The 144,179-nt window shown below is 48.7% G+C and overlaps 1 protein-coding gene across 2 annotated transcripts; it reads left to right on the forward strand.

The window, feature by feature from the left end:
* The first annotated feature begins 8,425 nt into the window (after positions 1-8,425).
* Positions 8,426-101,612, forward strand: LOC140408969 (mannosylglucosyl-3-phosphoglycerate phosphatase-like). Of its 2 annotated transcripts, none has more exons than XM_072496944.1 (8): positions 8,426-8,650; positions 30,664-30,815; positions 34,805-35,388; positions 51,317-51,464; positions 70,063-70,228; positions 91,006-91,153; positions 98,892-99,075; positions 100,538-101,612. In XM_072496944.1, the coding sequence occupies exons 1-8, from the start codon at positions 8,520-8,522 to the stop codon at positions 100,726-100,728; spliced, it is 1,704 nt and encodes a 567-aa protein (XP_072353045.1). In that variant the 5' UTR covers positions 8,426-8,519; the 3' UTR covers positions 100,729-101,612. The 2 variants fall into 2 exon arrangements, with proteins under 2 accessions (XP_072353045.1, XP_072353046.1); XM_072496945.1 differs by having other exon boundaries at positions 8,432-8,681.
* The last annotated feature ends 42,567 nt before the right edge of the window (positions 101,613-144,179 follow it).

The raw sequence follows: 144,179 nt of genomic DNA on the forward strand, positions 1-144,179 counted from the left end.
TCCCCTGGGCCAGATGGGATATATCCTAGGATTCTTTGGGAGACAAGGGATGAGATTGTAGAGTCTTTGGCTTTGATCTTTGGGTCCTCACTTTCCACGGGGATAGTGCCAGAGGACTGGAGAGTGGCGAATGTTGTTCCTCTGTTCAAGAAAGGGAATAGGAATGACCCTAGTAATTATAGGCTGGCTAGTCTTACTTCGGTGGTCGGTATGTTAATGGAAAGGGTCCTGAGGGATAGGATTAATGACCATTTGGAAAGAGTAAGAAGTCTTACAACACCAGGTTAAAGTCCAACAGGTTTGTTTCGATGTCACTCATTTGGAAAGATGCAGCTTAATCCGGGATAGTCAACACGGATTTGTGAAGGGTAAGTCTTGCCTCACATATTTGATTGAATTCTTTGAGGAGGTAACTAAGTGTGTAGATGAAGGTCGAGCAGTTGATGTCGTATACATGGATTTCAGTAAGGCGTTTGATAAGGTTCCCCATGGTCGGCTCACAAAGAAAGTAAGGAGGTGTGGGATAGAGGGAAATTTGGCCAATTGGATAAGTAACTGGCTATCACAGAGAAGACAGAGGGTGGTGGTGGATGGAAATTTTTTAGACTGGAGACCAGTTACCAGCGGTATACCACAGGGTTCAGTGCTGGGTCCTCTGCTATTTGTGATTTTTATAAATAACTTGGAGGGGGTTGAAGGGTGGGTCAGTAAATTTGCTGATGACACCAAGATTGGTGGAGTAGTGGATGAAATGGAGGGCTGTTGTAGGCTGCGAAGAGACATTGATAGGATGCAGAGCTGAGCCGCAAAATGGCAGATGGAGTTTAACCCTGATAAGTGCGAGGTGATTCATTTTGGTAGGGCAAATCTGAATGCAGATTACAGTGTCAACGGCAGGGTTCTGAGGAATGTGGAGGAACAGAGAGATCTTGGGGTTCATGTCCACAGATCTCTGAAGGATGCCACTCAAGTGGATAGAGCCGTGAAGAAGGCCTATAGTGTGTTAGCATTTATTAACAGGGGGCTTGAGTTTAAGAGCGGGATTATGCTGCAACTGTACAGGACCCTGGTGAGACCACATTTGGAGTATTGTGTGCAGTTCTGGTCACCTCATTATAGGAAGGATGTGGAAGCATTGGAAAGGGTGCAAAGGAGATTTACCAGGATGCTGCCTGGATTGGCGGGTAGGCCTTATGAGAAAAGGTTGAGGAAGCTAGGGCTTTTCTCATTGGAGCCTAGGAGCATGAGAGGCGACTTAATAGAGGTTCATAAGATGATGATGGGGATAGATAGAGTGGACGTTCAGAGACTATTTCCTCGGGTGGATGTAGCTGTTACAAGGGGGCATAAGGTTCAGGGTGGGAGATATAGGAGGGATGTCCGAGGTAGGTTCTTTACTCAGAGAGTGGTTAGAGTGTGGAATGGACTGCCTGCTGTGATAGTGGAGTCGGACACTTTAGGAACTTTCAAGCGGTTATTGGATAGGCACATGGAGCACACCAGAATGACAGGGAGTGGGATAGCTTGATCTTGGTTTCGGACAAAGTTCGACACAACATCGAGGGCCGGAGGGCCTGTTCTGTGCTGGACTGTTCTATGTTCTATTGTATTTAACCTTCTAATCTTTTCATCTGAATGTGAATTTGCAGGTGGTTCAGGTATTAATCCTTTGAGGTTGTGCTTTTTAATTTGGACCCTAACTGCTCATGTTCCCTCAATAGAACCTCATTGCTAGATATTTCTACCTCTGTCATTGGTTCCACATGGATCCTTGCCCTTCTATTCCAAATCCTCCTCCAGTCACAAGGAGATATCTAACCCTGGCACTGGGCAGGCAACAGAACCTTCATAACATCTTACTGTGGCTCCAGAAAAGAGAATCTATTTGCCCCTATCACAACCACATTATTTTTCACTTCTTCCAATTGGTGCTTCCATCACCTTGGTGCTATGGTCAGTTTGCCCATCTACCCTGCAGTTCTTGTTCTCAGGATCTTCATACCTTTTGGTCAAAGTCAAGGGATGAGGTGCCTCCATCACTACATCCTGATCTCTAAACCCCCCTGATTAGCAGTCACATTCTTCCATCCCTGACCATTGACAAACTCTAATAATTTGCTTAAACTAAGGGATGTGATTACCTCAGGGAACAAATTGTCCAGGATACATTCCCCCTTCCTGATGCTTACGATGTCTGCAGCTGGGACTCCCAACTTAACAACTCTGAGCCAAAATTCTTCAATTTGCAGACACCGACCACAAATACGGTTGTCCAGCATCACAATGTGCTCTAAAAACTCATAACCGTTGCAGGTGTGACACATGTTTATTTAACCCTATTAATTCATTTATCAGATTAGTGAATTAATTTTTATAATTTAATCAATTGTTTTAGCTCTATTAATTTGATTATCTTTTTTCAAGTTACCAATTTAATAAAGTAATAGCAAGCTACTAGTTTCCTAGCTTAGAAACAAAAGGAAAAGTAGAGACAGAAAATAAATCTGAATTCTGAGAACCCTTCCGTATTTGCTTCTGTCTTGGTGCTCCTGACTGGGGATTTTCCCCTCACTGTCCCTCCTTTTTAAATTCAGTGTGCCTTCTGCAATGCTCCATGTTGATTTGGGTTTCTCCATCGGATGCTTTTTAAAAACTGGTAGAGCTTTATGCTGACATAAGACCATAAGACAGAGGAGCGGAAGTAAGGCCATTCGGCCCATCGAGTCCACTCCACCATTCAATTATGGCTGATTTCAACTCCATTTCATAGATTATCATAGAATTTACAGAGCAGAAGGCGGCCATTCAGCCCATCGAGTCTGCACCGGCTCTTGGAAAGAGCACCCTACCCAAGGTCAACACCACCACCCTATCCCCATAACCCAGTAACCCCACACAACACTAACGGCAATTTTGGACACGAAGGGCAATTGATCATGGCCAATCCACCTAACCCGCACATCTTTGGACTGTGGGAGGAAACCGGAGCACCCGGAGGAAACCCACGCACACACGGGGAGGATGTGCAGACTCCGCACAGACAGTGACCCAAGCCAGAATCGAACCTGGGACCCTGGAGCTGTGAAACAATTGTGCTATCCACAAGGCTACCGTGCTGCCCCGCTCTCTCTCCATAGCCCTTAATTCGAGAAATCAAGAATTTATCAACTTCTGTCTTAAAGACACTCAACGTCCCGGCCTCCACCGCCCTCTGTGGCAATGAATTCCACAGGCCCACCACTCTCTGGCTGAAGACATTTCTCCTCATCTCTGTTCTAAAGTGACTCCCTTTTATTCTAAGGCTGTGCCCCCGTGTCCTAGTCTCCCCTGCTAATGGAAACAACTTCCCTATGTCCACCCTATCTAAGCCATTCATTATCTTGTAAGTTTCTATTAGATCTCCCCTGAACCTCCTAAACTCCAATGAATATAATCACAGGATCCTCAGATGTTCATCGTACGTTAGGCCTACCATTCCTGGGTCATCCGTGTGAATCTCCGCTGGACCTGCTCCAGTGCCAGTATGTCCTTCCTGAGGTGTGGTGCCCAAAATTGCTCACAGTATTCTAAATGGGGCCTAACTAATGCTTTATAAAGCTTCAGAAGTACATTCCTGCTTTTATATTCCAAGCCTCTTGAGATAAATGACAACATTGCATTTGCTTTCTTAATTACGGACTCAACCTGCAAGTTTACCTTTAGAGAATCCTGGACTAGGACTCCCAAGTCCCTTTGCACTTCAGCATTATGAATTTTGTCACCGTTTAGAAAATAGTCCATGCCTCTATTCTTTTTTCCAAAGTGCAAGACCTCGCACTTGCCCACGTTGAATTTCATCAGCCATTTCTTGGACCACTCTCCTAAACTGTCTAAATTGTTCTGCAGCCTCCCCACCTCCTCCATACTACCTGCCCCTCCACCTATCTTTGTATCATCGGCAAACTTAGCCAGAATGCCCCCAGTCCCGTCATCAAGATCGTTAATATATAAAGAGAACAGCTGTGGCCCCAACACTGAACCCTGCGGGACACCACTCGTCACCGGTTGCCATTCCGAAAAAGAACCTTTTATCCCAACTCTCTGCCTTCTGTCTGACAGCCAATCATCAATCCATGTTAGTACCTTGCCTCGAATACCTGGGCCCTTATTTTACTCAGCAGTCTCCGGTGAGGCACCTTATCAAAGGCCTTTTGGAAGTCAAGATAGATAACATCCATTGGCTCTCCTTGGTCTAACCTATTTGTTATCTCTTCAAAGAACTCTAACAGGTTTGTCAGGCACGACCTCCCCTTACTAAATCCATGCTGACTTGTCCTAATCCGACCCTGCACTTCCAAGAATTTAGAAATCTCATCCTTAACAATGGATTCTAGAATCTTGCCAACAACCGAGGTTAGGCTAATTGGCCTATAATTTTCCATCTTTTTCCTTGTTCCCTTCTTGAACAGGGGAGTTACAACAGCGATTTTCCAATCCTCTGGGACTTTCCCTGACTCCAGTGACTTTTGAAAGATCATAACTAACGCCTCCACTATTTCTTCAGCTATCTCCTTTAGAACTCTAGGATGTAGCCCATCTGGGCCTGGAGATTTATCAATTTTTAGGCCTCTTAGTTTCTCTAGCACTTTCTCCTTTGTGATGGCTACCATATTCAACTCTGCCCCCTGACTCTCCTGAATTGTTGAGATATTACTCATGTCTTCTACTGTGAAGACTGACACAAAGTACTTATTTAGTTCCTCAGCTATTTCCTTCTCTCCCATCACTAGATTACCAGCGTCATTTTGGAGCGGCCCAATGTCTACTTTTGCCTCCCGTTTGTTTTTAATGTATTTAAAGAAACTTTTACTATCATTCCTAATGTTAATGGCTAGCCTACCTTCATAATTGATCCTCTCTTTCCTTATTTCTCTCTTTGTTATCCTCTGTTTGTTTTTGTAGCCTTCCCAATCTTCTGACTTCCCACTACTCTTTGCCACATTATAGGCTTTCTCTTTTGCTTTGATGCATTCCCTAACTTCCTTTGTCAGCCATGGCTGCCTAATCCCCCCTCTGATAACCTTTCTTTTCTTTGGGATGAACCTCTGTACTGTGTCCTCAATTACTCCCAGAAACTCCTGCCATTGCTGTTCTACTGTCTTTCCCACTAGGCTCTGCTCCCAGTCGGTTTTCGTCAGTTCCTCCCTCATGCCCCTGTAGTTACCGTTATTTAACTGTAACACCTTTACATCTGATTCTACCTTCTTTCTTTCAAATTGGAGATTGAATTCTACCATATTATGATCACTGCCTCCTAAGTGTTCCCTTACTTTAAGATCTTTAATCAATCTGGCTCATTACATAACACTAAGTCCAGAATGGCCTGTTCCCTCGTGGGCTCCATCACAAGCTGTTCCAAAAAGCCCTCCTGTAAACATTCAATGAATTCCCTTTCCTTGGGTCCACTGGCAGCATTATTTACCCAGTCCACCTGCATGTTGAAGTCCCCCATGATCACGGTGACCTTGCCTTTCTGACATGCACTTTCTATTTCGTGGTGCATTTTGTGCCCCTGGTCCTGACCAGTTAGGAGGCCTGTATATAACTCCCATTATGTTTTTTTTGCCTTTGTGGTTCCTCAACTCTACCCACACAGACTCCACATCATCTGACCCTATGTCGTTTAGTGCTATTGATTTAATTTCATTCCTAATTAACAAGGCAACCCCGCCCCCTCTGCCCACCTCTCTGTCTTTTCGATAGGTTGTGAATCCCTGGATGTTTAACTGCCAGTCCTGAACCCCCTGCAACCACGTCTCTGTGATGCCTACCACATCATACCTGCCAGTCACAATCTGGGCCACAAGCTCATCTACCTTGTTCCGTACACTGCGCGCATTTAAATATAGCACCTTTAATTCTCTATTGACCGTCCCTTTTTGTTTTCTTAGTGTGGTGGACCTTGGTTTACTGAGCCTTTCCATACACTGTGTCATATTTTGTGGTATGGGGACTATCGTAACCTCTCCTGAGTTCTGTCTTTTCGTGCTTTTTTATATTCCTAAGCAGCTACGCTTCCCACTGATTACTTCACCTCTTTGTTCCCTGACTTTCCCTTCCCCCCCAATCTCTAGTTTAAAGTCCTATTGACCACCCTATTTACTCTTTTTGCCAGAACACTGGTCCCAGCTCGGTTCAGGTGGAGACCATCCCAACGGTATAGGTCCCCCTGTCCCAAAACTGATGCCAGTGTCCCATGAAAAGGAACCCCTCTTTCCCACACCACTCTTTCAGCCACGTGTTAACTTCCCTTATTCTTGCCTCCCTATGCCAATTTGCACGTGGCTCGGGCAGTAATCCGGAGATTATGACCCTTGAGGACCTGTTTTTAAATTTGAATCCTAGCTCTTTATATTCTCTGAACAGGTCCTCTTTCCTAGACTTGCCTAAGTTGTTGGTACCGACATGGACCACAACAACTGGATCCTCCCCCTCCCTCTCCAGTATCCTTTCAAACCGGTCAGAGATGTCCTGCACCCTAGCACCGGGCAGGCAACATATCATGCGGGACTCTTTATCCTGCTCACAAAAGATACTATCTATCCCCCTGATAATAGAATCCCCTACAACTACAACTTGCCTATTTACTCCCTCCCCTTGAATGGCCTGCTGAACCATGGTGCCTTGGTCAGCTGACTCATCCTTCCTGCAGCCCTGTTCGCCTTCCACACAGGGAGCAAGTGCCTCATACCTGTTGGACAGGGTCAAGGGCTGAGGCTCCTGAGTTACTGACTGCTGGTTCCCTTTACCTGCCTGACTTGCAGTCACACATTGCTGTCCCTGGCCACTGGCAGGATTTAAACTACTTACTCTGACAGGTGTGACTGCCTCCTGAAACACAGTGTCCAGGTAAGTCTCCCCCTCCTGGATGTGCCTCAGTGTTTGAAGCTCAGACTCCAGCTCATCAACTCTGAGCCGGAGCTCTTCGAGCAGCCAACACTTACTGCAGATGTGGTCGCTGCAGCTCGCAATGGGATCTGCCAGCTCCCACATCAAGCAGCACAAGCACATCACCTGACCAGCCATCACTAATTAATTAATTAGTTTAATTTAAGTTTACGAGTTTAGCTGTGTTTTTAAAAAAATTTGGAGCAGATTTGCTATCAACCAATCAGATCACAGCTTCCCACTGACGTCACTTTTGGAAAAAAAACTGGAAAACAGGAAGTTACCGTTAGGTTTTTATACTCACAGAGACTGCTCCTCCTCCTCCGAACGGCTCCCGACATTTTGCTTTTAATCATAGAACGACACAGAAGTAGGCCATTCAACCTGTTCCTGTGTTGGAAAGAGCAATCCAATTAGTCCCACTGACCTGCTCATTTTATGTAATTTGCACATTTTTCCATTTTACTGGTCTGGCCAACGTGTGACTCAGCCCCACAGAACACAAAAATTAGAAGCAGGAGTAGGCAATTCAGCCCCTCGAGCATTCTCCGCCACTCAATAAGATCATGGCTGATCTGATTGTGGCCTGTCTGCACCCGCTTCCCTCCTCCCCCATAACTCTTTTTGTTTTTATTTTTAAAATAAATTTAGTGTACCCAATTAATTTTTTTTCCAATTAAGGGGCAATTTAGCGTGATCAATCCACCTACCTTGTACATCTTTGGGTTGTGGGGTTGAAACCCACGTAAATACGGGGAGAATGTGCAAACTCCACATGGACAGTGACCCAGAGCCGGGATCGAACCTGGGACCTTGGCGCCGTGAGGCAACAGGGCTAACCCACTGCGCCACCGTGCTGCCCCCCCCCCCCCCCCATAACTCTTGACTCCCTTGTTGGTCAAAAATAGTTGAGGCCCTAGCACTGATCTCCAATGGTAACAGCTTGCCAACGTGACAATGGCATATTTATCGTGACTGTCAGCTTCATGTTAGCTAGCCTATCCTCCATCCATTCTAATATGCTACCCCCTACACCATGAGTTCTTATTTTGTTTAGTAACCTTTGATGTGGTACCTTGTTGAATTTCCTTTTGGAAAGGCATTCCAGTACCACTCAGCAAAGTGGTTAACCCCTAACCGCCCTCTGAAATGCGATATCAAACGACTATGAAAAAACATGAAAGATAAAACCAGATACCAGGCACAGAAAGAATGATCTGGTAACGCAGTGCTGATCTTAATGGACTATATTGTATTGCATATATGAAGCAAAATACTTTGCACTGCTTTTCATTTCATGGCCTACAGTGTACCTATTGGCATTAAACTTGTTTCTTCTTACAATTCAGGTTTGGTTTGATTGACAACGAGGTAAGTTTTCATGTCAATTTCCAATTTGACTCATCAACAACGCCATTTCTACTATGTCAGCTGCTCAACGACGTCATGTGATGCTTGTCTCACGCACGCGCTGCGGCTGCGCACGCGGATGGCTTCAACGTTGCACTCGCGACGGGCACGCGTCACAATGAAGCTGCTGCCCGGCACTCGGATGGCTTCCACGGGCCGGCCGGCGGTTGTTTGAATCTAAGATGGCGGTGTCGACTGTCAGCGGGTTTGAGGCGTCCTGTGAAGAAGCGACTCCGCTGCTCACACTCCTCCACTTCAATGATGTCTATGAGATCCAGTCGCGTTCAGAGGAACCCGTGGGAGGCGCGTCCAGGTCACAATCATACTTTTTACACAGTTACATGGTACACTGAAACAATGTCATTTAATAATCTGACCATCCGTCCCTGTGTGAATTTTGTATGGTTGGGAATGGAGTGAAAAAAGGACACGAACGTTCATAAACGTAAAATGTATATCCGATTTATAGAAAGTTAGGACAACACCATTAAATATAAAAACAGAAAATGCTGGAAAAACTACAATAGGTCTGGCAAAAAGTGTGGAGACACAAGTCATTTTGGAAACGAAACATTCACTGTGTTTCTCTCCCCACAGATGCTGCCAGATCAGCTGAGTTTTTTCAGCTTTTTCTGTTTTTATTTCTGATTTCCATAATTTGCATATTTTGCTTTTATTGCCATTAAACATAATCTTGATCCTGCAATATTATTTTATTAGATCAGGTTGGTGACAAGCAGGGTAGGTACCCAATTAGGGTTTTTGCAGCAGCTATTTCACTGGCAAAGAGGACATAAATTTAAAATCATTGGTAAAAGAACTTGGGGCAGTGGAGAAGCATCTGTTTAACTAATTTTGATGTTGTAGAATGCATTGTCTGAAAGAGTTAACTTTCAAAAGAGAGCTGGACATATATTTCAATATGAAATATGATCAGGACTATTGGGAAAGAGTAGGGAGAAAATCATGAGGCTTCCTATCAAATGTTCCAGATTCCAGCATAACCCTCGTGGTTCCACAGTCAGCATGGCTTCATGAAAGGGAAATCTGACTAATTTATTAGAGTTTTCGAGGAAATCTCAACCAGAGTGGATAGAGGGAAGCCAGGAGATGTGTTGCATTTGGTCTTCCAGATAGTGTATCTCACAAAAGGTTAAGCCATAGGACAAGAACCCATGGGGTGTTGGAGGTAGTATATTGGCATAGATAGAGAATTGTCTAATGGGCAGAAAACAGCGAGTGGGGATATGGGTAATATTTCAGGTTGGTGACCTGTAACCAGTCAGTTACCACAATGATCAGTGTTGGGACTGCGACTGTTTGCAGTTAATATATATTAATGACTTGGAAGAAGAAAACACATACGAATGTACTAAGCCGAATTTGCAGACGATACAAACATAGGTGGAAAGGCAAGGTGCGAGAGGGATGCAAACATTTTGCAAAGATATAGATAGGTTAAGTAAGTGAGCAAAACGTTGGCAAATGAGGAAGGCACGGTGGCGCATTGGTTAGCACTATTGCTTCATGGCACTGAAGACCCGGGTTCAATCCCTGCTCCGGGTAACTGCCTGTGTGGAGTTTGCACATTCTCCCCCCACAACCCAAAGATGTAGGTGGATTGGCCATGCTAAATTGTCCCTTAATTGGAAAAAATAATTGGGTACTCTAAATTTATTTTTAAAAAGTTGGCAAATGGAGTATAGTGGGAAAATGTGAAGATGTCCATTTTAGAAGGGAGAACAAAAGAACTATTGTTTACATGGAGAAAAACTGCAGATGTCTGTGTGGAGTTTGCATATTCTGCATGGGTTTCCTCCAGGCGTTCCAGTTTCCTCCCACAGTCCAAGGATGTGCAGGTTAGGTGGATTGGCCATGCTACATTTCCCCTAAGTATCCAATGCCATGCAGATTAGGTGGGGTTATGGGGATAGAGCAGGGGTATGGGCCTAGATAGGGTGCTCTTTCACGCGGTCGGTTCAAACTCGATAGGCCAAATGACCTCCTTCTGCGCTGGAGAAATTTTATGGTTCTAAAAGATAATATTTTATTGGAGGCAGTTCAGAGAGGGTTCACTAGGATGATCCCAGTATGGAGGGATTGTCTTATAAGCAAAGGTTAAACAGGTTGGGACTCATTGGAATTTAGAAGAATGAGAGGTGATCTCATTGAATCATATAAGATCCTTAAGGAGCTGGACGGATAAATGCTGAGAGTCGAGGTCCAGAGGGCAAAATCTCAGAATGAAGGGGTGCCAATTTACTTCTGAGATGAAGAGGAATTTCTTCTCTCAGAGGGTTGTGAATCTTTGGAACTCCTTGCCACAGAGAGCTCCTCCTTGCATATATTTAAGGTTGAGATAGATAGATTCTTGATCAGTAAGGGAATCAAGAGTTACGGGGAAAAGGCAATAAATTGGATGTGAGGAATGTCGATCAGCCATGAGGCTATTGAATGGCGGAGCGGGCTCCAGGGGCTGAACAGCCCACTCCTGTTCCTATTTCTTATGGTCTTAATCCCTTTTCAAAGTTTCCCAGATCATGACTCCCCATCAGATTACCCAGCATTTCTCATCCATTTCCCCAAATTTTCCAGTTTAAAAAAAAATCAGTGCTTCCAGGTTGGACATAACTTTCCACCACCTCCATATTCTGTACTTTCAGTTTCAGTAATTCCCTTTCCCAGTGTTCTTGGGATCCAGTTTCCTGCGATGTCCATCTCTAGTATCCTATTTCCAGATGTCACAGTGCCATACCTGCACTGCAGGCAACAGGACCAACTTGTTGCTCCTGGAATATGGAACATCCTCTTGGGCTTGGTATATACCAAGGCTTAGTATATACCACAGGTTTTGTCATTCCATTGCGTTGCAAATCCTGATAGCGTACTCACTATTACTTCTATCTCAGACTATGGTTTCTCGTGTTATATGACAATGGGATGTTCTCCTCACTCACTGCTGCATAGTCTTGGTAGTCTACACAGGAGATACACCCCCAGGAATTATCCAGTACCCAGCACCCGAACTTTCATACTCCAATATTAGCCAGTGCCAGGTTTCCTATCAGGAGTACCGCCATATTTCCAGTCCTTAAGATATCAAAGCCTACAGTCCCACATAACTGCTGCGAAACACCACTGCCCCAAGGACCTACTTGATTCCCCAAAGCCTTTCCAGCAATTAGAAGACACAAGGCAGAGTACAATGGAATGCTTCCTGGATAATTGGCTGGAAGAGTGAAGCTCTAACAATAACTTAAATAGTCATCCCCTCCACCACCTGTGCAGCAGACTGTAGTGTGTACTATCTACAAGATGCACTTCAGCAATTTGTCAAGAACTCACCAAGGATTCACTGACAGCATTTTCCTAAGCAATGACCTAATATCTTGTGAGCGGCACGGTAGCACAGTGGTTAGCACTATTGCTTCACGGCGCCAGGGTCCTAGGGTCGATTCCTGGCTCAGGTCACTGTCCATGCGGAGTCTGCATGTTCTCCCTGTGTCTGCGTGGGTTTCCTCCGGGTGTTCCGGTTCCCTCCCACAAGTCCCGAAAGACGTGCTGTTAGGTGAATTGAACATTCTGAATTCTCCCTCTGTATACCCGAACAGGCACCGGAATGTGGCGACTAGGGGCTTTTCACTTGTGACAATAAAGATTATTATTATATTAAAAAAGCTCTTCCTATCTTATTTTATATTACTAGCTAGCTTACAGTAATATTTTATCTTCTCCCCCTTATTGCTTTTTTAGTTGTCCTCTGCTCACTTTTAAAGGCTTCCCAATCCTCTGGCTTCCCACTAATACTTGCCACTTTGTATACTTTTTCTTTTGCTTTTATGCTTCTCTCATCAGCCATGGATGCCTTGTCCTCCCCTTCGCATGTTTCCCCTTCCATGGGATGAATTTCTGTGTGCCTCCCGAGTAACCCCCAAAAACCCCTGCCATTGCTGTCCCACTATCTTCCCTGCTAGGCTCCCTTTCCAATCAACTCTGGCCAACTCCTCCCTTATGTATTTGTAGTTACCCTTATTTCGTTGTAATACCGTTACATCTGATTCTTCCTCTTAGACTGCAGGGCAGGGTAAATTCTATCATATGATGGTCACTGCTCCCGAAGGGTTCCTTCATCTTAAGTTCCCAAATCAAAGAACAATATAGCACAGGAACCGGCCCTTCGGCCCTCCAAGCCTTCGCCAACCATGGTACCTGCCTAAACTAAAACCGTTTGCACTTACGGAGTTCGTATCCTTCCATTCCCACCCTATTCCTATATTTGTCGAGATGTCCCTTAAATGTCGCTATCGTACCTGCTCCCACCACCTCCCCAGGCAGCGCGTTCCATATATTTACCACCCTCTGTGTAAAAATCATCCATCTCACATCTGTTCTAAATTTTTCCCCAAGCTCTTTCAACCTATGTCCCCTAGTACTTGACTCTCCTACCCTAGGAAAGATCAGCTGACTATCCACTCTGTCTATGCCACTCAAAATCTTGTAGACCTCTAACAGGTCGCCTCTCAACCTCCGTCGTTACAGTGAGAACAGACCGAGTTTATCTAACCTCTCCTCATAGCTAATGCCCTCCATTCCAGGCAACATCCTAGTAAACCGCTTCTGTACCCTCTCCAAAGCATCCATATCCTTCAGGTAGTGTGGCGACCAGAATTGTACACAATATTCCAAATGAGGCCTAACTAAGGTCCTGTACAGCTGCAACATGACTTGCCAATTTTTATGTCCAGTGCCCCGGCCGATGAAAGCCAGCATGCCGTATGCCTTCTTGACCACCTTATCCACGTGCGTTGCTACTTTCAGTGATCGGTAGACATGCACGCCCAGATCTCTCTGCCTGTCAGTACTTGCAAGAGTTCTACTGTTTACATGAAAATGAAATGAAATGAAAATCGCTTATTGTCACAAGTAGGCTTCAAATGAAGTTATTGTGAAAAGCCCCTAGTCGCCACATTCCGGCACCTGTTCGGGGAGGCTGGTACGGGAATTGAACCGTGCTGCTGGCCTGCCTTGGTCTGCTTTAAAAGCCAGCTCTTTAGCCCTGTGCTTTGGACCTTCCAAAGTGCATTACCGCACACTTGTCCAGATTAAACTCCATCTGCCATTTCTCCACCCAAGACTCCAACCAGTCTATATCCTGCTGTATCCTCTGACAATCCTCTTCACTATCCGCAACTCCACCAATTTTTGGGTCGTCTGCGAACTTATTAATCAGACCAGCTATATTTTCTTCCAAATAATTTCTATACATCACGAACAACAAAAGCCTCAGAACAAATTGCCATGGAACGCTGCTAGTTACAGCCTTCCATTCAGAAAAGCACCCTTCTACTGCTACCTTCTGTCTTCTGCGCCCAAGCTAGTTCTGTATCCAACTTGCCAGCTCTCCTCTGATCCTGTATGTAATTGTAAATAAAGTTATTTTTTCTTGATTCTACAAACTCGTGCTGGATTCTTCATGGCCTTCACAAAACTGGCAACAAGGGTTAAAGTGGGTAGCTGTCTACGCTGCTGAAGTCACCTCCCTGGATTTTTGTTGGATACAGGTTGGAAGTTTTTTTTCTGTTGAACTATGCTTCTTTATGGACGTTTGGATGTTTTTGATGCTGCGCTTGAAAGTTGGAACCAGTATGCACAATGGATGCGTTACCATTTCCGGGCAAATAACATCACCGAAAACGAGCGGCAGGTGGTCATTTTGCTTACCGCCTGTGGCCCGCATACGTTTGGGGTGATTAGCAGCCTTACGTACCCAGCTGCGCCAGACATCAAGAAGTTTGATGAACTTGTGACCTTGGTGGGGCAACATTTTAACCCAACCCCGTTCACGATCGTCCAGCGTTACCGGTTTAAAACCGCAGAGAGGACCCTAGGAGGTTCCCTTGCTGAGTTTCTATCCAGGTTACACAGGATTGCAGAGTACTGTGACCATGCTGAGACTTTGTCAGAAATGTTACGTGACCATTTGGTTTGCGGTATTAACAACGCGGCCACCCAGAGAAAGTTGTTAGCTGAGCCAACATTGACTTTTCAACAGGATTTGCCATTCAGATACGTTGCCCCGATAGAGCACAGAACGGGGAGTGCAGGAGCTACAGGGAATGGAGGTGCATGCCTTGGGGCGCAACCCCTTCTGTCCAAAAGCGACTCCCCGTACCCCTGCCGTACCTTGAGCGGGGCAGTGTCCAGATCAACGCCAGTGGCCTTCGGACGTTCCTCCCCGAAGGGAGCCTTCTCCAGAACCGATGGATGGGGAGCCATGTCATGTCGAACTTGTGGGCACCGACCCCGTTGTGGACGCCGGTCCTGGGGGCACCAGAGGTGCAGTCGTTTCGACATAAACTGGGGCCAGCCCTGGAGCTGTACCTTCCATTTGGATGAACCTGTGGCGACTACTCTCGAGGATGTGGAGATGGAGGACGACTGCCTGTAGCTGCATTGTGTGACAGCTCCCCGTGTGGCCCCCATTAAGGTGACAGTATGGGTTAATGGTCACCTGTTTGAGATGGAGTTGGACACTGGTACAGCGGTCTCCATGATTGCCCAGAGGCCCGGTGCCTTACGCCTTGCTTGAGAAGGTAGAAGCGGAACTCACTTGGTTGGAGTCCTTGGGTATTATCAGGCTCGTCCGTTTCGCTGACTGGGCAGCGCCAATTGTACCTGTAATGAAGCCAGATGCCACGGTTCACTTGTGCAGTGACTATAAACTTACAGTGAATACGGCTTCCCGGCTCGGCTGATACCCAACACCCCGCATAAAAGATCTCTACGCGAAGCTTGCAGGCGGACTCTTGTTCACGAAATTAGATATGAGTCACGCCTACCTACAGTTGGGGCTGGACCCTGCCTCCCGACCATATGTAACTATTAAAACACACAGGGGCCTGTATGAATATACACGGTTGCCCTTTATAGTATCCTCTGCCTGCACTATCTTTCAACGCGTCATGGAACTCATCTTGAGAGGTTTACCACGTGTCGCTGTTTACATTAAGGGAACGTCAGAGCAGGCACATTTGGAATATTTGGAGGCTGTCCTTAGATGCTTCTCAGAGGCTGGAGTCCGTTTACGTCGTACAAAGTGCGCCTTTCAGGCGAAGGAAGTGGTCTACCTGGGTTATCGGGTGGACCACGAAGGTTTGCACCCCGTCGCAGAGAAGGTGTGCCCAATTCAACAGGCCCCCGCCCCGACTGACACTTTGCATCTTCGTTCTTTTCTCGGCCTCCTAAATTATTACGGGAAGTTCCTCCCCAATCTGGCAACTGCGCTGGCCGCTTTACACCTTCTGTTAAAGAAGAATCACACCTGGGTTTGGGGTCAGCCGCAAGAAACTGCTTTCCGGCGGGTGAAACAGCAATTGTCGTCTCCTGGGTTACTAACCCACTATGATCCAGAAAAATCTTTGCCCATCACGTGTGATGCATCCCCATATGGTATTGGGGCCATCCTGTCTCACAAGACGGAGAACGGAGCCGAGCGGCCGATAGCTTTCACCTCCCGCACATTGACTGCAGCGGAAAAGAAGTACGCACAGATCGAGAAGGAAGGCCTGGCGGTGGTCTTTGCAGCGAAACGCTTCCACCAGTATGCTTATGGCCGCCACTTCACTATCATGACTGATCAGAGGATAAGCAAATTCCACCTATTGCTTCCACACGGATCCAGCGCTGGGCTTTGTTGCTCGCTGCCTACGAGTATTCTCTGGAGCTTAAACCAGGGACCCAGATAGCGACTGTCGATGCACTGAGCTGATTGCCTTTGGCAACCGGCCCCATATCGACCCTCACGACCGGTGAGGTGGTTGCAACCCTAACTTTTATGGGCTCCTTGCCTGTCATGGCATCGCAGATCCGTGAGTGGACCCAAACGGATCCAATCCTGTCAAAGATTCGGCACATAGTCCTGTATGGTGGGCAACATAGACAGCGCCCAGGCGAGTTGCGGGCAGTTTCCTCCAAGCTGTCAGAATTTAGTGTGGAAGACGGTATCCTCTTGTGGGGGACGCGTGTGGTCGTCCCGGATAAAGGACAGGAGCTGATGTTAAAGGACTTGCACAGTGGGCATCCGGGTGTGACCAAAATGAAAATGTTGACCAGGAATTATGTCTGGTGGCCAGGCCTCGACGCCAACATTGAGAAGGTGGCTCCAAACTGCTCCATTTGCCAGGAGCATCAGAAGCCTCCGCCGGCTGCCCCACTACATCACTGTGAATGGCCAGGGCAGCCATGGGCGCCTTTGCATGCAGATTTCGCCGGCCCCTTTCAAGGCTCCATATTCCTTTTAATAATTGATGCCCAATCTAAATGGTTAGAGGTGCATAAGATGGTGGGCACAACGTCCTGCGCAACGATCGAGAAGATGCGGACAACGGCACTCCTTTCACAAGAGAGGAGTTTGTGAGGTTCATGAAGATGAACGGCATATGCCATATCTGCACCGCTCCATACCACCTGGCTTCCAACGGGTTGGCGGAGCGAGCAGTGCAGACATTCAAACGGGGCCTAAAGAAACACTCTTCTGGGTCTATGGACAATAGACTGGCTCGTTTTTTGTTTTCATATAGGATCACTCTGATGCACGATCAATTACGGCGAGACGAGAGTAGAATGTAATCGAGGCTTTATTACACAGAGATGTGTGGCTCCTACTGCAGCTTACGAAATGGCTGCTGTTCGGAGAGCACACACATTTATACTCTGCCTACTGGGCGGAGCCAGCAGGCAGGGATTTACCCCCGTACCTGTAGTACAGGGGCCTTACCGTAATACCCATATATACAATATAATACAACAGTGGTGACTACCACATTCACCCCCTGTTAAAAATGAGTCCAGCGGGGGTGGTGGAAAACTATATACATACAGATTGGTTTAAAATTTACTGAGAAGGTTACAAATTTAGATGATCGGGCGCCTTGATCTGTCGTTGAGAGCGCCGCAGTGCTGGTGGTGACTCGGGCGTCGGCTTGGTCTTCGGTGACTCCGGGAGCGTGTCGAAATCCTCTTTGTCCCGGGTGGGAGCAAGGGGAGGACGGATTGTCCTGGAGTGAGGGCTGCGGTGGGGTGCGCCGGGGAGGGTAGGGTGGCCCCGGGGCAGAGGGGGGCTGGGGGACCCAGCTGGTGCCAGGTCCCTGAGGGAGACTTGTGTCTTGGCGGCCGCCGGGGTACGCTACGTCTGCGTACTACGGGTTCGCATGGAGTAGCTGTACTCTCTCAACCAACGGGTCCACCTTGTGGAGCCGAGTTTGCGGAGGAGAACGGGTCCTGGAGCTGCCAGCCACGTTGGGAGTGAAACCCTGGAGGTGGACTTCCTGGGGAAGGCAAAGAGATCTCATGGGGGGTTTCGTTGGTCGCGGTGCACAAGAGCGACTGAATGGAGTGAAGTGCGTCGGGGAGGACCTCCTGCCAGCGGGTGGCCGGGAGATTTCTGGACCGTACGGCCAGCTGGACGGCCCTCCAGACCGTCCCATTCTCCCGCTCCACCTGCCTGTTTCCCCTGGGGTTGTAGCTGGTCGTCCTGCTCGAGACAATGCCCCTGTTGAGCAGGTACTGGCGCAGCTCCTCGCTCATAAATGAGGATCTCTGGTCACTGTGGACGTAGGCGGGGAATCCGAACAGAGCGAAGATGTTGTTGAGGGCTTTGATGACGGTGGCAGACGTCATATCGGGGCATGGGACGGCAAAGGGGAATCGGGAATACTCGTCGACCACATTAAGAAAGTACGTGTTGCGGTCGGTGGAGGGGAGGGGCCCTTTGAAGTCAACGCTGAGGCGCGCACGGTCTGGCCGGGTGAAGTGCGGTTTACACTCCGCGCAGACCTGGCAGTCTCTGGTGATAGCCCTGACTTCCTCGATGGAGTAGGGCAGATTGCGGGCCTTAATGAAGTGGTAAAAGTGAGTGACTCCTGGGTGACAGAGATTGTCGTGCAGGGTCCGGAGTCAGTCCACTTGTGCGCTGGCACATGTACCTTGGGACAGGGCATCGGGGGGCTTGTTAAGCTTACTGGGGCAATACAAAATCTCGTAATTGTAGATGGAGAGCTCGATCCTCCACCTCAAGATTTTATCATTTTTCAACTTACCCCGCTGTGTGTTAAACATGAAGGCAACCGACTGTTGGTCAGTGAGGAGAGTGAATCTCCTGCCGGCCAGGTAATGCCTGTAATGTCGCACAGCTTCAACGATCGCTTGGGCCTCCTTTTCGACGCAGGAGTGCCGAATTTTGGAGGCATGGAGGGTGCGGGAAAAGAATGCCACGGGCCTGCCTGCCTGGTTGAGGGTGGCAGCCAGAGCGACGTCTGATGCATCGCTCTCGACTTGAAAGGTGAGCATCTTGTCGACCGAGTGCATCGCGGTCTTGGCGATGTCGGCCTTGATACGGTTGAAGGCCTGGTGAGCCTCGACCGCCAGTGGGAAAGTGGTGGATTGAATGAGTGGGCGGGCCTTGTCCGCATAGTTTGGGACCCACTGGGTGTATTACGAAAAGAACTCCAGGCATCGTTTGAGGCCCTTGGGGCAGTGGGTGAGAGGGGGGTTCCATGAGGGGGTGCATGCGATCTAGGTCAGGCCCTAGAACTCCGTTCTGAACCACATAGCCGAGGATGGCTAATCAGTTCGTGCTCAACACACAATCCTCCTTGTTGTAAGTTAGGTTGAGGAGTGTGGCGGTGTGGAGAAATTTGGAAAGGTTAGTGTCGTGGTCCTGCTGGTCGTGGCCACAGATGGTGTCCAGGAAAGTGGCCCACAGCCTGTACCGCTCAACCATTTGGTCCATCTCCCGTTGGAAGACCGAGACCCCGTTGATGACGCCAAAGGGAACCCTAAGGAAATGGTAAAGGCAGCCGTCTGCTTCAAACGCAGTGTATGGGCGGTCCGCTTTATGGATGGGGAGCTGGTGGTAGGCAGATTTCAGGTCCACTGTCGAGAAGATCCGGTACTGTGCAATCTGATTGACCACATCAGATATGCGTAGGAGGGGGTACGCGAAGAGCTGCATGTACCGATTGATGGTCTGACTGTAGTCAACGACCGTTCTGTTTTTCTCACCGGTTTTCACCACTACCACTTGGGCTCTCCAGCGGCTGTTGCTGGCCTCGATGATACCTTCCCGTAGCAGCTGCTGGACCTCAGACCTGATGAAGGTCCTGTCTTGGGCGCTGTACGGTCTGCTGGTGGCGACGGGTTTACAATCCGGGGTGAGGTTTGCAAACAGGGAAGGCGGGTCGACCTACAGTGTCGCGAGGCCGCAAACAGTAAGGGTTGGTAGGGGCCCGCCAAATTTCAGGGTTAGGCTCTGGAGGTTACACTGGAAGTCCAGGCCGAGTAGCAAGGCAGCGCAGAGGTTGGGGAGGACATAGAGCCGGAAGCCGCTGAACTCTACGCCCTGGACGGTGAGGGTGGCAATGCAGTACCCCCGAATCGCCACGGAGTGGGATCCGGAGGCCAGGGAGATTCTTTGCTGAGCGGGGTGTACCGCGAGGGAGCGGCGCCTTACCGTATCGGGGTGGATGAAGCTCTCAGTGCTCCCGGAGTCCAGAAGGCAGGATTTCTTGTGCCCGTCGACCTTCACCTTTGAAGCGGTCGCGAGGTTGTGCGGTCGAGACTGGTCGATTGTGAACGAGGCGAGACGCGGCTGGTCGTCGGCAGTTGCAGGCGATGAGCGGCCCGATGAGGTGCCCGACAGGCAGGGGTCCTGAGGCGGGTAAGATGGCGGCACCCACGGGCCGCACATGACCGGGGGCGGGCAAAATGGCGGGCCCTCGGGCCGCACGTGTCCTGGGGCAGGCAAGATGACGGTGCCCATTGGTTTTGAGGCAAGCAAGATGGTGGTGCCCACGGGCTGCACGTGGTCTGAGGAGAGGAAGATGGCGGCGCCCACTGGTCGCAAGTGGGGAGTGCCGGGACAATAGCGGCGATTGAGCGGGCCTGGCACACTGTAGCGAAATATCCCTTCTTGCCACAGGCCTTGCAGAGCGCGCTCCGCGCCAGGCAGCGCTGCCGGGGGTGTTTTGTCTGTCCGCAGAAGTAGCACTTGGGTCTCACGGGGTTGGTTGGCTGCCGTGCGGCGCAGGCGTGGGGTTGGCTGAAGGCGGTCGCTGATGTGGTCCACGATGGGGTGACCGCTGGCGGGGCCCACAATGCACAGGGGGGGCCGTGCGGTTGGGGGCATAAGCCTGTACGTTGTGTAAGGCGACCGTGAGTGAGAGCACTAGTTTCTTGGTCGCCGCGAGGTCAAGCGTGGCCCCGTCTAAGAGGCGCTGGCGGATGTGGTCAGACCCTATGCCCGTAACAAACGCGTCTTTCATTAGCAGGTTCGAATGTTCAGTGGCCGAAACGGCCTGGCAGTCACAGTCTCTCACCAGGGCGAGCAGGGCACGCCATAAGTCTTCCACAGACTCACCGGGAAGTTGGTGCCGTGTGGATCGGAGGTGCCTGGCGTAGATCTTGTTGGTCTGCTGAGCGTAATTCTCCTTGAGTAGCGCCCTGGCCTCTGCGTAGGTAGGCGCGTCCTGGACGAGGGGAAAAACGTTGGAGCTCAGCCGCGTGTACAGAATCTGGAGCTTCTGTGCTTCTGAGATTGGGTCTGGCACAGACCCGATGTATGCTTCAAAGCAAGCTAGCCAATGTTGGAAGTCCTTTTTGGCGTTGTCTGCTTGAGGATGCAGCTGCAGGCGATCCGGCTTGATGCGGAGGTCCATCTCTGAAAAATCTCTGTAGAATAAATTGATACACTATCAATTACGACAAGACGAGAGTAGAATATAATCGAGGCTTTATTACACAGAGATGTGTGTCGTCCTACAAGCAGCTCACAAAATGCCTGCTGTTCGGAGAGCACACACATTTATACTCTACCCGCTGGGCGGAGCCACAGGCAGGGATCTACCCCCACACCTGTAATACAGGGGCCTTACCGTAATACCCATATATACGATATAATGCAACAGACTACCACACACTCCACATGCGGTGATTGGGATAGCTCCCGCGGAACTGCTAATGGGCCGGGGACTTCGCACCCGCCTTAGCATGGTTTTCCCGGACATTGGCGCAAAAGTACGACACGCTCAATAACGGCAGGGGCATGGCCTTTCTCGGTATCGACCGATTTGGCAGTTTGGGTCTGGTGACCCGGTGTTCGTTCTAAATTTTGCTGGTGGTGTCCAGTGGGTCCCTGGTGTTATCTGTCACCGAACGGACTCTATCTTTTACCAGGTACAAGCCCAGGGTCAACTCCAGCGCAAGCATGTAGACCACGTTCGGTCTTACCCTCCACTATCTGGCAGTGGAGATATTCCTTCTCGCACCGGTTAGACTCGCTTTCCTGTAGGCTGCCCTGTTTCATTTCTGCCAATTCCTCCCGCAGTCGTTCAGCTGCGCTAGCGCTGTCCCCTGTGCTGGCCCTAACTTCTCTCAACTCCTGCTCTAATTCTTCGACCCGTCGCTCTGTTTTGGCTACCTGCTGGGACAAGCAGACCAGCCAAACTGCCTTCTCCAAGTGCCTTTTGTGCGCCTTACTTTCTGTCCATGCGGCCGCTGCCATTACAGGTCGCTCCGCATTGATTAGCTCTGAGACCCAAGGTTTGGTGAGGTTGACCTTTTGCCACATATACGAGGAGATTCTCTCCTCCATTTTACTTTGTTCCCTCACCCCCTCTGCCAAGTCACATACTCCAAACCACCGGGCTCCTGCCGCGGTCACCATTGTAGAGGGTTCCATCTCTGCTACTCCACTACTGGGCCGATATCTGGGGTTTGAGTATCTGTGTGTGTCTCTCTCCAGCTGGCACTGAAACTTCAGAGGCCAGGGGATGCCGCACTGGGACACCTCCACGGAAGAGAGCACTGAATCAAGCCTGCCGTTTATCCCGAACCGGAAGCCTGAGGCTTATATCACACAGATATCCAGACCCCCACCACTGCCCAGGTGATTCTCTCTCTTGCCGGTGGTGCAACACCCACCCGGTTCCTACTTCGCTGGAGTAGCTTTCCCAAGAGAGAGAATAGGACACTGCTGTTTATTACCTAACCAGCAGCCTGTCCTGAGTGAACGGGTTTGAATCGTTCAAGATGACCCTAGATTCTCGACCCCGGAATTAAGGTGAGGAATATCTTAACAATGACTTGGTCAGAGATCGCTGGTGAGAGATTGAAGAATTTAAACGACTCCAATTATCAGCAAATCGAGGTTTATTGCAAAACCCAGGTCAAAATCATCAAACAGAAGAAATTATAATAAAATCTTAAACTCTAACACAAACTAAGTCTATTCAGAAAGTACTATAACGGACACAACGTAAAATCTTATTGTTACACAATTTTAGCAATGACACAAAACACAAATCAAGTCCCCTTCCCCAAAGCCTCAACCACTATCAAAGTCAAGGGAGTTTCGCAAGCTGCTGCAGGGTACTTACAGTCACAGGCTGCAGGAGGTCAAGTCAAAGGTGGAGAGGTCAAGCCAAGAGACCCTCAATCGAAACACAGCCCCTTTTATATCCGCTTTACCTGGCTTTTTCCTGTGTTCGGCCAGCCCCTTTTGCATTGAATCCATAAGGTTTAAAGTTCCCGCTGGTCCTGCCCCCTTTGAGCCGGTCAGACCTGTCAAGATGGGAGTACCTCCCCTAGGTCCACCTCCAGTCTGCTTTTTGAGATAATGAGGTTGAGCTCCCTTGTGAAGATTTTCAAAGTCTTCCATCTGCTCCGGAGATCGCTGCTATGTTGATGGGGTGTTGATTGGATTCTGCTCTGGTGGAGGCCAAGTCATTTACATCTGCATGGGGCTATGACCATCCCATTGTCCTGCTTGCAGGCAGGCCCCTTGTGTATTCCCGTGCCCCTTTGTCTGTGTTTTAATCTTATCTAGTTGTCTGGCTCCTTCTTCCTTGTAGCTCCTGGGGTTGGGGGGGGGGGGGGTGTTTGTAAATACCTATGCCCCTACTCGGCTCAGCGGACCAAGCCTGCTGGGAAATTTGGTTACGTTCCCTTGGCTGAAAAGTGTCCAGTCTACAGTCTCTGGGTTTTATTCTTGGGCAGTCCAAAAAGGGCCGAATTGCCCGAATACCTTACAGTCTTCGGTGAATTCCTTGGACTTTGAGGGGGAGGGACCTTATAACCTGCCCCTTTACTACTGGCTGGGACTAATGGCAATCCCACAATCCTTAGTGGGTATGAGCTCCCCCAATGACGGAGGCGGAGAAATCATTAGCAACCTGTGCTGGATTCTTAGTGGCCCTCACAAAAGATACATAAGTAACATTAAAAAGGGAGTTGCGTAAATACATAAAAATATAATTTGCAGAGTTATAGAGAAGAGCAAAAGAGTGAGACTAAAAACCTTGACAAAGGTATCATGAGTCTAATGTTCTCCTTTTCTGTATCATACTTTGATTCTACGGTCAGATGTGCAGTGGGTTGTCTTCTACTGCCACTTTGGCCGTCCAATGTCAAATCTCAGCAACAGAGCCCTTTATATAATGGGGCGGGGCTACTACATCTGGTGGCACAAGAGAAGTGCCCATTTTGAGAAGCAGTGGGCTCCTTACTGCTCTGGAAGGTTGGGGAGAGGGTCATAGTGCCAAAAGGACTGAACAAAGAAGTCCCAAATTTTTATAATCTCTCTTCTAATGTTGACTGGACACTGCAGCAATAATAATGGATCCTTGTCAGTTTGAATGTTGTTGGCCTTGGGAACCGGCTATTGAAATGTTTAATGTACTTGATGGTTAATATCTTCAATAAAGCATTGAAGAGGTTTTTGATGTCAAGGCCGGAATTCCCTGACCATTAGGATTCTCTGTTCCTGCCAGCAATCCACCCCCACCCGCAGGTTTCCCGGCAGTGTGGGATTGCTTCAATGGGAAATCCCATTGACAAGCGACAACTAGATAAGTAGAGAATCCCGCCACCAGTGAACAGCACATCGGCGAGAAACATGTGGCTGGGGGACCGGAGAATCCAGCCCCAAATGTCATTATGTGGCATTACAAGACATAGTTTTCAATCTTATATTAGCATAACATAATGCATGTAATTTGAGAGTACAAAAATGTTTATAATGAATTACATTGTGGACCAAGGGGTGTTTACTGGCTGGGGACAAGGGGGCACAGTCTTAAGATAAGGGAACAATTATTTACGACTGAGATGAGAACTTTCTTCACTCAAAACATTGTGAATCTTTGGCATTTTCTACCCAGCTGGTTGTGGATGCTCCAACATTGAATATATTTAAGGCTGAAAAGATTTTTGGTCTCTCAGGAATCTAGAAATAGGATAACCGGGCCGGAAAGTGCTGTTAAAGCAGAAGATCAGCCATAATTGCATTGAATGGTGTAGCTGGGCTGGCAGGCCATATAGTCCACTTCTGTTCCTATTTCTTTTTTAAAAATATTTTTATTCCCCTTTTTCATATTTTCTTTGAAATTTACACCCCACCAACAAACAGTAAACGGTAGCGAATACAATGTCAATCCCCTTATTAACAACAACGATCCCATGCTCCCACCAACCCCCAAACAATGGCCCGCATGACAATATAAGCATCAAATAAAAATAAACCTCCGAAGAAAAAAAAGAAAAAGGAATCAGGAATCGCCCATGGTTATCATTAACATATATAGTCCCCCCCCCAACCCCCCCTAATGTTCGAAGCCATCCAATCCCCGAACGTGTACTGTGAATGACACCCATGAATCCCACACAGTCTCCTCCCCTCCACTTCCTCTTGTAAACTCCTCTCCCCAGCATCGGTTCCTTCCCAACTTTTCACCCTGGCTAGACTCATTGAAATCTGTTCTACCAGGCTCCGATGGCCGCAGCCCCTCCCCCCACCTCCCGTTCACTGGCCTGCTTAAACCAGCCAGCGTGGAGGCCCCCACCCGGGTCTCCTTCCCCCCCCTGCCCGGTCCCAGGGAAACAAAGAAATCCCCTTTAACAAACAACCCCAGCATATACACCCAAACCCCAAAGAACCATCATTGCAAATGAAAGTCCCAACTCTTCCCTTATTCAAATATACAGCGTCGACTCATTTAGTACATACACCAATACGCATTGAAAAAAATAAAGTTACATGAGGCTACATCAGTACAAGACCAGCTCTCAGTCCCATTTCTCAATTCTGCCACAGTCGTTCTGCCTTCGCAAACCCCTCCGCCACTTCCGCCGTCCCAAAATAGAAGTCCTTGGATTTGTAGGTCACCCTCAACTTAGCTGGATACACTATGCCGCACTGCACCTTGCTGTTGTACAGTACCTTCTTCACCCGGCCGAAGGTCGACTGCCTCCTCACCAACTCCACCGTAAAGTCCTGGTATATGCGTATACCAGCTCCAGCCCACTGCACCACCCGCTTCTGCATTGCCCAGCACAGAACCTTCTCCTTCACGCTGTACCTACGGAAACAAACAGTCACACACTTGGCGGCTCACCCGCCTTTGGTATAGGCCTCTACGACCTATAAACCTGATCCAGTTCGTATCGAGAGTGATATACCTTCAATTCACCAAGAGAGCGAGTGAACATAAGGCTTTATTAATCGTGAACTTGCCTAGCCAGAGTCGGTTGTGCAGATGAGTGCCACCCGCAGGTGGCCAGGTTATATATGGCCCCGGTGAGTACCTAAGCAGCTCGTATCACCACTTCCAGGTCTTAGGTTACATTAGGTGGATACGATGGTTACAGTGTCATGCATTATGGTGAATATATTCACCACATTCACCCCTGTTAAAAAACCAAGTCCAGCGGGGGTGACATGGGGTCATTACATATTCAGTCTCTCTGGGGGCCGGATCGTTCTCTTCGACCTCCTCAGCTCTGGCGGTGCGGCGGGCATGGTTGTTGCAGTTGGTAACTCCAGGGGTGTTGTATCTGGAGATCGAGCCTCAGTCCGGCGAGTCAGAGACGGTTGGGGTAGGCAGGTGGGTGGTGGGTGGCGGCAGTGTCGGCGCGGGACAGTACAGGAGATCCAGGGTCGCTGGGGGTGGGGGCGGGTAGCGGGGGGGCGCATTGGCAGGGGAACCAACTAGTGCCAGGTGTCGTAGGGAGACCGTATCTTGCCGTCCCTCCTAGTGCGCGATGTAGGCGTACTGGGGGTTGGCATGGAGCAGCTGGACCCTCTCGACCAGCGGGTCGGTCTTATGGCTCCTCATGTGCCTCCGGAGAAGGACAGGTCCCGGGGTTGACAGCCAAGATGGAAGCGAGACCCCGGAGATAGACGTCCTGGGGAAGATAAACAAATGATTGTGAGGGGGTCTCGTTCATGGCTGTGCAGAGGAGTGATCTGATGGAGTGGAGGGCGTCGGGGAGGACCTCCTGCCAGCGGGGGATTGGGAGACTTCTAGACCTGAGGGTCAGAAGAACGGCCTTCCATACCATCGCGATCTCCCTCTCCACCTGCCCGTTTGCGGATTATAGTTTGTAGTCCTGCTCGAGGCAATGCCTTTGCTGAACAGGTACTGGCGTAGCACATCACTCGTGAACGATGTACCCCGGTCGCTGTGGATGTAGGCAGGGAAACCGAACAGTGTGAAGATGCTGTGCAGTGCCTTTATTACAATGGCCGAGGTCATGTTGGGGCAGGGGACAGCAAAGGGGAAGCGGGAGTATTCGTCGATGACGGTGAGAAAATATATATTACGGTTGGTGGAGGGGAGGGGCCCTTTGAAATCGATACTTAGGCGTTCAAAGGGCCGGGAAGCCTTTACCAGGCGGGCCTTGTCTGGCCGGTAGAAGTGCGGTTTTGCACTCCGCGCAGACTTGGCAGTCCCTGATCATTGCCTTGACCTCCTCAGTGGAGAAGGGCAGATTGCGGGCCTTAATGAAGTGTGTAAGCAGGGTGCCCCCCCCCCCCGGGTGACAAAGGTCATTGTGGATAGCCCAAAGTCGGTCATCTTGCGCGCTGGCGCATGTGCCGCGGGACAGGCATCTGGGGGCTCATTGAGCTTCCCAGGACGATACTTGATATCATAATTGTAGGTGGAGAGTTCGATCCTCCACCTCAGGATTTTGTCATTTTTTATTTTGCCCCGTTATGCGTTGTCGAACATGAAGTCGACCGACCGCTGGTCGGTGACGTGGGTGAACCTCCTATCGGCTAGGTAGTGCCTCCAGTGCTGCACGTCTTCCACTATGGCTTGTGCTTCCTTCTCGACCGATGAGTGTCGGATTTCGGAAGTGTGGAGGGTCCTAGAGAAGAATGCTACTGGCCTGCCCGCCAGGTTGAGGGTGGCGGCCAGTGCGATGTCTGACGCATCGCTCTCTACCTGGTGACCAATTGCGGCCTTGGTGATGTCGGCCTTGATGCGGCTGAAGGCCGAGCGGGCCTCATCGGTCAGGGGGAAACTGGTGGTTTGAATAAGTGGGCGGGCTTTGTCCGCGTTGTTGGGGACCCACTGGCATAGTAGGAGAACAGCCCCAGGCATCATTTTAGGGCCTTGAGGCTGTGGGGAGGGGGGGGGAGTTCTGTGAGGGGGCGCATACGGTCGGGGTCGGGCCCTAGGACTCCGTTCTCCATGACGTAGCCGAGGATGGCCAGTCGGGTAGTATGAAAGACACACTTTTCTTTGTTGTATGCAAGATTGAGGGATTAGGCTGCCTGGAGGAACCTCTGAAGGTTGGCGTCATGGGCCTGCTGATCATGGCCGCAGTTGGTCACGTTGTCCAGGTACGGGTATGTCGCCCGCAAACCGTACTGGTCCACCATTCGGTCCATCGTTCTCTGAAAGACCGAGACCCCATTAGTGACGCCGAAGAACTCTGAGGAAATGGAAGAGCGGCCGGCTGCTTCAAAGGCAGTGTAGTGGCGCTCTTCCAGGCGGATTGGGAGCTGGTGGTAGGCTGACATCAGATCGACCGTGGAGAATACACGGTACTGCGCGATTGGTTGACCATCTCCGCTATGCGGGGGAGGGGGTACGCATCCAGTTGCGTGAACCGGTTAATTGTCTGGCTGTAGTCCACAACCATTCGGTTCTTTTCCCCGGCCGGACGACCGCCACTTGCGCTCTCCAGGGGATGTTGCTGGCCTCTATGATCCCTTCACTAAACAGTCGTTGGACCTCCGACTTGATAAATACCATGTCTAGCGAGCTGTACCGCCTGCTCCTGGTGACAATGGGCTTACAGTCAGGAGTGAGATTCACAAAGAGTGAAGGGGGGGGAGACTTTGAGGGTCGCGAGGCTGCATACTGTGAGGGGAGGCAATGGTCCGCCGAACTGGAGGATCAGGCTTCGGTGATTACACTGAAAAACCAATTCGAGCAGCAGGGGGGCGCAGAGGTGGGAGAGGATGGTAGAGCTTAAAGCGGGTATACTCCGTGCCCTGCATCGCGAGGTTGGCGATACAGCACCCCCGGATCTGGACCGAATGAGACCTGGAGGCAAGGGAGATTGTTTGTGAGGCGGGGTAGGTGTGGAGGGAGCAGCGCCTTACCGTGTCGGGCTGGAAAAAGCTCTCCGTGCCCCCAGAGTCAAAAGAGGCAGGGGGTCTCGTGCCCGTTGACCCGGATGACCATCATGGAGTTCTTTAGCGGTTTTGGCTGCGACTGGTCGAGGGTCACCGCGCCCAGCTGCGGGTAGCCTGCGTGATCGGTGAAGTCACAAGATGGCGGCCCCCATGTGTTGCATGCGTCGGACGGGATCGAAGATGGCGACCACGATGGCCGCCCCCATCGGTCGCACATGTTGGTCGGGGCCGGCGGTCAAGATGGCGGCCCCCATGAGTCGCACGTGTCGGTCGGTGTTGGGGCCGGTTGCCAAGATGGCAGCCCCCACGATTCGCACGATGCCGATGACGCATCTGGAGGGGGTGTTCCGGGCAGGCACACAGCCACATTGCGGGGTCTGTGGGGCTGCGAGTCCATAGGTCGGGCCAGGTGCGTTTTCCATTTCTGGGCCTTAGGTCGGCCCAGACAGACTCTCGCGTAGTTCCCCTATTTCCCGCAGTCGCTGCAGGTCGCTGAGCGGGCTGGGCAATGCTGCCGGGGATGTTGGCCCTGGCCGCAGAAGTAGCATTGCGGTTCTCCGGGCTGGGCTGACAGACGCGCGGCGACTAATAAATTGATATACCTTCAATTCACCAAGAGGCCGAGAGAGCGAGTGAACATAAGGCTTTATTAGTCGTGAACTTGCCCAGCCAGAGTCGGTTGTGCAGATGAGTGCCACCCACAGGTGGCCGGTTATATATGGCCCCGGTGAGGGCGGAGCCCACCGGGGTTACAGTACAGCACCTGGAAGCAGCTCGTATCACCACTTCCAGGTCATAGGTTACATTAGGTGGATACAATGGTTACAGTGTCATGCATTATGGTGAATACATTCACCACAGAGAGGGATCGTCCCCCTCCTCCAATAGCTCCGCCAACATTGTGCCAAAATACTCTGTCGGCCTGGGGCCTTCCACCCCTTCGGGCAGAGCCACGATCCTCAGATTCTGCCGCCTGTATCTGTTTTCCAGGTCTTCCATTTTGGCTCGCAGACCCTTGTTGGTCTCTATCACCCTCTGCAACTCCTTCCCCATCGAGGTGAGTTGATCACTGTGCTGCGATAATGCCTCTTCCACTTCCTTCAGTGTCTCACCCTGCTCCCGCACCTTCGCCGCTGCACTCGATACCGCCGCCCTCACCGGGGCAATCGCCTCCTCCACCAGAACTTTCAATACCGCCCCCATCTCCTTCTCCATTGCTTCCATGTGCTTTGTGAACTTTTTTCAAGTCCCACGGCCATCACCTTGGTCATTCCTTCTGCTGTGAGCAATGTGGCCTCCGCTTTCCTTACAGTTCCCACGCCAACTTTTCCATTCACCGGCAGATTTTCATTCGCCCCCTTTTTTATGGCCGTTCTTTTCGAAAACTTGGACATTTCTCTTCACTGTGTCTTCCTACAACTTTTTCAGCATCCGCTGCCCCTGGGCCGGGCATTAAAATCCCGAAAATTCTATTCCCGAGTGGGAGCCCTCCAACGTGCGGCTGCCTCCTGCCCGCCGTCACTGGAAGTTCCTTTTGCTACTTCTTTTGTTATATTTTGAATTCAGCATATAGGAAAAGTTATTGTACGTCAACATATTTCAAATTTTTATTGCATTTATTTTTGTTACCTGTATATGTACAAGCTCAGGTGATATAGATGATTGCTTCACTGTTCTAAACTTTGAATGTATTGTAAATATATGACATATTGAAAACAACCACTTAGCATGTTTCTGCTTCTTTCTCAGAGATGTATAATGTTTGAGTAAAATTCCAAATAATATTTGTTTGTTTCTGCTTGAATTTTGTTCATTTCACAAACTTGGCAAACATTTTTTAACAGGTTTTCGACAGCATTAAAACAGTATAAAACACTCAATCCCCTGATCCTTTTTAGTGGTGACTGTTTAAATCCTTCACTCTTAAGTACAACCACAAAAGGCCGGCATATGATACCAATTCTTAATGCTTTTGGAGTACAGTGTGCAGTGTTTGGTGAGTACATTTTGAAGCATCATGCTTTGTGTTAATTCCCTCTTGATTTCCATATTTCTTTATTGCACTACTTATTCATAATATTTAATCATTCAGAACTTTGATCCTGTCATTTTTATTTTAAAGATAATAAAGATTTGTTTCATTAAACATTTAACCTTTAAAGATTTACTTCCATAAGTCAAAGTGGATTGCAAACAGCTTGAATAAAATATGATGGACTAGTAATTTCACGGAAACGTGATGGTAGCAAGTATTCAAACAAGAGCTTAAGGCGGAAGTGAAGAAGAGTTCCGAGTGAGCCGGGGTTGTACATTGGTCAGTCAATCCTAAGTGATAAGCACACAACATTGTGTGGTATTGCAATATTATTTAGTCAAGGCTGCAATTCCCTGACCATTAGGATTCTCTGTTCCTGCCAGCAATGCACCCCCAAGCGCAAGTTTCCCGGCAGTGTGGGATTGCTTCAATGGGAAATTCCATTGACAAGCGACGGGAGTAGAGAATCCCACCACCAGTGAACAGCACATCGCTGAGAAACATGTGGCTGGGGGACCGGAGAATCCAGCCCCAAATGTCATTATGTGGCATTACAAGACAGTTTTCAATCTTATATTAGCATAACAAAATGCATGTAATTTGAGAGTACAATATGTTTACAATGAATTACATTGTGGACCAAGGGGTTGTTTACTGGCTGGGGACAAGGGGGCAAATATGTTTCTCGGCGATGTGCTGTTCACTGGTGCCGCGATTCTCTACTCCCGTCGCTTGTCAATGGGATACCTCAATAAAAGCACATCAATAACCATTAAGATGAAATTACATAACACAAAATGATCAGGCACTTTAAGAGACTGAAGCTTTTTGCTACATCCCTCCATTCAGAGCAATGTCCCTTTATCCCTCCTGCTACTCCTATCTTCAATCCAATTAGCTATTCATGTTGCAAGATTATCTCCAATTCTGCATGTTTTAATGTTGCTAATTGTCTCTTGTGTGTCAGAATTCTGAAATTCCTTTTAAAAGTCCAAATATGCAATACCACTATATATATATATCCCCTATCCACTCTGCTGGTAACCTCCTCAAAATATTAAACAAGATTAGTCAAAGGTTACCTGTTCTTCACAAATGCATACTGGCTCACCTTTGATTAGCTGATACTTGTCCATGTGCTTAGCCACTCTATTCTTGATGTTAGCTGATGTTAAATTGTAGATTCCTAATTTCTCCCATCATTTTTTGTTAACTGATAGTAAATATTGTCCTTGTGGGGGGGTCCCCCTATTACAAGGATCCCTGTGGGGGGTCCTCCGATTACAGGGGTCCCTGAGGGGAGGAGTAGGGTCACCCTGGCAATCCGGCGCTGCGTGAAACACCCGCCTCCCATGCCGAAAACAGCTGGAGAATTGCCAGGTCCCAGACTCAACCCGCCATCCATGACCCCACAGCCTACCTTCTGGCCACCCCCCACCGTCCCCCCAGCCCTTGCAGAAGCCCCCTGGGCAGCGGCACGGATCCCGGCCGAGTGTGGCGGCACTGAACACATTCCGCAGCCGCCATGCTGGGTTCATGATTTGTGTGAGCACACGTGTCACGCGCCGTCGGGAACTCGACCCATCGGGGTCGGAGCACCGCGAGTGGGCCGGCCGATGAGGCGCCAACGGCATTTCGACTGCATGTGGAGCGAGTCACGATTACGCCATTTTGGAGACGGAAGAGCATGGCTGACTGGCGTCAAACCGGCGGCAGCCACGATTTCGGCGTCAGAGCCCATTCTCCGCCTGATTGGCAAATGCGATTCCGCTGTCAGGCAACAGAGAATCCTGCCCATAGTTTACCAAACATAGAATCCCGCCCACTATTTATAAACCTATATAATTAATGCTAATTATTTATACATTCTGTTCAAATGGGGACATACCCAAGCATTTTAATCAGTAAATGTCACACTATTATTGTGGAATAGAAAATGCAAATAACTTGTTCAGTCACTGTAACATACCATCCACGTTGACTCATATTGAGTAATAAGTCTTGTAGCTGCCATAACACAGACCTTACACTCCAATTGGTCAATCAAAGAAAAAAATAAAAAGAAGTGAAACAATTTTTTTTCCAAAAGCCCTTGCCGGGCAGAATCTTACCATATTTTTTCAAAGTACTCAGACTGAAAACCGGCGTATAGCTCTCCTGCTGCACGGGCCAGTTTTCTTTCTAGATCTTGAGCCTCTCTAAGTAAAACAAAATGAGTTGGAGGGGTTTGCGCCATCACTCTGGCAGGACAGGACGGTGAGGTTTAAATATTCAGTGAGGGGGGAATCATGTGGCTAGCTATGATATTAAAATTTATTGAAATCTATTAAAACGAGGTTCTCACCCTTTGTGGGTGTGAACCTTGTGATGTCACCGGCAATGGCGTGGAAAATCAGGAAACACGCTTCACTCCAAATTTTCCACCCGTGTCACCATTCTTTCTGATGGCGAACATGGGCTGAAAACCACCCCTGCTGTTTTCCTGATCGTGGTAACTCTCCCCAGAGATAGCAGCTAGGGATTTAAAAACAGCTGTCAATCTATGAGCTCTTAACAGGAACGTAGAAGCAGGACTGGGCCTTTCATCCCCTTGAGTCAGCGCTGCCATTCAACTCGATCATGGCTGATTGTCGACCTCAACACCATTTTACCAATTTATCCCCATATTCCTTGGTGTCAGTAGAATTTAGAAATCTTATTGATCTCTGCCTTGAAAATACTCAATGACTAAGCTTCCACAGCCGACTGGGTAGAGAATTCCAAAGATTCACCACCTCTGAGAGAAGAAATTCTTCTTCATCTTAGTCCTAAATGGCTTGCCCTTTATTCAGAAACTGGCCCCTTAAGAACGTTTTAAATTGATATTGTGATTGGCTTATTTGTACTACTTCCCAGAGGAAGCACTTCTGCTGCATAAGAGAACAGGCAAGTTTTATATAGCTGCATTTTAGTGCCATTATATTGCCCAAGACTACCCATGAAAAATTCCATGGAGACTAATGCCTAGATAATGTAATGGTTAGAGCAGCGGTTCCCAACCTTTTCCTTTCTGTGTACCGTAGATCGTCATCAAAAGCTTTTGTGAACCACAATGTATGCAAGCCATTTTGAACATTATTTTTATATAACCTACAGCTGATGGGAGTCAAACTTATTTATCACTGGGTATTGAAAACGCAACTATTTCTATAAGTGTATGATGCACACTCACAAATACATTGTGGATTATATTACACACAAATGTTTGTGAAGCAAATTACATTACAAATAATAATGTAACATCGATAATGATACATATGAGATACACATAATTGTTTTTTTTTCCATGGACCACCTGCAATACTCTCGCAGACCACAGGTTGGGAACCACTGGGTTAGAGTAAATTTATATTTTTCAATAATTTTATTAGGTGAGTTTCATTGGTGCAATTGTCCATTTGAAACTTGTCAATAGTCTCATTGACAACCTAAGGCAATTGGGTGGAACAAAGTTTTAAATAAAGCAATAATTTTGCAAATACTTTCATGAATTGATAACTTTTAATTTCTAATGATGGCCATTTTATCATCCACAGAGAGAACCACCCTTGTTTCTTATGCCATGCAGTGCCACTAACAGTTTTGATTGAAAGCTATTTTAGAATATTTTGAAGAAAGGAAAAGCGCAACAAACCAGAATAAAATGGCTAAATTTGTTGATAACCAGTTGAAAGCATATAAAGTAAATTAAATCTAATTGTAAACTATTAAGCTTCATCTACTCCTGAAAAAAGATATTCAATCTAATGACTATACTTGACTACATTTTTATTTGCCTTGCATAGAGTTCCCCTCATATAATTGATAACATGTCAGACTTTATAACAAGCTAAGTTACTGAGTCAAATGTCCTTTTGATAAATCTGAGTAACTGACAATACCAGAGATGCATCAGTACATTTTGTTTACAGGAAATCATGAATTTGACTTTGGAGTTGACTTGTTGGAAGAGATTATATCGGAGATGAATTTCCCTTGGTTGCTCAGCAATGTGTATGATTTGATTACTTCTGAGCCACTAGGACATGGCATAGGAAGCAAGATAATGGAATGGAATGGTGTAAAAATTGGCTTGATGGGCTTAGTGGAAGAAGAATGGATTGATACTTTAGCAACTATTGATAAGTCGAGTGTGAACTTTATTGATTATGTCATTGCTGCTGATCAACTTTCTCAAGATCTTCGAGCCAAAGGTGCAGAACTCCTCATTGCTTTGACACACATGAAATGGAGTAATGATATTAGGCTCGCAAGGAACGTTGATGGATTAGACCTGATTTTAGGAGGTCACGATCATGACTATGGCACCAAAGAGGTTAATGGCACTCTTATTGTAAAAAGTGGATCAGATTTTAGAAGCCTTACTAAAATTGAGATCACAAGAACTGGTGAGAATAATTACAAGTACAGTACAGAGAAGATAGATATTACAAAAGATTTGGAGGAAGACACCTTAATGAACAGCATTGTCCAAGAGTTTGCTTTTAATCTGGAGGTATGTTACACAGTTTAATTATTTTAATGATATACTTTCATCTCATCTATTTATCAAAACATTGAAAGGGCTTGCTGGAGCATACTTCAATCTTGTATCTTATAACTATCTTTGTTGGTGTTCAGTTAATGGATCAGTGTTAATGGATAATCCAAAACACTCTGATGCAAAACATCTACATGCTAAGTTCCAAAGTGAAAGAGGCATTTTACCAGGCAAAATTAGAAACTGTAGGCCGCATTTACCGGCTGTTCATACCTGCGGGATATTCCGGTTCCGCATGGGTTTCCCGGCAACATTGGGTGCAGTCAACTGGAAATCCCGTTGACAGCGACGGGACCAGAAAATCCCTCCTGTGGGTTGCCTCCATCACCAAAAAAACATGCGGCAGGTTGCTCGGTAAATCCCAGCCATGATCTACTTAAGAAAAATTCTACTGGGTGGTGATAAAACAAGTGCAAATTCTGATGCCAAATTCAATGTAATTAAAAGAGAAAATGTCTTTTGTTCAAGAAAACAGGTGCTCGTTACAAGCAAAAATGTTGCAAGGATGCAAAGTTGTTAGAGTGATGGGAGGCAAAGATATAATTATGGTTTACCTGGATTGGAGAAGGTTTAAAAAGCATATATAGTAAACTAAGTCTAATTGTAAACTATTAAGCTTCACCTTCTCCTGAAAAAAGATCTTCAATCTTGACTACATATTTTATTTCACTTGCTTATAGTTCCCTTCAAATTATTGATAAAATGTCAGATTTTATAGCAAGCTAAGTTGCTGAGTCAAATGCCCTTTTGATAAATCTGAGTAACTGACAATACCAGAAATGCATCAGTACATTTGTTTACAGGAAATCATGAATTTGCCTTTGGAGTTGACATGCTGGATGAGGCTATATCGGAGATGAATTTTCCTTTTCCCTTAGTTACTCAGCAATGTGTATGATTTGATTACTTCTGAGCCACTAGGACATGGTACCCTTGGGGTCTGAGTTGGATGATTTGATTCTTAAAAGATGCCAGCAGATTTCTATCTATGCATTATTAAAGTTCTTGGGTAAGATGCACATTTCAGGTTGAATTTTGTCAGGGCAGTGGTGGCCCTGACAATGGCTGGAAAGCGGGGTGAGGGGGAGAAATCCCAACTCAGCCATTTGGGGAGCCCCAATTAGATTATATGGCAATCAAATTGCCATCAGTATTCCTGTCCCTTGAAGAGAAAAGATTTGGCCTCCAAGAACTGCCAACCAATCTGACGCCAGCAGTTCTTCAACCCCAGCGGTGCAACTGGGAGCATCAGTTATATAAGAGAAGCAGCACGGACACTGCTCTCCTGAATAAAGTTAGTGGAGTCGGAGATTGGTAGGACCATTCAGAGAGGATGGGGATGGGGTGGAGTTTGTGATTTGTGAGGGCAAAGGGGGTATGTTGCATGGAGGCTACCATTGCCACCTGGGGGTCTGTGGGCCGCAGGTCCCTGATCAGAAGAACCCCAATGTCATGATATTCAAACACACACATCATGATAGACACACCAACAGACAAATCAGAACACACAACACCACAACCAATGACAGAAAGATATTTTTATTGAAAATGTTTGGTCAACCAACACAGTACATTGTGCATCCTTTACACAACATTGTAACAATACATATAATAATGACCTTTTTAAATTTAAACAAAAACAACAACAAATAAATAAATATTAAATAACAAAAAATAAAAACTAGCCCTAATTGGCAACTGCCTTGTCTCAGGCCACACCCCCCCCCATCCCTCCCCCCCCCCCCCCCCCCCCCCCAAGTCCTGGGCCGCTGCTGCTGCCTTCTTTGTTCTCCCCTATCTATCTTTCCGCAAGATATTCGACGAACGGTTGCCACCGCCTAGTAAACCCTTGAGCCGACCCCCCTTAGGACGAACTTAATCCGCTCTAACTTTATGAACCCCGCCATATCATTTATCCAGGTCTCCACCCCCGGGGGCTTGGCTTCTTTCCACATTAGCAATATTCTGCGCCGGGCTACTAGGGACGCAAAGGCCAAAACATCGGCCTCTTTCGCCTCCTGCACTCCCGGCTCTTGTGCAACCCCAAATATAGCCAACCCCCAGCTTGGTTCGACCCGGACTCCTACTACTTTCGAAAGCACCTTTGTCACCCCCATCCAAAACCCCTGTAGTGCCGGGCATGACCAAAACATATGGGTATGATTCGCTGGGCTTCTCGAGCACCTCGCACACCTATCCTCCACCCCAAAAAATTTACTGAGCCGTGTTCCAGTCATATGTGCCCTGTGTAATACCTTAAACTGAATCAGGCTTAGCCTGGCGCACGAGGACGACGAGTTTACCCTGTTTAGGGCATCTGCCCACATCCCCTCCTCAATCTCCTCCCCTAGCTCTTCTTCCCATTTCCCTTTTAGTTCGTCCATCATAGTCTCCCCTTCGTCTCTCATTTCCCTATATATATCCGACACCTTACCGTCCCCCACCCATTTCTTTGAGATGACTCTGTCCTGCACCTCTTGTGTCGGGAGCTGCGGGAATTCCCTCACCTGCTGCCTCGCAAAAGCCCTCAATTGCATGTACCTGAATGCATTCCCTTGGGGCAACCCATATTTCTCGGTCAGCGCTCCCAGACTCGCAAACTTCCCATCCACAAATAGATCTTTCAATTGCGTTATACCTGCTCTTTGCCACATTCCATATCCCCCATCCATTCCCCCCGGGGCAAACCTATGGTTGTTTCTTATCGGGGACCCCCCCAGTGCTCCGGTCTTTCCCCTATGTCGTCTCCACTGTCCCCAAATCTTCAGTGTAGCTACCACCACCGGACTCGTGGTATAGTTCCTTGGTGAGAACGGCAATGGGGCTGTCACCATAGCCTGCAGGCTGGTCCCCCTACAGGACGCCCTCTCTAATCTCTTCCACGCCGCTCCTTCCTCCTCTCCCATCCACTTACTCACCATTGAAATATTAGCGGCCCAATAATACTCACTTAGGCTCGGTAGTGCCAGCCCCCCCCTATCCCTACTACGCTGTAAGAATCCCTTCCTCACTCTCGGAGTCTTCCCGGCCCAAACAAAACCCATGATACTCTTTTCTATCCTTTTGAAAAAAGCCTTCGTGATCACCACCGGGAGACACTGAAACACAAAGAGGAATCTCGGGAGGACCACCATCTTAACCGCCTGCACCCTCCCTGCCATTGACAATGCTACCATATCCCATCTCTTGAAATCTTCCTCCATCTGTTCCACCAACCGCGTCAAATTTAGCCTGTGCAATGTGCCCCAATTCTTAGCTATCTGGATCCCCAGGTAACGAAAGTCTCTTGTTACCTTCCTCAACGGTAGGTCTTCTATTTCTCTACTCTGCTCCCCTGGATGCACCACAAACAGCTCACTCTTCCCCATGTTCAATTTATACCCTGAAAAATCCCCAAACTCCCCAAGTATCCGCATTATTTCTGGCATCCCCTCCGCTGGATCCGCCACATATAGCAGCAGATCATCCGCATATAAAGATACCCGGTGTTCTTCTCCTCCCCTAAGTATTCCCCTCCATCCCTTGGAACCTCTCAGCGCTATCGCCAGGGGCTCAATCGCCAGTGCAAACAGTAATGGGGACAGAGGACATCCCTGCCTTGTCCCTCTATGGAGCCGAAAATATGCCGATCCCCGTCCATTCGTGACCACACTCGCCACTGGGGCCCTATACAACAGCTGCACCCATCTAACATACCCCTCTCCGAACCCAAATCTCCTCAACACCTCCCACAGATAATCCCACTCCACTCTATCAAATGCTTTCTCGGCATCCATCGCCACTACTATCTCCGTTTCACCCTCTGGTGGGGCCATCATCATTACCCCTAACAACCTCCGTATGTTCGTGTTCAGCTGTCTCCCCTTCACAAACCCAGTTTGGTCCTCATGAACCACCCCCGGGACACATTCCTCTATTCTCATTGCCATTACCTTGGCCAAGACCTTGGCATCTACATTGAGGAGGGAGATTGGTCTGTAGGACCCGCATTGTAGCGGATCCTTTTCCTTCTTTAAAAGAAGCGATATCGTTGCTTCTGACATAGTCGGGGGCAGTTGTCCCCTTTCCTTTGCCTCGTTAAAGGTCCTCGTCAGTAGCGGGGCGAGCAAGTCCAAATATTTTCTGTAAAATTCAACTGGGAATCCGTCCGGTCCCGGGGCCTTTCCCGTCTGCATGTTCCTAATTCCTTTCACCACTTCTTCTACCGTGATCTGTGCTCCCAATCCCATCCTTTCCTGCTCTTCCACCTTGGGAATTTCCAGCCGATCCAAAAACTCCATCATTCTCTCCCTCCCATCCGGGGGTTGAGCTTCATACAATTTTTTATAAAATGTCTTAAACACTTCATTCACTCTCTCCGCTCCCCGCTCCGTCTCTCCATCTTCGTCTCTCACCCCCCCTATTTCCCTCGCTGCTCCCCTTTTCCTCAATTGGTGTGCCAGCAATCTGCTCGCCTTCTCTCCATATTCATACTGTACACCCTGCGCCTTCCTCCATTGTGCCTCTGCAGTGCCTGTGGTCAGCAAGTCAAATTCCACATGCAGCCTTTGCCTTTCCCTATACAGTCCCTCCTCCGGTGCTTCCGCATACTGTCTGTCCACCCTCAAAAGTTCTTGCAACAACCGCTCCCGTTCCTTACTCTCCTGCTTCCCTTTATGTGTCCTTATTGATATCAGCTCCCCCCTAACCACCGCCTTCAACGCCTCCCAGACCACTCCCACCTGAACCTCCCCATTGTCATTGAGTTCCAAGTACTTTTCAATGCATCCCCTCACCCTTAAGCACACCCCCTCATCCGCCATTAGTCCCATGTCCATTCTCCAGGGTGGACGCCCTCTTGTTTCCTCCCCTATCTCCAAGTCTACCCAGTGTGGGGCATGATCCGAAATGGCTATAGCCGTATATTCCGTTCCCCTCACCCTCGGGATCAATGCCCTACCCAACACAAAAAAGTCTATGCGTGAATAGACTTTATGGACATAGGAGAAAAACGAGAACTCCTTACTCCTAGGTCTACTGAATCTCCACGGGTCCACCCCTCCCATCTGCTCCATAAAATCCTTAAGCACCTTGGCTGCTGCCGGCCTCCTACCAGTCCTGGACTTCGACCTATCCAGCCTTGGTTCCAACACCGTGTTAAAGTCTCCCCCCATTATCAGCTTTCCGGTCTCTAGGTCTGGGATGCGTCCTAGCATTCGCCTCATAAAATTGGCATTGTCCCAATTCGGGGCATACACGTTTACCAACACCACCATCTCTCCCTGTAATTTGCCACTCACCATCACGTATCTGCCCCCGTTATCCGCCACTATAGTCTTTGCCTCGAACATTACCCGCTTCCCCACTAATATAGCCACCCCCCTGTTTTTCGCATCCAGCCCCGAATGGAACACCTGCCCTACCCATCCTTTGCGCAACCTAACCTGATCTATCAGTTTCAGGTGCGTTTCCTGTAACATGACCACATCTGCTTTAAGTTTCTTAAGGTGTGCGAGTACTCGTGCCCTCTTTATCGGCCCGTTAAGCCCCCTCACGTTCCACGTGATCAGCCGAGTTGGGGGGCTTCCCACCCCCCCCCCTTGCCGGTTAGCCATCATCTTTTTCCAGCTTCTCGCCCAGTTCCCACGCAGCTGTATTTCTCCCAGACGGTGCCCCCCCGCCCATCCTTTCCCGTACCCACTCCCCCCTTTCCCCAGCAGCAGCAACCCAGTAATTCCCCCCCCCCCCCCCCCCCCCCCCGCTAGACCCCCCGCTAGCGTAATTACTCCCCCCATGTTGCTCCCAGAAGTCAGCAAACTCTGGCTGACCTCGGCTTCCCCCCGTGATCACGGCTCGCCCCGTGCGGCGCCCCCTCCTTCCTGCTTCTCTATTCCCGCCATAATTATCATAGCGCGGGAACCAAGCCCGCGCCTCTCCCTCGGCCCCGCCTCCCATGGCCAACGCCCCATCTCCTCTCCCTCCCCACCTCCCCCCATCACCACCTGTGGGAGAAAGAAAAGTTACCATACCGCAGGATTAATCATACAATCCCTCTTCGCCCCCACTCGTCCCACCACTTTGTCCAAACGTTCATTTTCGTAGTCCAATCATTCCAATTTTTCTTCTACAATAAAAGTCCACGCTTCATCCGCCGTCTCAAAGTAGTGGTGCCTCCCTTGATATGTGACCCACAGTCTTGCCGGTTGCAGCATTCCAAACTTTATCTTTTTTTTGTGAAGTACCGCTTTGGCCCGATTAAAGCTCGCCCTCCTTCTCGCCACCTCCGCACTCCAATCTTGATAGACGCGGATCACCGCGTTCTCCCATTTACTACACCGAGTTTTCTTCGCCCATCTAAGGACCATTTCTCTATCCTTAAAACGGAGAAATCTCACCACTATGGCTCTGGGAGCTTCTCCTGCTCTCGATCCTCGCACCATAACTCGGTATGCTCCCTCCACCTCCAACGGACCCGTCGGGGCCTCCACTCCCATTAACGAGTGCAGCATCGTGCTCACATATGCCCCGACGTCCGCCCCCTCCACACCTTCAGGAAGGCCAAGAATCCTCAAGTTGTTCCTCCTTGCGTTATTTTCCAGTGCCTCCAACCTCTCCACAGATCGTTTCTGGTGTGCCTCCTGTATCTCCGACTTCACCACCAGGACCTGTATATCGTTTTCATTCTCTGCTGCTTTCGCCTTCACGACCCGAAGCTCCTGCTCCTGGGTCTTTTGTTCCTCTTTCAGCCCTTCAATCGCCTGTAATATCGGGGCCAACAACTCTTTCTTCATTTCCTTTTTTATCTCCTCCACGCAGCGTTTCAAAAACTCTTGTTGTTCAGGGCCCCATATGAAACTGCCACCTTCCGACGCCATCTTGGTTTCTGCTTGCCTTCCTTGCCGTTGTTCCAAAGGATCCGCTGCAATCCGGCCACTTTCCTCTCCTTTTTCCATCCGTGTCCAGGGGGAACACCCTCTGGTTTACCGCACGGTGTTTTCAGCCGTTAAAATTGCCGTTGGGGCTCCTATCAAGAGCCCAAAAGTCCGTTTCACAGGGAGCTGCCGAAACGTGCGACTCAGCTGGTCATCGCCGCACCCGGAAGTCAATGACAGAAAGATATAAAAGCACAGACACGACCCCCGGTGGTCAGTATTAGCTGCAGAGGAGGACCAGGACACATCTGCTACCAAACACACTCAGGGAGACAGCACGTGCAGAGTATCCAGAACGAACTGTATTATAAGAGTTAAAATAAAATAGAGTTGTACCACATACAACTGTGTTGGCTCATCTGTGCACCAGAGCACCCAACACCACATGGTACAGGAGTGGATCGATACCTGCCGGCATACCTCCGTGTACACAGACAACCAGCAGTGCCCAGGCAAAATGATAGAGCTCCCGGTTCCGCAGCCGCTCCAGTGCTACGGCGATCTCCGCGAAAACTGGCGGCGATTCCGGCAATGGTTCGAATTGTTCCTGGTGGCAGCTGAACTCCAAGACCTGGATGATAGCGAAAAAATTGAATTTCTCCTCACCATCGCCGGTGCAAGGGCAAGAGAAATATTCACAAGGTTCAGGTTCTTCAGGAGGCAGCAAAGGTACGATTACCAGGCAGTCCTGGACAAATTCTCCAAGTACTGTGAAGAAAACGCAATCCAATCGGCAAGTAAAGGTAAGAAAAGCTGCAGTACTCACCTCGTGGCTGGGATCCCGGAGCCCGAATTCCCAGAGGCCGAAATCCCGGGCCTGAGAGAGGGCTGGGTCGAGGTCGGCGGCCATCTTGCTAAAGGTATCACGCTAGCACAGTTGCGCGAGCAGTGCGCAGAACCGGAAGTTTCGTTTGCGCATGCGCGAGATGCTGCGCATGCGCAGTGAAGAAAACGGCCATCGGTAAAGGAACAGCGATTTGAGCATGCGCAGTCGCTTCCTACGTGCTACAACCGAGCGTCAGGATGTCAGAGGCCCCAGACTGCACCAATTTAAAGGGGAAACGTCCCAAATCCAATTTAAAAGGGAAACGTCCCAAATCAAAAAAACAAAAATCTGTTAAAGCTGTAAAACAACCTTCCCTCACCTGGAATGACAGCACAGTGCCGCAAATTGACCCAGGAGATGAATTTGACCTCCGAAGAACCCTCCGACAAGCAGTTACCTACGCACAAGCCGATGATTCCGACCTCGAATACTTCGATGACGATCTTTACAGTGTTTCCGGACCTCGCGAGCCCAATGATAGCTCCGTGGTCCTATACGACTATGACTCGGACGAACCTTTCGTGTTGCACATTGGCGGCCCCCACATTGAATCCGACGCAGATGCGGATTCATTTTTCGGATTTGAGGATCTTCAATCCAGCAGATATGACGTTCCAACTTATCAGTACCGGATGATGCTGCAGCCTGACATTAACAGACAGGGAGCGGTGCAAGCACACGGAGAGCGCCCTGCTGCCACACAGAGCGTGGTCCACGTCCCGCTCAACGTTCCCGACTCTATGAAAGAAGACATGCAAGACTCCAGAGCGCAGTCCTCGCATGAACCAGAAGTGACTCCAGTGTCACAAGCCTCCACAGCAAGCTCGTGGACAGACTCCACAATTGCAGAAATGCAAGACTCCAGAGCGCAGTCCTTGCACGGACAAGAAGTGACTCCAGTGTCACAAGCCTCCACAGAGAGCTCGTGGACAGCCTCCACGATAGAAGCAACGCAAGACTCCAGAGCGCAGTCCTTGCACGAACAAGAAGTGACTCCAGTGTCACAAGCCTCCACAGAGAGCTCGTGGACAGCCTCCACGATAGAAGCAACGCAAGACTCCAGAGCGCAGTCCTTGCACGAACAAGAAGTGACTCCAGTGTCACAAGCCTCCACAGAGAGCTCGTGGACAGCCTCCACGATAGAAGCAACACAAGACTCCAATGTGCAGTCCTTGCAGGAACAAGACCATGAGGGTCTAGCAACCTCTCCTGACCAACCAGCGGCAGATGATGCAAGTCTGCCATGCTCACGTGAACAGCAAGAAGGCTATAACAGCCTACCATGCTCCACTACACAGCAGCATGACCATGAAGGTCTCTCATGCTACAATGAAGGGCACAGCGCTGATGACTGTTCAAGCCCAACTGAAGACAAGCCAAAGGAATCGCCTCGTCCAAGCCCGAAGAAAAAAGGTTTATGCGCTGACCTTCAGGATCATTACAGCCGAACAGAGATTAATAATGCTGCACGGCCACAGAAGGATGCTGAGGATTTGCTAAAGAAATTTATTGAATGTTTAACTTGCAAGGAGCAGACTGAGAATTGCCAGTGTTTTAGTACGGATCGAAAAAATGGACAAGACATTGATCCTCAGGTAATGGAAATAACACAACCTGAATCATATCTACAGCAGGGACAAATGTCTCCCTTCAACACAACGCCGCAAAATCCCAACTTCGGAGACCAGCAGTTAGTCAGTAATGACTCTTCAAACCTTGAGGGGAACATTAATTGCATTGAACCTATACACACTCCACTGATAAATGAGCAGAACATTGGAGCAAGAATCCTGAGGACACCGACATCGAGTAGCCAGATAACGAATTTAAAACCCACAGCAGTTTCAAGTGAACCAAGTGTGCTTTCCACTAATGGTGAAGATGCAGATAAGGTCGACCCGATTATCCATTGTACCACACTAACCTCAGTGATTAAGCAGTTATGTATGGGGAGTATAATGTGGGCAATTGAGAACAGTAAAAGAGAGACTGTGACCATGCCAGTCCCAGCAAAATCAGACCCAGAGACCATGAAGGCATGTACATTAGACAAAGATACATATGAGGTACCTGAGAAGAAAAGTGAAACGGAATGTTCTTTGGAAAATAGTACAATGTCGATAGAAACATTGGATCCTATATTCGAGACCATACATATGGGAGAATTTGGGGGTAATAAACAAGGTTGTGCAATGTCTGGGGGAAGATTTAAAATTCCAAAGAAGAAAAGCCCAAATGAAGGACAACGGCAAGACAATGACAGTCCACCGACATGGTGTGCACCACCAGATGAAAACTCTGACAATTTATCCAACCCTAGTGAACAGCAAGCTGCTAATGAGGATCTATCCACGGGATGTGAGACGAGTGACGACAGCATCCCACTTCCCATGCAAAAGGTGCAAGGTGACAGACCTCGCCTAGTGCATACCGAGGCACTCGACGATCACGGTGGGACCACTGACGACTGCGGTGGCGGCGCACCGCTTCCACCCTCGATGGCTCGAGCCTCTCCACTGGTTGGTGCATTCCTGCATGTTCCGACTCCAGAAGTGCAGCTTCAGGGAATCTCGGCTGCCTCCAGTGAACCTGTTGGGACTCCGGACGGGGGGCATCGACGGAAGGCAGACCGGACTCCAGATGGGGAGCAGCCAAGCGCCGACTCTGATTTGCGCACGCCAGACCTTGCTCCGGACGGGCGGTGTCGCGGCCTCGGTGATGGCACGCTCAGGGTGACGGCGGATGCCACGGCGACAGGGAATGGATCGCGTGGCAGTCCCACTGGGTCGGCAGTGGCAACCAGCACCGGCGGTCCAAGATGGACACACCAATTCGCGCCATCGCCAGACGTTGATGCGAGCAACAATTCTCTCTCCAAGGCGACATGCTTCGACGTTTTTCTGCGGAGTCGCCCTTCCGGCACAGCAGGTGGCCGGAACCAGCGTGCACGGTCTCGGCCAACTTCCACATCTGGCACAGTCATCGCCTTGCATGATATTAGTGATGGTGCTACTTCGATGGCAACGACCCATCGGCTACAAGATGCCGTCCACCACAAACATAAAAAGAAAAAAGACTCCACCTTGTTCCTGGCATGCAGGGCGGATGGATTGGTGCGTAGGCGCAATCAGCGAGCTTTGCGCCGCCTTCCACGCTCGCAACTGAACCGTACGCACACGCCGGATCCTCCACTGGTTCCCAAGGATGACTTCGTGGAGATGCCACGGATCATGCCCCTTCCATCGCCACCAGAACCAAACCACAGCCAAGGCACCACTAACAAAGATGTTGAATGTTATATTTGCACGAATGAAAAAACCAAGCACTGCATGAAGTACAACAAATGGTAAAGTAGAGACTTCGGCAACAGCATCACCTCCAACAGTCCAAGGTGAACCAGTGTGACCCCAAATCTCCACAGCTGAACCGGCTTGAGGACCAGCCCATTCTTGAGGCGGTCACCCATTAGACTGGACTTATAACGCTGTTCATACGTTCAAAAAGTCAAACACTTCTGTATTATAACCTGTTGTTGTTTATTGTTCCAGATATCGTCTGACCGGACCAATGTTCAAGTTTTTTTTTTCTCTCGCATCCAAGTTTTGTTATGGTACAACCTTGTTAGTGTGACGCACCCGACATCGCCCCATGTAAATAGTTACGTCATACACACACGCTGTACACAACACACACACACACTCTTAGATGCACTCACGACACAATTATATTTATAACCACGTAGGCACATATCTTTGTAAAAAGGGGGGATGTCATGATATTCAAACACACACATCATGATAGACACACCAACAGACAAATCAGAACACACAACACCACAACCAATGACAGAAAGATATAAAAGCACAGACACGTGGTCAGTATTAGCTGCAGAGGAGGACCAGGACACATCTGCTACCAAACACACTCAGGGAGACAGCACGTGCAGAGTATCCAGAACGAACTGTATTATAAGAGTTAAAATAAAATAGAGTTGTACCACATACAACTGTGTTGGCTCATCTGTGCACCAGAGCACCCAACACCACACCCAAGCCCACTGGAAAGCCACCAGAGTTGATCAGGCAGTCTCCCCATGCAACAGAAAGCCCACCCCTCGCTGGTAAAAATGCCTGTGACTGTGGGAGGAGGCTGTTAATTAGCCACTAAAGTAACACAATTGGCCTCAGGGCAGGGTGGAAAGGGTGATCCTCCACCTTCCCTCTGCTGGCAGAATGACATGGTGGCGGGAAGATGATGTGTCACCGTCCCTAGCCTTCTCTCCCAATTTTTCTGCCCCTCTCCTCTCAGCCCATTCCTGCAGGCCTTGAAAAATTCAGCCCTTCCTACTTACAAATATTGATTTCTGTTGTCACAATTTTTGGAAAATTACTGATTTGCTCCATACGTTTGTTGCTTTGATAAAGGAAGTGCAGACAATTTATTTGATCAAAAACTTTAAATTATTCCAGGTATCTTAATTTACATCCCTGGTACAACCTGTGTTGAAATCACTGTTTGAATAACATGATTTTTTTTAGATGTATCCCCCCTTCCACCCCACAATTCCTTTCCTGAATACACTCACTTAATGCTAGAATATAGTTTGTCTAAAAAACATTCTTCAGAACTAAGGCAGTGAGTATTTTCTGACTGATTTCTGCTTCCTACCCCAGAGATTCTGAAGATAATTATCAAGCTTCATCAGCTGAAGCATGGCTCTCTGTCTAAAGCCTGTTCTGCAATTCTATGGCCAGAAGTTTCCATTATTTGCACAAAGTGCTGGCTGAGATGAGAAAAGCAGTGTGTGACTCACAAGCTACACAGCTGACTTTTCGTGCCACATTTTGCTGCACTCTGTGCAGATTAAACTTTGCAGCTTGGCCCACAGCGTCATGCTAGTGGGGCGGGACCTAATAGAGCGGGCTAACTTCCCCTGGACAATCACACTGGGCTGGGAACCATCCAACAAAGTGATTTAAATCATTTGAATGGTTCTGCTGGTTTTACACTCTATTGTTACTCTGAAAGAGTTGGAAGGGATAAATGCACTTCTAACCTCAGAGTAACGATTTTAAACACCCAGACCGAGCCCCGCACAGTACACCCCCCCCCCCCCCCTAGGGGACCCCCCAACATCTCCCAACTAGGCACCCCAAATCCCTCACCAAACTAGGTCAACAGTGCACCCTCCCTCATAGAATCATAGAATTTACAGTGCGGTAGGAGGCCATTAGGCCCATCCAGTCTGCATCAGCCCTTGGAAAGAGCATCCTACTTAAGCCCACGCCTCCACCTCATCCCAGTAGCCCCACCTAACCTTTTGAACACTAAGGGGCAATTTAGCATGGCCAATCCACCTAACCTGCACATCTTTGGACTGTGGGAGGAAACTGGGGCACCCGAAGGAAACCCATGCAGACACGGGAGAAAGTGCAAACTCCACATAGACAGTCACCCAAGGCTGGAATTGAACCCGGGACCCTGGAGCTGTGAGGCAGCAGTGCTAACCACTGTGCCACCATGCCGCCACTCCCCACCACCCGACCTGAAACTTACCTTCTCCATTTCAATGGGACCTTTAAACTCACCTGCTTTATGGCTTTAGTGCTGTGAAAAGGGGTGTGATCTCCTTCACTCTGCTCGTTTTACATTTCACACTAGAACCATGGATGCGCTGCACTTCATCAGCCTCACCCAGCCTGAGTCAGGAAGGTCATACGAGACAGATGCTTTACAATTTAAGTCGCTACGGAGTAGCAATCTGCTGTTGATTTGCACTCCGAGGAAATTACATTATGTTCACAGAAGAATAGCTTTTCATAAAACCCTTTGCACCAAATAGGTACTCCTGTATCTGCTGCTACCATTTTAAAATAGATAAGTAAATAACTAATTCAGGATATACTGCATTGTCATCCAGTGGTAGGAATGATTTGGGGTAACTAATGAGGCACTTCACCACATTACATCAATTGCATGGGTGAATATTAAAATGTTCTTGCAACAACTTCAGTGAAGTGTTACTGCTCTTGTCTTTTTGACAAAGGTGGCCTTGTCTCTATTAGGTCAGCCTGACTGCAGAGGTTTTCTCTGGGCCAATAGAGCCTCCTTACAGTATATGGGTGTAAAAGCTCAGAAGGCTGGAGAAGGTAAATCCAAAAGAAGTTTCATTGGACAAAAGTAGTGGCCACAATGTGGCTTACATTCCCAAGGTCCCAATTGGGACTCCTGCTCAGTCCTATTTTTTTATTTTTTATTTTATTTTTTATAAATTTAGAGTATCCAATTCATTTTTTCCAATTAAGGGGCAATTTAGCTTGATCCAGTGTACTCAATCCACCTACCCGGCACATCTTTGTGTTGTGAGGGCGAAACCCACGCAAACACGGGGAGAATGTGCAAACTCCACACGGACAGTGACCCAGAGCCGGGATCGAACCTGGGACCTCGTGCCGTGAGGCAGCAGTCCTATCCATTGCGCCCCCATGCTAACCCATTTATGAGACGATCTTGTCAAGCCCCAGCTGATGGGCCTCCACCGACTAGTGGAAGAGCTCGTATTCCATGAGTCCCACGGGGAGATCAATCGGGGTGTCCCATGAGTCTCATGAGGGTTATTATAGTGGAGCTTCTTCTTGAGTTCTCTGCCAGACAGGTACAACCAACAGCACTACAGCCTCCAGTATGCAGGACAAAGAATCATGTACTGAATCCATCCCAGCCGGAAAAGGTATCAAACCCCATTGCTGTTGGCACCGATTTGATCCACACCAACCATCCAGATAACAGTCAACTAGCCCACCAGGAGTCCTAAGTTGCTGCGTTACCATACACTTTTACAAGCATGTTGTAACCTTGGGTTATGAATAATGATGATAGATGCTCCATTTTCTTTCCCATCACATGGATGACCAGGAATCTCTCCTGCCCTCACCGTCTGCCAGTGGCACATGTTGGAAGGATTTATAAGTTGATACTCAACCTGTTTGGCCACATTAAAGATGCACCTTACATCAAGTCCTCAAGTAGGAGTTGAAGCTGGGGTTTCCTGCTCAGAGGCATGGTTGCTACCCAGTGAACCACAAGACCTCTGCAGAGAATGCATGGTGTGAAAAATGTTTTTGACCTACCTGGTAAGGTTGTTTTTGAGTGGAAACTACCACCTGCAGTAAATTTATATTATATTATTTGACATCATAAATTATGATTCATCTCTTAGGACCCAAAGTTCTTAATAAACCTGTCTTCAAGCTCTAAATTGTTAGATGGCTTGTTGAGCATTTTGACATTGCTACCAACTTACTGGTAGAAACCTCGCTGATTCAATTAAGGATTATTCAACTTTGACTATGGTTTCCATTATGAGCATCTCTGAAACAAGGGCCGGGATTCTCCGACCCTGCGCCGGGCTGGAGAATCCCCGGGATGAGGTGCAAATCTTGCCCCGACGCCGCCTGCCCTATTTTCTGGCGCCGTTTTTCGGGGGCTGGCGGGATTCCCGTTGACAGTGGCCTCCCCGGCAATTTTCCGGGCCCTGACTGGCTGAGTGGCCGTCCATTTTTGGGGGGCGTGGGGGGATCCGACCCCGGGGGGGCCCCCACGGTGGCCTGGCCCGCGATCGGGGCCTACCGATCTGTAGGCGGGCTGGTTACGTGGGGAGGCCATCTTTCCTCCACGCCGGGCCCCTGTAGGGTTCTGCCATATTGCCAGGGGCCGGCGCGGAGAAGGGAACCCCCGCGCTTGTGCGGAAATACGCCGGCCGGTTCGTGCATGCGCCAGATCACGCTGGCCGTTCCGTGCATAAGCTAACTCGTGCCGGCCTTTCGGCGCCGGCTGGAGCAGTGGGGACAGCTCCGGCGGCAACCTAGCCCCCTAGAAAGGTGAGAATTTCTCACCTTAGGGGGACGTTGATGCCGGAGTCGTTGGCGTCGGTTTTCCCACCGGCGTGGGGACATAGACCCATTTTCAGAGAATCCCGCCCAGGGTTTTGGGCTAATTTACAGTTATTAGAATTAATGGACATATTAATATGAACTAAGATTTGCTTTGATGTAAGTGCGAGTTGTCAATTTACTAGGGTATTAACCATAAACAAAACAAATATGAAATCTTAATTTGTCACATACTTTTTTTTTAACCAATGCAGCACCTATTAGGAGAAGTGCTATGTCAGATAGAGGTAGAACTGGATGGGCGTTTTACCACTGTAAGGAAATCAGAGAGCAGTCTCGGGAATCTTGTTACCAATGCCATGCTTGAAGCTACTCATGCTGATGTGGCGTTACTCAATTCAGGTATATTTTTCTGCAAGCACCTTTATTTAGAATAATATAGCAGAAACAATTTAAAATAAGCACAAATCAGTAAGGGGATCAAGGGTTATGGGGATAAGGCAGGAAAGTGGAGTTGAGGTTTATATCCGATTGAATGGCAGAGCAGACTCGATGGGCTGAATGGCGTACATTTGCTCCTACGTCTTCTGGTAAATCTCACTTAAAGTTGGATTTTCTTTTCCCAGTTCCTCAACATGGGTAATACCATTTTATGAGGCTATAGAGGGGTTTTATCTGTGCTGAGGCGCATGGGTATGGATCACTAACATTTCAAGTTTCATGTAGAATCAAAGGCACCAAATGCTTTTATGGTTTTCAGTGGCTGGAGGAAAAACCTTTATACTAGTCTGAATTAGCAATGCACGTTATAAAAATGTACTCCTGATGTTAAATTGCATGTTCAACTGCTTTTTCAATGTAATAATTGTTTCTTCCTCTATCCCTCTAAGGTGGTAAATTTCAGACCCCCAGCATTCTCTGGGTGTTAAAACTATTCCATAATTCCTCTCTGATCGTTCTACCAATTACTTTGAATCTATGGGCCTCGGCTATTGGTCTCTCTGCTAACAGAAAGAGGTCCTTCCTATTCACTGTACCTGGGTTAGAGCATTTTGTCCACTTGAGGCTACCATAGACACATGTACCAGCAGAGACAGTTTGCGAGGAGAAATAATAAAAGATCCATGTTTAACAACATCTGGCGCTCCCCCCCTAATAGCATTGTAGGCGTACCTATACCACATGGACTGCAGCGGTTCAAGAAGATGCAGTTCTAATTCTAAACAAGATAGTGAAAAATCAGAAACATTATTTTCACGTATGACATTTTTGGAAGTTTTTGTCTACTTTCTGTAAACAGCATTTTAAATTGGAAATTTAGGGACACATTGAAGCTGTGTTAGATACACACAAGAGACATTCCAGCTTAGGTTTAGCAACAGGAAAGCTTGCACACTACACATATACACAATCTGATCTTGCCAAATTAACCATCCAATCAAATAAAACGCTAATTATTACAGTACCATCATTGTATTGCTGATGAATGTATCATTGTCTATGTCCAATCTACCTGTTGGTAGATCATCTATATCCCACGTTGGCAATAGTAGCTGCAGTGTTTCAAAGGCAGATTTTGCAATCACAGATACCAATGGAGGTGAAGAATTATAAGTTATTTTGAGACACTTACACCTCAGCAAAATGACTATGGGCGCATAAAAAAAAAGAGTCCATTCTAGGTAGGATTAGTGGGGTCATGTCCTGCACTTGTACCGCCGGGAACGACCTACTATCTAATGGCACACTTTTTTTCCGGGCCTCAACGCGGAATGTCCCGTCGAGGCCGCACTTACCGTAATTTCCTGCATTTAGGAGCTCCACTCGTCAGTGCAGGACCCGATCTCTCAACCCCCCCAATGCCCAACCCACCTGTTGGGGGTCCTTGAGCCCCACGCACCCCACCTCATACGGGCAGGGCACCCAGGCCTGGTCCCCAGTGTGCGCAAAATTCCACCTGATCACTTCCAGCCTGGCACCCTGGCAGTTCTCCTGCCATCATGGCAGTGCCACCTGGACACCCTGGCAGTGTCAGGCTGGAACGCAGGTGGCACTGCCAGGGTGCCCAGGTGGCAGTGCCAGACTGGCAGTGCCAAGGTTCCCGTGTGGCATCAGCAGTGCCAACCTGCCCATATATCTGCCACCCTGGGACCTCCGATCGCCTGGGAGACCCCCCGATCGTGGGAGACCCCCCCCCCCGCTGTTTGTGGGGACCAGTGTTAAACGGCACCCAGCTGGGATCTCCTTGGCGAGGCCATTAGATCCCCGATGCCAGTCCGATCTGGCATCGGCAGAGTTAAATGAGCTTTCAAACTCACTTAACTCTGCAAGTCTGGGTCACGCCAATTGTGCGCGGGATCCAGATGCGAGACGTAATGACCATCGGGAATCCCGGAAGTGACCTCTCGCGTGATCTACCGGCCATTTCCCGTACCTAATCCGATGGGCACTGCCGGTAAATAGCGCCCTATGATGCCGCAGAAAATGCACTAACAAACTATTTCACACCCAAGAAAAATGCAACATTCGAAACAATTGTCTTCTGACAGATTAAGCAAGAAGCAAATGAGACAATCACACGATTAAGGCAACGAGCAACCAAATGTGACTTTGGTGATGTTGAACAGGAAATCAAAACAAATAATCAAGGTTGTCTCTCTAGTCAACAGAGCTGAAAATTACTTAAGAAAGACAGAAGATGTCAGAGCTGTGTGAGTTAGTAAGATCACGATCGCTTTTGGAGTTCCGAGCTACTGAAGTTGAGGCTGCCAACCGTAAATACCACACTTCAAATTCAACTCCTGTGGGCACTGTTCATTACTCATGTGCAAAGAAACCACCTTCAAAGCAGCAAGTCTCACAAAGATAGGTGTAACTTCACAGAATTTACAGTGCAGAAGGAGGCCACTCGGCCCATTGAGTCTGAACCAGCCCCTGGAAACAGCACCCTACCTAAGCCCACACCTCCACCCTATCCCGTAATCCAGTAACCCCACCTAACCTTGTTTGGACACTTAAGGACAATTTAGCATGGCCAATCCACCTAACCTGCACATCTTTGAACTGTGGGAGGAAACCGGAGCAGCGGAGAAAACCCACACAGATTTAGTCGATTTCGGCGGGAGAACAGCAGGTGAGTCAGTTTCAGTGGGAGCAGTGCGGAAGTGGCTGCTGGGAGGTAAGTCTGTCCTTTAAAAGCACTTGTCTTTGCAGGGGCAGGCCAGTCGATTTCGGCGGGAGAACAGCTGGTGAGTCAGTGTCAGCGGGAGCAGTGCGGAAGTGGCTGCTGGGAGGTAAGTCTGTCCTTTAAAAGCACTTGTCTTTGCAGGGGCAGGCCAGTCGATTTCGGCGGGAGAACAGCTGGTGAGTCAGTTTCAGCGGGAGCAGTGCGGAAGTGGCTGCTGGGAGGTAAGTCTGTCCTTTAAAAGCACTTGTCTTTGCAGGGGCAGGCCAGTCGATTTCAGCGGGAGAACAGCTGGTGAGTCAGTTTCAGCTGAGCAGTGCGGAAGTGGCTGCTGGGAGGTAAGTCTGTCCTTTAAAAGCACTTGTCTTTGCAGGGGCAGGCCAGTCGATTTCGGCGGGAGAACAGCTGGTGAGTCAGTTTCAGCGGGAGCAATGCGGAAGTGGCTGCTGGGAGGTAAGTCTGTCCTTTAAAAGCACTTGTCTTTGCAGGGGCAGGCCAGTCGATTTCGGCGGGAGAACAGCTGGTGAGTCAGTTTCAGCGAGAGCAGTGCGGAAGTGGCTGCTGGGAGGTAAGTCTGTCCTTTAAAAGCACTTGTCTTTGCAGGGGCAGGCCAGTCGATTTCAGCGGGAGAACAGCTGGTGAGTCAGTTTCAGCGGGAGCAGTGCGGAAGTGGCTGCTGGGAGGTAAGTCTGTCCTTTAAAAGCACTTGTCTTTGCAGGGGCAGGCCAGTCGATTTCGGCGGGAGAACAGCTGGTGAGTCAGTTTCAGCGGGAGCAGTGCGGAAGTGGCTGCTGGGAAGTAAGTCTGTCCTTTAAAAGCACTTGTCTTTGCAGGGGCAGGCCAGTCGATTTCGGCGGGAGAACAGCTGGTGAGTCAGTTTCAGCTGGAGCAGTGCGGAAGTGGCTGCTGGGAGGTAAGTCTGTCCTTTAAAAGCACTTGTCTTTGCAGGGGCAGGCCAGTCGATTTCGGCGGGAGTGGAGCTGGCTGGTTAGTCAATTTCAGCAGGAGCTGAGAATTTTTAAAAAAAAAATTAGTGTTTTAGGCGGGAACAGGAAGTCGACCCGCGGACGTCTGGGAAGACCCTCACCAATAAATTCTGGTGGAGAGGAAACCCGAGACACTACACGTGTAGTGTCTCCCACCTGCCCTCCTCCTCTAACCTAATAATAAAACCCATTGGTCTGAGGTAAGTACCATATTTTATTATATTATTATTATTTTTTATAAAAAATTTAATTTAGTTGTTAGCCTGATCTTGGTAGAAAGTTAGAGGAATGGCAGGGAAGGGAGTGCAATGTTCCTCCTGCAGGATGTTTGAGGTGAGGGATGCAATTAGTGTCCCTGCTGATTTTACCTGCAGGAAGTGCTGCCATCTCCAGCTCCTCCAAGACCGAGTTAGGGAACTGGAGCTGGAGTTGGAAGAACTTCGGATCATTCGGGAGGCAGAAGGGGTCATAGATAGCAGCTTCAGGGAATTAGTTACACCAAAGATTGGAGATAGGTGGGTAACTGTAAGAGGGACTGGGAAAAAGCAGTCCGTGCAGGGATCCCCTGCGGTCGTTCCCCTGAGAAACAAGTATACCGCTTTGGATACTTGTGGGGGGGACGACTTACCAGAGGTAAGCCATGGGGTACGGGCCTCTGGCACGGAGTCTGTCCCTGTTGCTCAGAAGGGAAGGGGGGAGAGGAGCAGAGCATTAGTAATTGGGGACTCTATAGTCAGGGGCACAGATAGGAGATTTTGTGGGAGCGTGAGAGACTCACGTTTGGTATGTTGCCTCCCAGGTGCAAGGGTACGTGATGTCTCGGATCGTGTTTTCCGGGTCCTTAGGGGGGAGGGGGAGCAGCCCCAAGTCGTGGTCCACATTGGCACTAACGACATAGGTAGGAAAGGGGACAAGGATGTCAGGCAGGCGTTCAGGGAGCTAGGATGGAAGCTCAGAACTAGAACAAACAGAGTTGTTATCTCTGGGTTGTTGCCCGTGCCACGTGATAGTGAGATGAGGAATAGGGAGAGAGAGCATTTAAACACGTGGCTACAGGGATGGTGCAGGCGGGAGGGATTCAGATTTCTGGATAACTGGGGCTCTTTCTGGGGCAGGTGGGACCTCTACAGACAGGATGGTCTACATCTGAACCTGAGGGACACAAATATCCTGGGGGGGGAGATTTGTTAGTGCTCTTTGGGGGGGTTTAAACTAATGCAGCAGGGGCATGGGAACCTGGATTGTAGTTTTAGGGTAAGGGAGAATGAGAGTATAGAGGTCAGGAGCACAGATTTGACGTCGCAGGAGGGGGCCAGTGTTCAGGTAGGTGGTTTGAAGTGTGTCTACATCAATGCCAGGAGTATACGAAACAAGGTAGGGGAACTGGCAGCATGGGTTGGTACCTGGGACTTCGATGTTGTGGCCATTTCGGAGACATGGATAGAGCAGGGACAGGAATGGATGTTGCAGGTTCCGGGGTTTAGGTGTTTTAGTAAGCTCAGAGAAGGAGGCAAAAGAGGGGGAGGTGTGGCGCTGCTAGTCAAGAGCAGTATTACGGTGGCGGAGAGGATGCTAGATGGGGACTCTTCTTCCGAGGTAGTATGGGCTGAAGTTAGAAACAGGAAAGGAGAGGACACCCTGTTGGGAGTTTTTTATAGGCTTCCTAATAGTTCTAGGGATGTAGAGGAAAGGATGGCGAAGATGATTCTGGATAAGAGCGAAAGTAACAGGGTAGTTATTATGGGAGACTTTAACTTTCCAAATGTTGACTGGAAAAGATATAGTTCGAGTACAATAGATGGGTCGTTTTTTTGTACAGTGTGTGCAGGAGGGTTTCCTGAAACAATATGTTGACAGGCCAACAAGAGGCGAGGCCACGTTGGATTTGGTTTTGGGTAATGAACCAGGCCAGGTGTTGGATTTGGAGGTAGGAGAGCACTTTGGGGACAGTGACCACAATTCGGGGACATTTACGTTAATGATGGAAAGGGATAAGTATACACCGCAGGGCAAGAGTTATAGCTGGGGGAAGGGCAATTATGATGCCATTAGACGTGACTTGGGGGGGATAAGGTGGAGACGTAGGCTGCAATTGTTGGGTACACTGGATAAGTGGGGCTTGTTCAAGGATCAGCTACTGCGTGTTCTTGATAAGTATGTACCGGTCAGGCAGGGAGGAAGGCGTCGAGCGAGGGAACCGTGGTTTACCAAGGAAGTGGAATCTCTTGTTAAAGAGGAAGAAGGAGGCCTATGTGAAGATGAGGTGTGAAGTTTCAGTTGGGGCGATGGATAGTTACAAGGTAGCGAGGAAGGATCTAAAGAGAGAGCTAAGACGAGCAAGGAGGGGACATGAGAAGTATTTGGCAGGAAGGATCAAGGAAAACCCAAAAGCTTTCTATAGGTATGTCAGGAATAAGCGAATGACTAGGGAAAGAGTAGGACCAGTCAAGGACAGGGATGGGAAATTGTGTGTGGAGTCTGAAGAGATAGGCGAGATACTAAATGAATATTTTTCGTCAGTATTCACTCAGGAAAAAGATAATGTTGTGGAGGAGAATGCTGAGCCCCAGGCTAATAGAATAGATGGCATTGAGGTACGTAGGGAAGAGGTGTTGGCAATTCTGGACAGGCTGAAAATAGATAAGTCCCCGGGACCTGATGGGATTTATCCTAGGATTCTCTGGGAGGCCAGGGAAGAGATTGCTGGACCTTTGGCTTTGATTTTTATGTCATCATTGGCTACAGGAATAGTGCCAGAGGACTGGAGGACAGCAAATGTGGTCCCTTTGTTCAAAAAGGGGAGCAGAGACAACCCCGGCAACTATAGACCGGTGAGCCTCACGTCTGTAGTGGGTAAAGTCTTGGAGGGGATTATAAGAGACAAGATTTATAATCACCTAGATAGGAATAATATGATCAGGGATAGTCAGCATGGCTTTGTGAAGGGTAGGTCATGCCTCACAAACCTTATTGAGTTCTTTGAGAAGGTGACTGAACAGGTAGATGAGGGTAGAGCAGTTGATGTGGTGTATATGGATTTCAGCAAAGCGTTTGATAAGGTTCCCCACAGTAGGCTATTGCAGAAAATACGGAGGCTGGGGATTGAGGGTGATTTAGAGATGTGGATCAGAAATTGGCTAGCTGAAAGAAGACAGAGGGTGGTGGTTGATGGGAAATGTTCAGAATGGAGTACAGTCACAAGTGGAGTACCACAAGGATCTGTTCTGGGGCCGTAGCTGTTTGTCATTTTTATCAATGACCTAGAGGAAGGCGCAGAAGGGTGGGTGAGTAAATTTGCAGACGACACTAAAGTCGGTGGTGTTGTCGATAGTGTGGAAAGATATAGCAGGTTACAGAGGGATATAGATAAGCTGCAGAGCTGGGCTGAGAGGTGGCAAATGGAGTTTAATTAAGAGAAGTGTGAGGTGATTCACTTTGGAAGGAATAACAGGAATGCGGAATATTTGGCTAATGGTAAAGTTCTTGAAAGTGTGGATGAGCAGAGGGATCTAGGTGTCCATGTACATAGATCCGTGAAAGTTGCCACCCAGGTTGATAGGGTTGTGAAGAAGGCCTATGGAGTGTTGGCCTTTATTGGTAGAGGGATTGAGTTCCGGAGTCGGGAGGTCATGTTGCAGCTGTACAGAACTCTGGCACGGCCGCATTTGGAGTATTGCGTACAGTTCTGGTCACCGCATTATAGGAAGGACGTGGAGGCTTTGGAGTGGGTGCAGAGGAGATTTACCAGGATGTTGCCTGGTATGGAGAGAAAATCTTATGAGGAAAGGCTGATGGACTTGAGGTTGTTTTCGTTGGAGAGAAGGTTAAGAGGAGACTTAATAGAGGCATACAAAATGATCAGGGGGTTGGATAGGGTGGACAGTGAGAGCCTTCTCCCGCGGATGGAAATGGCTGGCACGAGGGGACATAACTTTAAACTGAGGGGTAATAGATATAGGACAGAGGTCAGAGGTAGGTTCTTTACGCAAAGAGTAGTGAGGCCGTGGAATGCCCTACCTGCTACAGTAGTGAACTCGCTAACATTGAGGGCATTTAAAAGTTTATTGGATAAACATATGGATGATAATGGCATAGTATAGGTTAGATGGCTTTTGTTTCGGTGCAACATCGTGGGCCGAAGGGCCTGTACTACGCTGTATTGTTCTATGTTCTATATGTTCTAGATACGGGAGAACGTGCACACTCCGCACAGATAGTGACCCAAGCTGGAATTGAACCTGGGACCCTTGAAATGTGAAGCAACTGTGCTACCGTGTCGCCCAATTTGTCCAAACAATGTTTCCACTGTGACGCTGTTTACCCATACCAGATAGAGTGTCCTGCCATTGGCAAACCGCAGCGTAAAGCCTGTGGAATACCCAACCACTTTGCTCATGTTTATCATTTATCATCAAATTCAATTACTAAGACCAATACAACCAGAAGAGTGCCACCTACACATACCATAATAAAAGGGCAAGAGAATGTAGCCTATGTAGAGGTAGATGGCCCTGAATATACTTCTGTTCTTTCCTCCAGACACAGCTACCAGCCACATGTGATGGTGACTATTAGCTGTTCAGATGTAGCTGCTGTCATAGATACAGGACCTTCTTTTTTTTAAAATCATTTAAGGGATGTGGGCGTTGCTGGGTAGGCCATCATTTACTGCCCAACCATAATTGCCCTTGAGAAGGTGGTGGTGAGCTGCCTTCTTGAACCGCTGCAGTCCATGTGGTATAGGTACGCCTACAGTGCTATTAGGGAGGGAGCTCCAGATGTTGACCCAACGACAGTAAAGGAACGGCGATATATTTCATAGTCGGAGTAATGACTGTCCGTGTCACGGGAGACAAAATATTCAAGAAATCTTAAGTCTGCCCCAGTCTCTACAACAAGGATTATGAAAATTTCTCTTACAATAGTGACATACCACTGCATGTTCCTGGGACCCCACTGGCATGCCATTACTTGTGAAAGGTTGCTGACTTTTGGGAGCTTTGCAAGATACCTTCAAATAGCTCTGGCCCTCACTGGCTTTCGATTGCATCATGAAATGAAATGAAAATCACTTATTGTCACAAGTAGGCTTCAAATGAAGTTACTGTGAAAAGCCCCTAGTCGTCACATTCCGGCGCCTGTTCGGGGAGGCTGGTATGGGAATTGAACCGTGCTGCTGGCCTGTCTTGGTCTGCTTTCAAAGCCAGCAATTTAGCCCTGTGCTAAACCAGCCCCTGTGCTAAATCACCTCTGCATGGCTGGTAGTTGTATTGGATGGATGGCTTAGAGGCAAGAACAATGGCACTGGTGGATTGGCAGTGGTGGTAGCATAAATTCTGTCACCCTGCGGGATCAGCAGATTCAAATTTTTTAAACTTCATTTATGGGATGTTAGGCCAGCATCTATTGCCCAACCCTAGTTGCCCTTCAGAAGGTGGTGGTGAGTTGCCTTCTTGAACCGCTGCAGTCCTGGCTGGTACACTCACTATGCTGTTAGGGAAGGAATTCCAGAATCTTGACTCAGTGACAGTGAAGGAACAGCTATATATTTCCAAGTCGGGGTGGTGAGTGACTTGGAGGGTAACCTCCAGGTGGGTGGGATTCCCAGGTATCTGCTGCTCTTGTCCTTCTAGATGGTAGTGGTTGTGGGTTTGGAAGGTGCAGTGCAGATGGTACACAAGGCTGCCACTGTTCGTCATTGGTGGAGGGTTTGAATGTTTGTGGAAGGAGGAGCAAACAAGCGGGCTGCTTAGATCTGATGCGTTGGTTGTGGAATCGCTTAGCTCTGTCTATTACTTGCTGCTTGTGCTGTTGGGTACACAAGTAGTCCTGTGTTGTAGCTTCACCAGGTTGACACCTCATTTTTCAGCATGTCTGATGTTGCTCCATGCTCTCCTGCACTCTTTATTGAACCAAGGTTGATCCCCTGGCTGGGTGGTAATGGTAGAGTGGGTGATATGCCGAGCCATGACGTTGCAGACTATGGTTGAATACAATTCTGCTGGATTTTGGATTTTGTTTATTGTCACGTGTACCGAGGTACAGTGAAAAGAATTTTCTGCGAGCTGCTCAACAGATCATTAAGTACATGAAAAGAAAAGAAAATACTTAATAGGGCAACACAATGTAACTACATAAACACCGGCATCGGGTGAAACATACAAGGGTGTAGTGTTAATGAGGTCAGTCCATAAGAGGGTGGTTTAGGAGTCTGGTAACAGCGGGGGAAGTAGCTGTTTTTGAGTCTGTTCATGCATGTTCTCAGACTTTTGTATCTCCTGCCCGATGGAAGAAGTTAGAAGAGTGAGTAAGCTGGGTGGAAAGGGTCTTTGATTATGCTGCTGCTGATGGCCCACAGTGCCTCATGGATGCCCAGTCTTGAGTTGCTAGATCTGTTTGAAGTCTATCCCATTTAGCACGGTGGTAGTGCCACACAACACGATGGAGGGTATCCTCAATGTGAAGACGGGACTTTGTCTCCATGAGGATTGTGTGGTGGGTCACCTACTGATACTGTCATGGATAGATGCATCTGCAGCAGGCAGACTGGTGAGGATGAGGTCCAAGTATGTTTTTCCCTCACCACCTGCTGCAGTCTCAGTCTAGCAGCTATGTCCTTAAGGACCCGCCCAGCCCGGTCTGTGATAGTACCACCAAGCCACTCTTGGTGATGGACATTGAAGTCCCCCACCCAGATCATATTCTGCGCCCTTGCCATCCTCAGTGCTTCCTCCAATTGGTGTTCAACATGGAGGAATACTGATTCATCAGCTGATGGTGGCCAGTACGTGGTAATCAGTAGAAGGTTTCCTTGCCCATGTTTAACCTGAAGCCATGAGACTTCATGGAATCCAGAGTTGATGTTGAGGACTCCCAGGGCAACTCCCTCCCGGCTGTATACCACTGTACCGCCACCTCTGCTTGGTCTGTTCTGATGATGCCACTGACACTCCCACCTCACCAGTCCCAATAATCTGTTCGGAGCATAGACTTCTGGACTGCCCATAGAATCTGCATGAATCTTTTGAGCACTCAGACCTGCAGCCACAATGACAGCACTTTGAGCCTGTATGGCAAGTAAATACTAACCCCATGACCGTCAGTTTGAGCGTTCACTGCAGCGCTCGGGCATTGGGTAGGTTCTGCCTTTGTCGTAGAGGAAGCTGAGACCGACTTCACAACTAGGTGCACAAGTCCTGTCATATAGTTGATTACCATTTCTACATTGGAAAAGATGGGTCCTAAGCTCCGTGCAAGCATATGTGCCACATTTGAGCTGGACTCCTCCATGCATCTTGACAGTGACAGGAGGCTGTCTGGCAGGCTTGCCAATGCACCAAGCATCTATATGTGCACCCTCAACAGCGTTCTTCTGTAGGTTGCCTCATCCAAACCCTCACTTGAGTCTCCTGCAACAGAACTTGTCTGCGATTCCACGCCAGTGAGTTGGCACATGAGCTATCTTTTCTCCCTAGCCTGGCTGCAGTCCACTTCTGCCTGATGACTCACTGCATATTAATCCCACTGTACACCAGCTTCTAAAGTTTGCACAATGTCAGGGTCTAAACTGGGTGTCACATCAAGTGATACTTCTTCTTTCACAATGGTGTGCTATTTCTCACTTCCTTCTGAGGCTGCTGTGGCTGGGTAGGTGGCAGTTCCTGGTCCTCTGAATGCAGAAAATTGGAAGAGGTGGTTTGGGAAATGATGTGGGGTGGACAGTAATGTACCCATGGTCACACCATCTACAGTTTGCACTTCATGCCAGATAGTCGCCAGGGGGATGAGGGGTTTTGCATCTGTGAGGCCTTCAAGATATCTTTAAATATTGTGGGGACCCATAACAGGGGCACCCACAGCTGCAGTCTGTCTGTCCTACCAAACTCACCAAAGAGAGAGTCATGCTGCAGCTTCTCTCCTGAAAGTCAATTTCACTTCCTTTGACTGTGACCAGCCTCTAGCTTCACAGCTGAAGGCTATTTCAAATGAGTGATTAGCCTTGTTAGTTGTGAGAGCACTTCACGCTCCTGAACTCTCAAGTGCCTCCTTGAAGGCCCAAATGCCATGTCTCAGAGGTTGTTAAAGCACTGCATGTCCAGCAACATTTGATGCCTGCAAAGTACTCTGGGAACGCCAGCACCATAGAGGCAGCTGCCAACCATCAAACACTAAAAAGCAGGGCTTCACCACTGAGAACCTTCATGCAGCCAATGGGTAAGTGGCTGGATGAACACAGGCTGAGCACAGCCTCCCTAATGTTGCTGGCAGAGGTCTGGTGTTTGGGGGGGTCCTGATGTGGCCAGGGGCAAGTATACAGAGCAAAGTTTGGCAGTACAGCTGGCTCACTGGATGGCATTCTGAGAGATGGTGGAATAGTCATGGTAAGGGTGGGAGAGGCTTGGGGTATTTAAGGGTTGCGGGACAGAAGCCCTAGCTGATTGTCGGTCTCAAGCCTCCTCCAATTCATTTCAGATTTAGAAAATGTTTGCTGATGTGGATCCCGCGGAGGCTACCCTCACTGTGCTTGTGGCAGCCGAGGCGGGCAGATGTAGAAGGCAGCCACGACACCACAGACTGGAGGCTGCACCACATGTGCAGGGTGCTGCCCAGCCATCCATCAGGCAGAGAAGGGGCTAGAAGGGAAGGCCAGCAAAGGCCAAAGGTGTACAGGCCTTGTTGGTCTTTCCATGAGCTGATGGACAGCAAGCGGTTGCGGCGTACAACATGGCGCCGGCCTCGCGCGCACTCGGCCTGCCAGGTAGTGCCCCCCTGTAGCCCCCCTCGCCACCCCCCTTCCCCATCAACCCCCCAGCCCCCGCTGAAACCCCACCAGCAGATGGAACGGCCCCCCCCACCACCACCAACTGTGGTGGCGCTGGACAAAACCCGCAGCTGCCACGCGAGGTTGACAAAAACTCAGAACACGCGTGTCCCACGCCATTGTGAAGTCAGCTCATCGGGGGCAGGGTATCAGGGGAGGACCTTCAGGTGATGTCCTGAGGCTATCCCAACGGCATGTGGCATACTCACCGATGACGCCATTTTGGAGGGGGTGGAGCATCTGAAAACAGGCATCGCCCCCGATTTCAGCGTCAAAAGGGATTCTCCACCCAAACGCTGAATACGATTTCGGCGTCGGCAAGTGGAGAATCCCGCCCTAAGTGTTGATGCCAATGCAGAATTCGTGACTTTCACGACAGAAAATCTGCCACCACACCTGGACTAATTCTGCTACTATTGAAGGGCTAGCACTGGTGCTACCTGGACCACAATCGATTCCAATACAAAATGGTGTGGGATTCGCCGGGTCTGTGATTGCCACTTGGGAGGCTGACAAGCTGCAGCTGTGTGTACACATTAAAATCCCTACATACACTTATCCCAGCCAACAAGATGGCACTGATTGTGCTGGAGCATGCCTTCAGCAGATGGGTCGGCTGGGGCCAGAGGGCACCTAGGGGAGGGTGCCCTGGGGGGGCACTATATGACAGTGGCACTAAGTTCAAAGTGGGTTGTTAGCGGTATGCGCAGCTGCATGGTTGCCTTGCCGGCTGCAGCAATGGTGTTCCGTGTCTGTCCACCCCGACCCCACAGCCCACCTTCTGGCCACACCCCATTACATCCCCCGGCCCTGGCAGAAGCCCTCCGGCCAATGGTACAACTGTCAGCAAACTATGTTGGACATCTTCTGTACCCCCTCTCTCTTCCTCAGCAGCCGCCACGCCAGTTTCATGATTTTTAAAAGCATAGGTGAATCTCGCCATCGGGAACTCGGCACATCAGAGGAGGAGAATCACGGAGAATATCAAGTCGGGCCCAGTAATTATATGCAAACGGTGTCTACTGTAAGTGTGTTCTGTAATGCATTGACGCCGCTGTCGAGGTGCTGGAGAATTGTGATTTGGCGTCAAGGCTGCGCCTGCCGCGATTTCGCCGTCAAAACCGATTCTCCACCCAATCGCCTTTCCCAATTTCTGCGATGGCTAACGGAGAATCCCGCGGCACCTGTGCCACAGCCCCACGGACATAGTGCCCCGTGGAGGAGGAGGACACCTGCTCCCGGTGGCCATGAAGGTCATTGCAGCCCTCAACACCATATGATGCCCCAGGTCCACGAAGCGAATCATGACACGCATGTCACCCTGCGAGCACCGGGGCATCAAGGAGTGCCCTATATTAACCGGAAGGGATTCTACTTCCTGAATGTTCAGATCGTGTGAGACCACAACATCAGAATCCTGCATGTGTGTGTCCGCTGCCATAGGAGCGTGCATGACAAATACATCCTGTGGCACTCCGAGATCCCCGGTGTCTTTGAGGACCACCACAGGTTGGCTTGTGGGAGACATGGATTATCCACTGAGGACAAGTCTGATGACGCCGGTGCAAATGCATGAGACTGAGGTGGACACCCAATACAGTGAGTCCCACGTTGTTACCCGTGCTGTTATTGAGTGGTGCATCGGGCTGTTGAAATGCGGTTCCGATGCCTGGACCGCTCGGTGGTGCCCTGCAGTACACCCCCAGAGGATCTCCTGCTTTGTGGTGGTCTGCTGTGCCCTCCACAATCTGGCACAGCAGTGGGGCGACATGCTGGAGGAGGAGGCAGAGGGACATGCGTCCTCCTTTGAACAGAGGAAACGGGCAAGAGGGGCTGGAGGACGACCCCGAGGATGAGCTGGAGGACAGACTGCGGCGAGGGTCTGACATGTCAGGAGGGCCAGGGAGGCCCTCATCAGCTCCAGATTCTAATAGGACTAGGCTTTGTCTGTCAGCTCAACACCCCGCACCCCCTAATATTCCTCCGGCCCCATCAACCCCCTCTCCCCACCCCACCTCAGCACACTTGCCCCTCCCAGATCACCCTATTACCCCCTCCAAAGGACTTTATAACATCACTTCAAGGTGATGGACCTGTGATGGCACTGTTATTTGGTCATGATACAAAACAGGAGAGTGAGGATCACTCGCTGTGAGGAAATCTCTGGTGCTCCTCAGCATCTGATAAAGTTTGACTCCTATCTTTCTGCTGACAGCCCGCTCACACCCATCCTCAAAACAGAGTTTGTATCAGGGGCTTTTGATCTTGGACAACTGTGCCGTGGGTGGGGTGGGGAGGCAGGCGGGTGCGGGCAGGCCTGCTTTGAAGATTATTTTGACAGAGGCTTCATATGTATCAAATGTTACAGGGTTTAGTAGTCAACATGTTAATGTGACAGATTTCCATTCCCCCTAACTTCTGATAGTGGCCTCAGCAGTGTCCACTCAGTACTCCTCATTCTTTTTGGTTTTCTGTGGTCTGCTACGTCTCAATGTGCTCGCAGGATGCACTTCTGAGGTGGAGACAGCCTGCTTCTTTCTGCATTCTGTGGCCTTTGGTGACCTTGGCAGCCTTCCTCTGGCGGGCCTGGAGCAAGAAGGCCCCGTCCAACTTACTGGTCTCACAGACGTTGCCGTGCCACCCTGTTCTGCTCGCTGCCCTTGAGATGCACAGGTATCACAGGTATGCACAGGGGCTGGTTGAGCACAGTGGGCTAAACAGTTGGTTTGTGATGCAGAACAAGGCACCAGCACGGGTTCAATTCCCGTACCGGCCTCCCCGAACAGGCACCGGAATGTGGCGACTAGGGATGTTTCACAGTAACTTCATTGAAGCTTACTTGTGACAATAAGCGATTATTATTATATTATTATTATCAGGAGGGGGGGATTCAGAAGAACTGGAGACTGCTGTAGTCTCCTTGCTGGCAGGCCCCAATTTGGACTCCAGCACTTCTTCCTCAGTCTGGGTGCCCGTAGAACCCTAGGTGACTCCATGGGCCACGTTCTGGAGTGTCTCGGCAATGTCCACCCGCTTCTGGGACATGTCCCTCATCGACCGGGACATGATGTCGAGGCCCTCAGCCATAGTCGTCAGTGATTGAGCCATGCCTTTGACGCCCCCACTCGAGGTGCCGATGTTGGTGCTCCAGGTTTTACACTGCGGTTGCCACCAGTGTAGGCCTGGGGCCACGCATTGCTAGCACCATCTGCGCCTGAAGGCTTTAGGACTCATCTTATCAGCCTTGCAGTCGCTGGAATGTCACTGACACCCCCTCCTGAATGTGGTCCTGGAGAAGGGGCTGGCACAGAAACCTGCGTGGAGTTTGTACATGGGGTTGTTTGCGGACCCAAATCTTTGTACGGGAAAGACGGTTCGACAGTTGAGACGGACAAGGTGGGCCGTGTACAAGTAGAGGGAGAAGGTCAGCCACTTGTTGCCGGGCCAGCTCCACCGGCAGGCGGCTGCGAGATTGATTATTCGGGTCCGGGATGGTGGCACCGGAGCAGGTGAACAAGGCATTGGAGGAGTTGTATAAGAATTTGCCTTAAGTTAGAGCCTCTGGAGGATGAGTCAGACATGAGGGTGTTTTTGGGGTGGTTGGAGTGTGCCGAAGTAAGAGAGGAGAACAGGGCAGGGTTGGAGGAGCCAGTGGAGGTGGAAGAAATGGGGATGGCAACAGGGAAGATGCAAGCGGGTAAGGTGTCAGGGATGGTTTCCCAGTGGAGATTTATCAAAACTTTCTGGTGGGCAGAGTCAAAGCCGATTTACTGAGGTGGGACAGCCTTCCCCTATCTTTAGCAGGCCAGGTGCAGGTGGTTGAGATGAACATCTTGCCGCGGTTTTTATTTTTATTTCAGTGCCGACTGGTCATTTGTAGAAATGTTTTTTATGGGGGTGGATAGGTTGTTTTGCAGTTTGTGAGGGCAGGGCAGGTGGCAAGGATTAGGAGGATGGTGCTTCAGAGAGGGTGACAGTCAGGGGCCTGGCCCATCTGAACCTGTTATACTATTATTGGGCAGCGAATGCTGAGAAGTTGCAGGGCTGGAGCAAGGCGAAGGAGGCTTTGTGGGTGAGGATGGGGGCAGGCTCTTGTAAGAGGTCGGGGTTGTGGGCGCTGGCAATGGAGGCACTTCCGTTTCCCTAGGGAAGTACTTGGGGAATCCGGTGGTGGTGGCCACGCTGAAAATATGGAGGCAATTTCGGCAACACTTTAGGGTGGGGACGTGGTCGAAGTTGATGCCGATTCGAGGGAACCATGGGTTTGAGCCAGGGACGTTGGATGGAAGGGGCTGGATTCTCCGCACCCCGATGCCGAAATCGCATTCGGCGACGGGGCGGAGAATCCAGTTTCCCATACGAAATCGGGACTGGCGCTGGTTCCGCGATTCTCCGCCTCCGAAAAGTGTGTACTCAAGTGTGTACACGGCGCGTCGATTATCCACCGCCTCAGGACATTGCCTGAGGTCTGCCCTGCTATTATCCGTCCCCGACCAGATGAATTCCCGATGGCATGGACACTCATGGTCCCACCCTCCGTGATACCCGCGTGGTGGCTGTGGACTCAGTCCGGGGGAGGGTCGATTGGAGGGCAGGGGGTCCACATTCGGGTTTTTTTGTGCGGGCGGTTTGGGCCGCGTGAGGAGTGGATCGGGGGCACTATTTCCACGATCCAGGTCCGCGATCTGCGCCTGCCATGGAGCACAGCGCGACTGGTAGAGGCCACCGCCATGGCCCACGCCGCGGCCACTGGAGGCTGATGCCGTGCGCATGCATGACCTCTGACCCGGAAATACGGGAGGATATTGGCAGCTGGAGCTGCGAGCTCCACGACAGCTGCCTGCTAGCCCCCTGCAAGGGTGTGCACCTGTGGCCTTTTGACGGCAGTTTTCCTGGCGGTAAAAAACAGTTTTCACGACGGCGTGGGGACAAAGTCCCAAAAACAGAGAATCCAGCCCAAGGTTTATGGGATGGGAGGAACGAGGGTGATGGACATGAAGGATTTCTTTTTAGATGGGCAGATTGCAGGTTTGGAGGAGCTGGGGGAGAGTTTTGGGATCCCGCGAGTGGAGGTTTTCAGGTTCATGCAGAGGCAGGATTTTGTGAAAAAGGTTTTTCCAAAGTTTCCAGTGATACTGCCCTCGCCGTTGCTAGAAGGGGTGTTATCGATGGGGTTTGAGGGAGGGTGGTTATCTTGGTGATCTATGGGAGGAGTTTGGAGAAGGATATGGCATCTCTGGAGGGTGTTAAAGCCAAAGGGGAGGAGGAACTGGGGATGGTGCTGGAGGATGGGCTGTGGTGTGAGGTGCTGCAGAGGGTGAATGCCTCAACCTCATGCACAAGGTTGGGGTTGTTACAGCTAAAGGTAGTACACAGAGCGCACCTGACAAATTTGAGGATGAGTGGTTGCTTGAGGGGGTGGAGGATATTTGTTAACAGTGTGGGAGGGGCCCAGGCAATCACTTACATATGTTCTGGTCCTGCCCGAAGTTGGAGAAATTTTGAAGGTCCATGTTGGCGATCTTGCATGTGGATTTAGAGACCGGTCTCCTGGAGACCATATTTGGGTGTCGAACTTGCCAGAATTGCAGATGTGAATAGGGGCGGATGTTTTAGCCTTCACCTCAGTGATTGCTCGCAGACGGGTCCTGTTGGGCTGGAGGTCAGTTTCTCCACCCTGTGCCTCAGGAATTTAATGAAGTTCTTGGACTTGGAAAAGGTGAAATTTTCTCGGGTGGGTGGGGGGGGGGGGGGCTGCGATTGAGGGGTTCCATAAGAGGGGTTTGTTTATACTATAATTCACGGAGCTGGTTACTGTCGACTGCTAGGGGTAGGGGCGAGGTGGGGAGGTTGGTTAGGGTGTTGAAGGGGGCACGGGTTTAGGGTCTCGTGTTGGTTTTACTTTGTAATGTTATGAGTTTTAAATGTTAAAAATTTGAATAAAAATACTTTTTTTTTTCAAAAGCCTGGAATGAATTTACAAACTAATCATGATTTTAAAATTTCTAGGTACATTGCGATCAGATCGCTTACACCCACCAGGTGACTTCACCATGCATGATCTTTTATTGGTTCTGCCTATCGTGGACCCGCTCTTGGTTGTTCAGGTGACAGCAGAACAGCTATTGGAGGCTTTAGAAAATGGAGTCAGCATGTATCCAGAACTTGATGGAAGGTAACAATTTCTGAAGATTTTTTTCACCTTGCAGTGGTTTGGTGGATTTAATACAGATATTTACTAAATGAAGCAGAAAGAGCACTTATTTACAAAGATATAAAGTTGAAATGCAGAATGATTTATGTTGCAGAATGGTAATCCTAATAGGAGGTTTCTGATCAGGAAGCCTTGCGGGCTGTAAATGAATATCTAGCAACCATAGTAGGCATGTTGCCTATAATTTCCAGTCTACAGAAAATTGTGGGGAGGATACAGGCCAGTGTGCCGTTTCATTACTACTGGAGCAAACCCCCTGCCCCTGCAAGTTTAACCCTGCAGGCTGATGGTCAGTGAAAGCAGGGCTGTCTCCTTGCCAAACCCCTTTGGGCTGCATTTTACATGTGCCCATGGGTAGAAAGGGCATGTAAAATTGAGTGGGACCACCTTCCCACCCACTTCCGAGCTCATCTCTGTTTACAAGCCCCAATAATACTCTGCACATACCAAAAACCAGTTGACGTGGTCAGTCGAGCGGGAGTGGGCAGGCCAATTTATTTTTTAATTATTAATGGGTGGGAATAAATGGGGACTTATTTCTTTGGGGCCTGCCCTTTGTGGATTGGGATGTGGCCCACCCCAAAATACAACCCCCACTCTTTCTACCCACCTGCTGTATTAAACCCACCGCACTTGACACTGCCAGGACTGATGGAGCTGTTAGCCAATTCAATTGGTCGCCAGCTACCAAGGGTGGGGCTGGCACCCCAGTGAGTGCAGAAATGATTTACCAGGATGCTTCTGGACTTGATGGTTTGAATTATAAGTAGAGGCTGGATAGACTGGGACTTTTCGGCCTGGATCGTAGGAGACTTAGGGGTGATCTTGGATTGGATTTTGTTTATTGTCAAGTGTACTGAGATACAGTGAAAAGTATTTTTCTGTGAGCAGTTCAAACAGATCATTAAATACATGAAACAAAAATAAAATAAAAAGAACATACATAATAGGGCAACACAAGGTACACAATGTAAATACATAGACACCGGAATCATGTGAAGCATACAGGAGTGCAGTATTAATCAGGTCACTCCATCAGAGGGTTGTTTAGGAGTCTGGTAACAGCGGGGAAGAAGCTGTTTTTGAATCTGTGTGTGTTCTCAGACTTTTGTATCTCCTGCCCGATGGAAGAAGTTGGAAGAGTGAGTAAGCCGGTGATGCACTATCAATTATGATGAGTCGAGAGTAGAGAGTAATCGAGGCTTTATTACACAGAGACGTGTGGCCTCCTGCAGCTGCTGCCGAAATGGCTGCCGTTCGGAGAGCACACACATTTATACTCCGCCTACTGGGTGGAGCCAGCAGGCAGGGATCTACCCCCGTACCTGTAGTACAGGGGCCTTACCGTAATACCCTCGTATGCAGTGCAGTATATACAATATAATGCAACAGTGGTGACTACCACAGCCGGGTGGGAGGGTTCTTTGATTATGCTGCCCGCTTTCCCCAGGCAGCGGGAGGTGGAGATGGAGTCAATAGATGGGAGGCAGGTTCATGTGATGGAATGGGTTGTGTTCACGACTCTCTGAAGTTTCTTGCGGTCTTGGGCTGAGCAGTTGCCATACCAGGCTGAGATACAGCCAGATAGGATGCTTTCTACGGTGTATCTGTAAAAGTTGGTAAGAGTTAATGTGGACATGCCGAATTTCCTTAGTTTCCTGAGGAAGTACAGGCGCTGTTGTGCTTTCTTGGTGGTCGCGTCGACGTGGGTGGACCAGGACAGATTTTTGGTGATATGCACCCGTAGGAATTTGAAGCTGTTAACCATCTCCACCTCGGCCCCGTTGATGCTGACTGGGGTGTATACAGTACTTTGCTTTCTCAAGTCAATGACCAGCTCTTTAGTTTGCTGGCATTGAGGGAGAGATTGTTGTCATTGCACCACTCCACTAGGTTCTCTATCTCCCTCCGTATCGTGACTCGTCGTTATTCGAGATCTAGCCCACTATGGTCGTGTCGTCATCAAACATGTAGATGGGGTTGGAACCAAATTTCGCCACGCAGTCGTGAGTGTACAGGGAGTATAGTAGGGGGCTAAGTACTCAGCTTTGCGAGGCCCTGGTATTGAGGACTATTGTGGAAGAGGTGTTGTTTATTCTTACTGATTGTGGTCTGTGGCTCAGAAAGTCGAGGATCCAGTTGCAGAGTGAGGAGCCAAGTCCTAGGTTTTGAAACTTTGATACGAGCTTGGCTGGGAAAAGGTGTTGAAGGCGGAGCTGTAGTCAATAAATATAAGTCTGATGTAGGAGACCTTGTCGAAATGCTCTAGGGATGAGTGTAGGGACAGGGAGATAGCGTCTGCTGTGGACCGGTTGCGGTGGTATGCGAATTGCAGTGGATTAAGGCATTCTGGGAGTATGGAGTTGATGCGCTTCATGACCAACCTCTCGAAGCACTTCATTACGACTGATGTCAGGGCCACCGGACGGTAGTCATTGAGGCATGTTGCCTGGTTCTTCTTTGGCACCGGTATGATGGTGGTCTTCTTGAATCAGGTGGGGACCTCAGAGTGGAGTATGGGCAGGTTAAAGATGTCCACGAACACATCTGCCAGCTGGTCGGTGAAAGCTCCTGAGTCCTGTCCGGACACATCACCTTCTGAGGGTTCACTTACAGGAAGGACGATCTGACTTTGGAAACTGTAACGGTGGGTATGGGTGTGTTATGGGCTGCTGGGGCATTCGACAGCGGATTGATGGTTTCCTGCTCGAACCAAGCAGAGAATGCATTGAGTTCATCGGGGTGGGGTGCGCTGCTGCTGGAGTTACTGCTCGGTTTCGCTTTGTAGCCCTTTATGTTGTTTTTGCCTTGCCACAACCGCTGAGAGTCTGTAACGCGAGTCTGTACATCTTATGGAGATGTATAAAATAATGAGGGGCATAGATAAGGGCCAAATTCTCCATTCCAGCAGCTAAGTGCCGGCGCCAACGGAGAATCGACAGGTAGTTTACGATGGGAAAATTGGCGCGAACCCCTCACCAATTCTGGTGAACCACCCACAGATCCCGCGGAAGACGGCTAGAGAATCACCGGGTCCCGGGCCGCACGTGCGCAGGGCTGATGTGCTGCACCGGTCGGGCCGGAAAGCATGGATCCGGCCGTCCTGAAAACCTAACCCGCCCACCCCAACCCCACAATCCACCTCCTGGCCATCCTCCACCATTCCCTCCAACCCTACCAGAAGCCCCCCGGCCAGCAGCACAGACCCCAAGTGTGGCAGCACTGGACATTGTCCGCAGCTGGCACGCTATGTTCCCGACCGCTGAGACTACACGTGGCCCGCACCGTCGGGAGCTCGGCCCATTGGGGCGGAGCATCATGGTGGGGGCAGCTGATGACGCGCCTACGGCCTTGCAACTGCGTGCGGCATGGTGACGCCAAATTGGAGGGGGCGGAGCAACCGGCATCGGAAGCCATTCTCCGCCCGATTTCGGTGTCACGCTACGGAGAATTCCGCCCAAGGTAGATCGTCAACATCTTTTTTCAAAGGTAGGGGAGTCTAAAGCTAGAGGACATAGGTTTAAGGTGAGAGGGGAGAGATACAAAAGGGTCCAGAGGGGCAATCTTTCACACAGAGGGTGGTGAGTGTCTGGAACGAGCTGCAAGAGACAGTAGTAGAGGTGGGTACAATTTTGTCTTTTAAAAAGCATTTAGACAGTTGTATCAGAAATCTGAGTATAAGAGGGATATGGGCCAAATGCGGGCAATTGCGACGAGCTTAGTGGTAAAAACTGGGTGGCATGGACAAGTTGGGCCAAAGGGCCTGTTTTCATGCTTTAAACCTCTTTGACTATCTCACACTGCCGCAAGTGAAACCCCCGCAGCACGTTATGGATGCTTGGCGAGCTGGCGTGTAGCGTGTCAGCCTCCTGCAGACTTTGTTTGCAGGGGCCGAGCTGAGAAAGTGAGGTGACTTGATTCATAGAATCATAGAATTTACAGTGCAGAAGCAGGTCATTCGGCCCATCAAGTCTGCACCGGCCCTTGGAAAGAGCACTCTATTTAAGCCCACATCTCCACCCCATCCCCGTAACCCCACTTAACCTTTTGTTTGGACATTAAGGGCAATTTAGCATGGCCAATCCACTTCACCTGCACATCTTTGCACTGTGGGAGGAAAACGGAGCACCCGGAGGAATCCCTCGCAGACACTGGGAGAGCGTGCAGACTCCGCACAGACAGTGAACCAAGCCGGGAATCGAACATGGGACCCTGGAGCTGTGAAGCAATTGTGCTAGCCACTGGACTACCATGCCACCCTTCAATCAAGGATTGAAGTATATAACATTTTGACTGTCTTGAGGAGAAGGATAGGATGTTTCATCTTGTGGGTGAGTGCAGAAGCAGGGGAATTGTTTCAAAATTAGGGATTGTCCTTATTGAAATGAAATGAAAATCGCTTATTGTCACAAGTAGGCTTCAAATGAAGTTACTGTAAAAAGTCCCTAGTCGCCACATTCCGGCGCCTGTTCGGGGAGACTGGTACGGGAATTGAACAATGCTGCTGGCCTGCCTTGGTCTGCTTTCAAAGCCAGCGATTTAGCCCTGTGCTAAACAGCCCCATAAGACAGAGTTGAGGAGAATTATTTTCAGAGGGTTATGAGACTTTCGAATGTAGGCTGGAGAAAGGGTGTTTTTTCTTGGGTGGGACTTATATGGTGGTTGTGTTTTTCTAATATATGATATAACATCCACTTTCTGTTGATACAGTGTTTATTGGCCGGGATTCTCTGAGCCCGCGTTGGTCGGAGAATCGACGGTGGGGCGCGAGAATCCCGCCACGTTGATCTGACAGCGGGTCGCCGATTCTCCGGCGATGGGAGAATCGGCAGCACTCGCACCCGTGCGGTTGTCACGGCACCGGTCGGGGGCCACAGGATTCGCCGTGCTCGACAGGCCGAGTCCCACCGGCGTGGTTTACATATGGTCCCAACCGGCGGGACCTCAGCGTTCTGGCTGCAGGGGCCATTCTGGTGGAGGGGGCGGGGGGATACGACTCCAGGGGGGGCCTCCACGGTGGCCAGGCCTGCGATCGGGGGCTACCGATCGGTGGGCGCGCTCATTCCGGGGGGGGGGGGCCTATGTTCCTCCGCGCCGGACCCCTGTAGGGCTCCGTCATGTTGCCCGGGGTCCGTTGCGGAGATGGCAACCACGCGCATGCGTCGGCGGGGAGACGGCCGTAGCGCGCATGCACCACCGGCGCCGGCCATGAGGGCCGGCTTTCGGCGCCGGAGCAGCGCACAGCACTCCGGCGCCGTTCCAGCCCCTAATGAAGGGGGGAATGACTGGTCCTGGAGGCCCTTTGACGCCGGTATCGCTTGCGCCATTTGTGACGCCGCCTCCGCGATGGCACCCGGGCAACATGACGGTGCCATTGATTATTTTTAAAGCAGAGGCAGATAGATTCTTGTTATCAAAGGAATCAAAGATTATCGGTGGTATATGGGAATATAGAACTTGAAACACAAACATGTCAGCCATGATCTTAGCGAATAGCAAAGCAGGCCCAAGAAGCCTAATGGTCTACTTCTACTCCTATTTTGTATGTATTGCCATTCCTTCACTATTGCTGGGTCAAAATCCTGAAACTCCTTTATAGCTCTTTGGGTGTACTTACACCACATGGAAAGCAGCAGTTCAAGAAGGCAGCTCACCAGCACCTCCTCAAGATGGGGCTGTTTAGCACAGGGCTAAATCGCTGGCTTTGAAAGCAGACCAAGGCAGGCCAGCAGCATGGTTCAATTCCCATACCAGCCTCCCCGAACAGGCGCCACTAGGGGCTTTTCACAGTAACTTCGTTTGAAGCCTACTTGTGACAATAAGCGATTTTCATTTCATTTTCAAGGGCAATTAAGGATGTAATAAAATGCTGGCCTAGCCAGCACCATCCACATCGCATGAATGCATAAAAAAATTATTTTCCCTCATTCCTCAAATCAAGTTGCTTGCCACATTAATATGTCCTGGTGCACAAGGACAATGCAAAATGTTAATTCTGAACTTCCTTTAAAAAAAATTAATTTATGGGATGTGGGCATCGCCGGTTCGGAGAGCATTTATTGCCCATCCTAGCTGCCCTTCAGAAGATGCTGGTGAGTTGCATTCTTGAACGAATTCAGTCCCTGAGGGGTAGATACATGCACTGTGCTATTCGGAAGGGAGATCCAGGATTTTGCCCCAGCAAAAGAAGGAACGACGATATATTTCCAAGTCAGGGTGGTGAGTGACTTGGAGGGGAGCCTCCAGGTGTTGGGGTTCCCAGGTATCTGCTGCTCTTGTCCTTCTAGCTGGTAGTGCTCGTGGCTTTGGAAGGTGCTGTCCAAGGAATCTTGGCAAGTTACTCTAGTGTATCTTGTGTACATGGTACACACGACTGCCACTGTTCACCGGTGGTGGAGGGTTTGAAAGTTTGTGGAAGTGGAGCAATCAAGTGGGCTGCTTTGCCCTGGATGGTGTTGAGCTTCTTGAGTGTTGTTGGAGCTGCACTCATCCAGGCAAGTGGAGAGTATTCCATTGCACTTGTGCCTTGTAGATGGTGGACAGGCTTTGGGTGGGCACGGGGGGGGGCAGTTTAGGAGGTGAGGAACCCGCCGTAGGATTCCTAGTCTTTGACTTGCTCTGGTAGCCACAGCATTAATATGGTTAGTTCAGTTCTGATCCATGGTAGCCCCCAGGATGTTGAGTGTGGGGGATTTAGCAATGGTAACACCATTGAATGTCAAGGGCCGATGGTTAGATCCTCTCTGGTAGGAGATGTCACTTGTGTGACGTGAATGTAACTTGCCACTTGTCAGCCCAAGCCTGGATATTGTCCAAGTCTTGCTGTATTTGGACAAGGACTGCCTCGTTATCTGAGGAGTTGCGTATGGTGCTGAACATTGTGCAGTCATCTGTAAACATCTCTACTTCTGACCTTATGATGGAAAGGAGGTTAATAATGAAGAAGCTAAAGATGGTTGGGCCTAGGACACTACCCTGAGGGATTCCTTGCCCATCCATCCTCACCTTCATTACCAAGTACAATTTTTGTTTTGAAATGAGATGACGGCAATGCATTTGACATAGTCTACTTGGACTTCAGCAAGGCTTTTGATAAGGTCCCACATGGGAGACTGATAGCAAAGGTAAGCGTCCATGGGGTCCAAGGAATTTTGAAAATTGGATCCAGAATTGGCTGAGTGGCAGGAAGCAGAGGGTGATTGCTGAGGGGTGTTTTTCTGACTGGAAAATTGTGTACAGTGGTGTCCCGCAGGGATCAGTGTTGGGGCCCTTGCTGTTTGTGGTTTATCTAAATGATTTAGACATAACTGTAAGAGGGTTGATCAGTGAGTTCACGGATGATATGATAATTGGAGGGGTGGTCAACGATGAGGAAGATAGCCTTAGATTATAGGAGGTCTGGTCAGATGGGTTGATCAGTGGCAAATGGAATTCAATCTGGATAAGTGTGAAGTGATGCACTTGGGCAGGACAAAGAAGGCAAGGGAATACGTGATAAATGGCAGGACCCTTGGAAGCACCGAGAATCAGAGTGACCTTGGTGTGCATGTACACTGGTCCCTTAAGGTAGCAAGGCAGGTAGGTACAGTGGTTAAGAAGGCATATGATATACTTGCCTTTATTAACCAAGGCAAATAGTTTAAAAGCAGGGAGGTTATGCTGGAACTGTATAAAACATTGTTTTAGGTGATATGGCGGCGCAGTGGTTAGCACCGCTGTCTCAGGGTGTCGAGGTCCCGACCCCGGGTCACTGAATGGGCGGAGTCTGCACGTTCTCCCCGTGTCTGCGTGGGATTCCTCCGGGTGCTCCGGTTTCTTCTCACAAGTCCCGAAAGATGTGCTATTAGGTAATTTGGACATTCTGAATTCTTTCTTGTGTACCCAAACAGGCGTCGGAATGTGGCGACTAGGGGCTTTTCACAGTAACTTCATTGCAGTGTTAATGTAAGCCTACTTGTGATAATAAATGTCATTATTATTATTAAATGATTTGGCCACGCTAAATTGCCCCTTAATTGGAATTTTTTTTAAAAATCCACTTAAAAATGAATAAATAAAACATTGGTTAGGCCACAGCTAGAGTATTGTGTGCAGTTTGATAATCTACATGATAGGAGGGATGTGATGGCATTCGAAAGGGTGTAGAGGAGATTTACCAAGGCATTGCCTGGCTGGAGAGTTTGAGCTATGAAAAGAGACTGGATAGACTGAGGTTGCTTTCCTTGGAGCAGAGGAGCCTGTGGGGTGACATGATTGAGATGTATAAAATTATGAGGAGCATAGATAGACAGGAAAAAGCTTTTCCCCTTGGCAGAGGGATCAATGACCAGGGGGCATTGATTTAAGGTAAGGTGCAGGAGGTTTAGAGGGAATGTGAGGAAAAACCTTTTCATCCAGAGGATGATGGAAGTTTAGAACTCATTACCGAAAGGGTGGTGGAGGCAGTGACCTTAACATTTAAGAGGTATTTAGATGTGCACTTGCAATGCCAAGGCATACAAGGCTATGGGCCAGGTGCTGAAAAATGGGATTAGAATACTTACACGGTTGTTTTTGACCGGAGTAGACGCGATGGGCTGAAGGGCCTTTTCTGTGCTGTGGACCTCTATGACTCTATGACTATTTTTGTAACTGCTGCTATCACTGTTCCTCCGGACCTACCACCAGTCTGCCAGCTTGCAATTCTCCCAAAACAAACCGTGCTGGAGATAGCTGAAGAAATAGTGGAGGCGTTAGTTATGATCTTTCAAAAGTCACTGGAGTCAGGGAAAGTCCCAGAGGATTGGAAAATCGCTGTTGTAACCCCCCTGTTCAAGAAGTGAACAAGGAAAAAGATGGAAAATTATAGGCCAATTAGCCTAACCTCGGTTGTTGGCAAGATTCTAGAATCCATTGTTAAGGATGAGATTTCTAAATTCTTGGAAGTGCAGGGTCGGATTAGGACAAGTCAGCATGGATTTAGTAAGGGGAGGTCGTGCCTGACAAACCTGTTAGAGTTCTTTGAAGAGATAACAAATAGGTTAGACCAAGGAGAGCCAATGGATGTTATCTATCTTGACTTCTAAAAGGCCTTTGATAAGGTGCCTCACGGGAGACTGCTGAGTAAAATAAGGGCCCATGGTATTCGAGGCAAGGTACTAACATGGATTGACGATTGGCTGTCAGGCAGAAGGCAGAGAGTTGGGATAAAAGGTTCTTTTTCGGAATGGCAACCGGTGACGAGTGGTGTCCCGCAGGGTTCAGTGTTGGGGCCACAGCTGTTCTCTTTATGTATTAACGATCTTCTAGATGACGGGACTGAGGGCATTCTGGCTAAGTTTGCCGATGATACAAAGATAGGTGGAGGGGCAGGTAGTATGGAGGAGGTGGGGAGGCTGCAGAAAGATTTAGACAGTTTAGGAGAGTGGTCCAAGAAATGGCTGATGAAATTCAACGTGGGCAAGTGCGAGGTCTTGCACTTTGGAAAAAAGAATAGAGGCATGGACTATTTTCTAAACGGTGACAAAATTCATAATGCTGAAGTGCAAAGGGACTTGGGAGTCCTAGTCCAGGATTCTCTAAAGGTAAACTTGCAGGTTGAGTCCGTAATTAAGAAAGCAAATGCAATGTTGTCATTCATCTCAAGAGGCTTGGAATATAAAAGCAGGGATGTACTTCTGAAGCTTTATAAAGCATTAGTTAGGCCCCATTTAGAATACTGTGAGCAATTTTGGGCCCCACACCTCAGGAAGGACATACTGGCACTGGAGCGGGTCCAGCGGAGATTCACACGGGTGATCCCAGGAATGGTAGGCCTAACGTATGATGAACGTCTGAGGATCCTGGGATTATATTCATTGGAGTTTAGGAGGTTGAGGGGAGATCTAATAGAAACTGACAAGATAATGAATGGCTTAGATGGTGGATGTAGGGAAGTTTTTTCCATTAGCAGGGGAGACTAGGACCCGGGGGCACAGCCTTAGAATAAAAGGGAGTCATTTTAGAACAGAGATGAGGAGAAATTTCTTCAGCCAGAGAGTGGTGGGTCTGTGGAATTCATTGCCACAGAGGGCGGTGGAGGCCGGGACGTTGAGTGTCTTTAAGACAGAAGTTGATAAATTCTTGATTTCGCGAGGAATTAAGGGCTATGGAGAGAGAGCGGGTAAATGGAGTTGAAATCAGCCATGATTGAATGGCGGAGTGGACTCGATGGGCCGAATGGCCTTACTTCCTCTCCTATGTCTTATAGTCTGCTTTTTAGTTAATTAGCTATGCTTAAATATATCGTGGTGGGATGGGTTGAGATTCTTCTGCCCCGCTGTTGCCTCATCAACTCATATTTCTGGATGGGGACTGGGGCCTTCCAGAGGACACTCACCAAGTTCATCACAGACAACAGGGCAGATCAGTCAGAAGGTTGCTTCCACCTCTGCTACGGATGTCGGGGATACACCAAGACGTAGCAATGGGATAAGAAAAATTAAGACATTTTGAGAGCACAGAGGTGACATGGGTATTCACTCACTGTATATACTTTGTACTTCCGTAACTTCTCTGAAATTCTCATCTAGTGACTAGCTCTTGTATCTCATGCAATGCTCCTAGGTCATACCAATGTAACAGGTGCATCCCCCTCACATAACTCCTATCATGTGCTTAGTTTATGGTGTTTCGCACCATCTCAGTGCAGTCAGTTAGCCGTTATGTCCATGGCAGTGACATGGGAAAAGCCTGTTGCTCTAACATGGTGGTTGGGAAATGCATATCTTAGACTTGCATATCATGTGGTCTCATGAATATAGATTTTGCAGTTTGTTTTTTCTCCAGATGCTGCTGCACTGAAGACTAGTGAATGTGGATCTTATAGTTTCTTATGCAACCCGCATTGGAATCAATCTAGCTCAGTGCATTTTTCAGTGACCTCCATGTGGCAGCTGTCAGGTTTGAATGTGGGTAACATTTCAAGAAATACCCGGGGACCTTAGGCGCTCATGGCAGCCTGTTGGGTAATGTCATGATCGCATGAACAGCTAGACATCATCCGTGTAGTAGTTTCCACTCTCTGCCTGTATGATGCAGAGCTATGGACCCAGCTAGCACTTGGTGACTTCTGAAACGTCTGCTAGCCGGCAACGACTGTGCAAAATCAGAGGTGTGTATCTCGGCTCTTGATGCCGGACTAATAAATAGGAGGATATATCTCTGGACCTGAAGGGCTGGCTAGCATAGTTTGACGTAATCCTTGAGTCAGTTCTCTGATGGACTATCAACATGGTAATCCGATTGTGACAATGTCATCAGTGTGCCAGTATTCCGTGTGTATATGTGAAACTGCTGGAATAAAAACGTGAGGCTTCAAATAGGATCAGAGTGAAACTTTACTTCATCTGATGGGTGATCTTTATTATGAACCAAGTTACTAATTAATGCCTAAGTGCAAAGTTGGCATTATCGGGGCCACAGATGCCAAGGTAATGCTGGACGGGAACTTGGGAAGCTCCAGATGAAGGTTGGATGATGAGTGCTTGTCAGACGATGGTGCTGCTGAATTTCTCCCTGTGCACACAAAGGTGACCTGACTCACAGGCTTGCATCCATGACTGAGAGTGACAGATTTCTGCAACCGAAAGTACAATCTCATGCTGGACAGTATGATGCTGAGTCCAGAACATTATTTTTGCATGAGTGATGGTCTGTTTAGAAATGGTGCAGTCCGGATTCAGATCAGGGGCGCGATTCTCCGACTGCCCACCGGGTCGGAGAATCGCCGGGGGCCAGCGTGAATCCCGCCCCCACCGTGTCGCGAATTCTCCGCCACCGGTGATTCGGCGGGGGTGGGAATCGCGCAGGTCGGCGGGAATCCCCCGGTGATTCTCCTGTCTGCGATGGGCCGAAGTCCCGCCGCTGTCAACCCACGCCGGCGTGGATTGATCCACCTTTGGGACGGCGGGACATGGCGGCGCGGGCGGGCTCCGGGGTCCTGGGGCGATCTGGCCCCGGGGGGTGCCCCCGTGGTGGCCTGGCCCGCGAACGGGGCACACCGATCCGCGGGCGGGCCTGTGCCGTGGGGGCACTCTTTTCCTTCCGCCTTCGCCGTGGTCTCCACTATGGCAGAGGCGGAAGAGACCCCCTCCACTGCGCATGCGCGGGAATGCCGTGAGCGGCCTCTGATGCTCCCGCGCATGCGCCACCCGGCAAAGTCATTTCCGCGCCGGCTGGCGGGGCACCAAAGGCCTTTCCCGCCAGCTGGCGGGGTGGAAATCAGTCCGGCACGGGCCTAGCCCCTCAAGGTAAGAGCTCGGCCCCTCAAGATGTGGAGAATTCCTCACCTTTGGGGCGGCGCGATGCCGGACTGATTCGCGCCGTTTTGGGCGCCGGTCGGCGGACATCGCACCGATTATGGAGAATCCCGCCCCAGATTTCAGACGTCAATGAAAGAATCAGTGATTGATGATTGTCTTCCTTGAGGCACCTTACAATGCTCCAGGCATACTGCCATGAGCGTGCTGAGGTTTGCAGTGCTGCTCCTGTCTCTTGAATTCTTCCATAGGCAGTGAAAAGATGGCGCCATGTATAATTTCTTCACAGTGCGTACTGGTGCAGTTCTTCTCCCATAACAGAATGGCCACGTGCTCCAAAGGCTGCTGTGCCGCCCAAAGATGAGGCAAGATTGTAGCTACTCATTTGGAGATTGATACCAATGTTGGGTGTGCATGGAGGGTACTGGTGAAAGAAGCCGTATGAGCTAATCACCCCCATTGTCCCGGAACCTTGTGGTTATAGCAATCTCACAGACACAAGTGCCATGCCTGGCCCATGCTTTGGCCTCTCCCTCTGGGGCTTCAACTTCCTCGTCCTCATTGAGCTCATCCCTCTCAACATCCTCCTCATTGGAGGAATCGTGCAAAGAATGTGGCAGGTGTGAGCCACCTCATGCGTTGACAAGCAAAGTCACCTACAGTACCATCTTTTGCTCATCTGTGGCATTGAAAGGCGTCTTTGGTGCACCCTTGATGAAGCCACAAATAGCTCTGTGGTACTGGTGTGTCAGGCTAAGCTTCAGGGCCTTGATGGGACCCCATTGCCCATGTTCCTCAGGGCGAGGCCCATCCCTTTGCCCTGCCTGGCAGCGACAGGCCCTTTTTCTCCTGAATTGCCTGATTATCATGAAAAAGGTGGCATTGCTTGCACCATCAATTCCGCACTCCTTGTCTCTGCAGGACATCTAACAGAGACATCGTTCAACCAAGCCCTGCAATGATCACCTTCCATTGCCAAGCCAGGGAGTCATTGTTAAGTCTTTGGGTTGCCCTAAAATTTCAGGCATTCCATCACCAGATTATCACTTGCAGCTGTCGAACTGCTTTAAGGATCACTGGAACTGCCCTGCCCCCCCCCCCCCCCCCCCCCCATCGCCCGCCTGCCCCCGGCCCCGTGCAAATGTCCCAGGCATGACAGCGCTGTCACAAATGTGTAGGATCTGGATGAGTGCAGTCAGATGCTAGTTGCCTCCGCCAGGGCACTGGCAGACTGACTACTTTGGGATAGATTTGAGTCCAACCTTGCACTTGTGTAATGTCTGTAATCGTTGAGGCATACGATGCCACAACCTGTCAACTGTGATGTGCAGAGGTGTTTGGAACTTTTAGCATATGCACTTCAGCTGTTGCCCATTTATAGTTGAATTCTTGTGACCTCTTTGCATTCCTATGTGTGGGACAAATAGTCATTAAAACCCAATTCGATCCCAAGCCGCTATAGTTTCTCACAAGAATGCACCCCATGAGTTAAGGTGCCCAACTCCTTCAATTGGCATTTGGGTATTCCTAACATATCTCAGCTGAGCCTTTTTCTCCATGTCTTGAAGCAGAAACTATTTGGGTTCCCCTTCAATTGGCCCAGAAGTGCAGATGCTGACTCCTTTCACAAGCCCCAGACCCCACCTGTGGTAATTTATTTTCCTGGCTTATTTTTTTAACTGTGTCATTGCATTGACTGGCAAAATTGCAATGCTCTGCTTTATTATGAGACCAGCTTCCAACCACCCATGACCATCAAAGTCCCTCCTATTGTCCCAGAAGAGCATCATGAAAAGTCTCCCTCCCTCAGATCACTCTCCTTCCTCCCTCTCTAATCTTGAATTCCATTGCGATTGTTGTTGATATCCTTGATCTCCATCTTGAATCGTTTCCTGCGGATGTCCCAATGCTCCATGCCGACCTGACCCCCCCCCCCCCCCCCAATCTGAGGCCCAACTTAACAAGACTACCCCCACACACACACACACATACACACACGCATTAGGCCATCAAGCACACCCCACTGTATTACTTGTTCCCCATCTGCCCGCTCACGATACCACCCTTGACTGTGACTGTGTCACCTGCGGCCCAGTACCAATGCACCAACCCCCAAGACCAAAGCATGTAAGGAACTGACCACACCCTGCACACCATGCTGTGCACGACTGACACAGGACTGAAAGTATCCTCCTTGGACTGGGACCCAGACCTGTGAACCAAGCAAAGCCTTGTAACATGGTGTACAATGGCCCACGACTGCCTCTGCTTTCTGGCCCTGACTAATTGGAATGCCTTTTCCCAGATCCGTCTCTGCTTTCTGGCCCTGACTACTTGTAGCACAATTTTCCAAGACTATCTATGCTTTCTGGCCCCAACTATTGATAGCGCATGTGGCCAGGACTGTCTCTAAATTCTGGCTCTGACTAATTTCCTGGCCCAACCCCAGTAATGTATCTCCGTCCACCATTTCCCAAGTTGTGTCTGTCCACCCCTTCCCCAGTCAACCCACCCCAGCTATATGTCTCTGTCCACCCCTTCCCCAGTCATGTGTCTCTGTCCTCCCCTTCCCCCTGGCCTCCATTAAATCCCCCCAACCTTTCCAGCCCTTTCCCTTGCTACCCCACTGTCAAGCCTTCGCAAACCAACCCCTCCCTGTTTCCCTTTGGTATTGCCTGAGCACGGAGCCCAAGCAGCTGCAAACACAGTGCAGTGCAAGTTAAGTAAGCACTCTGTACACAAACCTCGAGGTCGTGAGTGAAGTGTAGTTCGCCATTAGCACGTCCTGTTCCATCTGACCATACCTCACAGCAGTTTAATTAACCGCTGGTGTGGCCAGTTGATTTGGCAGCAGGGGGCATGATTCCAGAGAGCTGGACTTTTAATGAGCAGTCGTGATATGCAAATACAGTTCTTGACATGGTGTGGTGGGCTAGCCAACCTACCATGAAAGTCAGGAGCGGTAAATTGCAAACCAGTTTAATCTGGTGGAAAACAGACATTTGGCCACAAACTGATTTTTTCTGTTCTGCCCATCACGATGTCTGTTTCTGGGGTTACTGGAAAATACTGCAAAATATTTTAAAAATTAATTTCTGGTAAGTGCAGACCACACTTAACAATATTTTGTGCTGCTTCAATCAATTCATTATTATATTGAATACACAGCCCCATTTTATGGTTCATAGTGATGACCAGAATCACAACAGCACATTTTGCTTTCACTTTCATGATATTCTCCAGTTCTTTGAATTACCTAACTTTCAGGAGGATCCCAACACCATTTTCTCCTTTTAAGTAATTAATGTGCATTGTATTGCCACAGCATTGAATCATCAATTCAATTACCATTCAATAATTGGTAAAAGAATGAAAGATGAGAATTTCTGTTTTATACAGCTGTTATGATCTGGAATGCACTGCCTAAAAGGATGGTAGAAGTATATTGAATAGTACCTTCAAAAGATAATTGAATATATACTAGAAAATAAAAGAATTTCAAGTCTGTGGGGACAGAAAAGGGGATTGGGGCTTACAGTTACATCAAAGAGCCAGCACAGGCACAGTAACCTCCTGTGCTGCATGAGTCCCAAATGGCTGCTTTTCTTAATTGATACATGTTGCAGGCATTCAATTAAATTAAATAGTATTGATCTTGTTGATGCACAATAGGTTGTATGCCGTGCATTCTAGATAAATTTAAGTTTATGGAGGGTAGAGGATGAGTGGCAAGGAGAACATTCGAATTGTCAGCTTCAGATATGGCAAAGCATATTAGTCTGATTCTTGGAGTTGTCTTAGATTTCAAAGTTATGAACAATTCAGTTTCAGCAATTGACTCGTAAAGAGTTGATGACAAGGTACAAATTTTTGGTAGGGGCTGATAGTGATCTTAATGTTTGGTTGGTGAAAATTGCATTTCATTCTAGACAGGATGATTGGTTGGTCAGTACAGAGGTGGTAGAGGGACAGAGAGAAGTGATATAAAGATAGAGCTGGGTGCAATAAGACATATAGAAGCTGGCCCCATTTCTGCAGAAGTTGTCACAAAGGGCAGCGTTAAATTGTGGCCGATATCTTAAAGGGGGCATTGAATGAAGCTTTGTGGGTAGCGCTTAGGAATAAAAAAGAATCAACCACATTGCTAGGTTTATTATAGACCCCCCAGATAGTCAGCAGGAAATTGAGGCGCAAACGTGTGTACTATTCGCGGAGGTGTGTAAAAATAATAATAGGGTAATTATATTAGGTGATTTAAATTTTCCCAACATTAATTGGGATAGTCATAGTGTTAAGGGCTTAGACGGAGTGGATTTCTTAAAATGTATGTAGGAGAACGTTTTGGGTCAATATGTAAAGGGTCCAACAAGGGGCAGCGCAGTGATGGACCTAATTCTGTGGAATGAAGCCAAACCAGGTGGTGGAGGTGGTGGTGGGAGGCATTTTAGTGAAAGCGACCACAACATGGTACAATTTTAGCTTGGTATGGACAAAGAAATAGACAAGTTGCAAAACAAGCTTTGGATTGGTAGGGAGAGAGTGTATTTTATTAACATAAGACAAGATCCAGCCCAAGGAAAATCTACAGAAGATCAGTGGAGATGTTCAGAATGGAAATGGGGTGGGTACAGGCCCAACATGTTCGCTGAAGGTTGATGGGCAGGAGTAAGTAACAAGCCCAGAGAGCCATGTATGACCAAAGATGTTCAGGATACGGTGAGAAGGAAAAGAAAGGCTTTTAGCAGGTACAAGGGCAGCACGGTAGCACAAGTGATTAGCACTGTGGCTTCACAGCGCCTGGTTCGATTCCCCGCTGGGTCACTGTGTGGAGTCTGCACGTTCTCCCCGTGTCTGCATGGGTTGCCTCCGGGTGCTCCGGTTTCCTCCCACGGTCCAAAGATGTGCAGGTTAGGTGGAATGGCCATGCTAAATTGCCCTTAGTGTCCAAAAGGGTTAGGGGGGTTATTGGGTTATGGGGATAGGGTGGAGGTGAGGGCTTAAGTGGATCGGTGCAGACACGATGGGCCGATTGGCCTCCTTCTGCACTGTATGTTCTAAGGGGCGGGAATCTCCGGTATCTGGTGGGCGGGCCGTACCAGCGTGAACCATTCTGGCGTCGGGCCGCCCGGAAGGTGCGGAATCCTCCGCATCCTCGGGGGCTAGGCCAGCGTCGGAGTGATTGGCACCGCGGCGAACGGCCTTCGCTGTCCGGCGTGAGTTGACGCATGCGCAGGAGCGCCAGCGTGTTCCCAGAACCGCTGGCGTAATTCCTGCGCATGCGCAGTGTGTTTCTTCTCCACACCGGCCATGGTGGAACTTTACAGCGGCCGGCACGGAGGGAAAGAGTGCCCCCATGGCACAGGCCCGCCCGCAGATCAGTGGGCCCCGATCGCGGGCCAGGCCACCGTGGGGGCCCCCCCTTGGGCCAAATCATCCTGCTCCCCCCGAGGACTCCGCAGGCCACCCGCAGAGTCAGGTCCCGGTAAGAACCTTGTGTAATTTACGCCGGCGGGACCCGACAGAAACGGGCAGCCGCTCGGCCCATCACGGAGCGGAGAATCGCCGGGGGGTGCCGCTGACAACGGCCCCCGACTGGCGTGACGCGATTCCCTCCCCGCCAAAAAAACAGCGCCGGAGAATTCGGCAGCCGACAGCAGGGCGGGATTCACACCGCTCCCCGGCGATTCTCCGTCCCGGTGGAGGATCGGAGAATCCCGCCCAAGGTGTCAAATCAGCGGAAGAATTAGTGGAGTACAGATAGTAAAGGATGGAGCTTAAGAAAGCAATTAGGAGAGCAAAGAGGATATGAGAAAACTGTGGTTGGTAAAAGTAGGAAAAATTTCAAGATATTCTATAAGTATATCAATGGGAAGAGGATGACCAGGGAAAGAGTAAGCATTAGGGACCAAGGGAGCCACCTGTGGGTGGAGCAAGGGGACATTGGTAGGGTGTTGAATGAGTACTTCACATTGTCTTCACCCAAGAGAATGAGGATGTAGGTATGGAACTCGGGGAGAGAGACTGCAAGGCATTGAGCAAATTGACATAGGGAGTGTAAGGTATTGGAAGTGTTGGCAGGCTTAAAAGTGGACAAATCTCCAGGTCCAGATAAATTGCGTCCCAGGTTGCTGTGGGAGGCAAGGGTGGAGATTGCTGGGGCTCTGGCCCAAATCTTTAATTCCTCTCTGACTCAGGGGAGGTGCCAGAGGACTGGAGAACAGCTAATGTGGTTCCACTATTTAAGAAAGATTGTAGAGATAAGTCAGGGAACTACAGACCAGTGAGTCTCACGTCAGTGATACGGAAACCTGGAGAAAATTTTGAAGAGGTTAGTCTGTCTCTACTTGGAGAGGCAAGGTTTGATCAGGGATAGTCAGCACAGCTTTGTCAGAGGGAAGTCATGCCTAACAAATTTGATTGAATTTTTTGAGGAGGTGACCAGGTGTAGATGAGGGTAGTGCAGTTGATGTAGTTGATATAGATTTCAGCAAAGCCTTCGACAAGGTTCACATGAGAGACTTATAAAGAAGGCAAATCTATATGGGATGCAGGGTAATTTCATGAGGTGGATTAGCTATAGGAAACAGAGAGTGATAACAGAAGGCTGCTTTAGTGACTGGAAGGCAGTGTCCAGTGGCATACCATAGGGATCTGTGCTCGGTCCCCTATTATTCATCATTTATATAAACGACATAGATGACTATGTGGGGGGATAGGATCAGTAAGTTTGCAGATGAACAAAGATTAGCCGGGTGGTTAATAGTGAGGTTGGGTGTCTTGGGTTACAGGAAGATAAAGATGGGGCGGTCAAATGAGAAGATAAGTGGCAGCAGAAATTTAACCATGAAAAGAACAAGGTGATACACTTTCGAAGAAGTAATTTGACAAGGAAGTATTTAATGAACGGCATGACACTAGGAAGTTTTGAGGAACAAAGGGACTTTGGAGTGTTTGTCCAGAGATCTCTGAAGGCAGAAGGGCAGGTTAATAGGTTGGTGAAAAAGACATATGGGACACTTGCCTTTTTCAATTGAGGGATTGATTACAAAAGCAGGGAGGTCATGTTGAAGTTGTATGGAACTCTGTGAGGCCACAGCTGGAGTAGTGTGTGCAGTTCTGGGCACCACATTATAGGAAGGATGTGATTGCGCTGGAGGGGGTGCAGAGGAATTCACCAAGATGTTGGCTGGGATGGAACATTTAAGTTATGAAGAGAGGTTGTATAGGCTTGGGTTGTTTTCGTTGGAGCAGAGAAGATTGAGGGGTGTACATGATTATGAGGAGAATTGACAGGGTGGATGGGGAGCAGCTGTTCCCCTTCGTTGAAGGGTCAGTCACAAGGGGACAGAGGTTCAAAGGGCAGGAGGATTAGGGGGGTATTGAGGAAAACCTTTTTTACCCAAAGGGTGGTGACGGCCTGGTATGCACTGCCTGATAGGGTGGTAGAGGTGGGTTGCCTCACATCCTTTAAAAAGTACTTTGGATGAGCACTTGGCACGTCATAACATTCTGGGCCATGTGCTGGTAAATGGAATTAAGTAGGTAGGTCAGGTGTTTTTCGCATGTCGGTGAAGACTCGATCGATTGAAGGGCCTCTTCTACACTGTGTAATTCTGTGATTACAATTCGCGATTTTGTTCGGGCTGATGCAATAGTGCGGAAAGGTGGAAACCATATTGGAAGGATACAAATGGAATTGAGAGAGATGGACAAAAATCTGCCCAGCATAGATGGGGTGGGCGGGGTTGTTTCAGCTTGGCAGGCCAAAGACATTTGTGTCAGAAAGAAGGCCCTGATCATGGAGGCTTGATTCATGACTGCAGGCCTGCAAATCTACACCAGTTTTACAGGCTTGTACTGGGGTGTCCCACATTGAGTTTAAAGTCCCAAAACTGGAAATAGTGGCACGCCTGACCTCGACAGGTTGAACAAGCACCAATTGCCTAACCTCTGTCCAGGACAGGGAAGGAAATGAGAGTTGGCATCTATAATTCTCCATACAGTTTACATTTCACGTAAGCATCGACTTGTTTCTGGCCACACTTGATTTACACACATTAGTTGTCCCATTTTAGCATATCTCCTGATTCACTGATCAATGATATGGAAAATGACATATGTATAAATGGGTATATCTATTGTAATCTGACCCATGTTCCAATGTTTGATTTTGTAATTGAACTACAATAAGTCTTCATTGAATGTACATTTTTTTAAATGAATAAATTCCTTTAAATTTTTACCCAATAAGATTAATGCCAACTGAATATGTGTAGATCCCTTTGCCTAGATGGCTTGATCTAAATGTTATAGAAAGAATAGAATATGTACAATGAATAATTTAATATTAAATTTGACCTAAACAATTCAGCATCTCTTTATCTCATTGTAAAGATAGCTAAATATCTTGATAAAATTGACTCAATATTTGAAACTTCATTTAGGTTTCATATTTTAAAGGTTCCCTCAAGTGGCAGGATTAGAGTTTGGATTTGATCCAAGTGCAGAACCAGGGCACAGGATTGTTGTAGACTCGGTGAAGGTACAGGGACAGTACTTGGACCGAAATAGAACATACTTACTTGCAATCAAGGAATATCTTGCAAAAGTAAGTTGTACCCTTAATACTGTTTTAAAAAAACAACCAGATTGCCTTGTGTATAAATGCCTTTGATTGCCTTTGAAGAAAATGCATTAATCATGTGTCTTAAGATTTAATATGTGCCTCACTCTAAATGATAATTTCAGATATTAATATCCAGATACTTCGGGCGAGATCTTCCGGCTGTTCACACCAGTGGGATCTTCCAGTCCCGCTACGGGTTTCCCGTCGACGTGAAGTGGATTCAATGGGAAATCCCGTCCTAGATCTCCTGTGTGCTTTGTGTTTTGAGCAGAAGCACTACCTATGGAGTAACTAATTTCTAGCCACTAATTTTTTTTTCTTATCTTTTGCTACATTATAGGATATTTATAGTAACACACATGGACCAAAGTTACTCATGGGTGTTTCTGGTTTCTTGCTATAATTTTGACAACTAACTGGCAGAATTTCCTGGGAAATAGTGCAGAACTGGCTGTATTAGCTTGCCTTGGTCTACAAGGTATTTAATCAAAAGGTGATGTGTTGAGATAGCAGAGGGCATGAGCTTCAATCCTGCTTTCGTCGCTCTATCTCTTGATCCCTGAACTTCCACAGAATTCGTGGCAATGGGCACATTGGGCCCTTAAGTTGTTTCAACGTTTCAAGAAGATTAGCAAAAGTTGTAATTAATACAAATTTACACCCTGATTTTCTTTTTATTATTCATTCATGGGATGTGGGTGTCACTGGCTGGGCCTGCATTTATTGCCCATCCCTAAGGGCATTTATGTGTCCACTACATTGCTGTGGATCTGGAATGTCCTTCCCTAAACATGTTAGTGAATTAGTTGTTTTTTTTTTTACAATGGTTTCATGGTCGTCATTAGACTTTCAATTCCAAATTTTTATTGAATTCACATTCCACCAGCTGCCCTGGTGGGATTCGAACCCAGGTCCCCAAAGCATTACCCTGGGTCTCTGGAATACCAAGTCCAGTGACAATACTACTATGCCATTGCCTCCCCTAAAGATCCCATCTCACTGATTAAGTTTCCCAGGTCCTTTGACCTTTTCAAATTTAGAACCAAAAGTACCTAAGATGCTCCAAGTCCAATTTTCCATTTGGAATTTTGAGTCTCTTGCATGCCTACATGCCGAAATGCGTGAGCCTCCACATTTCAAATACGTGAGATGTTAATGATATTGTTCAGCATTTTCTAACCCTTGGCAAAGCTCTGCTCATTATGGGAGCACCATATTCCAAGTATCCGTTCATTGTTTCTAGGTCAAAATCTGATAATATAGGGTGGCACGGTGGCACAGTGGTTAGTACTGCTGCCCCAGGGCGTGAGGTCCCGGGTTCGATTCCGGCCCTGAGTCACTGTCCGTGTAGAGTTTGCACATTCCCCCCATGCCTGTGTGGGTCTCACCCGCACAACCCAAAGATGTTCAGGGTAGGTGGATTGGCCATGGCAAACTTGCCCCTTTAATTGGAAATGTTTTTAAAATTTTGGTAATACGCTATGTGACATAATTGTGGGAGCAGTATCGTCTCAAGAAATTTGGGGCGCAATTCTCCCATCCGGAGTCAGGAGGGCTAGAAGGGGCCACGAAAAGTCATTGGCAAATAGGGTTAAGGAAAATCCCAAGGCTTTTTACACGTACATAAAAAGCAAGAGGGTAGCCAGGGAAAGGGTTGGCCCACTGAAGTATAGGCAAGGGAATCTATGTGTGGAGCCAGAGGAAATGGGCGAGGTACTAAATGAATACTTTGCATCAGTATTCACCAAAGAGAAGGAATTGGTAGATGTTGAGTCTGGAGAAGGGTGTGTAGATAGCCTGGGTCACATTGAGATCCAAAAAGACGAGGTGTTGGGCGTCTTAAAAAATATTAAGGTAGATAAGTCCCCAGGGCCTGATGGGATCTACCCCAGAATACTGAAGGAGGCTGGAGAGGAAATTGCTGAGATTGCTGACAGAAATCTTTGGATCCTCACTGTCTTCAGGTGATGTCCCGGAGGACTGGAGAATAGCCAATGTTGTTCCTCTGTTTAAAAAGGGTAGCAAGGATAATCCAGGGAACTACAGGCCGGTGAGCCTTACTTCAGTGGTAGGGAAATTACTGGAGAGAATTCTTCGAGACAGGATCTACTCCCATTTGGAAGCAATATGTTCTATAGTGTAGGTTAGGTGGCTTTTGTTTTGGTGCAACATCGTGGGCTGAAGGGCCTGTACTGCGCTGTATCGTTCTATGTTCTAAATGGACGTATTATTGAGAGGCAGCATGGTTTTGTGAAGGGGAGGTCGTGTCTCACTAACTTGATAGAGTTTTTCGAGGAGGTCACAAAGATGATTGATGCAGGTAGGGCAGTGGATGTTGTCTATATGGACTTCAGTAAGGCCTTTGACAAGGTCCCTCACGGTAGACTAGGACAAAAGGTGAAGTCACACGGGATCAGCGGTAAGCTGGCAAGGTGGATACAGAACTGGCTAGGTCATAGAAGGCAGAGAGTGGCAATGGAAGGATGCTTTTCTAATTGGAGGGCTGTGACCAGTGGTGTTCCACAGGGATCAGTGCTGGGACCTTTGCTGTTTGTAGTATATATAAATGATTTGGAGGAAAATGTAACTGGTCTGATTAGTAAGTTTGCAGACAACACAAAGGTTGGTGGAATTGCGGATAGCGATGAGGACTGTCAGAGGATACAGCAGGATTTAGATTGTTTGGAGACTTGGGCGAAGAGATGGCAGGTGGAGTTTAATCCGGACAAATGTGAGGTAATGCATTTTGGAAGGTCTAATGCAGGTAGGGAATATACAGTGAATGGTAGAACCCTCAAGAGTATTGAAAGTCAGAGAGATCTAGGTGTACAGGTCCACAGGTCACTGAAAGGGGCAACACAGGTGGAGAAGGTAGTTAAGAAGGCATACGGCATGCTTGCCTTCATTGGCCGGGGCATTGAGTATAAGAATTGGCAAGTCATGTTGCAGCTGTATAGAACCTTAGTTAGGCCACACTTGGAGTATAGTGTTCAATTCTGGTCGCCACACTACCAGAAGGATGTGGAGGCTTTAGAGAGGGTGCAGAAGAGATTTACCAGAATGTTGCCTGGTATGGAGGGCATTAGCTATGAGGAGCGGTTGAATAAACTCGGTTTGTTCTCACTGGAACGACGGAGGTTGAGGGGCGACCTGATAGAGGTCTACAAAATTATGAGGGGCATAGACAGAGTGGATAGTCAGAGGCTTTTCCCCAGGGTAGAGGGGTCAATTACTAGGGGGCATAGGTTTAAGGTGAGAGGGGCAAGGTTTAGGGTAAATTTTTGAGGCAAGTTTTTTACACAGAGGGTAGTGGGTGCCTGGAACTCGCTACCGGAGGAGGTGGTGGAAGCAGGGACGATAGTGACATTTAAGGGGCATCTTGACAAATACATGAATAGGATGGGAATAGAGGGATACGGACCCAGGAAGTGTAGAAGATTGTAGTTTAGTCGGGCAGCATGGTCGGCAGGGGCTTGGAGGGCCGAAGGTAACGGGCGAGCAGCGATTCTCTGGCCCGGATGGGCCGAGCGGCCTGCCCAACACAACAGGTTCCCGCCGGCGCCATCCACACCCGGTCGCTGCCGGCAGGAACAGCGCGGGAACGCATGGGGGGTGGGGGGCGAGGGGGGTTCCTGCACCGGAGGGGGTGGTGGGGTGCTCAAAGGGGTCTGGCCCGCGATCGGTGCCTACCGATCGGCGGGCCGGCCTTTCTGAAGGAGGACCTCCTCTCCTCCGCTGCCCCGCAGGATCCATCCGACATCTTCTTGCGGGGCGGCCTCGGGGAGGACGGCAACCGCGCATGCACGGGTTGGCGCCGGCCATCCAATGCATGCGCGGGTGACGTCATTTACGCGGCGCCGGCCGCGTCATTTACGCGGCGCCACGGCCCAGCGCTCGTAAATGACGTGACGCCGCTCCTAGCCCCCCCGGGGGCCGGAGAATAGGGGGCTGGGAGCGGGCTCCGACGCCGGAGTGAAACACTCTAGTTTTCACTCCGGCGTCGGCACTTAGACTCCCAAAGAACAAAGAAATGTACTGCACAGGAACAGGCCCTTCGGCCCTCCAAGCCCGTGCCGACCATGCTGCCCAACTAAACTACAATCTTCTACACTTCCTGGGTCCGTATCCCTCTATTCCCATCCAATTCATGTATTTGTCAAGATGCCCCTTAAATGTCACTATCGTCCCTGCTTCCACCACCTCCGGTAGCGAGTTCCAGGCACCCACTACCCTCTGTGTAAAAAAACTTGCCTCGTACATCTACTCTAAACCTTGCCCCTCTCACCTTAAACCTATGCCCCCTAGTAATTGACCCCTCGACCCCGGGGAAAAGCCTCTGACTATCCACTCTGTCTATGCCCCTCATAATTTTGTAGGCCTCTATCAGGTCGCCCCTCAACCTCCTTCGGTCCAGTGAGAACAAACCGAGTTTATTCAACCGCTCCTCATAGCTAATGCCCTCCATACCAGGCAACATTCTGGTAAATCTCTTCTGCACCCTCTCTAAAGCCTCCATATCCTTCTGGTAGTGTGGCGACCAGAATTGTACACTCTACTCCAAGTGTGGCCTAACTAAGGTTCTATACAGCTGCAACATGACTTGCCAATTCTTATACTCAATGCCCCGGCCAATGAAGGCAAGCATGCCGTATGCCTTCTTGACTACCTTCTCCACCTGTGTTGCCCCTTTCAGTGACCTGTGGACCTGTACTCCTAGATCTCTCTGACTTTCAATACTCTTGAGGGTTCTACCATTCACTGTATATTCCCTACCTGCATTAGACCTTCCAAAATGCATTACCTCACATTTGTCCGGATTAAACACCATCTGCCATCTCTCCGCCCAAGTCTCCAAACAATCTAAATCCTGCTGTACCCTCTGACAGTCCTCATCGCTATCCGCAATTCCACCAACCTTTGTGTCGTCTGCAAACTTACTAATCAGACCAGTTACGTTTTCCTCCAAATCATTTATATATACTACAAACAGCAAAGGTCCCAGCACTGATCCCTGTGGAACACCACTGGTCACAGCCCTCCAATTAGAAAAGCATCCTTCCATTGCCACTCTCTGCCTTCTATGACCTAGCCAGTTCTGTATCCACCTTGCCAGCTCACCCCTGATCCCGTGTGACTTCACCTTTTGTACTAGTCTACCATGAGGGACCTTGTCAAAGGCCTTACCGAAGTCCATATAGACAACATCCACTGCCCTACCTGTATCAATCATCTTTGTGACCTCCTCGGAAAACACGAAGAAGACAAAGAAAAAAAATCAACCCATGTAATTCAATGAAATAATATATAACCGTTGCAACAAAACAAAAGGAGCAAAAATGCCAATCAAACCAAACAAAAACTTAAACTCTATAACAATTTTGAAGTCAAGTAAGTTACAATACAGGTCAGTGAAAAGAAAGTTATAGCATTTAGACATTTTCCAGCTCCCCAATCACAGTCCACGATCTCTCTTCCAGCTCCACTCCTCACTTCTGTCCCAAGCCTTCTGCTTTCATGAATGCCTCAGCCGCCTCCCCCATTTCAAAATAAAAATATTTGCCATTGTACGTCACCCTCAGCTTTGCCGGGTATACCATACCAAATCGCAGTCCCTTGTTGTACAGTGCCGCCTTCATTCGGCTGAACGCCACTCATCTCTTTGCCAACTCCACCGTCAAGTCCTGGTAAATCCGAACACTAGCACCATCCCACTCCACCTCCCGCTTCTGCTTCGCCCAGTTTAACACCTTCTCCTTCATGTGGTATTTACGGAAGCAGATAATTACTGCTCTCGGTGGCACGTTTACTTTGGGTTTCGGCCTTAATGACCGATGAGCTCGGTCCAGTTCATACCGGGAGGGGTCTTCACCCTCTCCCATCAACTCTGCCAGCCTCTTAGCAAAGTACTCTGTCCCTTTAGGTAAGCCCACAATTCTCAGATTTTGTCGCCTCGAGCGGTTCTGCAAGTCCTCGAGCTTTGCTCGGAGTCCTCTGTTGACCTCCACCACCCTCTGTAGTTCGTCTTCCATCAAGGTGAGCTGGTCGCTGTGCAGCAACATGGCCTTCTCCACTTCCTTCATCTTGTCACCTTGTTCTCTCACTTCGGCCAATGTTTTTGCCACATCCACCCTCACTGGGGCGATTGCCTCCTCCATCAATGATCTCAGTGCGACCGCCATCTCCTTCCTCAGCGCCTCCATGTGCCTCGCAAACTGCTTCTCCAGCTCCACAGCCATCACCTCGGTCATCCTGTCCACTGTAAGTAGTGCGGCCCCACCATGCAGTCCGGCATCCACCATCTTGTCAGTGCTTTTACTTGTCCTCTCCTTTGGCGGCGAGCCCGCATTTCCTCCCTTCCTCACAGCTGTTTTTGGCATCCCTTAACCACTTAATATTTTTCTTCTTCTTTCTTCAATCTCAAGATAAATAATAAAATTAATTTAAAAAATTAAAAAATTAAATTAAAATTTAAAAAAAACTTTATTTAAAAAAAAAAGATTCAAAAATTAAAGTTCAAAACATCTCCTCCTGGGACCGTACTTCAAATATCCTAAACATACATTTTCAGCGGGGGGCCACCCGGTGTGAACTGCTCCCCCTCTACATCTGTGCTGGATTCAGGCCCGTCCCTCAGGCCCCAACGGCCGAAGAAACCCCGACCGGCGAAACCACGGGGAACCCCCCAGAAAACGACTAAATGCCGTGGACCGGCGGGAGCCTGTGTCCAGCGCGCAAGCAGGAGAGGATTTAACACTTGTAAAAGCAGTGCAAATTGCGAGGCAAAGAGAACTCCGAAAACAGAATCAAGTGTTTATTTGCAGGGAAGTAGAAGTCCCATGGGAAAGATTGAGCGAGACCATTCAGTTTATAGGCCATAGAAGAGAACGCGAGTCAAAGCCTAAGCCTGACAAAGTGGGGGAACACATGCTGTTATTTTGAAATGTCTTTGGTGTGGCAGGAACAAACTGTACAAGTGGGAAGAATGAGAGTGCTACAATTGTGGAAAAGCTGTCGCTTGAAAACACTGACAATCTATAAACAGAGGGAGAAAATTTTAAAACAGAGTCACATACAAGAAGTGGAAGAACCACAAGCAAAGGAACTAACCTTCCTGGGGGAGGTAATTGATACGGAAAACAAGAACACAAGAAATAAAGCAGGAATAGACCATATAGCCAGCCGAGCCATTAAATACAATCATAGCTGATCTTGGGGTGCAACTCCACAATCCCACCCACTCCCCATATTCACTTGATTCCTAAGAAAACAAACATCTGTCGATCCCAGCCTTGATTGTATTCAATGATGGAGCATCCAACTCCTCCGGGGTAGAGAACCCCAAAGATTCAAAATCCTTTCAGTAAAGTAATTTCTTCTAATCTCAGTCCTAGATGATCGGCCCCTTTTCTGAAACTGCGTCACTGTGCTTTAGATTCCCTAATCAGAGGAAACAATCTCTCAGGTCTGTCCTATTGAGCCCCCTCAGAATCTTATCTACTTCAATAAGACCTGCTACCATTCTTCTAAGCTCAAGAATATAGGCCCAATTTACTCCGCCTCTCATTAAAGGACATCCCCTTCATCTCAGGGACCAATTTAGTGAATCTCAGAAAAAACAATGGGCAACTGGAAAAGCCTCATGCTAGGCAATTCATCATCATAGATTTTACTCTGATTTACTGGCAGTTTTACAATTCAAACAATATATTGGTTTCTACAGGGGAAGGATGGATATGTGATGTTCCGGAATTGTCAATGGCTGGTTGACACAGAAACGGCTCCCAGTCTCTCCACTGTTGTCATTAACCATTTTGAATCAGTAAAAATTGTTCAGGGGCTCAAGAAGTGTAAATCAGGACATCGGATGAGTTTAATCAAAGTCTCCCATGCTGCATCCATAACAGGTACATTTATTTGCTTTAGTTAAAGGGATTAATCCTTCATAATCCACAAACTGATATTGTTTTCCTTGCAGTATGATTTTCTTTGTAGTATATTTTACAGCAACCAATATGATAGGTTGAACATTGTGTCTACCACTATGTCTGACCCTGTGGGTATGTAGAGGTAGACTGTGTCAATTTTTTAAAAAACTGTCCCTTAAAAAGGCAAACTATTGGATTTCATTAGTAACCATTCGTAAAATTATATAGTTTTACCAAACACAGTGAGGTTGTTCAGCCTATTGTGTCTGTCCTGTCCTTCTGAAAGAGCTATCTACTTCCATTGCCTTTTCCCCATGTTCATATGTTGTGCTTCCGTTATTGCTTTTAAAAAGCTATGCAAAATAAATTAAATTCTCTCTTATTTTGATTACTTTATGCCCTCTATTGACCCATTAAGCAGTGAAAATATTTTGTCCCCTTTTACTTTATCCTTGAACAAGTTTTGAACTTGAAATTTGAATATCTCGATTAAATTTCTGTAATGAAAAGAGCCTGTCCAAAAGCACTCAGAATTTTTCAATATTTGTGTATGTATAATTAATAGGATTCTAGTGTATCAGCATAGTACATTTTGTTATAATTTCTGACAATACATTTGACATTCAGTGATGTGCTATAATACTGAGAATAGTTCATTGGTGTGCTATAATACTGCAAAAAGTTTTGATAAATCTGTAATACATTATACATCTGCACTTTATCAAAGCAATAAAGTAAATGGAAATTTAAAAACTACAATTTGAATACCCACCCCACATTATCATTCAGAATATATTTTACATTCAAAAATTTTAAGCTTTAATAAATATAATTCATTTCAGCCAAATGTAATGCATAATAATTTTGCACAGTCTGGATACAGACTTGTATTGAAATATTGACTAGTTAGAACCGTAGAATTCCTACAGTGCAGAAAGAGGCCATTTGGCCCATCGAGTTTGCACCGACCCTCTGAAAGAGCACCCTACCTAGGCCCACTTCCCCACTCTATCCCCATAACCCCATCTAATCTTTGGGCAATAATGGGCAATTTGGCATGGCCAATCCATCCAACGACATCTTTGGACTGTGGGAGAAAACCAGAGCACCCGGAGGAATCCCATACAGACACTGGGAGAAAGTGCAACTCCACACAGTCACCCAAGGCTAGAATTTAACCTGGTCCCTGTGGCTGTGAGACATCAGTACTAACACTGTGCTACTGTGCTGCCCCTCAATGCGAAAATCCTAAAAACGGGATAAAATTCAACTTTTCTCAACAATGACCCACTGGTAAAATTGCATTCTCAAATGTTGCATGTTTCAAAGCCAGATGTCCTTATGATTTTGTTTGTGAGTTGCTGAATACAGGAAAAAACAGGCATTTTTTGTTTTTCATTAGCCCCACACTAATAGTAATTGAATTATTATTATTCCTTAGATTTTGAAAAGAAAGCTGATGACAAAATTATAGTTGCTCCTGTCCCTGATGTGGAGGGAAGAATTTATCATGTCACCAAGGACATGAAAAAACACCTCAAGCAACTACGTTCTGAACGGGAACTAGGCCAAAGGACATTTCCATTAGATCTCTGCAGCGCGAATAACTCACTCGGTTGTGAATTGAAGTAGTAAAAACAACACAAAGCTTTGTATTTTTAATGCTTAATTTAAATGCTATTTCCAAGTAAAATCTTTTAACAAAGTTATTTTTTTCTGTGTTTGAGCAAATATCGTAGCACAACTTTGTAAACTAGTAAATATATGCAGGTTTTTGATGCAAAACCAGCCAAACGAATTCTTTTAAAAAACATTTTTTTAAATGTGTGACTGATGTGTGGTTTCCTTCTATCTTTAGATTGAATCAAGACAAGATTGTTTTATCATTTTAATTTGTGACATCTATGAGGGAATCATAAAAGTTTGCAAAATATATCCTCATTAATGAGCATGTAAACATCTTTGTATCTTTATACTTGCTGGATTTTTGAATTATAGATGATGTCAAAATGTACAAGAAGTTAGCATAAAGACTGATTGCAAGATTGTGTGTTAAGAATAGTATATAATATTTCACTAAATCTGATAACATTATGTTTCAGTATGTATCTGTGACATACGTGCCGATATCTGGCCTGGCCCATAGCTGATCTGACAGATGGGACTTATCTGACACTTAGCATTCTTGGCAAAGATATGGAGCTGGCACAACTTACTCAATCCTGTTTCAACAGAATAAATGGCACAGTTAGTATAAATAGCAAACTGGGCTTAATATGCACATGTGGCACTGTACAGTTTGCACAGCTGTGAAATTCAATACAAGAGGTAAGAAGGAGTCATAAATTAGGAATAGCTAGCACAGTAAGCAGACTACAGCTGTAGACAATGTAAATTTAAGTTCAATTAAGGCTAGTTATTGTAATTGTTGAACTAAAAACTAATGAGTGAAATACTGAATAATAAAAAATGTAAATCTTTCCTATGTCTTAAATAAATACAAACTGATCAATGTCGTCATGTTCATCATAACTTAATATAAAATGGAAAATTACATTGTAATGAGTATATGCTTGTGATCACCCTCACGACTATCATGAGGAATCACTCATTGATCCCCCTGTGGGGTTCTTGGAGTACGAGTTCCCATGGTAACGGAGGCCTGTCCAGTTGGGACTCGTTATCGAGTCTTTTAAATACTTTCCCAGGCCCAGACTGGGAATTTCTCTTAGTCCCGGACTGGGACACTTGTGTTGTATGCCACCGGTGTGGCTTCTGAATTGAAATAAATTTGGTTCATAAAAAAATATATAAAATATTATAATCTTTATTGTCACAAGTAGGCTTACATTAAAACTGCAATGAAGTTACTGTGAAAAGTCCCTAGTCGCCACATTCCAGCGCCTGTCGGGTATACTGAAGGAGAATTCAGAATGTCCAAATTACCTAACAAGCACATCTTTTGGAACTGGTGGGAGGAAACCAGAGTACCCGGAGGAAACCCACGCAGACACGGGGAGAACTTGCAGACTCAGCACAGACAGTGACCCAAGCGGGAATTGAACCTGGGACCCTGGAGCTGTGAAGCAACAGTGCTAATCACTGTGCTACCTTGCCGCCCTTTATCTTTACCTTTGTGTCTCCTGGATTACTGCACAGGCGATGAGGGTGGAATCTGCAAGCAGTTTTCTCTGTGTCGTGATGTTGTTTATCCCACATACCAACTGGTCCCATAGCATCTCTGGCAGGGATGGTCCATACTCACAGTGCTCTTCGGCCAGCTTCCTGAGCTGGTCAGGAACTCGGCTACAGACACATGAGACAGTGTTCCAGCTGTATTAAAACTGTAACGCTGGAGAATAACTGATGGCCTCAGGTCGTAGTGGTTTGCCACTAAGTATACCAGCTTAGTAAGAGTTTTTGAGTCTGGGGCCACTGGGTAAGTCAGGCTCTTAATGATGTTGAATGTCTCGTCTCCACGGGCAACCGAAAGGATTACTTCTGTTGTGATCAGTGATATGACCGTTGTAATGAGATGCACAAAACACCTAGTTGTTTTACTAGAAAGATGATTCATTAATAAACACGTGGAAAGATAACTAACAGATTACTGTACAGACCATAACTACTAAATAAATTCAGTGAATTCTACTAGAACTACTCTAAGTGTGACTATCGTCTCGTATGTCCTACTACCAACTGGTGGGTATCTCAAGTCATGTGAAGGATGTCTGATGCCACCAGCTGGCTGGAGGTCACATTACTAACAATCTACAAAACTGCACAGGCATATCACCATACTGTTGGACATCCGCTGAATCAGAAATCCGGACTCCCTGTAGACAACACCTCCAGACCCTACCCTCACTCAGCCATGGCACACAAGGCCATGGGCTGACGGCCACAAAACTCCAGGACTGTCAGAGTTGCTTCCCCAGAGGATTCCGGGAACAGCCATAAGAGTGCAGTACCTGTGGCCGAAGGATCCGACTCAGACAAGACTGCCAGATTCACCAGTATGCGTACCGCTCAGGCCGAACGCCAAAGCCATCTCAAGCACGGGCTTGCAAATCCACCAACCCGAATGGAATAGAGGCGGTACTGTCACATCCTTGGGACCATCGCACTGAACAGCCAATTGCATATGCGGCGTGAATCCTGGTAGGTGCGGAGCGAAGCTATGCACAAATTGCAAAAGAGGGTTTGGCCACGATATCTGGAGTGACGAAAGTCCATTACTGCGTCAACAGCCGACACTTTCCGATAATCACAGACGATAAATCCCTGCTCGGCATTTTTAAGGAGGACAAGGCAATCCCACCCATTCAGCGCTGGGCACTCTTGGCGGCATACGAATAATTCTTCGAGCACCGCCTGGGAACACACATAGCCAATGCTGATGCCCTGAGTCATCTACTATTACCTGCAAGCTTCCCCCCCCACCAAGAATAGACATCCTACCTGTCCACCAGGCAGATCCAGACATTGACCCAAAATGATCCCATGTTGGTAAAACTACACCACATGTTCCTAAGTGGTAAAATCCAAGGACACTCTACGGAGGACCTGCTCATCCTATCTAAATACCAAGAATTCAGTGTGGAAAGATGGCATCATCCTGTGGGGAGCCTGAGTAGTTGTCCCTCGCCCTGTATAGCGCCCAGTCTTAAAAGCACTCGACAGTGGTCACCCAGGAGTCCCCAAGATGAAGATGCTCATAAGGAGTTATGCCTGGTGGCCTGGGCTTAATTTTGATATTGAAAGTTTAATATAACAGTGCTCATCATGTCAGGAGAATCAGAAGCTTCTGCCGTCGGCCTCGCTGCAACCCTGGAGATGGCCAGGAAGGCCTTGAGTACTGGTACATGCAGACTTTTATGGGGTCAATGTTTTTGATCTTGGTAGCGGCCATTCTAAATAGATGGACATAATCTGATGTCCTCCATGTCTTGCAGCGCCACTTTAAAAAAACTCCAACAATCATTTTGCACTCATGGGATACCTGAGGTTCTTGTGTCCGACAGTGAGACTCCTTTAACCAGTGGAGAATTCCATAAGTTTGTGAAGTCCAATGGGATGAAGCACATTTAGACGGCGCCCTACCCACCTGTCTTCTAAATGCTTGGCCGAGCGGGCTGTCCAAATGTTTAAAAACGGTGTGAAGAAACCGACCGCTGGTTCGCTCGACACCAAACTGGCTCGTTTCCTTTTCAGCTACAGGACCACGCCACATGAGACGACTGGGGTTGTGCCAGTGGAATTGCTGATGGGCCTCCAGACCCGACTCAGTCTACTGTTTCTTAACCTAAGTGGGAAAATAGAGTCAAAACAGGAGCTCAAAAAAAATTATGACACCCGGTGACCCAATAGGACTTTTCGGCCGGGAGATACCGGGCGGAATTTAACCAACGCATTGCGCCCAGCGCAGATCTGGGTGCACCAGTTAAATAGTGGGAATGGCCAAAATCGATATTCACGCCGGGCGCAAATCAGTTTGCTATCTACCCGTCCCCCTCCCGATGGCAATTCCAGATCTCGCCCAAATATGGCAAAGATATCAATAAGCCCAATTTGCATTATTTCCATCTCATTAACGAGATTTAAGTCAAATGTAACGACCTCCCGGGAATTAACCGGCTCCCCATCGAGGAATTGCGTGGGTATCATTTAGTGCTCCTTTTTAAAAACGTGAAGCTGACATAATGGCTGCTAAGGAGAACTGAGGAGGTGACTAGCCAATTCCATTTTCAGGCATGCAAGTCAAGGGTACCGGAGTTCCTGCCCCAGTACTCGGGGAAGGTGTGGAACCCCTCAGTGGGGTTGGGCTTGGTCAAGGGCTGAAATGTTCTAGGTTGGGGTCACCCTGAGGCGGGGCGGGGGGTTGTTGTTGAAGGGCATTTCATCTGTGAGGCCTTCAAGCCATCTTTAAATATTGTGGAGGCCCGGTTGTCTCGCTTGGCTAGCTGGTTTGTGATGCAGAGCAAGGCCTGCAATGGGTTCAGGTTGGGCTGAGGTTATTCATGAAGACTCCGCCTTCTCAACCTTGCCCCTCGTCTGAGGTATGGTGATTATCAGGTTAAATCGCCACCAGTCAGTGCCCCCCTCAAAGGGGAAAGCAGGACTGTGGCGACTTTACCTAAATATTGTAGACACCTATAACAGGGTTAACTGCAACTGCTGCCTGTCTGTCCTACCAAATACTTCCAGGACAGAGGCCTATTCTCGGTTATGTGCTGAAGGTCACTTTAACTCCTTTAATTCTAAGCGTACAGCTGAAGACTATTGCTAATAAGGAATTGGCCTTGTTAGTTGTGCGAGCACTTCCCAGCTGCAGGTTGTGTTTGCTGCTTATTTCTGTCGGTGACTGCATTTGCATGGAGGCTGCTGTAGCTGAGAGTTTGTTTGCTGCTGCCTGTTCTGCTTGCCTGCTTCCTCTTCCCCTAGGGCTTACTTGCTGCTTTCTAGATGTAGGGAAGGAAGAAAGAAGGTAGTTGCCTTTCGGTCTCTTTTACCTGGAGTGCAGGAAGATTTTAGCAGGCCTACTACTGGGCTGAGGATGCAGATGGGCTTGCTCGAGCAGACTGTGGATGTTTTTAAAGGCTTGTTGTATGTGTTGATTGGGTATTCTGTTCTGGACTTGTGGGTCACCTGTTAATGCCCCCTGTGTTCCTGTAGCCTGGTCCTCTGACAGGATGGTGATAGAAGATCAAATGCTGATACTGCAGGAGAGGAAGGGCGATGGCCTGGCTTGACTGCGCAGCCTGGAGATTGCACTGGGACACTTTCATGGACTACTGGTGACTTTTTATGTTCAGTGGCCATCTCCTGCTCCCATTATGGGAGCAGTGCGGGTTGCTGGCGTTCCTTGGTTTCTTTTTGCACTGTGTTTGATCTATGTTTGTTGGGGAGGAATTGTTTGATGGATACCATGTAACTGTGGATTATCTTTTTGCCAGTTTCAGCCCCTCCTGCCTCTGTAGCCTGGGAGGGGAAGCAGTGGCGTAGTGGTATTGTTGCTGGATTTGAAAGCCTGGGCAATGCTCTGGGCACCTGGCTTTGAATCCCGTCTCGGCAGGTAGTGAAATTTGAATTCAACAAAAAAATCTGGAGGTTGCTGTTGCTGAGAGTTTGTTTACTTGTTGCTCTTGTTGGTGACTTGCCATGTAACTGCAGATTATCTTTTTGCCAGTTGCAGCCCCTCCAGCCTCTGTAGCCTACAGATCACTGGAAGACGCTACCAGTGCTGGAGAGGAGTAGGTGATTTTCGCTCTGCCTCCTCCGTTATGCTCCAGATCAGTGAGACCTTCGGTGGATGGCTTATGCGGGGAGGTGGTGGATGCGCGCTGACTCAGCAGCTGCCGAGTATTCTTTTTGGTTTTTTTGTCTTGATTTTGTCTTTGGTGAGCAGCTGGTGTCCTGATTATATTCTTGTCTGTTTTGTGTTTTCTTTCGGTACATGCTGCTGGTGCTGCTAATGAGGGAGTGGGATGTTCTCCTTCCGCAGGACCAGTGTCGTCCTTTTGCGGTGGTTTGAGTCACTTCTTCACACCCTCCTGGCAATGTAGGTCTGATGTTGGGGCCTGGTGATGGGGGTGGGCCTGCGCTGCCTCGGCAGCTGGAGGCATTGTTTATTTGTTCTTCTGGTTTTCATCATTGGTGTACAGCCGATGTCTCCGTTGTCTTCCTGGTGTTTTCCTTCGGTGATTGCTCTGTATTTGGTTTTGGTTAAAATGTACCAGATCTGTTCTGGACTGAACTGTGCCCCTTTCGGGAGGGGTGGAATGGTTTTCTCTCTCCTCATGGTGCTCCGTGTAGGAGCGACCTTTTCCTGTGGCCTGGGACGGTGAGCCTTTCTGCTGATGTGGGTTGGGGGTTGGAGGAGAGAGTGTGTCCTGGGTGCCACGTCCATTGTATTGTGTTTGTATTTTGATACTGTCAATAAACTAAAATATTTCCAGGTTGTCTTTGCTGCTTGCTCCTGTTGGTGACTGAAAATGGCTGGAGGATACTGTAGCTGAGAAGAAGGAAGAAAGAAGATGGTTGTCTTTCGGTCACTTCTACCTGTAGTGCAGCGGTGGGAGGATTTTGGCGGGCCGACCATTGGGCTGAGGGTGTAGGGGGACTTGCTCGAGCAATCGATGGATGTTTTTAAAGGTCTGTTTTGTGTGTGATACACGATCAATTACACAAAGACGAGAGTAGGATGTAATCGATGCTTTATTACACTAAGATGTGTGGTCTCCTACAGCAGCTGACGAAATGGCTGCTGTACTGGGAGCACACATATTTATACTCCGCCTACTGGGCGGAGCCAGTAGGCAGGGATCTACCTCCGTAACTGTAGTACTGGGGTCTTACCGTAAAGCACCTATATCAACATCCTATATATACATCAGTGGTGACTATCACAGTGTGTTGACTGCGTATTCTGTTCTGGATTTGTGGGCACCCTGTTAATGCCCGCTGTGTTCCTGTGGCCCGTCCTCGGATAGGGTGGTGATAGAAGATCAGATGCCGTTATTGCAGGTGAGGATTGGGTGGCAGATGGCTCGATTGCGCAGCCTGGAGGTTGCGCTGGGAAACTTTAGTGGACTACCGGTGACTTTTGACATTCAATAGCCATCTGCTGCTCCCATAATGGGAGCCATGTGCAAGTCGCAGGTGTTCCTTGTTTTCCTTTTGTTTTGTGGTTGGTCTATGTGAGGGGCAGGGGGAATTGTATGATGGATACCATGTCACTGCAGTTTATTTTTTTCGCCGGTTGCAGCCCCACCTGCTTCTGTGGCCTGGATGTTGTCGGAATGAGGCGCTGCCAGTGCTAGAGAGGGGGAGTAGTTTTCACTTTCCCTCCTCCCCCACGTTCCACGTTGGTGCAATCTTCCAGTTGTTGGCTCGCCAAGCGGCGGTCCACTGTAGTCGGGAAAAGGGGACGGAACGGTGAGTCGCTTTTGCACCGTTGACGGTGGATCATATTTTTTATCTGACAGTTGTATGCTTGTCTGCTGCAACCCCTTTTACTTCTATGGCCTGGTCCCTGGCAAATTACCAATGCTGGAAAAGGGATGTGGTGTGCTGCTCATTCTCATGCACATGTATTCTAACAGGCATGCACGTGCAATCATTCATGCATATACTCTATGCGTGCACACTGACCAATATGCACGCACTGATGTTCACACACATCCTTTCCTGTACACGCATTGGGCGCCCTTTCCATTGATTCCAGTCTTCTGCTGGGGTTGCCGGGGATGGGGGGGGGTGTGCGCTGTTTGAGCAGCTGGTGGTATTGTATTATTTTTGTTTCTTGCTTGATTTTGTCTTTGTGCAACTGGTGCCCTCGTTTTATTCCTGCCAGTTTTGTGTTTTCTTTCGGTGCAAGCTACCGATGCTGATGGAGGGGGTGGGGTGTTCCCTCTCCTTCCGCTGTGCCCCGTGTTGGCATGATCTTTTCCAGTGGTCTGTGCTGCTCGTTGTCATGCATGCGTACTCTTAACAGGCATGCACGCAGTCATTCACGCATATACTCTTTATGCGTGCACACTCTCACCAATATGCATGCACTGATATTCATACACATACTTTCCAATACATGCATTGGGTGCCTTTCCACCGATGTAGGTCTGGTGGTGAAGGTGTGGTGGTGGGGAGAGGGGGGGGGGGGTGGATGTTGATGGAGAGTGTGGCCTTGTTCCTTTGTTTTTTGTCCATGGTGTACTGCTGGTGACTTTGTTGTCTTCCTGTTTGTTTTGTGTTATCCTTCAGTGGTTGCTCTGTAGTTGGTTTGGTTTATAATGTGCCAGACCTGTTCTGGGCTGAACTGTGCCCCTCCTGGGTGGGGTGGAATGTTTTTCTCTCTCCTGGCATCCTCTTTTGGATTTTGATACTGTCAACTGTTCTGGGTACCAAATGTTTGATATCCTCGTATTGTCTTCGCTATTTTGATACTGTCAGCAAACTAAAATATTTGCAGGTTGTGCTTGCTCCTGCTGGTGGTTGCAGATGCCTGGAGGCTGGTGTTGCTTCCTTTTCTGTAGCCGGAAAGAAGGATAATGTTTTCTAAAATACCTGGGTCCTGGAACACCAGAAGGTAATTGGTTTGAAGCAAGAAGATGCTGCGGGACCTGGTGCATGACATTGTTCAAATTGGGCCACCTGCTAACAGTGGTTGAGAAATGCTTTTGCATTTCAGATTGCTGATGCTTGTTGCTGGAGTAGTGAGTGCTGCATGGAACTGGTACATCGCCACGTTAAAAATGCTGGAAATCAAGATGTTCAACTGCACCTTCAATGCCAGTGGAATATGTGAATGCCAGGATTAGGTTCCGGTGAGATTGGGCCATGTGGGAGGGCCTGCACAGCTGTTCGTCCCAGATTGAGAATGGCACTGATACGTGGAACAAGTCACACATTGATGGACAGATCATTTCTACGACAAAGTTCTTCTGGACATAATACATTCTCAGGCTTATCGTCCGTTTCTATTGAGGAACCTGTGAGGGGTCATACCATAGGTGGGTTTCTCCATCCCGCCGCACTAGATGTCTGTTGCGGCATGCCGTCGGGATTCTCCATTTCGTCAGCTGGTCAAATGGGGTTTCCCATTGTGGGGTAGCCCCACGCCGTCAGGAAACCCCCGGGCTGCTGGCAAAATGGAGAGTCCCAACAGCAGAGAATTCAGCCCCATGTGTTTTGTTTTGTGAAAATGAGCAGATAGAGCGTTGTATTGGTACCAATATGGAATACTGACATTTCTGTTACCTGGAATGTTACGTAGTTGATTTCAAATTTTTGGTATTGTTGACTGTTTAATAAACAATTTATTCACAAGTAGATTCTTGTGGGTATGTGCCATGTCTCAGATGATGATTATTGCGTTGTGTTTCAATCAAACTTTGAAGCCTGAACAGTTTGCTTGACCTCGAGAAGCATCAGCACCTTAGAGGCAGCAACCAACAATCAAACACTTGAGCTGGGCTTCAGCACTGGGGATACCATAAGGGTAAGCGTGTGGATCGGGGAGGGCACTTGCGCATGGTCTCCCTAATGTGGCAGAAGTCTGGGGTCTGGGGGCTCCTGATGCTGGGGGTGAGTGTGCAGAGCCAGGTTCTCCAGCACACCTGGCTCGCTGGATGGCACTCTGAGAGAAGGCGGGACACGTAAGGGTGGAAAAGGCTTGGGGGACTTGAGGGTCCCAGGGTGAAAGCCCTAACTGATTGTCGGTCTCTTTCCTTCTCCAATTCCTTACAGTCACTAAAATGGATAGTGGTGTCACAGAGAATGCCCTCACGGTGCTCGTGACAGCCTAGGCCATCAGATGCCGGAGAAGGCGGTGGCAGCATTGAAGAAGGCTGGAGGTGGCACCTCGTGCAGAGGGCTGTTGCACACTCAACCGCCCATCAGGCTGAGGAGGAACTCAGAGGGGAACACCAGCAATGGCCCAAGGTGTACTGGCATCGTTGGTCTTTCAAGGAGATGACAGACCGCATGTGCCGCAAGTTGCGACACCTGTACAACGTCCTCATGGATTTCTGTGCCATGTCCTCGTGGACTTGGCACCCCATGGAGGAGGAGGACATCGGTGCCCAGTGGCTGAATATCACCGCAGACCTGAACTTCCATGCCACTGGTTCATTTCAGGGCTCCAGTGGGGACTTGTGCGGCATTTCACACACCACAACCCACAAGTGCCTCCATGAGGTCACCGATGCCGGGCATCAGACTTTATCACTTTGTGCTCGGCCAGGCCTGGGCTGCAGGAATCTCTGTCATCGGAGCACCAGGTCCAGGGGGTAATTGATGTCACGCATGCCACCTTGCGTACACTGGAGCATAAAGGAGTACCGTTTATTAACAGGAAGGTGTTCCACTCCCTAATGTTCAACTCATGTTTGACCACCGCCTCTGGATCATGCACGTGTGTGCACTCTTCCCAAGGAGCATGCATGACAGCGAAATCCTGGGACACTCTGATATCCCAGGCGTCTTGGAGGACCACCCTGATGACGGGTTAGCTCTTTGGGGATAATGGGTACCCACTGATGTCCTGCTGATGACATCAGTGCGGAGGCCAGAGACCGAGGGGGAAACCCAATATAACAAGGCGCATGTTGCCACCTGTGCTGTCATTGAGTGGTGCATCGGACTGCTCAAAATGCGGTTCCGATGCCTGGACCGCTCTGGTGGTGCACTGCAGTACACTCTTTCCTGCCCCCCCGAGGGTCTCCCACTTGTGGTGGTCTGCTGTTCCTGGCACAGCAACGGGGCAACATGCTGGAGGAGGAACATGCGGCCTTGTTTAGCGAGGAGGTGGACCAGGAGGGCTGGAGGATGAGCCCTGGGGGAACCAGCAGGAGAAACCGGAGAATTCAGGACAGGCGAGAGTCCAGCATGCCTTGAGTACCGGGAGGCCCTCATCCTCACCTGATTCTCATAGGACAAGGCTTTGTCCATCAGCTTTCCTGCCCCATTCCCCTCCTTATCGATAGAGAAGCAGAATACAAAAGTGAAGACGTTCTGCTAAAACTATTTAACTCATTGGAAGGACCCCAGTTGGACTATTGTGTCCAATTCTGGGCCCTACACTTTAGGAATGATGACTTGGAGAAGATTTATCAGTTCAGTTCCAGGGATGAGGGGACCTCAATTAATCTGGAGAAGCTGGGATTGTTCTCCTTAGAACAGAGAAGGTTAAGGGGGAGATTTAATCGAGGCGTTCACAATGACAAGGGGTTTCGATAGAGTAAATGGGGAGAATGAGTTTCCAGTGGCAAGAGGGTCAGTAACCCTAACCCTAGGCAGCACGGTAGCATAGTGGTTAGCACAATTGCTTCACAGCTCCAGGGTCCCAGGTTCGATTCCCGCCTTGGGTCACTGCACGGAGTCTGCACGTTCTCCCCGTGTGTGCGTGGGCTTCCTCCGGGTGCTCCGGTTTCCTCCCACAGTCCAAGGATGTGCAGGTTAGGTGGATTGGCCATGATAAATTGCCCTTAGTGTCCCAAATTGCCCTTAGTGTTGGGTGGGGTTACTGGGTTATGGGGATAGGGTGGAGGTGTGGGCTTGGGTAGGGTGCTCTTTCCAAGAGCCGGTGCAGACTCGATGGGCCGAATGGCCTCCTTCTGCACTGCAAATTCTATGATTCCTCCCCTAATTGACTACCACGTTCCATCCTTCCAATGTCTGTGTAACATCACCCCAGGGTGATGGGCCTGTTTCGGCATTGTGAGCAGTTCAATGTGCTAGGCAGGAGAGTTATGATCACTCGCTGAGATGTAAGCTCTGGTGCTCCTCAGTTTATGCAACAGTCTGACTCCTGTCTTTCTGCTCATATCCATTCTCTGAACGGGGTTTACATTGGGGGCATTTGAGCTTGGACCACCATGCCCAGGGGAGGAGGGGTGGGAGGAGCGGCGGTCACCTGGGGGTGGATGTGCAGGCAGGCCCACTATGAAGATTAAATTGACCGAGGGTTTACATGTTTCAGGTGTAACATGATCCTCCCCAACACCAGATAGTGACTGCCACCCCTGTGCCCAATCAGTGCTCCTCGATCTTCCTGATCTTACGCAGTCGACTGCTATGTCTAGGTGTGCCCCCAGGATGTACATCAGAGGTGGAGGCAGCCTGCTGTTTTTCACATCCTGTGGCCTTTGATGCCTGAGGCACGATCAATTGAACAAAGACTAGAGTTGGATACAACTGAGGCTTTATTGATCTAAGATGTGTGGCCTCCACAGCAGCTGGCGAAATGGCGGCTGAATGGAGGACATGCATATTTATACTCCGCCTACTGGGCGGAGCCAGCAGGCAGGGACTACCGGCGAACCTGTAGCACAGGTCCTACCTTACATCACCTACATCACCTAATACAGGTGCAACAGTGGTTTACCACTGTTAAAATTGAGTGGTTGGTGGAGAACTATATACAGCAATTAATTTATATTTACAGTATTTGATCAGAAAAACAATGTCTTTTGAAGTCCGGTGGCAGTTAGAGATTTAACCGGTCTGGGGCCTTGATGTTCCGCTGGGAGCGACGTATCGGTGGCGGCAATGTCGATGCTGGCCTGATGTTCGGTGACTCCGGGAGCGTGCCAAAATCCTCTTTATCCTCGGGCGTGGGCAGGGGAAGGATGGATGGTCCTGGTGGGGTTAATGCTGGGAGCACCGGGGGAGGGGAGTGTGGCCTGAGGGAGACAGTATCTTGGCGGCCGTCGGGGTAAGCCACGTAGGCATACTGGGGGTTGGCATGGAGCAATTGCACACTTTCAACCAACGGGTCCGCCTTGTGGAGGCGGACATGCCTACGGAGCAGGACTGGTCCTGGAACTGCGAGCCAAGTCGGGAGCGACACCCCGGATGTGAACTTCCTGGGGAAGGCAAAAACACGTTCATGGGGTGTGTTCGTAGCGGTGCACAGCAGTGACCAAATGGAGTGGAGTGTATCAGGGAGGGCCTCCTGCCAGCGAAAGGCTGGGAGGTTCCTGGACCGTAGGGCCAGTTGGACAGCCCTCCATACCGCCCCGTTCTCCCTCTCTACCTGCCCGTTTCCCCGGGGGTTATAGCTGGTTGTCATGCTGGAGATGATACATGAATGAGGATCCCCGTCACTGTGGATATAGGCGGGGAAACCGAACAGAGCGAAGATAGTAATTAGGGCTTTGATGACGGTGGCAGACGTCATGTCGGGGCATGGGATGGCGAAGGGGAACCTGGAGTACTCATCGACCACACTGAGAATATATGTGTTTCGGTCGGTGGAGGGGAGGGTCCCTTTGAAATCCACGCTGAGGCGTTCAAAGGGGCGGGAGGCCTTCACCAAGCGCGCACGGTCCGGCCGGTAGAAGTGCGGCTTGCACTCCGCACAGACCTGGCAGTTCCTGGTGATTGTCCGTACTTCCTCGACAGAATAGGGCATGTTGCGGGTCTTTATGTGACTCCCGGGTGACAAAGGCTGTCGTGCAGGGTCCGGAGTCGGTCTACTTGTGCGCTGGCACATGTACCTCAGGATTGGGCGTCTGGGGGCTCGTTGAGTTTGCCGGGGCGATACAAATCTCGTAATTATAGGTGGAGAACTCAATCCTCCACTGCAAGATTTTATCGTTTTTGATCATGCCCCGCTGTGTGTTATTGAACATGAAGGCTACTGACCATTGGTCAGTGAGGAGTGTAGCCGGTTAAAATGGCTAACTCCCGATTAGAATGGCCAAACCCCGATTTCAAATGGCGAACGGAAGAGGCTGATGGGAAAATCAGCCAACAGGACTCAAACAGACAGCTGCAGGTAAAACAGTGTATTCGCCTCTGGGGAGGCCAGACAGAATCGATACCTGCAGCTATCAACATAACAACACACCAGCCATCTGCCTATAAATTAGGAATCCCCGGGAACAATATGCTACAAATTAGACACACAAAGCCAACCCAGACTTTTCGGCGCCAGCAGGAGCTTACACAAAGAGAGGTGACTGACCACCTCGAAACCGCCCATTGATCAAGGAATCGTTCCAGCATTGGAGAATATCGAACCAAGTGATTGAGACCAAGTCCAATCACTTGGAACCAGGTACAAGGTCCGCCCCGAGAGGCGGGAAGCCCCTGGGGACTATAAGAATAGGGGCCAAGTTCAAATCGACCCTTCTCCTCTCCGCACCCTTCGAGACCCTTCTGCTGGCCCTCTGCAACAGCCACGAGAAATAGTAAGTCTTACTCCAACGCTCGCTATGAGATAGGCACTCCTGACTATCGACCTGTACCAGTTTTGAATCCCGCAGGCTCAGAACCCATACGAAAGGCCATTTGTTTCCCTGACCTGGTGGGCCATTTCCAAAGTTAAGTATTGGCCTGTTAGTTGTAGGATGTAGCTTAGAAGTAGAATTAATGTATAAGTATTGATTGCTGTATATAATAAATGTGCGTTGATTTAACTCTTACTAAGCGGTGTGTTGGATTATTGATCATTACTCGGACTTGAACCACGTGGCGGTATCAGAAAGATACCTGGCGACTCAAGAGCAAAGGTGACAGAACAAGAGCAATTAAACTAAGGCTAAAACGAGCAACATTTTGGCGACATCCTGACGGGACCCGATCTAGAAGTGGAAAACCACTCCGGGAGAACCCAAGAAATTTGAATTAGAAACCCAATTGGAAACAGAAAACCACGTGTTCAAACAGTTCTGATCAATACTCATAATTCGGAAGTGTGTGTATGCATGCGTAAGTGACAGGGCTATAAGGTAAAACTGATAGATTTTTGTTGCGTCAAAACTGTCGGAAGTCTGTATTTTCGGAAAATAGCGAAAGCCGTACCCGCATTTACAACACCGCCTTAGCCCCCTGTTCCAAATTTAGAAGAAGCAGTCGGGATAGGAAAGATGGCCATGCAGGCAATGCAGCGCCTCATGAATCCTGAGGAATTTGCGGTCGCAGCGACCAGCAGCAGTAGAGTGGGACAGTGTCCCATTTGGGAGGAGGAAATCCGGAAATATCTCAAGGGGAAAGGATGGCCCCTGTGGAATGAATTCTGCGATAACGAGGAATCAGGTCCCGGGAGTATAGGACATACTTGGTGGGAGAACCTGAGCGAGATATACAAAAAGAGTTGGGAAAAGCTCGCAAGCCGATGGCAATCGTGTCCTGTTTGGCACAATTGCGAGGATGTCGTCAAGACGCTCCGCAAAGAAGTTGAGGGCATACATCGGAGAGTAAAGTCGATGTAAGCGAAGTTGAAAAAGAGAATTTAGAATTAAGAAGGAAATTGGCAGCAAAAGATGGAGAGGTGGTTGACGCCAAACGGGCTCACCAGTCTTGTCTGGCGCATTTAAGCAGTTTCCAGTCGCAGTATGAAAAAGCCTATCAGGACACGCAACGTGCAGTCCTGGGAAGAGAAGAGACAGAAAAACAGGTAGAGACATTACAGAAACAGTGTAGTGATCTCAAGGCAGCATTAAGAGCACTCCATGCTGCCACCACAGAACAAAGACAAAGCACGCTAGATCACGCAAAGTGCCGGAAGCAGATTGCAGAGCTGCAATCACTGCTTTCTGTTCAAAAAGGTTTTCAGGAAACCTTTGGGGAAAAGTTAGACCAGGAAGACGTCCCTGATTGGGAAAAGTTACACGAAACAGTGCAGAGATATGTTCAGGGAACATGTGCGCAGGGAAAGATCCAAAAGAGAAAAGCACCCCAACCCCCCACACAGCAGATAGTTCAAGTTCCAATGAACCCTGTAACCACCCACCGCACAGCCACATCGGACGATGCGGAATATCTATATTCCACCCCCTTAACAGTGACCCAATTACGGGACGCTTGAGAGAAGATCACACCGTTCCTCCCTGCCTCAGACCCCCACCATTTCTTTGCCACAGTTAGACATCAGGCGAACATGTACGGCCTGGATGAGAGAGAGCATGGTTTTAAGTTTAGATCCGTCGGTAGCAGCAGCCCTTCCCGACCCCCAGAACATAGGAGGAGGCACCCTTGCAGAAATGCATACCGCGATCCTGGATGTGTTTGGGTATAACCGGGGTAACCCCGTAGATGGCAGAAGAAATCTGAGCACCCCACAGCGTTCGCTGGACGCCTGTGGATTCACTTCGCAGCAGTCTTCGGAGACTTAGACCGTGCCCATTTGTCCCCAGACAACATGGCCAAATGGACCCGCACCCTTATCTCCCATGCCACAGATGCAGGACAGAAAGCCTGTACGAGTTATGATCCCTCAGAGGAGGCCTATAACGAGAAGTAGGTAGTTAAAAGATTGTCCCGCGTTTGGGAGCAATCTGTTCAGAGCAAACCCACCGTTAAAAATGGCGAGAAAAAGCAGGCCGGCGAAGACATGCAGGCAGTAAAAACAACACACCCGAACCCCGCATGGGTAAATGAGGGAAAGAACAGCCCCCCACCCAAGTCACTTGAGTGTTACAACTGCGGACACTTGAGACATTTCGCAAAAGAGTGCAATGCTCCTAAAAAGCCACAGAGAGCCCAACAGACAGGCACTCTGAGTAAGAAAAAGACAGAGCCCATTCATAGCGTTAGCGCCCGTTCGGATGAGACGGACTTGACCGGAACGGACTGACGGTGTACGGGCTCCCCCAGTTGGGTCTGCGACACCCTTTGGGATAGGTCAGGAAGTTGCAGCGAAAATTCGGGGACAGACTATCGAATTTCTCTGGGACACAGGAGGGTCCCGCACCACCATAAATTCCTCCACCCTATTTCAAAAGGACATGTGGCCCACTACAGTCACTATCACCCTCAGCGGCTTTACAGGCCACTCACAGCAGGGACACCTCACAGCCCCTGTACCCATTCAAATCGGCAACATCACCACCAAACATCCCGTGGTTTTAGTAGACCTACCCCACACAGCAGAACACATTCTGGGAATTGATTTCATCAATTCCCAGCACCTTTCATTCGATCCAGTCAACCAGTGTGTCTGGAAGATGGCGAAATCCGCAAGAGCCCCCGCAACACTCAACATAGGCGAATATATGAACAAAATTAGCGCCATAGGCGAATTTTGGTTCAACACGACCACGCTTAGCACGGACAAGCAGGTTAGGGCAGTCCTGCAAAAGAACAGGGCAGCATTCGCGACCCACAAGCACGACTGCAGATGGATGACTGGCTCCGTACAAGTAACAGGACCTGACCCAAGACCCCAGAAACAGTACGGATTTCCCCAAGAGGCAGAGGGAGAAATCTCAAAAGTACTAGAGAGCTTATTAGAGCAGGGCGTACTTAGATCAGTAGCCTCCACTGATAATGCCCCGATTTGGCCAGTGAGAAAGCCCGATGGATCATGGCGACTGACCATTGATTATCGGGAACTCAACAAAGTCACCCCCGCAGCAGCCCCCACCGTAGCAACAAGTCCCGAGACCATGCTCAAGCAGGGACTCAATTCCCGCTACTTCACGGTTTTGGACATCAGTAATGGATTCTGGTCCATTCCATTGGCAACGGTGTGCCAGTACAAATTTACCTTCACCTTTAAAGCACAGCAGTACACGTGGACATGCCTGCCACAAGGATTCCACAACTCCCCCTCCATTTTCCACCGACAGCAGGCAAATGGATTAGCAAAATTCTCTCGCCCCGAATGTCTGGTTCAGTACGTAGACGACCTACTACTGCAGACAGACACCAAGGAAGAGCACATTGAGCTTCTGTCCGAACTCCTGGAACTATTGCATTCAATTGGTTGTAAAGTCAACCCCAAAAAGGCCCAGATATTGGAAGAAAAAGTGATATATTTGGGAACAATTATCACGCACGGTAAACGCGAGATCGAGCATAAAAGGATTGACTCGATCGCTAAATTGCCCCTTCCCCAGAACGTTTCAGCACTCCGGTCGTTTTTAGGACTGGTTAGCTACTGCCGAAACCACATTGACGGTTTCGCCAGCAAGGCAGCGCCCCTCCCAGACCTCCTAAAGAAAGGAGCCCCCTGGGAATGGCTTCCGCAGCATACGGATGCTGTGGACTCTTTAAAACAGGCACTCATAGCAGCCCCCGCACTACAAGTTCCAGACCCGCTTTCCCCTTGCGCCATAGAGGTGGCGACCACAGACCGCACCCTTTCAGCTGTGCTCCTCCAGGAACGGCACGACCAGTTAAGACCCGTAGCTTACGCCTCCCGACTTTTAGATGCTGTGGAGCAGGGATTTTCAGCCTGTGAGAGGCACCTGCTTGCAGTTTTCTGGGCAGTCCAGTACTTATCATATATTACCGGACTGAACCCCATCACAATTCTGACCGAACACACCCCCACCCAACTTTTACTGGACGGACGACTCAAGGACGGTACCGTCAGCCAAATAAGAGCAGCTAGATGGACCCTTCTCTTGCAGGGACGGGACATCACTGTAAAAAGGACAAAGACACACACCTACTTAGCCGACAATTTACAGTACCCCGGAACCCCCCATGAATGTAAGATTATCTCTCCACACCACAGGCCCCTTTATCGCTAAAACATCCCCAGAAAGATAGGTAATTCAACTCAGAGCCTCCCGCACACGGTTACGTGTGAGCCCATAAAGATTTATGTGGATGGATCTTCCACAGTCTTGGATGGGAAGCGCATAACTGGTTGCGGGATCTATGTCGAGGACGCGCAGAGGACAGTTTCAATATCGTTGAAACTACCCGGACACTTAGGCGCTCAGGCAGCAGAGCTTGCGGCCATTGCATATATAGCTGAGCACCCAGATTCCTTCCCCAGCCCAGTAGACATATACTCGGACAGCCTCTATGTCTGTAACAGCCTTACGGAATTTCTGCCCCTGTGGGAAGCAAGAGGATTTGTTTCCACAGACGGAAAACCCCTCCCCTCAGCCCCATTGCTCCGTCATATTTTAGAAAAAGCCCAGAACAGGACTTTTGGGATCATCAAAGTTTGCAGCCACCATCCTTCCTCCCCCCCTGGAAATATAAAAGCCAACGCACTGGCTAAGGCAGGTTCCAGGCATGGGTATTTTTGGAAACCCCCCGAAAGCGCGCCAGTGAGTGCAGTTCATGTCACACAGACTAGAATCGAGGATCTAGTAGAGGCCCAGAAGCAGGACAGAAATCTCAAGGAGATTGTAAAAGGGAAGTATCCAGCTCCCTATGAGAGATTTCGAAATACACTGACCACACATGACGGTGTGGTGTTAAAGGACACCCTTTATGTGGTTCCTGAACAGGACAGGAACCAATTGATTTGTTTGTTCCATGACGGTCATGGACATCAGGGAATCGGTCACACTACAGCCCATCTCAAACAGCTTTGTTGGTGGCCAAATTTAAAGGAAGATGTAAGCCATTACATAGAAAATTGTCTTATCTGTGCGCAGAATAGCCCTGACAGATATGCCAAAAAGGCCCAACTCAGCCACACCCGACCCGTTAATGGCCCCTGGACTAACCTCCAGATTGATTTTATAGGTCCATTGCCCCCTTGCAGGAATGGCTATAAATATGTACTTGTGGTCATAGACACATTTACAAAATGGGTGGAAGCATTTCCAGCCCGCACAAACACTGCAAAAACCACAGCCAAGAATCTAACCCACCACATCTTTACAAGATGGGGACTCCCCCGCAGCATTGAATCTGACCAAGGCTCCCATTTTACGGGACGTGTCATGCAGAATGTCCTCACGATATTTGGCATCACCCAAAAATTCCACACAGCATACCACCCACAGTCGAGTGGTATCGTGGAGCGCATGAATCGGACCCTAAAAACCACCCTCAGAAAAATGGTCCAGCAGAACAACACCACTTGGGACTCAGTCCTCCCTTTTGCACTGATGTTTTTGCGTAACACTATTTCTACATCCACAGGTTACACCCCACACACTCTCATGACCGGACGCCCCATGAAAGGCACAGAATACTTGTTAGGTTTAGACCTGACCAGCCCTGAAGTAACGGCCGTCACACACGAGAAAGCCGTCGAGCAATTAGTTGCAAATGTTAAAACGGCTCAGTTAGCAGCCGCAGTAAAATTGGGCACCAGAAAGAAACAGAGCAAGGCTTGTTTCGACAAGACAGTGCATGCGACTGAATACAATATCGGACAGCAAGTGATGCTTTCTGTATATAACCCCAGCACGTTCCTGTCACCTAAATACTCGGGTCCGTATTCCATTGCGGATAAAGTAAGCCCTTCCGTTTACAAAATTAAGTACCCCAATGGTGCGTGGTTTCATATAAACCAGCTGAAGGTTTATGGAACACAGTCGAACCACACACACCACGTCATGCTCAACGCAGCACACCACACCCTGCCCACAGCCAACGTAACTCTATCATCCCCCAACACATCCAGCCCAGCCACGAACTCGACCTCGACTCCACCCCCGAAATGTACACTCCGCCCCGGAATGCCCACAGACTGCAGCAGTAGAGACAGCGACTGTGACTCGGCGATAGCCACAGCACGCCTCCCTACTATCCCCATGCAACCAGACCCACACCTAGCGACTCCGACTTCGATCCAAGTGATCCCTTCCTGATCACTTTCCTGAATAAACCCCACTACCGACCACCGAACCACACTGCCGACCCCGATTTTGTCCCCACACAACTAGACACCAATTACTGGCACCGTGACAACTCATACCGACTCGTCCGCAACGACAAGAGCAACCCCAACTCACACCATGCAGCCCTTTCAGCCCTAATCCACTCCAGAGTTTGGCACCTGGGAGAAGAGGACAACCTTGGGTCTGACTCCCAAACCGCCAACCCCTTTGCGACCCTGTTCGCAACCGAGAACTGAGGTGTCCAGATGATGTTTTAAAGGAACCGCTTGGGAGAAGTGTTGTCCTTTCTGATGGAACCTGCAGCATGTTTTATGTTTGTAAGTTTGTTACATGTTGTATGTCCGACAGGAGAATTTTCTTTTCTCACTGCCACACGCCCATTCGCCAAAACCTCTGAGGACTTGCCTTTAGAGACCCACCGTTACCAGACGCTTGTTCAGAGGAACTAGCTTTTCAGCTGATACTTGTTCGGGTATCAGACGCCCGATCATAACTGCCCTTCTGGTTCAAAGGATAGAACCACTACGGCAGCCCCACCACGATGACTAAATTTTTGCCCGTTCTTGTCGGTTGCTCAGGCAGTGGAGAAACGGCTCGAGACCCGCCCTGCCTGGGAACACCCCTGCTGGTCAATCACGCTCGGGTAGGAGAGATACGGCATTGGTAGCCGTCCTACCCGGGGACTCCATCCAAATCTTACCCGTCGCGGCCCATACGCACCTCATTTGGCATTTTTCATTTTAAAAAGTTTTGTTTGTTTAGGTAACCCTTAGGTTGCCGGCCATCTGTTATTTACATCCTGGAACATTTGGATGGTAAATCAGCACTTGTTCATGATTGGGAAGTGTGCCGTGTCCTAAAATTTGGTTTAAAAAAAAAATAAGGGAGTCACACATAGTGACCAATTACAAAGGGAATAATTGGCACCAAAGGACAGACACACTAGCATACCAAATATTAAACAAAGATAGTTACAGATACTATGCTTGTTTCTACAGAACTCCAGGAGCTCCAGGACCGGAGAACACAAAGAAAGAAAAGGAATGAGAACATCCATGAGGACTTCCTTCATAGGGATCAACATACTGTTACTGAACTTTTGGTTGCGCGTGAACGCGAACCCCATGACTTCAAACCCCCCAGCCGTTAATGTTTCGCTGCCCCGCAGTACCCAGAGCCCAGTCACCAGCGACACTACATCTTCTTGGTGTGCCAGGTTCATAACCTGGTACTCCCTGTCCTGTGATCGAAACACTATTAGCATTGGCGATACTCTGCTGTGTAGTGCAGACTATGCGCCTACGTAAATGGAGAAGGAGGGCCTACCGCGCTCGAACCCCGGTATATAGGATCAGATCCCCTATATTCGGTTACGACCAGACCCCCGACACCCGCAATCTATAATAAAATAATAAAGTGCATTCACTTGCGTTTATTGTTGTTGTGAATAAAGAGATGTAAAAAACTTTTTCACGAGCAAAAATTGTATGATGCTGAGCTTGACTGCCAAGCCAGGAAAGACTATGAACTGCTGTGATTTTGTCGTATAATTGAGGAAGGTAGGATAATGGAATGTTTAGCGAGGGTAGTATATTAAGGATAAATTAGAGGTTCCAAGTTTATTGTTTTGTATTGCATGTCCCTGTCTGACATAGCGCCCTTAGAACTGTTAGTTAAAATTTTTGTGCATAGCTATGGTCAGTGCAGAGGCCATGTAGGAGGTGTCCCCCCCCCCGGTCAGGGAATGGAAAGTAACAATAATGATGTAATCCTTCACGCTTCGCGTTAGGATCACAAGGAGGGAATGTAGCCGGTTAAAATGGCTAACTCCCGATTAGAATGGCCAAACCCCGATTTCAAATGGCGAACGGAAGAGGCTGATGGGAAAATCAGCCAACAGGACTCAAACAGACAGCTGCAGGTAAAACAGTGTATTGGCCTCTGGGGAGGCCAGACAGAATCGATACCTGCAGCCATCAACATACCAACACACCAGCCATCTGCATATAAATTAGGAATCCCTGGGAACAATATCCTACAAATTAGACACACAAAGCCAACCCAGACTTTTCGGCGCCAGCAGGAGCTTACACAAAGAGAGGTGACTGACCACCTCGAAACCGCCCATCGATCAAGGAATCGCTCCAGCATTGGAGAATATCGAACCAAGTGATTGGGACCAAGTCCAATCACTTGGAACCAGGTACAAGGTCCGCCCCGAGAGGTGGGAAGCCCCTGGGGACTATAAGAATAGGGGCCAAGTTCAAATCGACCTTTCTTCTCCTCTCCGCACCCTTCGAGACCCTTCTGCTGACCCTCTGCAACAGCCACGAGAAATAGTAAGTCTTACTCCAACGCTCGCTACGAGATAGGCACTCCTGACTATCGACCTGTACCAGCTTTGAATCCCGCAGGCTCAGAACCCATACGAAAGGCCATTTGTTTCCCTGACCTGGTGGGCCATTTCCAAAGTTAAGTATTGGCCTGTTAGTTGTAGGAAGTAGCTTAGAAGTAGAATTAATGTATATAAGTATTGATTTCTGTATATAATAAATGTGCGTTGATTTAACTCTTACTAAGCGGTGTGTTGGATTATTGATCATTACTCGGACTTGAACCACGTGGCGGTATCAGAAAGATACCTGGCGACTCAAGAGCAAAGGTGACAGAACAAGAGCAATTAAACTAAGGCTAAAACGAGCAACAGGAGAGTGAATCTCCTGCTGGCCAGGTAATGTCGCACAGCTTCAACGATAGCTTGGGCCTCTTTTTCGACGGATGAGTGCCGAATTTCTGAGGCATGAGGGTGCGGGAAAAGAATGCCACGGGTCTGCCTGCCTGATTGAGGGTGGCGGCTAGGGTGATGTCCAATGTGTTGCTAGCTACTTGAAAGGGCAGTGTCTCGATTACTGCGTGCATCCCGGCCTGGGCGATATCGGCTCTGATACGGGCGAAGGCCTGCTGTGCCTCGGCCATCAGGGGAAAATGGGTGGACTGAATGAGTGGGCGGGCCTTGTCTGCATAGTTTGGGACTCACTGGGCATAGTACGAGAAGAACCCCAGGCAGCGTTTGAGGGCCTTGATGCAGTGGGGGAAGGGAAGCTCCATGAGGGGGCGCATGCGGTCCGGATCGGGCCCCAAAACTCCGTTCTGGACCACATAGCCGAGTATGGCTAAGCGGGTCGTGCTAAACACTCACTTCTCCTTGTAGGTGAGGTTGAGGAGAGTGGCGGTGTGGAGAAATTTGGCAAGGTTGACATTGTGGTTCTGTTGGTCATGGCCGCAGATGGTGACGTTGTCTAGGTACGAGAAGGTGGCCCGCAAACCGTACCGGTCGACCATTTGGTCCATCTCCCTTTGGAAGATCGAGACCCCGTTAGTGACGCCGAAGGGAACCCTGAGGATGTGATAGAGACAACCGTCTGCCTCAAAAGCGGTGTATGGACGGTCTGATTTACGAATGGGGAACTGGTGGTAGGCGGATTTGAGGTCTACCGTTGAGAAGACCCGGTACTGTGCAATCTGATTGACCATATCAGATATGTGTGGGAGGGGGTACACGTTGAGCTGCGTGTACCGATTGATGGTCTGGCTGTAGTCCACAACCATTCCTTGTTCCTCCCCGGTTTTAACGACTACCACTTGGGCTCTCCAGGGGCTGTTGCTGGCCTCGATAATGCCCTCCTGAAGCAGCCGCTGGACCTCGGACCTGATGAAGGTCCTGTCCTCAGTGCTGTACCGTCTGCTCCATGTGGCGACGGGTTTGCAATCCGGGGTTAGATTTGCGACGAGGAAAGGCGGATCGACCTTTAGGGTTGCGAGGCACAGACAGTAAGGGGTGGTAGGGCCCCGCCGAATTTGAGGGTTAGGCTCTGGAGGTTACACTGGAAGTCCAGGCCGAGTAGTAGGGCAGCGCAGAGGTTATGGAGGACGTAGAAGCGGAAGCCGCTGAATTCTATGCCCTGGACCATGAGTGTGACCGTGCAGAACCCCCGGATCACGACGGAATGGGATCCGGAGGCCAGGGAAATTCTTTGGTTTGTGGGGTGTACCGCGAGGGAGCAGCGCCTTACCGTATCCGGGTGTATGAAGCTTTCAATGCTCCCGGAGACCAGCAGGCAAGAGATCACGTGGCCGTTGATTTTCACACTGGTCGATGCGGTAGCCTGGTTGTGCGGACAAGACTGGTCGATCGTCATTGAGGCGAGTAGTGGTCGGTCGTCACTGACGTCGGATGATGGGGAGCCTGGGGGGCCCAGGTCCTGGAATGCTGTCGGAAGATCCTGCGGGGGACAAAATGGCGGCGGCCATTGTCCGCACGTTGCGGGGGTTGGACAAGATGGCGGCGCCCATGGGCCGCACATGGACTGAGGGGGAGAAGATGGTGGCGCCCACTGGCCGCGCGTGGTCCGGAGAGGTGAAGATGGCGGCGCTCACTGGCCACGCGTGTCCGGGGAGATGAAGATGGCGGCGCCCATTGTGTGTAGGCTAGGGAGGTGGGGACGATAGCGGCGACTGCGCGGGCCTGGCACACCGCGGCGAAGTACCCCTTTTGCCGCAAGCCTTGCAAAGGGCAGCGCGAGCCGGGCAGCGTTGGCGAGGGTGCGTCTGCTGGCCGCAGAAGTAACATCGGGGACCCTCAGGGTGTGCGGGCTGGTGTGTGGTGCAGGCATACTGGCTGAGTAACGCCCCTGCTGGGGTGGCCGTCTGTGGGATCCACGAGGGGTACGAGGGGTGGGCCGCGCGGCTGGTGGGGTTAGGCCTGAATGTTGCATGAGACAATCGTCATGGAGAGCGCTAGCTTCTTTGTTTCAGCTAGGTCGAGCGTGGCCCCTTCTACCAGTCTTTGGCGTATGAGGTCCGACCCAATCCCCATTACGAACGCGTCCCGCATAGGAAGGTTGGAATTTTCGGTGACGGCAAAGGCCTGACAGTCACAGTCCCGGACGAGTGGGATTAGGGCCCGCCAGAAGCCTTCTATGGACTCACCAGGGAGTTGAGAGCGAGTGGAGATTTAAAAAGATCGTGGCCTAGTTTCGGGAGCCATTCGGAGGAGGAGGAGCAGTCTCTGTCAGGGAGAGAACCTGAGAACATCTAAGACCCTCAGAAGGTAAGTAGGTGATTTTTACTCATTTTTACTTTTATTACCGTTTCAAATTGTGTGTGTGGGGGGGGGGGAACTGAAGTGACATCACAGAAAAGCTGTGACCTGAGTGGCTGGTTGGGAATCTACACTAAATTAAAAAAATTAAGCATTGGTAACTAATTAAACATAGTTACTTAATTATAATTTACAGGGGTATCTAAGCCAGAGATCGGAGAGTACTATATTTAGCTTTCACATTTATAGTAGAAATCTAGTGCTAGGAAACAGATAGTTAACAGTAACTTAAAAAATTTTTTTTTTACTTTTAATTTTAATTTACTAATTAATTGACGCAATGTCAGTTAGAGGGGTGCAGTGCTCTGACTGTGAGATGTGGCAGGTCCAGGAGGCTTCCAGCATCCCGGATGGCTTAATCTGCAGAAAGTGCACCCAACTGGAGCTCCTCACAGACCGCATGGTTCGGTTGGAGCAGCAATTGGATACACTTAGGAGCATGCAGGTGGCGGAAAGCGTCATAGATCGCAGTTATATAAATGTAGTCACACCCAAGGTGCAGGCAGAGAAATGGGTGACCACCAGAAAGGGCAGGCAGTCAGTGCAGGAATCCCCTGTGGTTGTCCCCCTCTCGAACAGGTATACCCCTTTGGATATTGTCGGGGGGGATAGCCTATCAGGGGAAAACAGCAGCAGCCAGAGCAGTGGCACCACGGCTGGCTCTGATGTTCAGAAGGGAGGGTCAAAGCGCAGAAGAGCAATAGTAATAGGGGACTCTCTAGTCAGGGGCACAGATAGGCGCTTCTGTGGACGTGAAAGAGACTCCAGGATGGTATGTTGCCTCCCTGGTGCCAGGGTCCAGGATGTCTCCGAACGGGTAGAGGGCATCCTGAAGGGGGAGGGCAAACAGGCAGAGGTCGTTGTACATATTGGTACTAACGACATAGGCAGGAAGGGGCATGAGGTCCTGCAGCAGGAGTTCAGGGAACTAGGCAGAAAGTTAAAAGACAGGACCTCTAGGGTTGTAATCTCGGGATTACTCCCTGTGCCACGTGCCAGTGAGGCTAGAAATCGGAAGATAGAGCAGCTAAACACGTGGCTAAACAGCTGGTGTAGGAGGGAGGGTTTCCGTTATCTGGACCACTGGGAGCTCTTCCGGGGCAGGTGTGACCTATATAAAAAGGACGGGTTGCATCTAAACTGGAGAGGCATAAATATCCTGGCCGCGAGGTTTGCTAGTGTCACACAGGAGGGTTTAAACTAGTATGTCAGGGGGGTGGGCACGGGAGCAATAGGTCAGAAGGTGAGAACATTGAGGGAGAACTAGGTAATAAAGACAGTGTGGCTTTGAGGCAGAGCAGACAGGGAGAAGTTGCTGAACACAGCGGGTCTGGTGGCCTGAAGTGCATATGTTTTAATGCAAGAAGTATTACGGGTAAGGCAGATGAACTTAGAGCTTGGATTAGTACTTGGAACTATGATGTTGTTGCCATTACAGAGACCTGGTTGAGGGAAGGGCAGGATTGGCAGCTAAACGTTCCAGGATTTAGATGTTTCAGGCGGGATAGAGGGGAATGTAAAAGGGGTGGCGGAGTTGCGATACTGGTTAGGGAGAATATCACAGCTGTACTACGGGAGGACACCTCAGAGGGAAGTGAGGCTATATGGATAGAGATCAGGAATAAGAAGGGTGCAAGCACAATGTTGGGGGTTTACTACAGGCCTCCTAACAGCCAGCGGGAAATAGAGGAGCAGATAGGTAGACAGATTTTGGAAAAGAGTAAAAACAACAGGGTTGTGGTGATGGGAGACTTCAACTTCCCCAATATTGGCAGAGAGTAGCAATGGAAGGATGCTTTTCTAATTGGAGGGCTGTGACCAGTGGTGTTCCACAGGGATCAGTGCTGGGACCGTTGCTGTTTGTAGTATATATAAATGATTTGGAGGAAAACGTAACTGGTCTGATTAGTAAGTTTTCAGACGACACAAAGGTTGGGGAATTGCGGATAGCAATGAGGACTGTCAGAGGGTACAGCAGGATTTCGATTGTTTGGAGACTTGGGCGGAGAGATGGCAGATGGAGTTTAATCCGGACAAATGTGAGGTAATGCATTTTGGAAGGTCTAATGCAGGTAGGGAATATTCAGTGAATGGTAGAACCCTCAAGAGTATTGAAAGTCAGAGAGATCTAGGAGTACAGGTCCACAGGTCACTGAAAGGGGCAACACAGGTGGAGAAGGTAGTCAAGAAGGCATACGGCATGCTTGCCTTCATTGGCCGGGGCATTGAGTATAAGAATTGGCAAGTCATGTTGCAGCTGTATAGAACCTTAGTTAGGCCACACTTGGAGTATAGTGTTCAATTTTGGTCGCCACACTACCAGAAGGATGTGGAGGCTTTAGAGAGGGTGCAGAAGAGATTTACCAGAATGTTGCCTGGTATGGAGGGCATTAGCTATGAGGAGCGGTTGAATAAACTCGGTTTGTTCTCACTGGAACGACGGAGGTTGAGGGGCGACCTGATAGAGGTCTACAAAATTATGAGGGGCATAGACAGAGTGGATAGTCAGAGGCTTTTCCCCAGGGTAGAGGGGTCAATTACTAGGGGGCATAGGTTTAAGGTGAGAGGGGCAAGGTTTAGAGTAGATGTACGAGGCAAGTTTTTTACACAGAGGGTAGTGGGTGCCTGGAACCCGCTACTGGAGGAGGTGGTGGAAGCAGGGACGATAGTGACATTTAAGGGGCATCTTGACAAATACATGAATAGGATGGGAATAGAGGGATACGGACCCAGGAAGTGTAGAAGATTGTAGTTTAGTCGGGCAGCATGGTCGGCACAGGCTTGGAGGGCCGAAGGGCCTGTTCCTGTGCAGTACTTTTCTTTGTTCTTTGTTCTTTGTTCTTTGGTGAGTACGTGCCTGGCGAAGAGCGTGTTCGTCTTCTGTGCGTAGTTTTCTGTGAGAAGCGCCATGGCATCGTCCTGGATCAGCGGAAACACGTTGGAGCTCAACCTTGAGTACAGGATCTGTATCTTCTGAGCCTCCAGGACGGGGGTGGTCGCTGAGTTCATGTACGCCTCAAAGCAAGCCAGCCAGTGATTAAAGTCCTTTTTGGCGTCGCTTGATTGCGGATCCAGCTGCAGGCGATCTGGTTTGATACGGAGGTCCATCTTTTAGAAAATCTTAGAGCAATTAATTGAGGTACGGTCAATTGAACTAAGACTAGAGTTGGATACAACTGAGGCTTTATTGCTCTAAGATGTGTGGCCTCCCACAGCAGCTGCCGAAATGGCTGCTGAATGGAGGACACGCATATTTATACTCTGCCTACCGGGCAGAGCCTGCAGGCTGGGACTACCGGCGAACTTGTAGTAAAGGTCCTATCTTACATCACCTAATACAGGTGCAACAGTGGTTTACCACAATGCCCTTGATGGGTGTCCTCTGGAGGGCCTGGAGCCGGAGGGCCCTATCCGACTTACTAGTGTTACTGGCTTCGCCGTGCCACCCTGTTTTGCCTGCTGTTCTTGAGATACACTGGTGTCAACATTGGGGGGGGGGGTTCAAAAGAACTAGTGACCGCTGTCGTCCCCTTGGTGGCCGACACCCTGACTGTGCCCGTGGAGCCCTGAGGGTCTTTATTGGATGGAGGAGCCCTGGAGTGAAGTGTCTGTCATCTGGCTCGGCCAGTCATGGCACCTGCCCATTGTCTGTACCATGTTGTCGACGCCCTCAGTAATGTTCCTCTGTGACTGGTCCACGCTTTGGAGTGCCTCAGCGATGTATACCTGTGTCTGGGACACATCCCTCAATGACTCAAACATGATTCCAAGGCCCTCAGCCATGGTGGTCGTCACAGACTGAACCAAGCCTTGGACATCACCGCTTAAGATGCCGACCTTGTGCCTCAGACTTTCCATTGCGCTCGCAATGTTGGCCTCAGTTATACACATTGTCTGCATAATCTCCTGATTATGCACTGTCTAGAATGTCGCTGACATCCTCTCCTGAATCTCACGGCCGTGTCTTAGTATCTGCATCATCTCTGGGATAATCTTGTCCAGAGACTCGCCATCTGATTGGGCATCAGCTGAGTCTTGGGATTTAGCAGATCTCTGACTGCTGACTCCCTTGGATGTTCCTCCCTCCACCTGATGATCATCAGCAGCTGTGCGATGCTCACCTGATTGTGTCCCAGAAGCATGATTACTAATATCGCCCACCAAGGTGTGTCTCTGTGCTGGTGGAAGGTTGAAGTGACAGCTGTGACACCTCAATGGCGGTCTCCTCGGAGCTCTACTCTCAGGTGGTCTCTTGGGTGGTGGGGGACGACTCCAGATGGAGAACCTGTGAGAGAGTGGACATGTGGTCAGTTTGAGGGAAGGATCAGTTTGTCTGAAGTCAAAGATGTGCAGGTTAAATGGATTGGCCATGCTATAATTGCCCCTTCGTGTTCAAAAGGTTAGGTGGGGTTATGGGGATAGGGTGCATGTGTGCTCTTTTCCAAGGGCAGGTGCTGACTCGATGGGCCAAATGGCCTCCTTCTGCACAGTACATTCTATAACATGAACTCACTTGAGACAGGTCATCTGGGTGATAGAGCATTCGATTCTCACCTCGCCACAGGCCAATCTCGCTGCTCTCTATTTGGCCCTGCTGCTGGCTCTCCAACCCCCTTGGGGGAACAGTGTGCCCCCTCTCATTCACAGCGTCGAGAAGCCTATCCAGGTCGGCATCCCCAAAGCGAGGAGCAGGTCTGTGCACTGCCATGCTTGTGTGTTGACGGTTAGTGAGTGGTGAAGTTGCGTTTAAAAGCAGATCTCCCGTTTTAGCAGCATGACGCTGAGCTGCGAGTCTGGCGAATCAGACGGCAACGCTCGTGAGGGCTAGGGCTCATTTTCAGCACTAAGTTGGGGCTGTGATCTCGCCACGCAGCCGTTGAGAAACACGACCGGCAGTTGTTCCCAAAATTACACTTTAAAGTTTTTATGTTAAATCACACCCGCTGTCTACATTCGCATCTTCGGAGACGGATCGCCTTGGGTTCCAGGAATGATAGTTGAGAAGACTCACCCCATGTCATACAATTTCAATTAGGGAGAGGACTGTAAAAAAGCATGTGGACAATCTTTGGAGCAGGGAAACTTTGACTGCAGAGATTACTCCGGTTGGGTTGACGCCCTCAATGTCTTTGGAACCTACCATCATGAAAGGGACTAAATCCATGATATACCCAAGGGACGTCCCCCAGGACGATGAAGACTCAGGCTCAAACATGAAAATTGAGTGACTGAGCTGCAGCCGGGAATCCACGTTGGGTAGAACCTTCGCTCAGCAAGGAAATGGCAATTTCCCCCATCCGCTTTACGCCCCCGATCCAACTCACTGACAATGACAGTGAAGAAGGCCTCTTGGCCTTGGGAGCGAGCTGAAGGACCTGGAATTAGCGGGGCAGGAGGAAGGGATGTGATAACCTGATAACCCTTATGAGGGTCATGAGGGATCATTCATTGACCTCCCTATGGGGATCGTGGAGTATGAGTTCACATGAGAACAGGCCCGTCCAGCTGGAACTCATTGTCGAGCCTTTTAATTCTGGTGTCAGACCTGGATTGGGAGTTCCTGTTTGTCCCGGGCTGGAATACTAGTGTAGTCCAGGTGTGTGGCTTTACTTTTTGGTTAAAATTCATTTGGTTTAACCTTTTATCTTCATGTCTCCTGGATTACTACAACAGTATTGTAACTTTGAACTCACATTTTGGACAGATTATCTCAAACAAAAGCAAATTACACTCTACTATGAAAGACCATTCGCCTGCAATGTTAATTCTCTTTTCACAGACCTGTCTAGTTGAATTTTTCTGGCATTTTCTGTTATTTCAGATTATTTAAAACTTTTCCTTTGACGCTTAGATAATTTGTTCACAGGTGTGGGTAACGCTAATAAGACTGCTTTTATTGCACATCCCTAGCTTGTCTGAAAAGGGGTAGATCGATGGTTATCATTTCTTTAAAAACCCTGAGAGGTAATGGATTGCATCTTAATCCAAACTGTCTGAAAACATTTACAAACGTTGGTGTCCATTGGAACTCAACGTGTTTCCATAGAGAAAGGGTGCCGGTGGTTGGCACTGGTGCCTCACAGCTCCAGGGATCCGGGTTCAATTCCGGTCTTGGGTGACTGACTGCATGGGTTTCCTCTGGGTGCTCCGGTTTCCTCCCACAGTCCAAAGATGTGCAGCTTAGGTGGATTGGCCTTGCTAAATTGCCCCTTAGTGTCCAAAAGGTTAGGTGATTTACTGGGTTATGGGGATTTACTGGGTTACGGGATAAGGTGGAGGCATGGGCTAAAGTAGGGTGCTGTTTCCAAGGGCCGGTGCAGACTCGATGGGCCAAATTGTCTCCTTCTGACTGTAAATCCTATGATAAGAAGCAACCGCTGTTGCTGGATCAGTTGCGAAATGGGAGCAAATCATAAGGTCCAGCTGCATTCTCTATGGGTGCATGAAATTATGTCCCACAAATGAATCAACCCTCCTAGTTGCCATACATAGTGCGCGTGATGCACCTGGAAAATGTCCAAGTCAGGTTTCGGGTGCGTTTGGTGGGGCGTTTCTCAGCAGCTGCAGTGCTGAGATTGACAATGCTGTTCAACAGCACTTAGCCATTTTTGTGGGGGCCTCGGGTAGTTGCCTCTATCTCCACACCACCCCCAACACCCCTATCATGGGCATGGCCCTCCAGGGCAGTGCCAACCTGGCACCATGCACCATGGCAGTACCAGCTGAGTATCCTGACACTGTCAGTGTGCCTGGATTGCACTGCCAGCTGGTAGTGCCTGGGTGCCAGGGTACTACCCTGCCCTGTCTCCGACCACCCGGCGGGCTCTAATGGCCTCCAGGATACCCTGAGTTCCATCCCGCCTGATCCATGATTGTAGAAACCAGTGCTAAACAACACCCAGTTGAGGCTTCGGAGGCGGGACCATTGACTCCCGGGCTCCGGGTGAATACGGTGTCTGGATATTTAAGTGATCAACATCATTATTTGGACCACGCCCAGTGAGGGTGCCCTGGGTTAGCCACGAAAATTGCATCCCTCGATTTTGTGTGATCGTCGTCGAACATGCTTCTTTTCATAAGAATGCCTATAAGATTTGGGTTCTACATTTCTAAAGCCTTCTCTACGCAGGAGCTATTATATCTTCGCTCCTCTGGTTCCCCAAGAATTATCTGATGCTACACAGTCATTAATACTATTTACTTTCCGGTGGCGCAGTGAGTAGCACTGCTGCCTCACGGCGCCGAGGTCCCAGGTTTGATCCCGGCCCTGGGTCACTGTCCGTGTGGAGTTTGCACATTCTCCCCGTGTTTGCGTGGGTTTCGCCCCCACAACCCAAAGATGTGCAGGTTGGGTGGATTGGCCATGCTAAATTGCCCCTTAATTGGAAAAAATGAATTGGGTACTCTAAATTTTTACTTTCTGCCCAAGGTAAAAATTTATCAGCTGAAGTATGGGTGTGAGAAAAAAATTACACAGAGGGCAAAGATGGAGAAGGTTGGGTCACAATGTTGATCTTGGAACTGCATGGTCCTTAAATGATCAACATCTTTTTCATCACCACCATAGTATGCCAGGAAGAAATTCCTTCTGTTGTCTAACTTATCAGCTTCCTTCACATCATGTCCTGTTGTAATTCAACTACAGTAACATAGGGCATAATGTAAGAATGGGTGAGCATAACTGCTTGTGACATGGGGAATGTTAAAGGCTGAGGAAGCTCCTAACTGTCTGCTACTTTATAGAGATGCTGTGGTGAAATCAGTTTTCACCTGTATACCTCACTGATCTCCCATGGCTTGAGCAACATAATTTCCTAGCAGCCTGCACTTCATAAGGGGATCAGTTCTCTAAGGCCCAGCACATACATTGGGTCATCTGGTGGCAAGCAATTGTGATGAAATTCGCTTGACATGGGAGCTGCCAGGCATAATAGAATTATAGAATGGTTACAGCACAGAAGGAAGTAATTTGACCCGCTGAATCTGTAGCAGAAGGCTGTTTAGCACAGGGCTAAATTGCTGGCTTTGAAAGCAGACCAAGGCAGGCCAGCAGCACGGTTTGATTCCCGTAACAGCCTCCCCGAACAGGCGCCGGAATGTGGCGACTAGGGGCTGTTTAGCACAGGGCTAAATCGCTGGCTTTGAAAGCGGACCAAGGCAGGTCAGCAGCACGGTTCGATTCCCGTAACAGCCTCCCCGAACAGGTGCCGGAATGTGGCGACTAGGGGCTTTTCACAGTAACTTCATTTGAAGCCTACTTGTGACAAATGATTTTCATTCATTTTCATTGCGAAGGGTCTGGTATATAAAGGGTTAATGTTGGACTCAGTACAGTACTGCCCATATAGTGATGTAAAAAGACACATGACCCAGCGTCAGTCTAGAGATGGACACAGTTGAGTTAAGATCTAGAATGGTCGTGGCTCCATACCGGTATCTTCTATAAATATGTAGAGAGTTGTTAATATACTCCAAACTGGAGGCCTACCTCATGGTGATGGAAGCAGGATTCATCATGGTAGCAGTCCTCAAAAGAGTGTTGAGAAACTAAGAAAAAGGACACATTCAACCGATTCTGCACTGAACCTAACTCCCAACTGAAGCTACAGTTGCAGAGAAAATTCACCAGAAAGAAAAAGCTCCAGAGACACAAGTGCCTGGAACATACAAGGAAGGTCAAACAGAAAAGTCCACAGCAACCCCTTTGGAAATCCTGGGCGGGATTCTCTACTATCGCGCGGCAGAGTGTGAACAGGCCGCCCCCCCGATGACTAATTCTGGCCCACAAAAGAGGCCAGCACGTGCGGGGCGAGAAGCCATACCGGCGTCATTCATGTGACGCCACGATGACGCGGCGCCACGTCGCATAAAATGTGCACGAGCGGCGCACAGCCCTGAGACCGGCGAGGTGGACACCCCCTTGGAGGTTGCCCCTTGCCAATCGGAGGCGCACCAGCAACTGAGACTCCCTTGCCTGGCTCCACCCCCTCACCCCATTTCCCCCCCCCAACTCCACTCCCTCACCCCATTCCCCCCCAAACCCCACTCCCTCACCCCATTTCCTTCCCCCCCACTCCAGCCCGTCACCCCATTTCACCCCCCAACTCCACTCCCTCACCCCATTCCCCCCCAAACTCCACTCCCTCACCCCACTCCCCCCAAACCCCACTCCCTCACCCCATTTCCTTCCCCCCCACTCCAGCCCATCACCCCATTTCACCCCCCAACTCCACTCCCTCACCCCATTCCCCCCCAAACTCCACTCCCTCACCCCACTCCCCCCAAACCCCACTCCCTCACCCCATTTCCTTCCCCCCCCACTCCAGCCCGTCACCCCATTTCACCCCCCAACTCCACTCCCTCACCCTATTCCCCCCCAAACCCCACTCCCTCACCCCATTTCCTTCCCCACCCACTCCAGCCCGTCACCCCATTTCACCCCCCAACTCCACTCCCTCACCCTATTTACTCCCCCCCCCACTCCAGCCCGTCACCCCATTTCCCCCCCACCACTACACCCCCTCACCCCACACACCCTCCATCCCCTCACCCCAGTCTGCGTGTCTAACGATACATGCTGTATTGTGTCTTCCAGGACCTGCCGCCGATCGTCCCGGCCCGTCTGGCGCTTCTCGCCCACGACAAGTGCCAGGTCCAGATGCCCCCAGGGACGCACACCACGGCGGGGAGGGCAGACGGCAAGGAAGGCCTTCCTCCGTCACTGGGACCCAGGAATCGGACGCACAGAGGACTGAGACCCAGGGCAGTGATGAACAGAGGACAGACACACAGGACAGCGACAGCCAGGAAACGGAGACGATGGACACTGATGCGCACGACATCCAGGACAGTGACGCACAGAGGACAGTCAGACAGATGACGGACAGACCGGACAGTGCCCCTCAGATGGGGGGGGGCGACACAAAGAATATCGGCCCAGGACTTGCCGCAGGACTTTGGGTCCGATGAGGACATAGACTTGGCGTCACTGCATTCACCCACACCCCCCACCATCGCAGAGACTCACAGCTCGGTTGGGCATTTTAGTGATGAGGCTTCTGGGACACAGACCTGTGCGCACCACACAGCCGTACTGGTACAGCAGGTGGAGGTAGGAGCAGCCTAGGGGCCGGACGGCCGGAGGGCAGCCCAGCCCCAGCAACCAGCTGCTGCCCAGACGGTTCCCGGATTCCTGGACTTTCCAGACCCACCCATATACCCGATGCAGTTAGAAACCCAGGGACTAGACAACGGGATGACGGCCGGCTTCCAGCAACTGCAGACACAGGTGGAGGAGTCCACCCGCGTCCAGGAGCAGGGAGTGGTGCCAGTCATAGCTGCCACCCAGGCCGACACCGCACGGGTGGCGTCCGCAGTGGAGGCAATGGGGACAACGGTGTCGGCCATGGGTCAGGTTATTCAAGGCTTGGGGCTTATGGGCATGCGTCATCCGTGGCCTAGGGCAGGGCTGCCCTCTCCGGCAGCGATGTGCCAGAGCCAGCTGGACATCTCAGCCGCCCTACGCAGTCTGGCCGTCTCAGCAATCCATCGCTGAGAGCATCGGCGGCCTTGCTCACGTGCTGGATGGCGTCGCATAAGCCCAGAGGGAGGTGGCACAGTCCCACACAGGGATGGTCCACTCCCTGAGCTCCATCGCTGCTATCATTCAGACCCTGGTTGATACCGTAGCGGGCCTCCAGGACTGGCAGCGCCAGGTGTCGGTGGTGCCTAGGGGCTTGTCTCCGCTCGCACCCCCATCCCATAGAGAGGCCTGGGGGCCACCGGGCACTCTGAGGGTGGAGGAGGTTCTGGGGCCCGTCCTGGTGACTCCTGCAAGGGAGGTCCCGGAACACCGCTGATCCTCGGACTCCCCCCGTTCTGTCCCTGGTGCATCTGGTGGGCAGCGGGCAGAACAGGATGGCAGCACGCCATCCAGCACGCCCACGGAGCAGCCTGGCCCATCCAAGCTGGGCCGCCCCAGGAAATGCGTGCCAACGGAGAGCCAAGTCGCAGGGCAGGAGTCTCAGCAGTCCGCCTCCACTCCTGCTGTACCGTCTGGGGAAGCACCGAGACATAGTGGGAGGGCCCGTAAGGCCAAGAAGTTTGAAACCTAGTAAGTTGGCACCGGTGCAGGGCACAGTATAGATATAGAGGCTCGGGCACTTGTATGTTACCGTTACAATTAAACTCACTCTTACACCAATGCAAGATGCCTCTGTTCTATGTCTGGTGCCCGCAGGGTCGTGAAGGGGACTGAGTGGCTCTGTGTTCGAAGGACGGTGGAATGGTGAGCCCAACTGGGTGTAAATCTCCCCCCCCCCCCCCCCCCCCCGCCGTACTCAGCACACTGCCGCCTGCTATTCAACATGTCCATGTGATGGAGTGTCAGTAACGCATCCAGGGAACACCCGGTGGAGGGTGTAGCTGTGACCATGAGTCAGACATTGGCTAACGATTTGGAGCTCACAGCTCATCGCAGAGCGGGTTGTCATCATTCACCATGGCATTGAACACAGCCGCTTCCAGAAGCAATCGTGTGAGACAAGCCCATTGTGCCGCAGTTGGAGGGTGCTAGTTGGAGGGTGCTGTGCATGTGGTGGCATGGGAGGTGGAGGTGCTGGGTGGTGAGGTGGGGTGGTACGGTGGTGCCAGTGCCCCTGCTCAGAGAGCCCCTACCCCCCTAGTTGGTGAAACGTGCGGCGATTAACGCCTCGTGGGCTCGCTGGCCAAGCCGGTGGCATCGTGCAGCCTCCCGTCCATATCCAGACCCCATGTCCCGTCTGTTGCCCCTGTTATGTGCCAGGGTTTAGAGAATCCCAAAGTGTATCATGGAGTTCACCTGACCCACAACTTTTAATAGATTGTGGTATGGGGAGCACACGGCCCACTCGACAGGTGTGGTACAGCAGAAATCGAAAAGTATTTTTTAAAGCAAAACAATGTTTATTCTATGAACTCAAGTTAACGTTTTTAAAACATACAGTGAACATCTTAGCAAACAGTAATGCAAAAACAACCCCCAAAGAATACAACACTAAGTAATCCTTATTTTCCTTTTAACATCCATAAGACTTTAAAAAAAACTTTCAACAGAAGCACATCAGGTTTAAATTCACTACTGAGAACAGTTATAACTCTGAATTCACCAAATGATCAAGAGATAGTCTTTACATGGCAGAGAGAACAACATTACACATTCTGTGGCTGACTGCAGCTCCAACACGGAAACGAAACCAAAAAAAACAGACACACCCAAGCTGTTCTCAAAGTCAAGCTAAAAGCTGACTGATAGCCCAGCTCCACCCACACTCTGACATCACTGCAGTAATAAACACCCATTTCTTAAAGGTACACCCACTACAGTTATTCTATATAAAACACCTATTTCTTAAAGGTACTCTCACATGACACCTCCCCCCCAGGAAAATCAAATGAACCAGCCAACTTCAAGATGCTTTCATTTTTCACCTTTTCACTATCCTTTAAGAAATGCACACAGTAAAAATACTTTTTTGTTTCAAAAAACAACACACGCAAACAGGTACAATAATATAGTCCATTTTTTGTTCTTCCTCCAACTGGAACCCCTCTCCATTGACAGTCTCTTTGAACAAGAAGGTCTCTGCATGATCCATCCATTTCTCTACGCCTCGGCATGTCTTTTTAAAGTCAAATACTTTAGTTCAATCCGATCACAGAGTCCCTTGTAATTCTCCAATACAGGAGCATTGGTTATCACAGCTTTCAGGCAGTCAAATGTCTCTTGAAATTCCGCTGTCCACTAAAATTTTTGACGTTTCTTCAGCAAGTCCATCAGTGGAGCAACCACGCTACAAACACTTTGCACAAATGTTCGATCAAATCCACTCATGCCAAGAAATCGCATTATTTCCCTTTGTGTCGAGGGTATTGGAAACTCCTCAATAACATTTGGTTTCACATCCCGTGGGACCTTTGACCCTGTCCGATTGTATGGCCAAGGACTTGGGCTTTTCCAAATTCACTTTTGGCTAGGTTTACCATCAAACCTGCCTCCTGAAGTCGATCAAATAACTCCATCAGATGTTTTAAATGTTCTTTCCATGTCTGTCTGAAAATTACGAGATTGTCGATGTATACCGCACAATTCGGTAATCCTGAAACAACTTTGTTAGTTAACCGTTGAAATATGGCTGGGGTGTTTTTCATGCCAAATGGCATAACTTTGAATTGGTATATACCATCTGGAGTCACAAAAGCTGAAATCTCCTTTGCCTTTTCAGATAAAGGTACCTGCCAGTAACCTTTAAGTAAATCCAGTTTGGAAATAAAAGCTGATTGTCCCACTTTCTCAATGCAATCCTCCAAACGTGGGATAGGATAAGAGTCCGTTCTTGTAACTGCATTAACTTTTCTATAGTCCACGTTGGGTACTGTCTGGTTTAGGTACCATCACTATGGGTGAGCTCCATTGGCTGCAACCCACTTCAATTATGCCATTTTTAAGCGTACTCTCAATCTCTTTGTTAACGTGTGCCAATTTTAAAGGGTTAAGTCTATATGGATGTTGTTTGATTGGAACAGCATTTCCCACATCTATATCATGTATAGCCATTTTAGTACTTCCCAATTTACCTCCACAAACTTGCCCACGTGATATTAATAATTCTTTCAGGTCAGTCCGTTTTTCCTCTGGAAGGTAACTCAACAATTTATCCCAATTTTTAAGAACATCCTCATTTTCCAATTTAATTTGAGGTATGTCAAATTCACAGTCATCTGGATTTGGTTCGTCACTTTGAATTAGAATCATTCAAACCTCCTCCTTTTTCTCTCCTTCCCTTTCAAAGGACCTTTTAAGCATATTCACATGACACACTCGGTGAGTTTTCCTTCTATCTGGTGTTTTTACCACATAATTCACCTCACTTAATTTCCTTTCAATCTGATAAGACCCACAAAACCTTGCTTTTAAAGGCTCACCTACCACTGGTAACAACACTAAAACACTATCTCCACTGACAAAACTACGAACTTTGGATTTCTTGTCCGCCACCCGTTTCATCACATTTTGTGCAACTTTAAAATGTTGTCTAGCCAATTCACCTGCTCTATTTAATTGTTCCCTAAAATTTGACACGTAATCCAATAATGTAATTTCTGATTTCTCACTCACCAATTTTTCCTCAATCAATTTAAGTAGTCCTCTTACCTCATGACCAAAAATTAGTTCAAAAGAACCAAATTTGGTTGACTCATTAGGTGCATCCCTAATTGCAAACAGTACGAATGGAATTCCTTTATCCCAATCCTCTGGATAATCGTGACAATAAGCCCTCAACATTGACTTTAATGTCTGATGCCACCTTTCTAACGCTTCCTGCGATTCTGGATGGTACGCAGTTGATTTAAATTGTTTTATTGCTAAGCTATCCATAACTTCTTTGAATAACCTTGAGGTAAAATTTGATCCTTTATCCGATTGTATTTCTGTGGGTAGTCCATATCTAGTAAAGAATTTAAGTAACTCCTCCACAATCTTTTTAGCTGTAATAGTACGTACTGGAATGACCACTGGAAACCTGGTAGGCATATCCATTATAGTCAAAAGATATTGATTCCCACTTTTCATTTTAGGAAACGGTCCTACATAATCAATTAGGACCCTTGTAAAAGGTTCCTCAAATGCTGGAATGGGTATTTAGGGTGCTAGTTTTATCACTGCTTGAGGTTTCCCTATCACTTGACATGTGTGACATGATTGACAACATTTAACCACATCTTTTTGTAGTCCAGGCCAATAAAAATGTTTTTGTATTTTAGCTTGTGTTTTCCTTTTCCCAAATGACCCCCACTGGTACCTCATGTGCAACTCGCAACACCTCCTTTCTATACCATACCGGCAATACTACTTGATGAACTCCTGCCCACTTTTCATCTGCCTGCAAAGGTCTCCATTTTCTCATCAAGACATCATTTTACGGCAATAACACTCTGCTATACACTCAGATGCCTCTTCCAAATATGCTTTCTGACACATCCTTTTTATTTCTACATCTTTTTGTTGTAACTCCGCCAATTTTCCTGACCTAAAAATATCTGCCTCATCCTCCACCTATTCTTGTTCTTTTTCAACCATCTGATCAAAAATCGTTTCTGATAATTGCACTTCAACTTCATCTTCATTCTTTGATTTCTCCTCTTGTCTTAACCTGTGGCTTTGCGACCTTGTCACTACACAATCCGGAATAATCCCAGGATATTCACCCTTCAACTCTTCAGCTGTCTGATTTTCCACTGGCTTATCAACGACAGTAGGCATCACTCCCACCTGCGACCCAGCTATATCATTACCCAAGATAACCTGTATTCCTGAACAAGATAGTTCCTCTATTACCCCTACTACCATTCTTCACTGGACTTTCCAACCTTACCTTATATAATGGAACACTACTCCTCTCACCCTGAATTCCACATATTACCACATTTTCTGGCAATATTCTTCCCAAACTACATAACTCCTCATCTCTTACCATTAAAGATTGATTAGCTCCCGTATCTCTTAGAATTGTGACTTCTTTACCTGCTCCTCTTGATACCCATGAGTACACTTTACCCACACAAGTAAATTCTTTAAAAAGATCTGGCACCTTCTTATCAATCACCTCTTGATCAGGCTGTACAATCTTTTGCATCTCCTTCACATCATTTGGGCTTTCGTTCACCACTTTAACAAACCCCACTGTCTTATCATGTTTTACCACATCAGCCTTCCCAGTGCTTTTCTTCAACCACCAACACTGTGACTTTACATGGCCTAGTTTATTACAGTGAAAACATTTGAAACTTTTCATGTCTCTTCCACCCTCATGTCCCCAGTTTCTATCCCTCACAGGCTGAAACTGATTTCGGAAACCAAGCTTTGATTTCTGAACGAATTCATAATCATCTGCCATTTCTGCTGCTAATCTCGCAGTTTTAACCCTCTGCTCTTCCAAATGAGTTCTCAGTACATCAGGGATTGAATTTTTAAACTCCTCCAAAAGTATAATTTCTCTGAGAGTTTCATACGTTTGGTCTATTTTCAAAGCCCTTATCCACCTATCAAAATTACTCTGTTTGAGCCTTTCAAACTCCACGTATGTTTGACCAAATTCTTTCCTTAAATTTCTAAACCTTCGTCTGTAGGCTTCAGGCATTAGTTCATATGCACCTAAGATGGATTTTTTCACCTCCTCATACGTCCCAGATACCTCCTCCGGTAGTGATGCAAACACTTCACTAGCCCTACCTACCAGCTTTATTTGAATCAGTAATACCCACATGTCCTGCGGCCATTTCATTTGTTTAGCTACCTTCTCAAATGAAATGAAAAAGGCTTCTACCTCCTTCTCATCAAACCTTGGCAATGCTTGAACATATTTAAATAGATCCCCACCAAGCCTTTGACTATGACGCTCTTTCTCACTATCCTCATCACTATCATCGAACTGTACGTTCCCCTTTACGTCTGCCAATTTTAACTGACTCATGTTTCATGGCCATTTTCTGAAGTTCCAACTCACTCTCTTTATCTTTTTCCTTGATCTGTATCTCCCTTTCTCTTTCCTTTTGTTCTGCTAGGCCTATTCTTTCTTTTCTCCTTTTCTTTGTCCTCTCTATCTCTTTCTCTCTCTCTTTCTGTTTCCTCTCTCTCTCTTTCTTTTTCCTCTCTATCTCTTTCATATTCAAGCTGCTTTAATTCTTTCTCATGTTCCATTTGTTTAATTTGTAACTGAATTTTTGCCATTTCCAATGAGTCAAACTCTATCTCAGGCAACTTTAAATGCTTAGCCACCGCCATAATGACCTCATCTTTTCGCATTTTGTCAGGTAATGTTAACTGCAATGCTTTTGCTAAATCTTACAGTCTGCTTTTAGTCTCTGCCCGTAGGGTACTGTGTGTGACCGTCTCCACCCCCCAGAACTTCAGAGCCTCTGAAAGAGCCATTGTCCACAACACACTCCCCACCTTAACTAAAATACCACACATGAAAAGCAACCACAATATGCTCACCCCTCATTGTCTTTAAGTTCACAAAACCAATACAATAGATAGACTTTTAGCCCCCTCCAGCCCCCAATTTATTGTGAGCCAGAGATTAGAGAACCCCAAAGTATATCATGAAGTGCACCTGACCCACAACTTTTAATAGATTGTGGTATGGGGAGCACACGGCCCACTCTACAGGTGTGGTACAGCAGAAATCAAAGTATTTTTTAAAGCAAAACAATGTTTATTCTATGAACTCAAGTTAATGTTTTTAAAACATATAGTGAACATCTTAGCAACCATTAATTCAAATACAATCCCCAAAGAATACAACACTAAGTAATCCTTATTTTCCTTTTCACATCCATAAGACTACACATCCATAAATTCACTACTGAGAACAATTATAACTGAATTCACCAAATGATCAAGAGATAGTCTTTACATGGCAGAGAGAACAACATTACACCTTCTGTGGCTGACTGCAGCTACAACACTGAAACAAAACCAAAAAAACACACAGACACACCCAAGCTTTTCCCAAAGTGAAACTAAAAGCTGACAGACAGCCCTGCTCCACCCACATTCTGACATCACTGAAGTAATAAACACTCATTTCTTAAAGGTACACCCACTACAGTTATTCTATATAAAACACCCATTTCTTAAAGGTACTCTCACATGACACCCCCCTCGTCCCCATTTTCCTCATCTGGGAAGGTGACCCCTTCCGCGGGCTCCCCCTCTGCTCCCTCCTCCTCCTCTCAGCACATCGCCCCTCTGTTGGGCAATATTGTGGAGGACGCAGCAGACAACAATGATGCGGCCGACCCTATCCGAATGATACTGGAGTGCCCCTCCAGAG

This window comes from Scyliorhinus torazame, chromosome 3 (genome assembly GCF_047496885.1).
Source record: "Scyliorhinus torazame isolate Kashiwa2021f chromosome 3, sScyTor2.1, whole genome shotgun sequence".
NCBI lineage: Eukaryota > Metazoa > Chordata > Chondrichthyes > Carcharhiniformes > Scyliorhinidae > Scyliorhinus > Scyliorhinus torazame.

Coding starts and splice junctions, on each gene's coding strand:
- LOC140408969 (XM_072496944.1), top strand. CDS start 8,520: ATGGCGGTGTCGACTGTCAGCGGGTTTGAGGCGTCCTGTGAAGAAGCG. Junction 30,816..34,804: donor AGTACAGTGTGCAGTGTTTG/GTGAGTACATTT, acceptor TTTTGTTTACAG/GAAATCATGAATTTGACTTT. Junction 99,076..100,537: donor CCATGCTGCATCCATAACAG/GTACATTTATTT, acceptor ATTATTCCTTAG/ATTTTGAAAAGAAAGCTGAT.